This window comes from Sarcophilus harrisii, chromosome 5 (genome assembly GCF_902635505.1).
Source record: "Sarcophilus harrisii chromosome 5, mSarHar1.11, whole genome shotgun sequence".
In the NCBI taxonomy this organism is placed as follows: domain Eukaryota; kingdom Metazoa; phylum Chordata; class Mammalia; order Dasyuromorphia; family Dasyuridae; genus Sarcophilus; species Sarcophilus harrisii.
Window position 1 is genome coordinate 239,796,669 of NC_045430.1, and position 121,896 is coordinate 239,918,564.

General features: G+C 34.6%; 1 protein-coding gene across 4 annotated transcripts; it reads left to right on the forward strand.

Annotated features, from left to right (window-relative positions):
* The first annotated feature begins 6,338 nt into the window (after positions 1-6,338).
* RUNDC3B (RUN domain containing 3B) lies at positions 6,339-121,539 on the forward strand. Of its 4 annotated transcripts, XM_031939945.1 has the most exons (12): positions 6,339-6,759; positions 30,504-30,619; positions 48,722-48,772; positions 54,817-54,950; positions 62,738-62,823; positions 72,884-72,973; positions 77,334-77,414; positions 79,249-79,417; positions 85,248-85,405; positions 102,414-102,560; positions 111,184-111,305; positions 120,312-121,539. In XM_031939945.1, the coding sequence occupies exons 1-12, from the start codon at positions 6,629-6,631 to the stop codon at positions 120,455-120,457; spliced, it is 1,431 nt and encodes a 476-aa protein (XP_031795805.1). In that variant the 5' UTR covers positions 6,339-6,628; the 3' UTR covers positions 120,458-121,539. The 4 variants fall into 4 exon arrangements, with proteins under 4 accessions (XP_031795805.1, XP_031795807.1, XP_031795806.1 ...); XM_031939947.1 differs by lacking the exon at positions 102,414-102,560; XM_031939946.1 differs by lacking the exon at positions 48,722-48,772.
* The last annotated feature ends 357 nt before the right edge of the window (positions 121,540-121,896 follow it).

Consider the following 121,896-nt stretch of genomic DNA (forward strand, 5'->3'; position numbering starts at 1 on the left):
AAACAAAAATTGACCATATATTAGGACATAAAGACCTCAAAATTAAATGCAGGAAGGCAGAAATAGTAAATGCTTTCTTTTCAGATCACAATGCAATAAAAACTACATTCAACAAAAAGTTAGGTGTAAATAAATCAAAAAGTAATTGGAAACGAAATAATCTTATCTTAAAGAATGATTGGGTGAAACAGCAAATTATAGACACAATTAATAACTTCACTCAAGATAATGACAATGGTGAGACATCATACCAAAATTTGTGGGATGCAGCCAAAGCGGTAATAAGGGGAAACTTTATATCTTTAGAGGCTTACTTGAACAAAATAGAGAAAGAGAAGGTCAATGAATTGGGCTTGCAATTTAAAAAGCTAGAAAAAGACCAAATTAAAAACCCCCAATCAATTACTAAACTTGAAATTCTAAAATTAAAAGGAGAAATTAATAATATTGAAACTAAAAAAACTATTGAACTAATAAATAAAACTAAGAGTTGGTTTTATGAAAAAAACCAATAAAATTGATAAACCTTTGGTAAATCTGATTAGAAAAAGGAGGGAGGAAAATGAAATTAGCAGTCTTAAAAATGAAAAGGAAGAACTTTCCACCAATGAAGAGGAAATTAGAGAAACAATAAGGAGTTATTTTGCTCAACTTCATGGCAATAAATTTGATGACCTAAGTGAAATGGATGACTACCTCCAAAAATATAGACTTCCCAGACTAACAGAGGAGGAAGTAAATTGCTTGAATAGTCCCATTTCAGAAAAAGAAATAGAACAGGCAATTAAACAACTTCCTAAAAAAAATCCCCAGGACCAGATGGATTTACATGAATTCTAACAAACATTTAAAGAACAATGGCCCTAATGCTATATAAATTATTTGATAAAATAGGGAATGAAGGAGTCCTACCAAATTCCTTCTATGACACAGACATGGTACTGATACCTAAACCAGGTAGGTTGAAAACAGAGAAAGAAAACTATAGACCAATCTCCCTAATGAATATTGATGCTAAAATCTTAAATAAAATATTAGCAAAAAGACTACAGAAAATCATCCCCAGGATAATTCACCATGATCAAGTAGGATTTATACCAGGAATGCAGGGCTGGTTCAATATTAGGAAAACTATCAGCATAATTGCTCATATTAATAACCAAACTAACAAAAACCATATGATCATCTCAATAGATGCAGAAAAAGCATTTGATAAAATCCAACATCCATTCCTATTAAAAACACTTGAGAGTATAGGAATAAATGGACTTTCCTTAAAATAATCAGTAGCATCTATTTAAAACCAGCAGTAAGCATTATATGTAATGGGGACAAACTGCAACCATTCCCAGTAAGATCAGGAGTGAAACAAGGTTGCCCACTATCACGCTATTATTTAATATTTATTAGAAATGCTAGCTATGGCAATAAGAGCTGAGAAAGATATTAAAGGAATAAGAATAGGCAATGAGGAAACCAAATTATCACTCTTTGCAGATGATATGATGGTATACTTAGAGAACCCAGAGATTCTACTAAAAAGATAGAAATAATCCATAATTTAGCAAAGTTGCTGGTTATAAAATAAACCCACATAAGTCATCAGCATTCTTATATATTACTAACAAAATCCAACAGTCAGAGTTACAAAGAGAAATCCCATTTAAAGTAACTACTGATAGTATAAAATATTTAGGAATCTACCTGCCAAGGGAAAATCAGAAACTTTATGAGCAAAACTACAAAACACTTTCCACACAAATTAAGTCTGATCTAACAACTGAAAAATATTAATGCTCTTTGGATTGGGCAAGCAAATATAATAAAGATGACAATACACCTAAACTAATCTATTTATTTAGCTATACCAATCAGACTTCCCAAAACTATTTTGATGATCTAGAAAAATAACAACAAAGTTCATATGGAAAACAAAAGGTCAAGAATTTCAAGGAATTAATGAAAAAAAAAAATCAACTGAAGGTGGCCTAGCTGTACCAGATCTAAAATTATATTATAAAGCAGCAGTTACTAAAACTATCTGGTATTGGCTAAGAAATAGACTAGTTGATCATGGAATAGATTAGGTTCAAAGGACAAAACAACCAATAACTTTAATTATCTAGTGTTTGACAAACCCAAAGACCCCAGTTTTTGGGATAAGAATGCATTATTTGACAAAATTGCTGGGGAAAATTGGAAATTAGTATGGCAGAAACTAGGCATTGAACCACACTTAAACCGATAACCAAGATAAGGTCAAATGGGTTCATGATCTAGGCATAAAGAATGAGATCATAAATAAATTGAGAGCATAGGATAGTTTACCTCTCAGACCTGTGGAAGAGGAAGGAATTTATGACCAAAGAAGAACTAGAGATCACTATTGACTACAAAATTGAAAATTTTGATTATATCAAATTGAAAAGTTTTGTACAAACAAAACTAATGCAGGCAAGATTAGAAGGGAAACAATAAACTGGAAAACATTTTACAGTCAAGTTCTGATAAAGGACTATTTAAAATATATAGAGAATTGACTCTAATTTATAAGAAATCAAGCCATTCTCCAATTGATACATGGTCAAAGGATATGAACAGACAATTTTCAGATGATGAAATTAAAACTATTTCTCCTCATATGAAAGAGTGTTCCAAATCACTATTGATCAGAGAAATGCAAATTAAGACAACTCTGAGATACCACTATACACCTGTCAGATTGGCCAGAATGACAGGAAAAGATAATGCAGAATGTTGGAGGGGATGTGGGAAAACAGGGACACTGATACATTGTTGGTGGAATTGTGAACACATCCAGCCATTCTGGAGAGCAATTTGGAACTATGCCCAAAAAGTTATCAAACTGTGCATACCCTTTGATCCAGCAGTTCTTACTGGGCTTATACCCCAAAGAGATACTAAAAAGGAAAGGGACCTGTATATGCCAAAATGTTTGTGGCAGCCCTGTTTGTAGTGGCCAGAAGCTGGAAAATGAATGGATGCCCATCAATTGGAGAATGGTTGAGTAAACTGTGGTATATGAATGTTATGGAATATTATTGTTCTGTAAGAAATGACCAGCAGGACGAATACAGAGAGGATTGGCAACTCTTACATGAACTAATGCTGAGCGAAATGAGCAGAACCAGGAAATCATTATATACTTCAACAACGATACTGTATGAGGATGTATTCTGATGGAAGTGGATTTCTTCAACAAAGACAAGATCTAACTTAGTTTCAATTGATCAAGGATGGACAGAAGCAGCTATACCCAAAGAAAGAACACTAGGAAATGAATGTAAACTGATTGCATTTTTGTTCTTCTTCCCAGGTTATTTATATTTTCTAAATCCAATTCTCCCTGAGCAACAAGAAAACTGTTCGGTTCTGCACACATATATTATATCCAAGATCTACTGTAATCTATTTAACATGTATAGGACTGCTTGCCTTCTTGGGGAGAAGGTGGAGGGAGGGAGGGGAAAAATCGGAACAGAAGTGAGTGCAAGGGATAATGTTGTAAAAAATTATCCTGGCATGGGTTCTGTCAATAAAAAGTTATTTAATAAAAAAAAATAAGTTAACAAATATGTCTTTTAATAAGCAAATGAAGACATTATTAATTAAAATAAATAATTAATAAAATGAGCAAATAATAAAGGTGTAAATTTTTTCCTAACCATGTTAGTATTCCCCCACCCCCGAAATCTATCCACAGATCCCCTGCCAACTCATAATTAAGAATCGTTGACATAGTTAACTTTAGAATTATAATTATACTTTTATTTAAGAGATGTTGCTAAGATTCTTTCAATGACTCATTCCCTTGTCAGAAACTTTATAACTGGGGTAGAAATAGCCTAGCAGTCATAGAACTTTGATAATGAGAATAATTTTATGAAATTATTAATGAAAAATTCCCAATAAAGTTCCATCCCAGGCTAAATTTAAAGGGAAATGGGAGAGAGAACTACTCCTAGGACTTTATTTTCATCACATTTACCACAGCATATTATTACTCTGAGCTCAGTTTGTTGTTTTAATTTTAAAAAATGAGGACAATAATACTTGAGCTCCCTCTTAGGATACATATTAGACTCTCCAGCACCCCAAATCATTCATCCAAATTTCCATCTACAAAACTTGAAACCTATATCTGGTGCTTCCTTTTTCTCTTATTGAGTATTAAGTCCTCTTGTATATATATACTTCTTTAGCATTTCTTGCATTTTCTTTTCCTCCCTTGCTGCAATCTCAGTATAGATCTCTGTCATCACTAACCTGTGACTATGGCAAAGGCATACCTATTATTTTTCTACTGCTGCTTCCTTCCAATGTCACCTTTAAAAACGTCTGTCAGAATAACTTGGTCATAGGAACACATAATTTAAAGCTGTAGGGAACTTTGGTGAAAATTGCAGGAGTTCCTGAACTGGACCCCCTTAATTAATGGATTCCTCAAGTGGTCAATCGATAGATTTCAGAGGTCATGAACTTAGATGGAAAATTGTATCTTTATTCCAATGTAATTTATATACTTTGTAATCTTACATATTTTATGTCTTTGAAAAAGTTATTTTGAGAATAATAAAAAGCTAGCATTTATATAACACTTTATGATTGTCAAAACATTGTATGGCAAAGCAATAAATGTTTATAAATATTTTCTCATTTTATCTTCACAACAACCCTGTTATTATCCCAATTTTACAGATGAAGAAACTAAGGCAGGAGGGGATCACTCAGGACCACACAGTTAGTGTCTGAAGCTGAAGAATTTCTTTATTCAAGGGTCAGTTCTATCCACAGCTGAAAAAAAAAAAAAGCTGAGAGATTCACTAAGTAGCTGAAAGGGGATCGTTAGGTTTCATTAGACTGCTGAAGGGATGTGTGATTCCCCCCCAAAATTATGAATTCCTGATCTAATGAATTATTTCATTTTACAGATGAGGAAAATGAGGCCTCAAGAAATTAAATGTATTATTGCTCAAGGTCACACAGTTAATGAATTCTGTTAGTAGTAATAGAACCTTCTGGTAGCAAATCTTGGGATCCTCCCAGCTGCGGGGTCCTGTTTTGCAATTCTGTAGTGTACTATTTTTAATCTATGATTTCATCCCTGTACTGACCTCTACCAATGTAACTTGGCACCTTCTCTACAATTTGTAGTCGTAAACTTTATGTGGGACTGGAGAGTAAGTGACTTGCCAGTATATAGAAGAAGTAGGGTTTGAACCCAGCGCTTCCTCATTCTGATATCAGCTCTTATTAGGTTATCTTGTTTAATGCAAGTCCTTCTCCTATAATTTTGTCTGCTAAAGCTTTCTGAGTTTGAATCATAGCCCTGTTAATAAACTAGTATCTCCATAAGGACATGAGATGGTATATGTGCCATCCCACCATCTGTCTCCCCCTGGAACTAGCCTAGTGCCTAATATAAATGCTTAATCAATGTTTATTGAATGAATGAATGAATATTTAATGAGAATACTAATGTGAATGGATCACAGACTCATAGCTCTTGTTGTGACAAGGCCCTCAAAGGCCATCTAGTCCAATCCCGTTCGTTCTAGGGATACTGAGGCGGGAGGAACTTCTCCAAGGCCACACCCAAGGTTCTCTGACTTCCAGAGACGGGGAGAACTATGTGAAGGATGATGATGGTGATAGTGATGATGATGGTGATGGTTCTCAGTCCACGCTTGCTGCCTGTGTCCCCAGGATCTACAGCTATCAAAAGGCCCTGGGAAAAGAGCAGCTAATGGAGCCGGCCCTCTGGGGCATTGTTCTCTTTAGCCACATACCCTAACGAGCATCCCCTAATCATTCGGGGCCGCCAGTGGTTTAGCTCCAGGTTGGCTCTTTCCCAGGGAGCTGGTCCAAGGCCGAAGCCCAGAATTCCCACCACCCCAGCAGCCTGCGTAGTCCCCCTCTTCTTGCTCCTGAATTCTAGGGCAGGGCCAGGTGGGTTGGAGCAGGGCGCTTTGACAGCTCGGAGTGAGCCAGAGTAGCTCAGAAGGCGCCTGGTTAAAAAAGTCCAGGAGGCGAGCCCCGCCTTCTGGGCTTTCTGATTGGCTAAAGGGATGGATGGATGGATGGATGGATAGATGGATGGTCTGGTGGGTGGTTGAAGGGAGGAGGGAAGAGAGAGGGGGTGGTGTGGGGTGTGTGAGCGGTGCGCGTGTAAGCGGTTCCTGAGCCCAGGCTCGCATCCACGGGACCAGCAGAGGGAGGAGGTGGAAGAGAGGGACAAGAGAGGGGAGGAGAAGGGGGAGAGAAATGCTCGCTTGTGCGTGAGGATCTGCGGGTGACCAGCTGGGGTGCAGACCTGCGGGGTGGCCAGCCCCTCGGGTCTGTGGGGCTCGCTCAGGGCGGGGGTGGTGCGTGTGTGAAGGAGGGGGCGTTGGCGGCGGCCGCGGCAGGAGAGGCTGCAGCCCGGGAGCGGGCTCGGGCCCCCGCCTCTTCCAGACGCCGGTTTTCCTCCCCCGCAGCCTCACACCTCCTCCTACTTCTCTCGCAGCCCTCGCGCCCCTTGCCAGCCTAGCCCGGCCCGGGAGCGCAGTGGGTAAAGGACGGAGAGGGGGCTGCACGAGACAAAGGGGGCGCGGGGAAGCAGCTGGCGATGGCTTCTCTGAGCCTGGGGGGGCTGAGCGTGAACCGTGGCGGCGGCGGCGGCAGCAGCAGTAGCTGCAAGAAGAGCTTGAACGCCCGCAATGCTGCAGTGGAAAGAAGGAACCTGATTACCGTGTGCAGGTAAAGAAAGCCCGGGGCCGGACGGGGAGGCGGGGGAGGTTAAAGGGAATGATGGGTAGTGTCTGGGCTGGTGGGAGCCCCAGCTGCTGGTGAAGCCGCCCGGGATTTCTCCCGCGGCCCTCTCCTCCTCCTGCCGGCCGGTGCCCCTCGGGAAGAGGACGCAGAGCATCTCTCTGCAGGGACCAGAAGGGAGGAGGAGCGTGCACCTTCATTTGCCGCTTGCCAAGTCCCCCGGTGCTGGCTTTTCTTACTCCAGCCTCTGCCGTAGCTCTCTCTTCTCCCTTCCCCCTACAAAGCTGCGTTACCTTCAGCATCCTCTTGGCTCACCTTCCTCCTCTCCACCTCTGCGCCGTCGTCAGGTGCAGGGGAGGCCTGGCCTTCGGGGAAGAAGAGGAGGAGAAAGGGGAAGATGCAGCCTCCTGCTCTGATCTCTGTCCTCCTCCTCCTATCTCTCTGCAGCTTAGGGTTTTTTCCTTGGGCTTCCTGGGCCAGGGGAGAGGGTAATAACAGTGGTCCAGGGCGTGTCCTTAGGGGACACCTCCATAGCTTTCTTTAGGGCCCGAGACACTCTCACCTTCCCCAGATCTCAGTCTCCGAGGGCTGGGGAGTTGTAGGGTGACGAGAGAAGAACGAAGTTCTGGCTGTTAGGACGAGGAGGAGCAGTCACGCATGTAGGGATGCGGCCTCCTTTTAGAGGTGCTTCCGAGATGGAGCCGCGGACCACTTTGGGTACAGTTATTCCGTAGGAAAGGAGGGCAGATGTTCCAATGAATTTTTTCTTACTGCCTTTTTAGAAAGTAATAATGCAGCGGGTATAATTAGAACTTTTGAGGATATGTTTTATGGTGGGATAGGAGGTCTGTATTCAAGTGACGCTTTTGACAGCTACTCAGTGGAAGATTCTGGGCAACCCTGTCTGCCTCCAACCTGAGGTCCTCTGTCTATTAAATGAGGGCCGGTGGTGCAGTGGGTAATGTTGGATTTCGAATAAGGAAGATCTGAGTTTCATTGTTGTCTTATACTAGCTAGCTGTGTGATCCCTGCAAATTACTTTCTTTCCCTGAAATTCACCCAGTGTCCTGAAGTTGGTGATGGGAATAGGGGAGTAGTGGAGGTAGCAGATGGCCTAGGTGTGGGAGTGTTTTATTTCCACTTAGTTCCATACTAGGCAGATCTTTCTTTTGGTGGCTTTCAGTTTTAAAAGTTTCTGTGTAAGAGTTATAATACATGATATAAGCATGTCATATAGGAGGAAATATAGAGTATCCAAATATCCAAAAGACCTGGATCCAAGTTCTGCCTCCAACAAACACTGACTGGGAGAATCTGGAAATAATCCCTTAACTTCTTCCTCCAAACTAATTCCCTCTTTGTCTATTAGAGGCAGGCAAAGGTGGTACATTTGTTTGTAGAGTGCTGGAGTCAGAAGATTGTATACGTATAAATATATAAAACATATTTATGTGTGTTCCTATCTTGCCTTACACATTTGTAAGTCTTAACTCATACATCAATTTCTTTATCTGTAAAACAAGAATAATATCATCTACCTTATAGAGTTGTTGTGAGGATGAAATGAGATAACATAGGTAAAACACTTTATAAATCTTAAGGGTCTCTATAAATGCTACTTGTTAATTGCAAAGCAGTGACCAAACTGCACTCTTAGAAAAAATTTTCTCACTGGGATTCCCCTGCATCAAAGAACTCATAATCTGGTTTCTTTTTCTCAACCTTCCCTCCAAAAAACAGTTTGTCTCTGTCTTAATTTGCAAGGGGGAAAAAACCTAGTTTTTTCAAAAGTTTGTTTTATGTAATCATATAAAATGGTTGTTCATTTTAGAGATACTCATCACCTTTTTAATATTTGCTAATTGTAGGCCAAAAATGTTGGATTTCCTTTGTCTACCATTTGTCTATGTATGCTCCAGAAGACTGTATATTCTCTTATTCTTTGTGTTTTGTTTCCTAAAGATAAATTTTTTAAAAATCAGAGATGTATCTTTATTTTTAATACTGGACTTTAAGTAAATATGAGATTTTGCTAGTGAAAATGCCCCCTAAACTCTGGTAGAGGAGTTGGGAGGGCTTGGAAGGTTTGGAATCACCTCTGACATTGTGACCTTGGAGAAATCGCTTGCCTTTAATTTTCTCATCTTGAAGAAAGAGATGATTTACCACATGATCTCTAAAACTTCATTCTAGCAAGTGATTGTAAGTTTGTGCATCTAGGTTCAAATTTTATTTCAATGTTAGTGCACATCTGCACATATTAATTAACCTTGGTTTCCTCATTTGCGAAATGAGAGCTGGACTAGATTTAAAGTACATGGTTTAAAGTACATGATCCTTCTCCTTGTGTGTCATTCCTTTCCACATTGCTAATTTGCCAGACCCTGCAGTGACTTCTCAGTAGAGAACAATTTAAGGGTTTTTCTTAACCTGAAGTTCATGAACATTAAAAAAAAAAAAAAAGCATATTTCAGTAACTGTGCTTCAATATGATTGGTTGCTTTGATGATTCTGTGTGTCTTATTTTTACATTTAATAACATTTTTGAGAAGGGGTCCACAGGCTTCATCAGACAACCAAAGGAGTCCATGACATGAAAGAATTAAGACACAGGTTTAAGACCATTTATAACTACTTTCTAAGTGAGATACTAATAGGATTCAGAAATCACTTATTCAGAGGTTAAACTTGTTTGTGTCACAGCCCCCTTTATCATGATCGTAAACCTATGTACTCCTTCACTCAAGGACATTCTTAAGGTCTCTGAGGAACTTAGGTATTGATGGTGAGACATGGGAGATGCTGATACAGGACTGTCCAGCATGGAAAGCCTGCATCAAAGAAGGTGCTGTGCTCTGTGAGCAAAGCAGATTTGCAGTGGCTCAAAAGCAATGTGAGATGGGCAAATTTAGAGACATGTCCTTCCCAAATGTTCACACTGACAATTTGTGCCTGAGCTCTGGTACAGGCTTCCATATTCATATTGGTTTCATTGGCTTCAGTCTGACATACTGTACATTGACCCTAACATAGTGATGTCATTTTGATCTCCTTCCATTATGCAAGATGATAATATATGCCTCTAAATGTGTATAATCAGCTACAGGATTATAATAGCCTAAAATAAGGCCAGAATTATGCAAAAAGTCACTCATGTTGAAATACAGATATCAAAAAAAATTATTTTAAGTTCATAGAAGTCTTGGTTAAGAATCTGCCCCATCCAGGCCAACTCTATAATTTTATAGACAAAAGAAATGAGATTCAGACATGAAGTGACTTAGAGACAAGGTGAAAGCTCCTCATTGGCAGAACATGTTATTGACTATGCTCAGCACTAGATCTTTAGCTACAAACAATACTCTTCTTTGCATCTAGAGGTGATCTTCATGGTATGTGCCATATACAAGGTGAAACCTGTTTTTATTATTCTGGGGATATTCAGTATTTGTTCCTAACTTCTAGTTTTTTTGCCCTTGAGCTTTATGACTTTTGCTTAATACCTTCATTGGGAGCAGGATTAGGAAACAAAGAGATGGAAAAATTTTAATGAAGCCCTTTGAAATGTTTTTAGGAGTTATGTTAAGCATATTTTCCACATGGGAGGAGCAAAGAGGATCCCTATTTATTTATTTATATTGCTTGCTGATTATAGTGTATTATGATGAACGACAAAACATTTAAACAAATATCTTTTTTCCCTTATAAGTTTACATGCAGCTTAAGGATTATGGTATACACATATATACATATATGTATATTTTATATACATAATATATATTTGTTGTAGGCTCTTAATAAATTATTTTTGAATTGAGTTGAGAGTTTGCATGTTACATTGATTATTCATTGGGGGCTTGCCAAAACATTTCTCCCATTATCCTAAATAGAACAGAGTTGATGCTATATTTGAAATGTCTTTATGTTCCATCTCTAGAAATTAGACCTATTTACTAAATGTCCTGATAAGTCCTGAGCAAGGAGAGCCATTTAGGGCCATTTTGAAAAGTTTCTTGACTTAAGCAGAGCAGTCAGAGAAAGTATTTTGTCTATGCCTCTTGCCTTTGACATCTCTATTTTCATATCCTCAAAGTCTTAGGAGTTCCTCCTAATGTGTTCTGTTTTCAATTGATTTTGAAAGCCAGGAAATGGTCGAAAGAGGTCTGGAATCAGGAGACCTGAATTTTAAATCCAATTCTGTCACTAATGGGTTCTGCAACCTTTGGCCAAGTCATTTAAACTTTCTGGCCCTCAGTTTCTTTGTCTAAAAAAATGGACAAAAGGACAACTTGTGACACAGTGAAAAAAGTAGTCAGTCCTGAAATCAGGAAGACCCAAGTTTAAATGTGGCCTCAGAAAGTAGCTGGGTGTCCCTGTGCAACTCACTTAATCCTGTTAGCCTCAATTTCCTCATCTGTAAAAGGAACTGGAAAAGGAAATGGCAATTCATTCCTCCAGTATCTTTGCTGAGCCAGATCCAACTGAAATGACTAAATAAGAAAATGGGTGTAATATTAGCACTTACTTCACAGGGTTATTGTGAGGATCAAATGAAATAATATATGTAAAGCACTTGGGAAACTTTAAATTTACATATATGTATATATGTGTACATATGTATACACACATATGTGCATATATATTAGCTGCTATTATTTTGTAAATAAAGCTTTGCTTTCTCTAGGCCATTCTTAAGAGAACATCAAACGTCCCTGGTATCTCTAGCATTGTTCTACATAGTAGGTAATCACTACATATTTATTGAGTTAAATAGGATCTTGACAAGACTCTTCCCTCAGCCTTTTTCTATCTTTGTATCTTCCCCGTATATTTTTGTTGAACATGAATCTCCTCTGAAATCCAGTTCCACATTAACAACTGCCTACAAGACATTTATTTCTCTTTCAATGACAGAATTTCCAAAATGTCCCCCTCAAATTCTCCTAACTTCTAACTAGGTTCCCAACTTCCCTATTTTTTGATACTTGAATTCTATTAATGACTCAGGTTGACATCCTTCATCATCTTTTGCATGAAGCTGTTCCTGCTCTGCTCTCTATTTTTAGTGTCTTTCCTCTTAAAGGACTTTGTATTCAATTACTTTGTATATACTATTTGCATGGATTTATATTATATTGTATCTATTTATGCATTTATTTTTTCCTCAATAGAATGTAAGCTCATGGCAAATAGAAATTGTTTCATTCATTGTAAGAATCTACCACAGTGCTTGATACATAGTAAGTACAGAACAAATACTTGTCAATTGATCATCTTCCCCATCTAAACAATTGCCAAATGTTGTTGATTCTACCACCACAATTTTCTTTCCATTTCCTTCTTTTTACCCAGATAACCATGATTCAAATTTAGGGCTTTATCATTTCTTATCTAGATGATTGCAAAAGCTTCTTAAATAATTTCAATATTTCTCCACTTCATTCCATTCATTGTCAAATCGATTACAAAAAATATAGATCTAAACTTGTCAATCCTCTTCTCAAAAACCTTCAGGGACTGTATATGGTTTTTAAGGGTAAAATAAAAGATCTTTTCTTTGACATTTAAATATCAAACCTAGATTTAAATTTAAATTTTAAAATCTGGAATTTACCTATTTTCTGGTTTTATTTTATGTCAATCCCTTTCACATATATTCCAGTCAAAGTGGCCCAAACTTAGAGTCTGAAAGTGTTGTCTGCATCTCCACATATCAGAAGTCTTCACTGTGTTTTCCTGTCTTTCAGGGCCTTCCACAATCTTGGGTCACCCTACCTCCCCAGCAATGTCAATTACTAATCCACTATTCTATACTGGGTTACTTTTTGTCCTTAGCTCAATTATTCTTTATCACTTTGTCAACTCCCCTAACCAGTTTTCTGCTTAAAAGCAGTATACTGTTCTATTCCCCTTCATCACCATCCTACCCATCTTTTTTTAAAAATAGCATTTCTCCCCAATTACATGCCAAGTAATTTTTAACATTCATTTTTACAAGATTTTTGACTTCCAAATGTTTCTCCCTTCCTTTCTCTTTTCTTCCTAAAGTGGCAGGCAATTTGATATAGATTATAGATGTGCTGCTATGCTGTAAAACATATTTCAACCTCAATCACAGTTGTAAAAGAAGAAACAGAACAAAAGAAAAAAGTAAAAAAAAATAAAGAAAGTGAAAAATGTATGCTTGTAGAGTCCATCAGTTCTTTATCTGGATGTGAATAATATTTTCCTTCATTAGTCTTTTGTACTTGTCTTGAATCATTGTGTTAATGAGAAGAGCTGAATCATTTGGAGTTCATCATCATATAATGTTGCTAATACTATGTACAATTTTCCTATACACGTAGGTCTTTTTCTGCTTTTTATTATTCTCTTTGGGATCCAGATGATTTAGTAATGGTATTGCTTAATCAAAGGGTATGTACATTTTGGTTGCCTTTTGGGCATAGTTCCAAATTGCTCTCAGAATGGTTGGATGAGTTCATCCACCAACAGTACATGAAAGTCCCAATTTTCCTACACTCTCTCCAACATTTAGCATTTTCCTTTTTTGTCATATGTCATTCTGATAAATATGAGGTGGTACCTCAGAATTGTTTTAATTTGCATTTCTCTAATTAATATTGATTCAGAGCACTTCTTCATATGCCTTATAAATAACTTTGATTTCTTTATCCAAAAAGTATCTGTTCATATCTTTTAATCATTTATCAATTGGGAAATGATTGGATTTTTATGAATTTCACTCAGTTCTCTGTATATGTGAGAAATAAGATCTTTAGAAGAGATACTGTGAAGATTGTTTTCCCCCTTTTGAGTTTCCTCGAATCTTGGTTGCATTGGCTTTGTTTGTTCAAAAGCTTTTTAATTTAATATAATCAAAACTACCTATTTTATATTTCATAATGCTCTCTATCTCTTGTTTGATTATGGATGTGTAAGTTACTTAACTTCTTTAAAAATGTACATGCCTACCATTTAGTGCATCTATGCTGTGTATTGATATTACTTCATTGTCTATGGTACTTTTAGGAAAATGTAGTTTCCTTTCTTAACTCTTTTAATTAGGTCTATTTTTGCTTTTGCTTTGTCTCTCTGAGATCATGATTGCTATCTTTGCCTTTTTTTTTATTTCAACTGAAGCATAACATATTCTGCTCTAGTATCTTTATTGTGTGTGTCTTTCTGCTTCAAGTGAGTTTCTTATAAATAACATATTGTAGGATTCTGGTTTTTGATCTATTCTGTTATCTATTTTCATTTTATGGGAGAGTTTATCCCATTTATATTTATTGTTATGATTACTGTATATTTTCCTCCATTCTAATTTTCATCCTGTTTATCCTCTCTCTCCTTTCACCCTTTCCCCTCTTGACAGTGTTTTGCTTCTGTCTATTGCCTCTCCTAGTCTACCCTTTCTTCTATCAGTCTTCTCCACCTTTTATTTCCTCCTGCTTCCTCTTCCTGTTCAGTAAGATAGATTTCTGTATTCAACTGATTTTGTATATTATTTCCTTTAGTCAGTACAGATGAGAGTAAGGTTCAAGGGATACCCATCAGCCATCCTCTCATCTTTCTCTCCACTGTAAGAGGATTTTTGTGCCTCTTTGTGTGAAATTATTTATCCCATTCTACCTCTCCCTTTCTTCTGCACCAGTGTACTCCTCTTTATCATCCCTTAATTGTTTTTATGTCATTTTCTCAAATTCGCCTTATATCTGTGTGTATCTTCTGTCTATTATATTCATTTTAGCTATACTATTAATGGTATAGTTTTTAAGATTTACAAGTATCATCTTCTTATGTAAGGATATAAATAGTTCAGCTCCATTGAATCCCTTATGTTTTCCTTTCCCCTTTCCACTTTGTTATGCTTCTCTTGGGTTTTGATATTCAAGGTAAAATTTATTTTTCAATTCTGATCTTCTCCTTATGAAAGCCTGAAATCTGTCTATTTCATTGAATTATTATGCTTACCTTTGTTGGGTGGGTGATTCTTGGTTGTAGTTCTAGTTTCTTTGCTTTCCAAAATGTCATGTTCCATGACCTCTGATCCTTTAATGTTGCACCTGCTAAGTCTTGTGTAATCCTGATTGTGGCTCCTCAATATTTGAATTGTTTCCTTCTGACTGCAGTATTTTTTTCCCTTGACCTGATAGTTCTGTAATTTGGCTGTGATGTTTGTTGAAATTTTTATTTTGTGATCTCTTCCCTAAGGTTATTGGTGGATTCTTTCAAGGTTGTTTTAGCCTCGGGCTCCTGTAACAGCAGAGTTTTCCTTAATAATATCTTTAAGGATGCTGTCCAGGTTCTCTTCTTGATTAGGGTTTTCCAATGAGATATTTTCTATTTTCTATTTTCTTTTCATTTTTTGAATTTGTTTTATTGACTCTTGATATTTCAGAGAGTCATTAGGCTTCCAGTTGTCCAATTCTTCAGGTAGTTTTTGTACTTCCTTTTCCATTAGACCAATTGTTTAAGAAGATATTTTCTTTTTCTAAGGTGTTGATTCTTTTTTTCATAATTCTCTTGCATCACTCTCATTTCTTTCCCCAATTTTTCTTCTTTCTCTCCTTTTTGAATTCTTCCATGATTTCTTTCTGAACTTGAAACAACTTGTTATTTTTCTTTGGGGTTTTACGCATAGGTGTTTTAATGTTGTTTTACTCTTCTGGGTTTGTGTTTTGATCTTTCCTATCACCATAATCGCTTTCTATGGTCAGATTTTTTTTTTGTTGTTTCATATTCATCTTTAAAGCCTTTTTTTTCCCTTTCTTTTAAATTTGAATTCTAGTCCTGAGGTATAAGGGGTACTGTCTCACTCAGACTTCTTGTTTCAGGGGCTGCTGGGCCTAGCTGGTTACCTGGTGCTGCCAGGTATCATTTTGTACTAATTACCTGTGCTTATGGAGACTGTCAATTGCACAAGGGCAGCCTTATGCATCATACACGGTTTGATAAATAATAGTTGAATTAAATTGAACCACAAGAACCTGTGCTTTACTGATTAGTCTTAATTTTTATCCTTAGGCTTGTTCTTGATATATTTGGAATTTTACCAATTTATTAAATAGAAAGATAATTAATATTAATGTCATCATGAAATGGCTCAACATCACTAATTAACAAAATACCATGAAGTGATTTTTTTCAAGTTGGTATTCATCCCACAATCTAGCTAGCAACTGTTGCTATGGAGAAAAGTTTTATTATGCCAAGGCTTAATGGAAATACCTGATGACTCAAATGAGGTAGATGTATAGATGGAGTTTTCTGGGAACGGCAGGTGGGTGTACAAAATACTCAAAAAGCCAAAGATCCAAGGGATTTATTATTTTTTGAAATGTTAGTACATGATAAGAGGTGGCAACATATGATGAAAGAAAATATTAGAAAAAGTAGGTTAGCAGTACTAACTTACTTACTAGTTAGAACTTACTAGTAAGATTCCTTCTGCTCACAAAGATTGTAGATGGCAGACTTAAAACTGAATGTGACCTCCAACATTGCATGACATGGTCCCCTTATTTTAAGATAAGAAAGCTAAAATTACTTAATATCTCTGGAAAAATCTAAACTAGTTGTGCTCTTTTGATATTCTTGAAGGACATTTGTTTTTACATTGTCTAGCCTTTAGTTAAATATTCAATTCAGTGAGTATTTATTGAGCACCTATTAGTGAGGGGTACTGTAATATGTGGATAGAGTATTAGAGTTGTAGTCAGAAAGAATGGGGTCCAAATTTATCCTTCAAGGTATACTTGCTATGTGAAAATGGGAAAGTTGCCTAACTTTTTTATGCCCTAAATAATTATGAAGACTTAAGTTACAATGGTGAGTGATGGAGTTTCCATACCAGGAACTTCCCACATGGATGAAATCACATGCTCAGACAAAATGAATAAGCAAGGTATTAGCAAACATTAGGGACACACAGATTTAATATAATCTCTGCCTTTGGAACTTATGTTTTTTAGAATGACAGAGTGCAATGTGACATAAAAACAAAATTTGGGTTGAATCCGTGATTGGTATAGGGAATCCTGCACCAGTGCAGGACCACTACTTCCTCACAACTTTATTTATTTCTAATATATATTTAAAAAAATTTGAGTTTCAAACGTTCTTCCTTTATTCCATCCCATCCATTAAGAAGATAAGTATCATAAACATAGTAAACATTAAGATACTGATTTAACAAAGAAGAGATTATGAAATTATGAAAACCTGAGCAGGGAGAGAATGGTACAGTGCAGGGAGGTGAAATTTCACTGGTTCCTTTTATTATTCCCCCTGGGAACTTGGTCCCCCTCTGACTTTGCATAATGACTTGGGTGCTGTTTTTTTAACCTATTAATGTCAGCTCTATGTACTTTCTGAAGCCTTGCATCTTCCTTCTCTCTTCATCTTATAAGATAAGTCACTTATAAGGGCCAATTTTGCTATCAAATAGAGGATGTCAGTGATTGAAATCCTTATCTGACTGGCACAGATGGAACTTTGATTCTTGGCTGACACTTTTGGAGTAGGGACAAGATAAGAAAATGGGCGCCTTCCTTGCTTCCTCTTTCAGGGAAGGGGATATAATTTATTGTTCTCAGTCAAAGGACTCATCAGCAAGACAAACTTGGATTTATTTTTACAGTTCTTTCTGAATATGGTCTTATTCAGAGAATGAAGTATCAATGTTTTGCCTGCTATTCTATGTGCCTGTAATGGAGACTTGTGTAGAACTGTCTGGGAGGGGAAAACTCTTAGGGTTTTTGGTTGAACCATGTGTGTGTATGTGTATATGTGTAGAACAAAATCTTTGAAGCTAGAGATGTAGACTTGTAAATAATCTACATAAAAGAGATAGTTGAGATTATAAAGTCTTGGTTATAGAATAAGGGTCAAAAATATTTAGTTGATTGACTTAAACCAGGTAGATTTCAATCCCACACTCCAGAACTCATTTGGTTATAGTATGGTGTTTATGAGCTAACCACTCAAAATTGTATGTATATGTATTACATGTGTATACATTTATGTATAAACAGAAACTGCATACACAACCTAAATGAGATGATATGTTGGATATGGCCTGCATTATCCAGTTAACATATCACTGTGGTAAATATTCAAGATATTATTGGAGGGAGGATTTTTGTACCAATTTTTCAAATGGTCAGCAAGTGAAAGTAAGATTTGGTTTTAGGAACAATTATTCAAGTTTTCGCTGCTCAGTATTGTATGTACAATACTTAACAAAGGGACTTGAAGTCATGACTGAGGAATTAATATAGAGAAATATGTAAATAGTAGCCAGAACAATGCAGGGCAGCTATTTCTGCCTCAGTGAAGACTCAAGAAATGACATACTTTAGCAACTACCATAATGTGCTCCATTTGAGATGATAATTGATGATATAAAAAGCATGAAATCTTGGTTGGATGCATAATTGGAAACAAGTCTAAATAAATGAAAAAGTAAAAGAATTTCCAGAGAAAGAAATAAACAATGAAGGTGAAAGGAAAGGGTACACTGTAATGAAAAGAGAGAAAAATTAATTTTAAAAATAAAGCAGTGAAAAGATTTCAAGGGAGAGTCAAATTAAATGAAACTAGAAAATGTCAATCAAAATGTTCATAATTAAATTAGCAATTTTAATTTTGGTTGCAATATACAGGCATCCACTAATGCTTGCTAACTTAACAGTTCATTTGCGTGTTATTATCTTTGAGAATTGCCTGGGGTATGAAATCATGCAAACAGAATACTTTCTAAGTTAATTTTTCTTCCAGAATACTCACTATGAAGGAAGTGGGATCTATAGGTATAGTAGATAAATGATATTAATTCCAGCTCTAGATATTGCCTTTATTACTGTTTTAGATTCTCTAATTAAACTCATCTATCAAAAGTTGAATTCCATGAATGGAAAAAACAAGGTCATATATTGTAAGTAAGCGGATTCAAGAACTTTGACATTCGTTTAATAAACATTTATTAAATCACTGTTCTGCACAAAATGCTGTGATACGTGCCTAGAGATCCAAAGACAAATACAAGAGTCTGTGCCTTTAAGGAATGTAAGTTCCTTACATTCTATAGGAGCTTATATTCTGTTATGGCCATGTGGATGACCCCCAAGTCTGTATCTCTATCCCTAACTGTTCTCCTGAAATCCAGATAAATGCCTTTATAAATGCCCACTGGAATCTTCCCTTGATAGTACTTTTAACTTTAAATTCAACAGTTCTAAAGTCGAACTCATCTTCATTTCCCCCAAAATTGTTTGTATTTTTTGATGTCCCTATTTCTGTTTAAAGCAATAATGTCAGTTTCAAGAACAAATGCATCTCTGCAGTGATATTTTGGCTTAAAAACCCCCACAAATTAACATTAGTTGTATTAAATTTTTTATTTATTTTGCATTTAATCTGGTATGGACAAAACTGAGTTTGATAGCTGTGAGATAGACCATCTCCTGGTCATCTTTCATCTCTGCTCAGAATCAATGAGTTCTCTTTGGCCCCTCCTCTCCCTTCTTCCAAATCTATTAATAATCAACATCCATCATTTCTACCTTTACTTTGTCTCTTGATTCAGTCTCCTCTTTTCTATTTCTACTATTAACATTGTTATTTAGATGCATGATTTTTGCCTGATAATTAGTTACAGTATTCCCCACCTTCAGATTTCCCTCTACCAAGCCATTCTATTCACTAAGCTCTATCTCAATCTATTTGTGTTGAATTGGACTATTTACCAGCCTCTAAAGTAGGTAATGACTTTTCTTCCCTCAATTCCTTGCTTTTTTTTGGTGGTTTCTCCTCTCTATTTAAGTTGCCTTCCTTCATGAGCTTCTGAAGAGCTACCTCCAAGTAACCTCCTCTGGTCATTAAAAGCCCCATATAATCTTTTCTTTCTCTGAACTTTTGTTGTGTTTTATGCCTTTTTTTATGTACCTATCAAACATTCTGTTTTTATATTTTAATCATTTTCCTACTTGTTTAATGTCCTGTGATATAGTCCTTGAGGTTTGGGACCATGAATTATTTATCATTATATCCTATCCACTATCCAAAGTACCTTGTACTTTTTTTTTTGACAGAGCCTTTATTTCCTTGTATAGGAAACTATATTACCAATGTATAACAGTACCTCATGTGCAACTCACAGTCTTAGATATTTCCTTGGGACACTCAGAAATTGTTAAATGTTCAGTGACAGTATATGGCAGAAATGAAACTTGAATTGAGGTCTTTTATGTCTTATAGTTCAGCCCTTTATCCACTCTGCCATGAGACTCAACCAATTGATTTTATATTGGTTACACTTCTTTGGTAAATGGAACTTAACTTGTGCTGATGTCTATTCTTTTTTCCATTTCTCATTTTTCAGCATCAACATCTCACTTAAATAGAACAAGTTACAGTTGATCTCAATTAGACAACATATCTTCACATTATTTTAATGTTTCTTTGAACTTTATATTAGTTTTCATCTTCTAACATGTCAGTGGTTTGACTATATATAGACTACTGATTTAGGAATTATTCCTAAATTGATTATCAGTTATTTCCTATATGTTGACATAAAATCTGCTTCATTTATTTTTGTGTAGTTATGCTACCCATATCTAATATTTCTTCTTGAAAATAGGGCTTCATAGCTTTACCAGATGGGTCCATGACAAAAAAAGTTAAGAAACCCTTCTATAAAATACACACTGGTACAGAAGCTGCAATTATGTTGATAACTATTTTTTTGCAAGTGAGCACTGCAAACCAGATGACAAAGTGTTTAATGAGGTGATATTCCTTCCTTGTTGTCTTTCAATAAATAATAAAACCATTTTTGTTCTTTCTTCTCATCCAAGATATCTCATTATAGCCAAATAGAAAGATGGCACACTTGCTCTTCAGTTTTTATTCATAGCAAGAATATCAAGATTAATTTGACTCAGATCCTTCAGTAATGTGTTCACTTACTAGACCATCTCACATTTAGAGTGTTAACAGATACTTCAGTATTTGAAGATGGGTGAAAAACTGTGATTTAGAGCACCCTCTACTCCCTTTTCTACTACCCTACAGACATGATTGAAAAAATAGAATGGGAGGAGCATAGGTCTGAAAGCCATTTTGTACTTGTTTACAAGTACAAAATAGCAACCCATGTTTCAGGGGTTTGCCATAGCTAAAGAATTCATCACCATGCAACTAGCCTGCCAGTAATAAACTCCTCTGTACTTAAGTTGGTCACTGGAAATTAGTCTGTTACCGGGGCCATATGGAGTACAATAGAACTTGCCAGCTCCTGTGTTCCATTGGCTTCTTCAAGAAATAAGTCATTTCCTTGCCAGAATGAGGCATTAGAGTTGGACTTAGTGCTAAATGTTTATTGAATTGAATTTATGCTGTTATTTTTTCCCTCTATTACTGTTGTGTGTGTGTGTGTGTCTGTATGTGTGTATTGAGTGATTGAAAAAAGGCAAGAATAACTACTGATGTAAGAGTAGTTAAATCAGCAATTATTAACTTGGAATCTATGGACCCAAAAAGGGCCCTGAATTGGACTGGGGGGGAAAGCTCTTTAATTTCACAAAACTCCAATGGAAATTTTATATTTCCTTCTATTATTTAAAAACATTATTCTTAAAAGGGAGGTCTCATAAGCTTCACCACACAGTCGAAAGGGATCTAAGATACTAAAAAGGTCAAGAATCTTTGAGTTAAAACATGTGAGATATTGACAATAAGAGTTAAAACATGTGAGATATTGACAATAAACTATGGGAGGAAAAAATGGTGATGCTAAAAATGAAATGTCTTAATTTCTGTAAGCCTCAGATTCTTTATGAACAAAAGGAAAATAATGCTGTCTATAAGTATTATCAGAGGGCTATTCTGGAAATCAAATAAGATAATATGGTAAGGCACTTGGTAAACTTTAAAGTTCTACTACCACAACAAGTACTACTGCTCCTAATATTAGTTAATATTTATATAGTACCTATCAAGTGGCAGGCTCTGTGTTGAATGTTTCATAAATATTCATTTGATCCTCTTAACTACCTTGCAGGATAGGTGCTGATGTTATCATCAGTTTGCAGTTGAGGAAATTGAGGCAAATAGAGATTAAATATTTTGCCTAAGTAGTGTCTGAGGCTGCATTTAAACAGGAGTCATCCTCATTTCAGACCCGGTATATTATCTAGCTGTCCTGGCTATTAAAAGTATTACTCCTCACTCAGGGCTCCAAGTTTTAATTTTTAAAATGTTTTGTTTGATTAAAAACAAGTCTCTAATTTAGTCAGAAGTTTTTAACCTGTGATCAATGAACTTAGTTTTAAAAAACATTTTGGTGATTTATTTCAATATCATTAGTTCCCTTTGTAATCTTATACATTTTATTTTTGTGCATTGTTCAGAGGAGTCGACAATCTCACCAAACACTGCCAAAGGGGTCCATAACACTAGGATGATTAAAGAATCCCTGATTTAGGTATAGTTAGATATTTCTATTCTCCAATTGAAGGGAGTGGGGAAATCCCTTTTTTCATTAAGAAAATATTGTAAAGATCATGAGAATCTTAAAAAAAAACAACTTTCTTCTCTGTCCAGATTGCAGAAAAGAATGCATATCTTTGGTATTTAAATTAGTCTCTATTGGAACAGTTTACATAGACCACATGAAAAATATAGAGGGATTTTCTTTTCTTAATGAAGATTTTAGTATGGATTAATTGATACAGATCCTGTGGGCCATTCTAGTATCATCTGCACAGAATGGTAGATCACCCCTAAACCTTTTCCTACTCTACCCTACACCAAACCTAAGGGAATAAATATAACTTCATTCAACAGTATACTTTCCTATTCTAGGACTCCTGCAATAGAAAATACCTTGTGTGCTCCGTGAAGAGTACAGGATTTCATTTTCTTTGATTTTAAAGCTACTTTTAGGCTTCTTGGAAGCCATTCTAGTCTCCTTGTGACTTATACAAGTTCTCCACACTAGAATAGTAAATCCAAAGCAAAACACTTACTCATGGAGTATGTGACATCCTTATCATTTATTGCCTGACTTTTTTGTGTGTGCCTTTAAGAATATGTGTTTTGGGATTATTTCTTATGTCAACACTGATCCATTTTCCAAGCCTTTATGAAGGACCTATGATTTTGGACATACAATATTCTGGGAGAAATGTAAACATAAATAAGACTTAGCTTCTGACCTCAAAGATGTTATAATTTTCCTTTGTAGCGTAGTTGCTTATTATGCTACAAGAAATACAAATTTCACAGATGAAATTTAGCAAGGTGATAATTTAAAGCATCTATTTTATTTGTTGTTCACTTGTAATTGACTCTTTGTGATCCCATTTAAGGTTTTTCTTGACAAAGATGCTGGAGGGGTTTGCCATTTCTTTTTCCAGCTCTTTTTTACAGATAAGGAAACTAAGGCAAACAGGGTGAAGTGGCTTGCCCAGAGGCGCATCGCTAGTAAGTGTCCAAGACCAAATTTGAGTTCCTAAAAATGAGAGTTTTTGACTGTAGCACTGGTATTCTGTCTACTGCATCACTTAATTATATATTTTACCCTTCTTTTGTACCCTCTATGTGATTTCATTGGTGGAGGAAATATCATCTACCAGTGCAGAATAGCAAATAAGGGAGTCTTTCAGAGTTTTCTGGGGAGGGAGGACAGAAACGTTTCAATGAGTTGCAGGGTCCCACAGATAAGAGTTGAACTTTGATTCTGAGGGCTGACTCTTTATCCAATATACAATAATGCTTTCATATATTTCAATGTGCTATTTAATTTTAGGGAGCATTGTTGTTTAACTTTTATAAGTCTTCAAATGTATAAATACATTTCACAATCCTTTGGAAAAAAATTCTAAATTAGGATAACAGTTTTTTTTTAAGGGAAGGGATTTGCAAAATAAATTAATCATGGCAATCATATTGCTTTTCCTTTCTTTCTTTTTTCACCCACCCTTCCACTAAGAGGAAGGTGGAGGTAGGAGGAGCACTAAAATTTTTCCAACTATTTAAGAAAAATAATCATCAACCATTCTAAAAGTACTAACTAACCAAACAATGACGTGATGATTCAAAGTTTGTTTTTTTTTTTTTTTTATTAATTAAAGCAATTCTTCTAAAAGGCTGTTGTAGCCAATATTCTTTTCTGACATAGATAGGCACTTCTTTAAAAGTAATTTCTCCTTTAGCTTCTTCACTAGGTAGGATTGACCCAACAAGAAGAAAATAATGATATTGATATAGCAGACTCATTGCTGATACTGGAGCTAGGAAGACTTGTGTTCAAATCCCACTTCAGAGAATTGCTGTCGATGTGACCCTAAGCAAGTCATTACATTTTTCTGAGCCTCAGTGTCCTCAAATGCAACAGAGATTTAAACATGTGTAGTAATTGTTCCTTCACAGGACTGTTGTCAGGGTTAGATGACATAATCTGTGCAAAGTGTAAGTTACTAGCTGGCATTTATTGAGTGCTTCAAGATTTATCCCAAGATTTAGGACCAAGAGGATATTCGAGACCAATTTCATTGTAGTAAGTTATTATTAATTCAGTTAGAAATGGCTACTGGATAAGGGTATGCCAGTCATGTTTTCTGTTGTAGAATAATAAATGGCATTTCTTGTATATGAATTAGACTCCCATGTATTTACTTAGAATGAATCAGTTATCACAGTTTGATCATTCTTGGATAAAGTAATAAAATAAAATTTTTGAAATCAGTAAAGCTTAAAACCATTTGGGCTATGGAATAGATCCAGACAATCTGAAGATCTATGTGATAGCTCATGGTTATATACCTTATCTCACAATAACCTTATGAAATATAGCACAGGTATCATTACTGGCATTTACAAGTGTGGAAACTGAGGCTTAGTGAACATATGACCACACAGCTAATAGTAGGAATAGGATATAAGCCTCTTGAGGTTAAATTCAGTGTTCTTTTTTCATGTATAGCCTATCAGAGTATCTCCTTAATTGCTAGTAGTCAGTGAATGATGGATCATGATTATAGGTGATAATAGGGTGAATTATTAAATTAGATATTATGACTATGTTGAAAAGATATATTGGAAGAATAACATGATGACAAATTCAAGCAGAGTAGGTGACCCATCTTGGATTCTTCTAGATGGGTCTAGAGATTAAGGATCTATTTGAGTGATTGCTATGCACAATTGCTATAATATATATGTGTGTGTATATATATTCAGAAATGAATTTTTATCAAGGATTCCATTACTTAATGTAAACAACAATTAAGAATGCTCAATTCCTTTTTGTTTCATACTTACCAAAAATATTCTGCTATTAATTGGGCTTCCTAGGGCACTAGTAACCCAGAAGGGGGTGCCCTCACCAAGCACACAAAGATGAATAAATGCTTATTTAATTGAATTAGAAATGGCTATTACATAAGGACATGCCAGGCTTTAAGTAATGTTTTCTATTGTAGATTAATAAATGGTGATTTCTTGTTTATGAATAAGATTCCCATGTGTTTGCTTAGCATGAATCAGTTACCAGAGCCTGATCATCCTGGGTAAAGTGATAAAATAAAATTTCTGAAATCAATAAAGTTTAGGACCACCAGGGCTATGGAACATGTGGGGAAGAAACAGAAATCGTCATCTAGACAATACCCTTTGTTCACTCTATCTTCTAATTCAGGGTGGCTTTCCTTCTCTCCTGCCTCCAAAATAAAATCTGAACTCACGTCATTTTTTCCGAAGTTTTAAGGAAAACTAAGAATAGCTAAAATTTGTATTCTCCCAAAATCTTATTCGAGCTAGAAGCTCTGCCTCCATTCTCAGTAAACATCAGGGCTGTTATCAAGAAGAAAGATTAGTTTGTTTCATCTTTTTGTTTGTGTTTCATTTCTTTGTTTTTATTTCATCTCTTTGTTCCTTTCCCCTTTTCTTTCTGTTCACCCTCTTGGGGAACAGTGGTTAGAAGGCAGACAAGGAATGACTATAATCTCTCTATTGGGTGATGGTGCCCCAAGGATTTAAGCTTTCTATAGTAACATTAAAAGTATGTAAATTAAAAATATTGTACAGTCTCCTAGATTCCATAGAGGACCTGTTGGGTAATTATTTATTGTATTAACAATTAACAAGACACATATCTGTATATCAGAATAGTCGAACTAGCCCATGTCTATCCTGACTTTTGGCTTATCAGAGGTGGTATTTCAATTGAATTTAAATATTACCAAATACTAGAATAGTCGAGACCTCCACATGCATGTAGCCTGACTCACAGCTCCCCGAGGACATACCTGAGAAGTGGTCGTCTAGCTTCTTTTTGAAGACCTCCTGTAAAGAGGAGCCTGTCATTTCCAAGGTAGTACATTCTATATCAGGAGAGCTCCGGGAGGATATCCAGTCCAAGTTTGCCTCTCTTCCAACTTCCACCCATTGTCCCTGGCTCTTCCTTTTGAGCCCAAACAGAACAAATCTCTTCTACTTGTCACACTTTTCAATTCTTGAAGACACGTCCCCCAAATCTCCTCTATTTTAGGTCAAATATCCCCAGTTCAAAGGACTCTCTTTATGGCAGAAATTAAAGGTTCTTAATTCTTGCTCTGGATACTTTCTACCTCATCACTAAATGCTTCATTTAAACTGTAGCAATCTAAAGTAAGCACTCTCAAAGTAGCAAGATGATCACAGAGATGTTTGAAGGGTCACTTCCCTAGTAAAAATCTCCTTTCAAATTAACATCAAACCATTCATGGCTTTTTTTTTTTCAGTCACTGAATACTTTTGAATTATGCAAGCATTTGTATTTCACTATTCTATTTAGATGAGGAGTTCTTAATCTGTGGTCTATGAATTTGAACTTTAAAAATATTTTGGTTATTATATTTCAGTACAATTGATTTCCTTTGTAATCTTATGTATTTTATTTTATGTATTTGAAAATTTTATTGTGAGAAGAGATCCATAAATTTTACCAGATAGCCAAGTCAGTTCATAACACACAGAAAAGGTTAAGAGTCCCTGATTTAGAGGGTTTGTAAAATCTCAGCTGGCTAACAACCAGGAAAACCATTTATAGATTTTAAAAAACAAACAAGATTGAAAAACTTGAGAACTTCAGTCAAAGCAATGATCAACCACTGTTCTAAGGGAGACTGATAATGAAAACTGTTGCCCTTCTCCTAATAAAGAAGCAATGGAGTAATCAGAATGAGGTATGGTTTTGGTATTTGGGATATATATATATATATATATATATATATATATATATAATCACATATTCATTACAAGGATTTCCTTTTGTTTTTGCTCTTTTTTTCAGGGAAAGGAGGAAGAAGGAGGGGAGAAAAATAAATGCTTGATAATTGAAAAAATTAGTTTAGAAAAAGAATCTTCTGAGAAGATAACCCATGGGGTTAGTTGTCTTCCGAGTAAAAAGGAGTCATTCTTTATAACTCTAAGGATTGAGTATCTATCAAAACCTAGATAAGTCTCCAGCACTATCTTAGTTTCCTAAGACATTTTTAAAGAGCTCTTGATTTAGCTGGGAAATGCAGGCTGAACCTTGTCTCTGCTGTTTCTGTTTTCTAGAAGCAGCAAGGAGCTCTTGGCAAAGCCTCATAGAGAATCCCCTGATGAGCAGTACAGGATTAGTTCTACTAAGCTGGAGCCCTGAGATTCTCAGGAGCCACCTTTTTTCCTTTTCCCTGAATCTGTTTAACTCTTCATTCACCTGTATTTCAACAATAATAATATTAGCTATCATTTATATGGCCTCTATTATATGCCAGATGCTGTGCTAAGTGCTTTAAGTAATCCAGATGGCTGAAGAAATAATGCATTTCAGAATTTCTTTATGTAAATCTGCTCTCCCAGTAATTGCAATGTTTAAAAATGTATACCACCAGGTTCAAAATATAGGCCACACTGTAGTAGATTTTTGCACACTTGAGCCCTTAAATAGATGCTCCATTTTTATTAGAATGCAATACTAATGCCTTTCAAAATCTTACGACTTGTTCTGAGAATCAGACTGATAAATGGATGGAGGTATCTCCCATATGTAAATGGAATTCATTTCCCATGAGCTGATAGCTGTAAACACAATTGAAAGATTTAAGTAATTTTAGAAGTAATTATATGTAACCAGGTAATTTCTGAATCAACTGACTTATAACTAGTGACGACACTACTGTAGTGTGTTGGACAGGGATTTGGGAGGCTTGATGCTATGGAAATTTAATATTTCCATTAATTTCTTTCCTTAAATAGTAGTAGTTTGTATCCTGAGGGAAAAGGCAAGGGTAGAAGCTAATAAAAGTGGAAGAGAACAGCAGTTTTATTCAGTTCTTGATTTGTTAATACATTGTCCTTTTTTTTTTTTTATTATTATTATTCCTTAGTCTTTACTATCTTTATTCCCTATTTAAATCTCCTCTGTCATTTGGAAATCCAGTAAATCATTTATTTCTTTAGCATCTACCCCTATTATATGGAAGCACATTGAGATTTTAATGTGTTTGGAATTAGCTATAGGTTCAGGGTAATGAGGTATAGTTCATTTGTCCATTTGCCATTAGCTTACTAATTTCTTGTGACCCCATTATGGATTTGTATTTTTAAAAAATTTTCCCAGTGCTAATAACAAATTACCCTAAAACTTCTGGTGTTCAGGCCTACTTAAATATGCAATGAGACTGGAAATGTCTCTTTTTTCTATTTATATCATCTTACTTAGTTTCTATATTTTACATGCCATTCTAGGGAAAGTAGTCTTAAAGATGGCAACTCAATGTTTTAGAGTTTGTCTTCCCCAGGAATAGTGCTCAGGAGAGAACCTATGATATTCTCACATTTTTTACTTTGGGCACCTATTTACTATGACAGTTACTAACATTGCCCATTCACACATTATCTGCCAAGATGAAGATGAGGCAGCCTCTTCTCATTCATTGTGGGAAGTGTTTACTGCCTTGGCAAAGCAAGGTCACTCAAAACTTACTTTCTATGTTTCTTGGGTTGGGTTTTCTTTTTCTATTAAAGGGTTTAATTTCACAATTTTCTTGCAATATAACCATGATTCAGTAGGGAATTCCCTCTCAGAGGGATTTACTTTCCCTCTGAATCAGAAATGCCAAATAGTTAGCCACTTATCAATGATATAACATTCTAAACATAGTTGCAGTTTTACCCAAGTCCCCTATTTTGAACTAAAAAATAATGACATTCTGCCACATAGGTTAAAAATCAGTCAACACCAACATATAGTTTTCCTCTCTTTTAAAAATGGTTATTTTAATAAATGATACATTTTTTATCATTTTTAGCTAACTTTATAATTTTATAAGGTGTTCAAGCCAGGCTGAGAATGAAGTTTCATCCTCATTCTTGTAGATTTCTGGTTGGTAGAGACTGTTCAACCAATGTTTGAAATGAGATTAGTTCAATGTAAGGGCTTTTGAACCTTTGTTTGTAAATAGAATTTATAAGAATATAAAACAGTAGAGAAAGAAACCTAATTTCCATTTACCTGTAGCTCATAAAAACCTTTGCACAGAGCTTCCTCACACCTGATTATCATATTTTATATTCCAAACTAATGTCAAAATATGTGGAGATAAAGCTCAAAATTCTGATATTAGCGGCTTGACTTTTGAGGCCCAAATGAGTAGCCCCTGATTGTATTATTTTAATTCCAGGAGTGGGGCTAGAGAGCTGTTCTGTAGAGCTGATTAATTCACTCTGTCTACTCCTTGAATAAATAACTGATTAAAATCTTTGCCATTAGGGGCAGAGAACAAATTAAGAACCTGACAGAATGATAAAATAAATAACTTGGAGAAAGCATTTTCTGTTTGGAGAGGAAATTTATGGAGCTGCTTCAGTTCTAAGGACAAGTATCCCTTTATAATAATAGTGACAAATGATGTCAATGTAGAGTACTTTAAGGATTATAAAGTTATACACATTCACACACACATTTCTATCATCCAATCCTTACCACCTCCTCAGTCAACTAGGTTTTTTACAAATATTATTATCCCCATTTAAGAAATGAAGATAATAAATATTCAGAGAGATAACTAGGTAAAGCTTGGACTTGAAATTAGGAAGATTCATTTTCAGGAGTTCAAATTTGGTCTCAGACTCTTACTAGCTATATGATCTACATTAGTCACTTAGCCCTGTTTGCTTCAGTTCCTCATTTGTCCAATGATCTGGAGAGAAAAATGGCAAATCCTTCCCATATTTTTGCCAAGAAAACCCCAAATATGGTCAGAGAGTTGGACATGACTGAAACAACTGAACAATAACAAAAAGCTAATAGCATTTGTTACCTGTTTATGTGCCTAATATGTGCAGGGAGGTGAATTTGAACCAAAGCGACTTCCAACTCTAAGTCTGTGTTCTACATATTTATGTAGTTTACAACTTCTCCCAATATCTTAGTAGAATATTTAGGTTCTGTTCCCCTTCTAGCTTATTCTTCACCCAAAGAGTTATTTTTTTTTCTTCTTTTACCTTTTTCTATCACTTATCACAGTACATATTACACAGCAGGTGCCTAATAAATGCTCTAAGTTTATAATAGTTTATAAATAATAGCTAATAAAATAAAATTAATAACTTTTGGGTACCGAATATGTAAATTTATAAACAACAAAACAACAAAAATAGAAAGCATAAGTAATCTCACTATTTCATCCTAGGTTTTCTGTCAAGACCCTGATTGATCGATCCTGTTTCGAGACTATTGATGACTCATCACCAGAATTCAACAATTTCGCTGCTATTTTGGAACAGATTCTAAGTCATCGGCTAAAAGGTAAATACCAACTCCCCACCTCATTTCCCCCACCCTAGCATTATTTTTTATTTAAGCTGAATTAAATGTTTAAAAATGTATGTAACTGATTGTGACTGGGGACTAAGGATGTCACATCCCTGAGAAATGAGAAACTGAACCAAATACTCTGAGCTGGAGAGTAATTGATGAAGGGTCCTACTTCTAGAAATTGTTGAACCAGCGCTCTCAGAAAAAGTGAGGCAAAAGCAGAAATTAGTATTTGTCAAGCAGGGAGAGTAAGAAAGCTATTTTCCCTGAGCATCCAAGCTAGGGCTTAAAGAACAATATATAATAACTGAAATATAGGTAAAAGATGATTGCCAGCTGCAGCAGCTTGTCAAAGGCCTCCAAGATGAGGGCTTTGGAGGTTATCATTGGTTGTGATTTGCCTTTACTTCTTTATAAACGTATAAATGTGGTATCACTGTATAACAGAGCGATTACATGAGTTGTGTTTGACTTTTATTATTTATTAAGAGAAATCAGTCTTCATAAAAATAAAATGTCTATGCCAAAATAGAAAATTTAAAATTAAAAAAGATGTCTTATCAGATATTAATATAACCAGCTTACATAAAACAAGTAAAAATAAAAGATCATTTTCATGACTTTTCTTATATAGCACATATTTTATTATAATTTCATTTTTGAGATTTCATTACCCTTGACATGCAATAATTTCATTTACAATTGTCATTCCTTAAATTTTTGAAGGAAATTTAGAAGTAGTGTTATTTCTACTCAGAGAAAGTATGTTTTTGGGAGTATTACCTTTGTATTATTAAAGATAATTTCAGAAGTAACTATGAATTAATATTCTGTGGTCTAGAAATAATATTATTAACTTCATTTGGGGAATGGTAAAAGAACACAAAATCAAAGTGTCCAGATTACATTATATAGTTGATATAAGAAGTCTTTAAGAAGGCATCTGGGATAGATGGATAGAGCACAGTGGACAGAGCACTTCCTAGAGTCAGAAAGACATGAATCTTATGTCAGATACTTATTAGTTGTGTGACCCCAGGGATGTCACAGCCCCTCAGTTTTTTCTTTTGTAAAATGGGTTTAATAATATACCTACCTTACAGGATAGATATCAGAGGAGATAATTTTTGTAAAATATTTAGCAAAGTGCCTGGAGTACAGCAGTCCTTTAGTAAATGCTTATTCCCTTCCTACTGAGAAACCCCCACAATGATGTATGCAACCTATAATATCATAGAAAAAATATTGAAAGCCTGCTGGGTCCTAAAGAAATTGGATCCATAAAAGAAGGTGACTTCCTCTCCAATGAACATTTGTTTGTTTTTTTAATTAATGAAAGCAATTATTTCAGAAAATGCTCCCTTGTTTTTCAATGATGTCAGAATAAACATTATCAGACTTGATTAAATAAATTTAATTTTGGAGAATGAAATAAATGAGAACTGGTAGGTGACTAAGTAGTCTCAGCAAACTGTACAGTGGACTGGGAGGAAAGCTAATATTTTCAATGATGTTCTTATTATAGGCAAAGAATAATGGTGCATGATCAATGATTTATTACTTTATGTTTTGCTATTGTCTTTGGGATGACTTACTGTCACCATAAGTCATTGTCAAATTGAAGTAAGAATAGCTATGAACTGTGGAATAAATGATCCATAACTTTGGGAAAGAGAAATTTTAAAAGGTCTCATTCTTAGGGTCAATATAAACTGTTTTCTACTCCTTAGTTCTCTAATGGCTCATGAATGACTTTCATTTGAGGGACACTTGGGGTGGCTTTTATAGCTCTTATAAACTGAAAAACTTTACAGCATCATATGAAACCTGAATAATTCCTGACATCTTGACATAGATAGGAATTCCGGATTTATATTTTTCTGGCTTTCTTGTGTTTGATAATTTTGAAACTACTGCTTTTTCAGAGTGCTAGGGTAGGAAAATAATAATGCTAACCATACCTAGAATCTGGACAGTACTTTAAAGTATGCAGAGTGCTTCACAAATATCTCATTTTATGCTCATGATCCTGGGAGGCAGGTACTCTTATTATCTCTATCTTACAGATAAGAAAAGTAAGTCCAAGAGAGGTTTTATGCCTTGCCCAGAGTTACCCAACTTATAAGTGTTTGAGGCAGGTCTTCCTCACCCCAAATGGAATGCCTCATTCACTTCACCATCTTCCTAGAAAGGGAACAAATGCCTCTTGACACACAGTAAGTTATTTCAGTAAAGCAGGATGCAGAAAATTTAAAATAAAAAAAATCCTAGATAGTAACAAAAAGAGGTTTACTTCCCTTGATTATGCTAGAATTATAGCTACAGATCTGAAAGGAAGACAGCTAGTTGAGCAATCTCATTTTACAGCTGAAGAAACTGAGGCTCATGAGATTCTTTGGCCATGGATATTAATCATATTATAGTAATAATTCATTTATCCAGACCTCATTGACAGATTATCCTTAGTAGCTAGAAAAAAATCCCCCAAAATTATGAATTAGAAGCATAGAATCAGAATCTTAATGTAAAAAAGTTAAACCAGAAAGAGGTGATGGGTTGAGTTGCATGCCCTGGCCAATTCCGACTATTAAAGGTAGACAATTGAGTAGTTCTACCCATAGAACTTCCAATTCGAATGCTACTCTTATCGGAGGATGTACTTCACGCATGAGCTGTTTCCTCTCTAGGATTAAAAGTGGACCTTATCCCAGGACGATTAAACCAGGTCACCCTAACCTTGGAGGCAAAAAGTTCTGGGTTCAAATCCTGACTCTGCTATTTACCGTTTGTATGATTATTAGTTTCTCTCAGGTTTAGTCTTCTAATTTTGTAGATTTTTTGTTGAGTGACTGAGATAATGAAAATTGTTATGGTTGTTGTTTGTATTATTTTTAAAGAATGAATCTCCCTATTTCACCTACAAGTTTAGGAGCTACTTGAAGACCTGACCCACTTCAATCTTCATGAAATCTTAGACCTTTCTGAGTTGGACTAGTTCATCCCTTTTAAAGCAACCTGTTATCCTTTCTACCTTCCACACCTTCATTCCCAGAGGCTCATCATATTGATTTGAGACAACGTAGATATTCAATGATCCTGACCCACAACAGCTCAGAACCCCTGAGCTAATGGAATGTAAGCCCTCCCACCCCCCAGTCTAAGCAGGAATTAAGAGTGGACACCACCAAGCTAAGAACTGAAAAAAATCCACATGAGAGATTGGATTTGAACACAGCCATTCCTGACTTCACACCCAGGTCTCCATCCATTAGATCATGCTGCCTCTTACCTTCATTTATAAAATGGGATTAATTAAAGTCTTTAATACTTTATTACTGTACTGTAAGGACTGAATGAGATAATGTAAGTAGGATACCATATAAATATCTGTTAATAACACTTCACCTAATCCAACAATACCATCTATGATATTCCTTAAAGAGGATCACACATGGAATCTTTGCTTTGATGTTTCCAGTGACAAGGAGCTCACCACTTCACAAAGCAACTCATTCCATTGTTGGACAGCTCCAATTGGTAGAAAGTTCTTTATTATGGTCCCTTTGAGAACCAAACCAAATAAGTTCAGTCTACCTTCTCGATGATGATAGTTCTCCAGGTATTTGAGATTGCTACAATAATTTTACCAAGTCGTTTCTCTTTGGGGGTGAACATCTACAGTATCACCTACATCCCACACTATGTACCAGACTTGCTGTTTTCCAAGTTATCCCTTTAAATTCCACTAGTGTCTTTAAAATGAGCCATCAAGAGATGAATTCAGTATTCCAAATAGTCTGTCCAATATAGAATCTTGGACGATTAATGACTATCATATCATAGAATGTCAGAATCAGAAGATTCCTCAGAATCATAGAGCATAGATTTGGAGCTAGAAGAGAGCTTAGAAGCTACTGTACCCCCACACCTTATTTTATAGGAATTGAGGTTAAGAGGTGAAAAATGACTTGTTTGAGATCACATAGCTACTAAGTATTTGAGGCTGAATTTGAACTCAAGTCTTCCTGACTCTAGACCCAGTATTTTTGTGCTCGGTGGTGTCCCCTAGCTGCTTAAAAGTAATCTAGTTACATGGTTATCCAGATCCTGTCTCCTGTGATCTGGATCCTGCGCTTCTGTTACAAGTAGTTACAAGTTAGATTAGCTTTTTTTGCTCACAAAAATTGGAACTGTCCCTTTTTTTTTCACCTGAGCTTCTGTGCTCAGGACCCTGTCCTATCATGTGATAGGAAAGTTCATATGACCCAAGCTTTTGAAAATTATCAGGAGCAAATAAAATATTAAGTCAAATCAGCAAGCATGTCTGAATGTTTATTGTGTCAGACACTGTGCTAAATGTAAGGAATGAATATAGAAGCAGAAAAACTGATACTGTCCTCAAGGAACTTGCATTCCAATGTGGGGAAAGGCATGAAAAGAAAATGAAAAGTGACTGAGGGGTGGGATGGATTGTAATGGTGAGCAGCCTTCTTTGGTATGGTAGGAAAAATTCAGGTAGTCAGGAGCCTAGAGGTAAATGAAGACATGGTCAGCTTGGGCTTTTTTCTTAAAAATGGTACTTCTATGAGGAACCAACCAATAAGAAGGAGAGGCTGTAAGGCCAAATTTTAAATTCAGTGTAAGAAGTGCAAGAATGAAGTGAACTCCTAGGGTGAGGAGACTTTCTAGAGAAATTCCATAGGAGAAGAATATATATTAGGGTGATATAGCTTCATTTTATCCTGCTGCCATTTAAAAAAATCCTAAATCTAATTCATTGTATTAGTATGTCTCCATCATTTTGGTATCATTTGCAGATTTGATAAGCAGTTCTTTTGGATCTTCATTCAAATCATAGATAAAAATAAATAAAAATGAGTTCAGAGCCTTTAAGCATGCTAATAGAATTCTTGGATGAAATTTATTCATTAGTCCTTGAAATACAGTTTGTTCATGACTATACCTAACACTACTACGTTTCAGTTCATATTTCTTAATATCATATTTAGAACATGTGTTTTTGCCTTTCTTTGTATCCCCAATACTCAACACAGTGCCTAAAAGATAGTGAGCCATTAATAAGTACTAGTTAACTTACTGACTAAATGACTTGTCTACAAAGAGATCACAGACTTCTCAACTACCAAAATATATTTCACAAAGTACCTGCTTTGAGGCTACATCCTTTATTCATATGAGAATTCATCAGTTTTGCTTGAAATAAACTTATTCTTATTTTGAATGTAATTCAATTAAACAGTTCATCATCATCATCATCATTATTACTACTTCAGCAATAATAATAACTACTCTATTACTACAATTACTACTACCCTTTTTACTATCACCACCATCTATTATGTGTAAGGAACTAGGCCAGTTCCTGGAGATTCAAAGCTGTATATATGACTTAAGCTTTGGTCTCAAGGAGATTAGTTTCATGAATAGAAAAAGTGAAGTCAATGAAAAGAAGAAATCCAAGTGAGATAGTGAACGAAATTTGAATAGAAAGAGACTATTTTCCATGGAGTTGGGTAGGCAAGGGTTTGGGAAAACTTCAAGAATATAGTGGTATATGAATTGAGCCTTAAAGGATGGGAGAGACTTTGATAGGAAGAAATATTATTAAGAGAATCCATTCCAGGCATAGGTGATAATATGAGCAAAAGCACAGAAACCAGAGAGGGCTGAGTGGTTCTCTAAATGAGCTGGGACAGATGATAAAAAGTAAGTTTGAATAGGTAGGCTAATAGATTGGAGGGCCAACAACAACAACAACAAGCAGATGATGGAGGGTCTTGAATATCAAAATCAGGAGTTGAACAAGTTTTTTGAGCATGATCATAGTAGTGCTTTTAGAATTATGACTCAGGTAGCAGTGTGGAAGCTGGAACGGAGCCAGTTATTGTAGTGATTTAGGTGAGAAAAGGGGGAAATTTTTTATGAGATGATTGCAGTCACTATGGAGCTCTGTTTTAGACATGTTGAGTTTGAAGGTCTAATAGGACATTCAGGTGAAAATACCCAGTAGGCTATTGGAAATATGAATGTGGACTTCTGGGAAGAGGGAGAGACTGGGGGTAGAGAGATAAATAAGTAAGTCATCTACATAGAAGCAGTAATTGAAAGCATGGTTGTGATGAGATCACAGAGGAGAGAATAAAGATAGAAGAGGACCAAAGACAGAGCATTGGACAGCATTAATATTAAAAGGGAGGAGATCGAGGCAGAGCAGAGTGACCAGAGAAGTAGGAGGGGAGTACACTATGGTGACATAAAATTACCTCACATTTTCTAGTGTTTAGAGGTTTGCAGAGCAGTTTCCTTATAACCTTCCCTGTGAGTATCATCATCTTCATCTTATGGAGAAACAAATTGAAGCTTGAAGATGTGAAGTGATTTGCTCAGAATGAGATGTAGCAAAGTCAAGATTTGAACCCCAAGTCTCTCCTGAATGCTCAGCCAGTGCTTTTTTTTTATACTATATCCCACTGTCTCTTTTAAAAAGAGAGAGAGAGTAATCAAAGAATCTTTGTGTTAGGGAGAGGTTGAGGAGAATGAAGACAAGGTAAAAAAGGAATCCTTGAATGTGGTCTGAGCAAAGGAGTGACCTTGAAGACACTTATTTCATTAGAGAAGTGGGCACAGCAGCCAGACTGCAAGAGTTTGAGAAGTGGGCAGCTGGTAAGAGAGTGGAGAATAAGAGAAGATTCTCTTTTGATTATCATCAATTTATCTAGTTCACACAAACTTGTCTGACTATTGTCTCCCCCACTAGACTGGAAGCTCTTGAACCCAGGGACTGTCTTTGGTTATGTTTTGTACTCCCAGTGCTTAGCACTATGCCTGACCCATAGTAGATCTTTAATAATTGCTCATTGACTTTTCTGAAAAACATGCTTTTGGAAAACTTCATTCCAGGGCAGCTAGATGAAGCAGTGGATAGAGCACCCATCCTGAAGTCAGGGGGACCTGAGTTCAAATGAGGCCTCAGATACCTAACACTTATTAGCTGTGTGACTCTGGACAAGTCACTTAAACCCAATTCCCTTGACAGAAAAAAAAAAAGAAAAAGAAAACTTTATTCCCCAATGAGTTTGGATAAGAGAAGGACCTGGAAAAATATCAAACTTTTTTCCTCCCCTTCCTAATGTATTATATTTTGCCTCTTTAATAAAATTCTTTAGTTTACTTGTATAAGCTGAGAAAATAGCTATTAGAGGGAGTTTGCTTTTCTATTATATGCAACTGGAGAATTTGCACTTAAGAAATCTTTTGTAAAGTTATAGAAATTTATTGTGTAAATACTTGATATATGAACTCTTTCATGTGAGCTTGGCTTTGAGATGGTGCTTTTTCCATTTTATTATTTAAAACTATAACATGCAATTAATTCAGATTAATTCGTGACAGAATATTATATGGTGCTTTGAAACAGCACAGTTCATTGAAAAAAATGGAAGTAGAGTTCAGAGACCTGAGTTCAAAATACTGGTTTTGTCACAAATTATATGTAAGATGATATGCCTCAGTTTCATCATCTGCATAATCATGAGCAAATCACTTTACCTCAGTCTCAGTTTCCTTATCTGTAAAATGGTGTTTATAGTTATACCATATGCCTTCCCATAGTGGCTGCCAGACAGTACTTTGTAAATCCCACAATATTCTATGAACATGAGTTTTCAACAAGTAGTCAAAATTTTTTAGCATATATAGTACTTAGATTTTGTTATATACTACTTATGATCTCTGGATAGATTATTTATATCACAGATCATGTTTATGGTTTGATCCATTTATCATTCTATGGTGGATAGACCACCCACTCTTCTAATTTGGGGAGCATTCACTGAACAACTTTAGAAAAGGTCATGCAAAAATCCCGTCCTCAGCTTAGTGACTTTAGGATCCTCTTAGCAGCTCAGCTCAATCACAAGCTATTTTCTAGTTTTGCGCTGGAGAAAACTTAAGGTAAACAAGATAAGTTCAAATATTTGAAATACAGTTGTGTGAAATGAGGATCAGATTTGTTTTTGTTGGCCCCAGAGGGAAGATACAGTGGCAAAGGGAGGGAATTTCAAAGACAGATTGAAGCTGTGTGACAGGAAAAACTTCATAGCAAAGAAAATTGTTCCAAAGCATAATGGTCACTTCCAAAATGTGTGAGTGTCTCCTTCTCCTGGGCCCTTCAAGTCCAGGCTTGATGGCTGCTTATCAGAATGGTGGAGTGGAGAGTCCTGTTCATATTAGGAAGACCTCCCTTTTACCTTATCAGCTCTCTGTGGTTCCTATCTCCCCTTTTCCAGATACTGGTGGATGAAGGTTTGTACTTGTTTGGGGTCAAATGGCCAGCAATAGACTCCCATTGTTCCCATTTCCAGGATAGTTGCTCTTTGCACTCAATTCTACCTCATCCAATATGCTTTCTCTTCATTTTCACAGTGAGGGAAGTCTTTGATGTAACCCAGTAATACCTTCTATGGCAAATATACCTTGGAGGCTTTTGTCCTTGGTATCTCACAGACTGAGATCTTTCTGCAATATAATTCATGCAGTAATTGTGCCGCAGGTAAACAGCTGAGTGATCAGAAATGTTTAAAGTGATTCTGCAGATTTTTCAGGCAGTGCAAGTCATAGGCAAGGAGATTTTGTTTGCTTGTCTGTTTTTGATAGAGACACACACATACACAGAAAGAAAGATCATGGTTGAAAAGGGAGAACAGATTTGGCAACAAGAAAGTGTATTGGATCACCATTAAAGAGTTATTTTAAAAAAAGCCAATTTACCCTCCCCCCCCCCTTTTTAAAAGAATAACGAGAATAAAATTTGTTTGAAGGCTGGCAGAGTGGAAGGGGAACTTGCTCAAGAGTCAGAGGTCTTGGGTTTAAAGTCTGCTTGCAAAATATTCCTTTTGTAACCTTGGACAGATCACAACTTGCTCAGTTTCCTATCTATCAAATGAAAAGACTCAGACTAGACTTGGACATATACTCCACCTCCCAACTCATGATCTTCTATTGATTTTCCTCCCCCTCATCTAGCACAACCCTTACTACCATTGGGAAATAATCATTCAATTTTTGAGACAATCTAAATAACTTCTTTATTTAATCCAAGCAATTCTATCCACTCCAAGGATCTTAATAAAATGGAGAAACCTGACAAGATTAATCTGAGCAAAGAACTTGGATCCTTTTAGCTCTTTGGCATACAGTATGATGCTAAAGCTCAAATGCTAATACTAATCTTCTTATGATATTAAAATTTATTCAGAAACAGTATTTACATGGCAACTAATGGCTTGAGGCTAGATTAAATAGGACTTTACTGTGTTATTTAAATGGGCATGATGAATTCGGTGACCAGAGTTCATCCAATCAAAATGTATTTTAAATTGTGAAAATAAAATACTTGTGCCAAAAATAAGGACTGTTTGTGTCCTTTATTTGGGACTAAAGAAGAAGTAATAGATGAAGCTTTATTATACTTTTGATTTTATATTAGTCATCATACTTCGTAGGCCTTGGAAAGCTGTGGGCTAGACCCCTAACTATCTTTGTCACCCTTATAGCATTCAGATTTTTGAAGCAAATGTCCCATAGGTAACTCAGAATCAACATGCCCCAAAAGAGGAATCAATATCTTCACCCCAGATCCTATGCTTTTCTAAACTTTCCTGTCATTGTCAAGGTCACCACTATCCTCCCAGTCACCCAGGCTTTTAATTTTGGGCTCATCCTTGACTCCTCACATGGTCAAATCTTGTTGTTTCTATGTTCACATCTCTTGTGTAGGTCCCCTTATCTTTGTGTACATAGACATAACTCTAACTCAAGCTTTCATCACTTCTTGCCAAGTTTATTTTCATAATATTACCTCTTCCAGCCTTTATTTTTAAGCCTCTCCAATCCATTCTCAGCCTAGAAACCAAGATGTTTTTTTCTAAGGAGTGGCTCTCATCACCATCCCTTTCCCTCTCTCCCTCCCTGCCTCTTTTTCTGTCACTGTCTTACTCTCTTTTTCTCTCTCTCTCCCTTCCTTTCCTCCCTCTCCTCCTCTCTCTATCTTTTTCTATCTCTCTCTGTGGGTGTATATGTCTCCATGTCTGTATTTGTCTCTCTCTTTCTTTTGCTCTCTTTGTGTGTCCCTCTCGAGTGACTCTCTTATCTCTGGGATCAAATATTGACTCTTGTTTCACACTGAAATTTCTTTATCCATTACATAGTTCTATATCTATACCCCTCCTATAGCAAATGATTTAGGTGTGTATCACCACACTTAGCTTAAAGAGAAATTAAGAAATTAAGCAATGTGTTCAGTTTTGCACCAGATTCAAGATTTGAATCTAACTCTTAAAACTAGAGATCTTCTTTTTGCTAAGTTATGTTACCTTTACTTAGCCTAATGAATTCTTGAACTTCTGATGTAACTTCCTCCAGACACAATCTTTTTTCTAGTGTCATCCTATCATAAAACAATAGTTTATTTTTGTTTCTTGAGAGACATTGTTACTGATAGCCCTTCTTAGATTAGATGGTGACCAAAGAATCAACTCCCTGTTCATACCAAATAGTATTTGCAATAAGATTATGCAATAAGATATTTTAGAATTATCCCTCCCTGATCCCAGAGTTTTCATTTCTAAAGTAATTTGGCATGATGATGCTTTCTCTCTGGACCAATCACACTGTTCAGATACCCAAGCAGGAACTCTGGCTTGGACCTCAAAGTTCTTCCTGGCTTAAAGGCCAAAGGTACCTCCCCATGAGGCCACCTTTTGAAGTACAAAATAAACACTGCATTTTGTTAGAAACAATGGATAAAGATAAACCCATCCAGTTGGCTTTTGAATTCCATGTGTTTATTTTCAGATTTATAGAAGTGTGTCCAACACTTGGTTTACTGCGGGCACATACACACACAAAAAATGAGAACTTCATTGTTTGCATAGCACACACAACTCTCCCAGCAAGAACTCAGACAACTAGAGGCAAAGCCTGATTAGAAAGATAAGGAACAGGCTCTGAAGGTTACCGGAATTTGGATCCATTAGACAATGAACAAGGTCACTGTGAAAAAACACCCTCCCTGTTTTTAGTCTGCCTTCCAAATTTGATGATTGGAAATGCAGAAGTACCTCAGCAAATATCTTCACTACCAAAGCATAAAAAGACAGAATTCATTTTTTGAATATCCAGAGCAAAACTACATTAGGCAGAGATCTATTGTGGTAAACAAAGTTAAATCATTTAAATTGCCTTTGACAATAAAGTTAATTCATTTAAACTCATTAACTCAGAATCTGGTCGTTGCCATGTTACAGTAGCCCAGCCTAAGTATAATTGTGTATATTTTGAAGGGAAAAATTCTCCCTAGAATCTACAGAGGAATGTCAACTTTTCATGCTGTAATGTTATGTGATTACGTGGTAGTTCATAGGAGCCCAAGATTTAGATAAAAACTTTAGAGATCAAAGACCTAACTCCAACCCCAATTTATCAAAACAAAACCAGAAAAATTAAGTGATTTACTTCTGATCACATTAGCTGGATAATCAGGATAAAGTTTGGGGTTTCTTTAACTCTTTAAAATAGTTGCTTATTGTCTCCTTTGGTGTTTTATTTTCTACTTTTCATTCACTTTTGTAACTTTGAATAGAAACATTTGTAAACTCTTCTTTTGTTTGGTCTTTCATAGTCATAAAAACTTATGAACTTCATATCTTGGGAAGATAGAATTCCCCCCTTTTTAATTTCAAGATTTTATTTCTATAATTATGTGTCTAGATACTCCAATAAAGAAAAACTATGGGAGACAGATGGTATTGGTTGGCTTCAGAATCACATCTGGTCAATAGCATTCCCGTTTAATCATTCCCGGTCTGAAGAGATAGAACTGGAACTTTAGAAATGAAGATCTGTAATTATGTGGATGGAAGGAATCTCATTTGGTCTAGACTTAGACCTGACTTCTGAGGATGGTTCCATGACTCAAGATTTTTGGATTGAGGATGACTGGAACTCATGCATATCCCTTGAGGTTATAATAGGATCCAATTCCCAGTCATTCTGAATAGCATAAAATGAGAATATTTCCTTGGATTCTTTCAGTACAGCACCTCCAAAATTTCTTTCTGTCTCCACTGCTAAAATCCTTAGGACAAAGTGGTTGAGATAAATAATAACTAGTACCTCTAAGGTTAACTTATAAATATTTGGAGGTGAATTATAGATTTAGGCAGTTAAGTGGTGTATAATGGATAGAGTGCCTGTCTTGGATTTAGAAAGAACTGATTTCAGATCCTGCCTTTGATATATATGCTGTGTGATCCTGACCAAGTCATTAAACCTCTCAGCCTTAGTTTCCTTTTTTGTAAAATGAAGATAATAATAGTGTCTGCCTTCCAAGGTTATTATGAAGATCAAATGAGATACTATTGTATGCATAATGTCTGACACATGCTTATATAAGTGCTAGTTATCATTAGTATTAATAGTAGTTTGTGAAATTTTCAGAACCTATACTTTTTGTTATGTCCATATATTGGTCATTGTATTACTGATTACCACTTCTTGAGAGAGGTGAGAAGCTAAAAAGATGAAATTAGAAAAATTAAAATTAATTGGTTGATTGTTATTCTTAAATAACAACCATTTATTATAACACTATACTACACACTTAGGAAAATGGAACAAAAATAACAATCCCTGCTCTCTTGGAACTTGCATCCTATCTGGACAGCCACATACATACTCTGTGTGTGTGTGTGTGTGTGTGTGTGTGTGTATGTATGTATACGTACATATACAAACACATAATAAAGAGTAGTTTAGAAATGGAATATATTAGCAGTTAGAAGGGCATCAGGAAATACTTCCTGTAAATTTGAGTGGAGCTGGGAAGGAAACTAGGGATTATAAATTCAATTTAAATGCTATCTTGTGGCAACACCTGCATCTGGTTACCTAACTATCTCAGCAAGGAAGTACTTCTCTGGCTTATATGGTAGTGATGAGAGGTACCTTTTATCTGATCATTAGGACTCTCCAGTATGTTAATAGTAAGTGGCTATTTATTTGATGGCACTTTGAAGCAGTTTACATGAAGTACTCTTATACCTGTAGCTACAGTTCAGCAATTGGAATAGAAATTTATAATATTCACATATAATATTAATGTTTTAAGTATATTTTTAGATATCTTGATTTTATTATATAACTCTTCCTGTTATGCTGGAATTTAAGGTGACCAACATTTCTAAGTTGAGAGAAATAAAAATTTGTTGGATACATGTACTTTAAAAAAAGAAATAAGCAGTTTTACTGTGGAACAAAGGGCAATTTCTTTTCGAGGAGTTATTTTCCAGAAACATATATCACCAGAATGAATATTTGACAGGAAATGCAACTGTTCTCAAGTAGTTTCCAAACTCTTACTATTCTGTGAAACATTGGAGAACTGGACTCCATGAAGTCTACTTTTTTAAAAACTTGCAAAATCTTGAAATGCAAGAGATATTACCCTGTAGGAAATTCTATAAGAGATTTAAAGGATGCTTCCCATTAACATGAGGATTAAAACATTTTAAATGCCCTGTTTTTTGTGAGGGGGACTCAGTTTGATTTAAAAAAATATTCCAAGACATATAAAACACACAATAGTCACCTGGTGTCTCTCCCAGTGATCCAGTTCTTATTACAGGGCAGGAAGAATGCAGCTGGTCTCTGATGTCACTTTTATTTCCGTGCTTATTTGTCTATGTCCCGAGACCTTTATGTTCCTGCCAGAAAAATAATGGGATATTTCCAGTGAGTCCCAGCGATTTTTTCAACATATTTAGTACAAAGCAATTTAGTGTAGAGGCTGATTACGTCTAAAATGGCATTATGTATTTATTTTCTTTAATGGAATATATTGTGTTTTCTTTAGGGTTTTTTTTTTTTTAGTGTAAATCAAAATTATGCTTGAATCTGACTCAGGACATCTTGAGTCTGTGAGTAGGACTTTTGTGACACAAAAGTCTGCATTTAGTTTATTTTTGAGGACATCAATTACCCAAGTTTGTACCTCTCTGATAATTTTATTTCTGTATTCCTAGCTCTCTAGTTCAAAACTCTTTATATATAAGCTTAAAACCTCATCAAGCTACAACTTGAAGGCTTTTGAACCTAATACTCATTTTCCAGACAAAGAAGCCTGAAGCCTAGGGAGAACCTAAGGGTCACACAAATAATTAATGTCATATTGTTATGGGTAGCAGATTCCCTGTTTAAAAAAAAAAACTGAATTATCACAAGCTACTTTGCCAGAAAACTGAAAGTTAAAATCTATTCAATCTGACTCAGCTAAGTGATTCGGTATTTGATGTTCTAGACTTGGAGTGAGGAGGACCTGAACTCAAATCCAGTCTTAGACACTTTCTAGCTCTGTGACCCTGAGCAAGTTCTTTGTGCCTCAGTTTTCCTATATGCTACCTTCTGTGACTGTTGTGAGGTTAAGATAACATGTTAAATGATAGCAATCATTAAAGCATTATATACAATCTAGGTATCATGATTGCTTATTACTCATTGAAATTCATTATTTGCCCAATGTAATCTATTCATGGAAATCAAAAATTGATTTGCATTATAAATGTGTATGTATATATCTCATACATGCATAGTTATAATGTGTGTATATATATATATACATCATACCCATAGACATATAAACACACACATACACATAAATAAATAAATGAAATCTTTTATTGTCTATATGTTGTAAAATAAGCATTTTCTCCTAGTTTTGAAAGTATTTGAGAGTGTAGAATTCCATGTGGTCCAATTGCAAGTGGATGGAAAGATGTAGGTTTCTTTTTAAAAGAAATGTTTCTTTTGGTGATAATTATCCTGTTAGTTTACCCTATTTTGGTTCAAAAAATAAGAAAACATCATGCATGCAATGTTTCACCTTAAAAACCTTAGTCACAGAATCTGATCTCAAATCCTAATTCTGCTACTTAACACTTAGGTCACTATTCCTCATTGAGTATCATGGTCCTCATCTGGAAAATGAGAATAACTTCTAATTCTTATACCACTAAATCAATGATTCTACCGTTTCTTCCTTTATAAAAGACTTCACAAAGCTCTTTGTGACTTAATGCACCAAAGAAGTTGACAAATATTTAAATTTTTTCCCATATATAATTTACCTATGAAATTTGAAAGCAAATTTGTTGTAGTATAGAGTAACCATATTTCACTGGATATTCCTATTTCAAGGCTCAAGACAATTTGTTTTAAAGATCTTTATAGATAAGAATGTAACCATGTCCTATATATAAAGTATTATTGCTGGCCTTATTCATGAAAAGGTAATTCTGTTTGTTTTTTAACTACCAATTAGCTAGAGGGCAGCTAGTTGGTATAGTAGAGTCCTGGGACTAGAGTCAGAAAGACTCATCTTTTTGAGTTCAAAGATGGCATCATAGACTTAATAGCAGTGTGACCTTGGGCAAATCACTTAATCCTATTTGCCTCAGTTTATCTAAAATGAATTAGAGAAGCAATTGGCAAACCACTTCAGTTTCTCTGCCAAGAAAACCTCAAATGAGGTCAAGAAGACATAGACATGACTGAAAAACAATAAGCAATTATCCGCTGTTGCTATCCTAACTATAAAATAAGTTGTCAAAATGTAAAAGCTAGATTTACAAGCTAAACTGTCAAAATATAAAATTTAGACTTTGAAATATTACATAGAAACTTTAGAGAGACACAATTAGTGAGGGGATGAAATATATGCTGTTTGTTCTCTGTGGTGTTTTTCTCTCCCTCTTTAAATCTAAAAAACATGAAGAGTGAACATCAAATGGAATCTCTTTCTCCCTTACAAGTTTCCTGTTTCTATTACAAAAACATCTACTACTCTACAAAAAACCCTTTGGGGTCCTGTTTTCAGTGAAAGCTCTCCTAATGCATTCAGGAGCTGCAAGAGACATCTATATGCTCATAAGTATCTCAAACTCAGCTTTGGGAACACAAGGGGAACACAAGGGGAACACAATGTATATGACAAGTAATCTGGAGCCCATCATCAGTGTTTAGTATAACTCATCTTCACTATTGTTAAGGGGTTGCTCCAGCCAGATTATTCATTGTGAGGGAGATGAATTTTTGAAGCAGGGGAATCTTGGGCAAGTTAGAGCCACAAATTCTTCCTGAGTTGGACTCCATGGTTTTGAAGATCCCTCCTATCTCTAACGCTAGAATTTTTTTTTGCAGTGAGTGAATGCAGAAAGTATAACAAGGGTTAGCATACAAAGTAGGAAAGAACAGGTAACAAATATATAAATTAAAGTTATTTTTACTTTAATTATTGAAACTCATTCTTTGGGGAAAGTAAATATTTAGCATTCAGTAAAGCTAGTTGTAGCTAAGTAGCCTTTCATTCACTCAGCACATTTGTATACGAACATCTGTTCTTCAAAGGAGACATGTAAGCAGAGTTGTACTTCATGCATGAGGCAGCTGTATGGTTCAGTGGGTAGAGCATTGGCTCAGGTGTTAGGAAGACCTCAAGACACTTACCAGCTGTGTGAGTGGGCAACTCATTTAACCACTTTTTACCTTAATCCACTGGGCAAGGAAATGGCAAACCACTCCTTATCTTTTCCAATAACCTTGACAGTATAGCTCATAGTGTCCTCACAAAGAGTCAGACACGATTCAATAACAATTTTGTGAATCTGATGCTTTATTTATTTTATTGTGAAGCCAGCAAGTGGCAAATTCATAGCATGTATACAACCCTTATGTCCTGGATTTCAGGTCTTTCTTCAACTTCCTTCTAAGCCTCCTCATCATTTTACTTTCCTTTTAAAAAAGTAACAAATCTATAGAAATGTTTTTCTTTGTTGATTCTAAAAACTGAACAAAGATTTTGGCACTTACATCCTAAGTACTAAGATCATATGTATTTTAATATTTTCAAGGAAAAGCATTTCACTTAGCATTTCTACTTTGGGTGGGATAGGAGAGGTTAGTATACTATTAGAGTTTTTTTTTTTATTTTACAGTTTAGGTAAATGGTTGATGTGACAACTAGGAAGGTAACTACAACTGACTATTTTCTTTTAGTCATCTCCTTCTGAGGTTACATATGTTGGCATATGTACCCCCTGTACTAATGGAAGAAGGAAAAAAGAATATGGAAAATGATTGCCACAAATGTGTTAGCAGGAGAGCTGTACCCAGCCTAATAGCTTTTTTGTTTCTGAAATACAATATGATTTACTAAATGAGAAAATACTTTTCTGAGAAAGACATACACATAGATATTCTGATGAGTTCTTACAAGAGAAAAAATGTTTTTGCATATTACAAGTTTGAGTTCAAAAGTTAAAGATTCACCATGTCCCTCCTAAGGAGGAATGTTGGGGATTTGTTTGATCATTAACTCAAAATTGTATAAAACTTTAGTTCCCAGTGATGCTACTGTGTTTAGTCTGGGGATCCCACACAGATCAATACAGCAAACAAAAAGAGAGAGATATCCAAGCTTTAACCCATTTGTCTTTTCACCTTAAAATTCACAATAAAAAATTACAATCTCTTGAAATTAAAACATTTTGTAATATTAATATTGGTTTGCTATCAATAACATGGCTTCTTTTTCTACATTGACTAAGAGCAATATTCCAGGTCAATAAACTGAGCTCTCAGGTATAAAGTCTAAAGGTACAGGTAGCTCCAAGGCATTTTTAGTTCACCTCATAAAAGATGGAGAATTAAATCAAAATGGAAAGATATTGTAGCATCTTCATCTATAGACTATCTAAAGACGGGCTTTTCTTTTAATTAGGACAGACAGATTTTCTTGCTGTAGCTTATTTCATTAAATTGTTGCATGCATACAGACATTATGGGAGGGAGGTTATTAGATAAAAGTAGTATTTATTACTTTAAAACAGACTGTATATACATCCTATTTAGGTTACTCAATTTGGAATCTTAAATTGGTTTGCAGGTGTCTTAAATTTGTATGTTTCTTGTGTGTGTGTTTTTTTTTTTTTTGTTGTTGTTGTTTTTATTTTTTCAAAGAGATTTCCCAAAGTTGCAGATGGCTGGCTCATCTCCAAATAACTCTTCAAGGTACTCTATGCTGGTGATATCTCCCGCCACTGAACTGCTCGGGAGCATGGAATTGACTTACTGGGGAGGGCTGTATCAGTTAAGTGACCTTTTTTAGTACATTGCATGGGTTTGCAAAGCTTCCATTTTTTTTCTACCCTAAAGGGTACAAAAAAATGTTCTGATCTTGATTTAAAAATTAAGTTATATTGTAAACCCACACAATATAATAAACCATTAAATCTTGCAACATTCTTACATTGCAGCCTTATATTTCTGCTAGGTGTCATGGTGCCTAGTTGAATTTTAAAATTATTTTATTAGTCATATGTAAAGCAATTTCCATATCCTGAGTTCTTTCTGCCATCTTTATTATTTATTTTGAATACCATCTTTTAAAAAGTTAGTATCCCAGTTTTGGAGGTGCTTAACAAGTAATTTGATATTCAGAGAAGTCAGGTCAATTTCCCAAAATAACTCCAAGCAAATAGATAACCTATGGTCAGTGATTCATTGAGTTCTTCTTGAAGTCATGGGGAGATCATATTCATTGGTCACCACATTCTGCAGACTGTAGATCACATTTTCACAATCTATATAGTCCTAACAAGATATAAAGTAGTAACAGCCCTCTAAAGCAGTCTACAACGAAACCATAAAATCAACATCCAGTGATTAAATGCTATTTTGTGCATTTAAAAGGCAGAGTAGCATACTGGCCTAGAGGGATGGCTTTAGAATAAAGGAGACCTAATTTCTGGTTCTTTCTCTTACACATATTAGCTGAGTGGCCATGAGTAAATCACATAACTTCTAGTTAGAAACAACTTGTTGATCTGTCTTGTGGAAGATTTCCTGACAAAGTATTCCAGATCAGGTATGTTATACAGAAACTGACCACAAAAGAACTTACATTTTACTGAGGGATATACAATGCAAAAGGATAAGTGAATATAAGGGTGATTTGAGGAAGGACCCCATTTGGGAGTCACCTATAGAAGGTGAGCCTTGAAGGAAACTAAGGATGAGAAGCTGCAGAAGGAAATGGCAAGTCATTTCAGTATCTTTGTCAAGAAAATCCAAATGTCAGACATGCTGGGAAAAAACCAAGGACAACAACAGCCAAGGATTAGAAAAAGCAGAGGTGAAAATAGAGGGAATGTCAAGCTTAGATCATTAAAGATATATAAGTGACAAATGAATCAAGTTCAAGAAGTCCAATTTAATTAGCTTTCTAATTCTCAGAGAATCTAATTTCCCTGAGAAAGGAGAAGTTAATGATGTTCTTTGCTTTGGCATTTAAAACATTCAGGGAGGGAAAAGCCCTTATAGCTTTACTGGGGGTGAACATATAGCATTGATCACAAAGTTGGCTAGTTATACTTCTCTCTGTATGTGAATAACATATTAAACCTTCTTAAGTCAAATTTGAAGGGTGATATTTATATTTATTAGATGGAGTTGAGAAGAACCTATCTTATTTAGAAGGAAAGACAGATACAATAGATAAGGAAACAAACTGATCAAAGATATTAAAAGACATTTAGTGACACAATTGAATGAAATTGTGGGAATTAACTTGTCTTTCCTTATTTGCAATTGTAGCATTTCCTGAATCCTAATCAGGGGATTGCATATTCAAATAAAGTCACATATTGATTAACACCTTTCCTTAATTGCCAAATTTCAGATTCTTCAGATTCAGGAGGGTTAAGGAATAAGTAGTGGCAATGGAAAACACAGAATTTACCATTAAAAAGTGTCTTACTATTTGGTCATGCTGCATTTTTTCCTTTTTTTTGAAACCAAAAATACTTCTGGTATTTTGATAACCTGGGGAAATTTTATAAAGAAATTATCCATTTCCACCAAATTTATTGTACCTTTTTATACTTGTCTTTTCAAGACCTTAAATGCAAGTTAGAGGTTAGAGTCTAAGTTTGCCTAATAGGCTATTTACATCATTTAAATCAAAGGCAAGCTCTTTGCTTTGTTTATTGGGTCTTTGGGGAATGTTTCCAATTTAGAAGTTCACAAATTTTGTTATGCTAAATGAAGAAGGAATCCTGGATGCTTTCAGGTTTTTTTGAGGGGAGGGGTCTGTTTTGCATAAAAGACAACATGTATCCTTTAGTTATTTTTGACAATATAAAGAAAACCATCATATTCAAAAGTATTGGTATAGTTGAGGAAAGTTGCAATAAGGTATTCTTTTCATCAGACTTTATAAGTAACAAGTGGCATTTTCTAAATTTTATATGGTAAAGTTAACAAATTGGTCTTTATGCTAGTTTTGTAAACTTTAGGGACAAAAACATAAAAACTGAATTGTTTTGTAGTGTAATTAACTTTTCAAATTCCTGGTAGTTTTATTTCTTTTTTAGTAGTCTCAGATTATACTGAAAGGCTCTATATCTTAATAACCATTATTTATTTGACTAAGGCTATGAATATTAAATTAGTCACCTGAATGTTTCCCAGCAATTTAGTTGATCCAGTTTTTCACAGTCAACTTTCACAGCCCTGTGAATAACGAGGACACAGCAATACTATCCTAACAAAACTCTATGATCAAATATAAATAATTTAGGCCTATCTGAGTCTGCTATGTTTGAATAGATATGATCTTGGCTGAAAGAAACTCATTTGCCTTTCTTCTCTGAATATTATTACTTAGGTCTTTTTTTTAATTAAAGGAATTAATTTTCATTTGTAGCTTTATCACAAAACTTTTTGAATATAAACCATGATCAAGAATGATGAGGATAAAAATGGAAAATAATCAGTTTCTCTCATTTAAAAATATAAAATTGTTTAATTAAAAGCGAGTTAAAATATCAGATTAGCTTTGATTAAGTTATTTGTAGACAAATTTAGGACTGAGAGTATAGAATTGTACTCTCAAACAAAAGATGAAAATGAAGTTGAAAACTGTATTTCCAAAAAGGATAAAAACTGTGGTGAGAAGGAATTTCTACATATATATTTGTCTCAGGACCTTAAAATCTCACTGGTCTTCAGGATAAATCATCAGAATAACCTTGGCCTTTTAAAGGGACAACAGCTTTATTTCCCTAGTATTGCTCATTTATGAAGAGAAACTACCTTAAATGTTACATTCTTTGAAACCAACAAAATGGTATACCAACAGGATCTAATTTGACATTTTTATGCAATATGAATGCTGTTAAGCTTTGCTACAGAAGAAGAATAGGGACTTGGTTTGAATCAGCCACAAGTGTATATGATAATAACACAAATTATGTAGTGTTCTGCAGTGTTTTGGAGGTTCAGAGAAATATCAGAAGATTTTTTCCCTGTCTTTTAAAGTCATTATTCCAAAACAGTATCATCATCAGATATAATAGATAAGGAAACATGCTGATCAAACATATTAAAAGACATTTAGTGACACATTTGATAGAAATTGTGGGAATTTACTTGTTCAGTAAAATGATTCTCTGTAGTAGGCTAGTGTTCTGGATGGCAGAAAAAAAGTCATTTATTTTTATATCCTTGTGAAGATGTGGGGCACTATCATCTTTCCTAAAAAACAAACAAAATGGCCAGAGAGAATGCATGAGTTGAAAAAAGTACTCCTCTATTTCCCTAGTCATTGCTTATCAAAGGTAGGCTCCTTGGAGGAAAGATCCCTGAAGTCTGTTGTTGACAATATCTAAAAGGTTCTAGCAACATTTCCTGTCAGAGGTAATTAGATTTCCCCCAAACTAGAATTATCCCCAACTTGAAAGCCATAGTTCTATAACACATTGATTTTATTTTGAATAATATTTTAACAATTGTCTTTCCCTAATTAATTGATTAGATAATTAGTTAATGCTTTTTGAAAGTATGATTAAACATTCATCTCTCTGACTATACATTTAACTTTGCTTAGTGAAGATTATAAATTAAAAGCCAATTTTTTTTGGTTTAATATTCAATGTATTAGGCACAAAGGGGATGTCTGCTCATTTTTAACGTCCAAAATAATCACCTACAAACTCTCATTTAACATTTTTTAGCTTTTCCCCTAAAACATAGCACTTGTATTGGATGTTGAAAGGCTACTATATTTAACTATAATTCTAAGGTTTATATACTGTTTGATAAGTGAATGAAGATATTTTGAAGTACTTTGTTTTATTTGAAGTTCTTGGAAGCCATATTGATATTGTCCTCTCAAACTGTTAGTGTATCTGATTATTCAGTTCATTATTTGGAAGGATATACTGCCATTTTTAGTATTAAAGTATATAAATTGAAAGCCATTGAGATAGGGGAGCAACTGGGGCTTCACTCTTTGCTCTATTATGAGTTTATTTTGACCCAGATAGATCTGGTGTTTTTAGTCTCACTGTGTTTGTTTCTTTCCTACTAGAATGGAAATGAGAGTTTGCAGTATGGCTCTAAGAATGACTTATAAAATAATTATTAAGAAGCTTGTTAAGAAATCAGATATGCCCTCATGTCTCTCTTGGGTTTCTGTGGTCCAGTACAGATGAACTGCTTGTTCATTTGGTATATGGTAGACCTAGTCCTCTGATTTCTCCCTGACCATGCCTCTAGCCTTCTGGGAAATTGCATCTTAGGTATAGGTTTCATATGTGTGTATTGCCCTTGGGTTCCTTTTTCTCTCTTCATAGTCCTCCTTCTCCTGACAGATCTTCCTCTCTCCTTAGTTGGTTTCTTGTTGGGGATTGGGGAATTCTTTGTGTGATCTTACTCAGATTTCTTCCCCCAACCCATAAATGCTGCCTCTTGAAGGAATGAGTTCTTTTGTAATTGAACTCTGCATAAAAAGCTATTAAATTATAAGAGATGATAGAAGAGGAAAAATAGCTGAAGGTGGAATCAAATATGATTGCTTGAGTTGACCTTACTATTTAGCGTATTTCCCCATCTCTATAAAATGTTTTCTTTGTCCATGTCCAGTAACTTTGTCCAGTAATTAAACTGGCTATTACTGTTGCTAAGATAGTTTCCATTCTTGGAGGTTGCTGGACAGCAGCCTGCATTAGGAGGAAGTGGAAGATGAGATGGAAGGAAGAACTAAAAATATAAGTGAAGAAGTCTAAAACTTGTAAATAGGAAAGCAAACAGGGCTCTTCCTATCCCAGGCCTTCAACTGTTCCTCATGGAACCAGTCAGTGCCACAGAAATGAAGGGAATAGGGATTCAGATGACTCCAACTCTACAATTTGGAACAAACAATATATACTCATATTGATAGGGATAGTTTCCATATTGCCTTGCCTCATCTCATCCATAAAAGCAGACAATTAATCAATCCACAAAGAACTACATACAAATGAATATGGTGGGCTTGGAGACTTAGCTTATATGCTTATTGGCTATGTAATGTTGACCAAGTTAACATGGATTTCTTGAGCCTCAGATTTCTTAGCTGATAGAATTACTCTTTATCCTCTTCATAGATATTAAACCAGTATAGACACATAAATGGTTGTTCTTGTTCTAATTATGCTCTAAAAGAGAATATTAGATAGGTGAAAACATTTATAGGTTTCTGGATAGAAGAGAGGCGTGTAGATATAGGACAATTGAGAGAATTGAGTAGGAAGGGCACTGAATTAGAAGAAAGTAAATGAACTAAAGGATCCTCATTTCAAAACAATTTACATAATACTTTAATTCTGAATTATTTATAGCAAAAAGGTGGCTGGCTTTTAATCTTCATTTTATATCTAGATAAACTAAAGCTGAAAATTTTAACTGGTTAGAGCTTAGCAAGAACCATACTGATTCTATGTAATAATCTATTAAGTAGACTATTTAAAATTAGAATTTAAAGCTCTTGTAGATATTGAAAATAATTGAATCCAAATGCTCAAATGAAATGAGGAAACTGAGGCACAGAAAAGGTAAATGACTTGTTCCGAAGGTCATTGGCAAAACCAGGTCTCCTGACTCTCAGTCTACTGCTCTTCCAGCTCATTTCTCTTTAGCTTATGGAATTTAGGAATTCTGGCATTTTGAACTTTCCAATCTAGTTTTTTATTTCACCTTTCCCCCTCCCCCATATTGTAATTTGTCTCCTGAAGGTCAAGTAACCTGGTTTGGCTATGAAAGCCCTCGTAGCTTCTGGGACTATATCAGAGTGGCCTGCCGAAAGGTTTCACAGAACTGTATCTGCAGCATTGAGAATATGGAAAATGTCAGCTCTTCAAGAGCCAAGGTAAGGAAGAAAATAGCCCAAGCATAAGTATATGTATGTACATACAGTATATAAGCTACACTAATATGTAGCATGTATAATCAATGTTCAACAATTCTGATTCTAGGAAAGAAATATTCATCCTGATTGTAATTTGTTTCAGTTTTAGAGTTACACTTGTTTAAGGCAATTAGCACAATACATAACGGGCTTCTGCTAATATTTTTTCCACGTTCTTCTTATTTTTTGGTGTTGCTCAAAGATGTTTCCTTCTCTGGACTGCCATAATGCTTTGCTTAACAAAATTGTTTTATAAATAGAAGAAAGGTGTGAAACACTTCCATAATAAGGCAAGAAGAGAAATCTATTCAGTGTTTTCCAGAAACTTCATTGTCTTGGTATAACTCAATTAAATTAATATTAAAGCAAAACTTTAAAACTTATTCTTTGCTTTATAGAAGCTTATTCTCATGTTACTCTGATTAAAACATGTGTTAGTGACATATGATAACACCAATAAATAAATGTTTTCAGAAAACAAAATGTTTTTCCCCTAAATCCATTTAGCATTTTGTTTTTCTTGATAAATTCATATTTGGTAAAAATCAACTCTGTCCCAATTTAAAGTGTTACAAATAGCCATCGCATCATTTAATATTTAAATGTAGCTGTAGGATTTAATTAAAGATTGAATTCTTCATTTTTAATTTGTTCATTAAAAATTGGCCATGTGGAATATGCTTTTCTATGAAGTTGATATTTACGCTTCCAATCTCCTTCTGCAGACTGGAATTTTAGATAAAACTTAGGGGGCCTTAATATTCTATTAGAGACTGTTTCAACCCCACAGTGAACAATTAAATAGTTTTACTTCATTACCTTTCAACTATCAGGCCCAGGAGCACACAAGATCCTGAAGAGCACCAATTATCTTTTTTTTTCTTGTATCTAGCATAATGCTTTGCAAATGGTAGGTGCTTAGTTACCAAAGTAAATTCCTAGGAGTCATTAACTTACCCATTGAAACCATTCTTTTTCTTGTATATAACATCAGATTTCCTTAGTCAATCTATATATAATTCTTAAGTATTTACAGCTACTGGGCATGAGGCTAAATGCTGGGGATTCAAAGATACAAATGAATGACCCTGCCTTTGTGTCCCTAGTACTTAACATAGCACCTGGTCCATTATAAATGCTTAATAGATGCTTGGTGATTTGTTACCTTCAAGGATATTACAACATAAAGAGAGACAACTTGTATATAAATATGTTCAAAATATATATGTGGCATTAATGGAGGGAGAAACTAGTATATGAGGAGTCAGAAAAAGTCTCATTTAGGAGAAGCCATTTGAACTGAGTTTTGAAGACAATTAGATAATTCTAATGCAGAGGGGATGACGGTATATTCTAGGTATTAATAAAAGTCCCCCAAACCCCAAAATAAAAATGTTCTGTGTGAAAAATGACATAAAGAACAGTTTAGATGGACTGTCTGCAGGGTGAAGGGGATTCCTGTATAACAAATCTAGAAAGCTTGGGTAGTGCAACTTTGTGAAGGACTTTGAAAGCCAAAGAGAAGATTTTTAATTTGATCCTAGAAATAATAGAGAATTATTGGAGTTTATTAAGCCTGAGGAATGACATGGTCAGATCTACATTTTAGGAATATAACTTGGGTAAATATGTGGAAAACAGAGTAGAAAGACTTTTAATATATTGTCACAAATCTTTTCCTGATATTCTCATTCTCCTCCTCCTCCTCCTCCTTCTTGCTTTTGTTCTTCTCCTCCTACTCCTCCTTCTCTTCCTCTATTCTCCTCTTCTTCCATCTTTTCCTTCTTCCCTCCCTCTCATCTCTTGCAAATCTTTCTTGTATTCAAAGTATCATTTAAAAAAAAATTAGCTCTACTCAGGAGAATTATGATCATTATTACCTTAATCTTCTCCTTCAAGCTTGTAATTAATTTGGATTTTTAAATTATGATTATAAACTGTTTTACATATTATCTTTTAATTTGGTTTGTATATAAAAGGTTGCTAAGAATTAGAGAACACCTGAAGATGCTAGATATGACAATTACCAGATAGCATCACGAAATGAATTCCCTTTACTTAAGTAGGGGTCATTCTGAATCAGCAGTGTACAATTAGATGCTTGACTTGGTACAACAAAATTCAAAGTTAATATGGAACTAAAAAGAATAAAAGTAAAATTTAAAGATATGTTATAAAATTAAAAGTTTCTAAACTAAGTAAGCTAATAATGAAAAAATGGGAAATGGATGGAAGAAAGTACATTAACACAGATTTTAACAATTCCCTAAGGAAGTTTTATGTAAATCAACTGACATAATGAGAAGGCCAAAAGTCTAAAAACTATCTTAATCATCCATCACAATCTACTTGCAAAACTAGGAGATATGGCAGTTAAAGGGAGTACTGGTTCATAATATAAAATTACTTGTAAAATCTTACAGAAAATATGATAGAGGATTATGAGGAGTAGTACAGCTTTATTAAATAGTGAAAAGCAATGAAGGAAAACCATATTAAAGAAAAGTGTATTGAGAGATTAAGAAAAGTGGACTAGAGAGCATTTAGTGGTAACAGGGGTCAGGGGATAACAGACAAAAGACGGGGGGGAAATCTACAAATATTTTTACAACAAACTCAACCATGAATCTACTACATTTGGAAGCTAGCCCCACAGTAGTAGTAGTTCTAAAGGAGATAGAATTATCTCTGAAGAAAATTAAAATGACAAAAGCAGCTGGCTTAGACCAATGATGTCCAGAGGAGATCCTTGCAAAAAGTAAAACAATTCTCAAGGTATATAAAGGAGAACAAGATACCAAAAATATGGAGCGGGGGGAATCTTGAAACTTACCTCCAAAAGGCAAGAGAGCATCAATAACAACTGATCCATATCTTTCTCAACTACATAAAATTGTTGTCAAAATAATCTACTCATATATCCAAAGAGCATTATCAACATGGCCCCAAGAAAAGGGATAGCTAGGCTCTCATAAGTAGTATTCCAAAGTGGACTTTATTTTTACTTTCACATAGTTGACTGAAATTCCCACTATACTGTTGACAATCAAACAAACAAAAAATCCATTTCTCTTACTATAACATGTTAGCTGAGGATAGTTTAGCACTTAGTCCACTTATCCATCAGGAAGACAGAAGTATCAGGTACCTGGATTGTGCATCCAAATACTGAGCAACCCCATATCATACAATATCAGAATTGGAAGAGACCCTCACTTGTTCAACTAATACAAGAACAATATTTCCTTTGATAATGTACCTGACAAGTGGCTATCCATCTCTTGCTTGAAGACTTGCAATGAAGGGAAACCCACTACTTTCTGCAGCTATTCATTCTGTTTTTGGATAGCTCTAATTGTTAGGAAGTTTTCCTTACATCAAACTCAAAACTGCTTCTCTCAAACTTCCATCCATTGTTTTAATTCTGTCCTCTGAGACTAAGCAGAAAAAAATCTACTCTTTCTTCCACAAGGCATTCCTTCAAATACTTGCCATCAGTTTTCATGTCTTTCCAAAGTCCTCCTTTCTCCAATCTGTACATCCTCAGTACTTTTAGTACATTCAATATGGCCCTAATTATAGATAAGTTTTATCAAACAATTATCAAGCATTTTATAAATTCTCACATGACATGCCTAGTACTGAGCATAGAAATACAAATAATGATACAATCCCTACTTAGAAGCAACTTACATCCTAATGGAGGACACAACAAATAAAAATATATTCACCATAAATATCAAATTATTAAATATAAGTATATATGAGTTAAATATGATGTAAGTAGGGAGGGAGAATACTAGCAGTTGAGATCTGTATCTTTAAGGAAGAAGGGGACTCTGTGAAATGTAGGTAAGAAGGCATGGAGGATGGCCGGCACAAAAACTTTGACACTAGAGATAGAATGTCACATGAAATAATGTGATTCTTAGAGTTGTGTATTTTATGCATCTCTTAAGCATTTACGTGCCCCTCCCCCAGGTAGAATGGGTGATTTAGGAAAATGAAGACTGAGAAAAAAAGGTCATTATCTTATTATTTAGGAAATCATTGCTGCTGTTAAATTTCAGTAGACTGGTGAGAGTGGAAACCAAATTTCAAGTGACTGAGGAATGAATGGGCAAGTGGTGATAGTGAGAATAAATTCTTTTTTTCATGAAACTTAGTAATGACAAAGCAAGAAATTATATGATGTTTCAAAGGAATGGTAGACTGAAAGAAGACTCTTTTTAATGCCTTGCTATGGATTTGATAGGAAATCAAGAGAAGATAAATAGGTCAACTAAGTAACAGTATGCACTCAATTCAGGATAATTTAGGGAAAGGCCCTATGATTTTATTGCTTCGGGGAACTCCTTAATAAAGAAACTTTCCCTACCAATTCAGGTCAGCACATTCTCAATATATATTCTTAAAGAGTATCTCAGACCACTGGGAGGTTGGAACTCATCTATGGTTGCACAGTCAGCGTGTTTTAGAGGTGACACTTGAATTTGTCTATATGGCTTTAAGGCCCACTCACTGTTCACCACCATGTTGCCTCCTTGGCATAGGAGCATGAAATTGTATTGCATCAAGTCATAATTTTGCAGTTTCTCCAGTGATGTTTGACAACATGAGAGATTAGAACTTTAGGAGTTGGGTGCACACATCGGTAGGGGAGAAGTGTGTTCTTTATAGTTAGAGATTGTCAAAGTAACTACAGTTAAGAGAATCTGATTGAAATGTTATTTGGAAGTCAAACATTTTCTCATTGTAGGAAAATTTCTATCTTTTTGTAGATTGCTGCTCACAGCAAAATTAGGTTCGAAAATTAAACAGGAGAAGGAGAATTGGGGAAGTTGCAAAGGTCTTTTCACTCCAAATCCTCTCCCAGAATTAAAGGCCCATGTTTTTAAACTAATATTCTGTTGCTGTGCTATGACTGTAAGTCTCTGGAGGTAGGAGGGGGAGGAACCAAACCAAACACTCAAAACTAAAAATGATTAATAGGCGAAGGAGAAGCAATTGCTTGGGGTAGGCAGTCAACAATATATAACTAAGAAGAAACTTCAAGGAACTCTAAACTAAAAGATAGCTGAGTGAAAAAGAAGCTATTCCACTAGAAAGCAAGAGAAAATGAGGAGGATCCCTGGAACATTAGGTTGATGTCTATGGATGAACTTGGCAGATTGGAGGACATGGGTGAGAGTCACATGGGATGGGTAGGTTGAATGAGTTGGACTCTATATTAATGAAGGAAATATCAAAATTGATTTTATCCTGGATTCAACTGAGTATTTTAAGTATCACTCACTAACATTCAGATTAAATTGTCTGATCTTGTGACTTTGTGTTATCAAGAGATATCCTTGGCTTACGTATCCAAACAGTGATTGTATAAAAATTTCTGGGAATTCTAGAAACATTGGGTTAACAACTTAAAAAAGATCTATAGCAGGTAAGTTTGGGAGTCTGTTATTGGTAGTATGATGCCAGTGTAGGACTACAAATTTACTCCTGAAAGTTAGATTCAATCAACCCCCTCATTTATCTAAAAGTATGTTGAAACCCTTTCTTAAACAATGGTTCCTTGATCTTCACTAAGAAAACATATCTTAATATGTCTGTCCTAGTTAAAGGACAGAAGACTTTGCCTAAGAGTAAATGACAGAAGAAGTTATAAAGAAGAATTCTGGTTACATAGCCCATTGATTCTTTTCAGTTCAAAATTGAACTTTGATCCCTCTAACTACTAGAAAAGCTTCCTAAACTTTGTATCTCCCCCAAACTTTCCTTTGCTGCCAAAATGATCCTGCTCATTGATAGGTTTGATTGTTTTACTTTTTTGCTCCTTCCTCTACCCCCCTATTCCCTATTGCTTACTAAATAAAATATAAACTCTTTTATTTGCAATCAAAAACCCATAGAGTCCATCTCTGTTCTATCTTTTTCAACATTTTAAACTCTCTCCTCTTTATATCAAACTTGACTACTTCTTCCCTGACCTCATCATTTCTTCTCTTCTCTTTCTTTCTGCTCAAAATGCACTTATTCTCCATCTCTACCCTCTTGCAATTCTTTTCTTCCTCCAAGACCCAGCACAACTTCTATCAATAATCATTTCTTTTCTGAATATTTAATTACTCTTGGTTTTATTTCTCATATGGATGACTCATTCTAATTTTTAAAAAATATTTTAACAAATAGGCATTATCCTCCTAGATTGTATCTTATTCTAATTTTTAAAGAATAGTTTAAATATTCATTCTCTTCCTGGATTGTCACTCTTTTAAGTTTAGGTATAAAGACCTTAAAAAAGAAGAAAAATTTTGTAGTGATATTAACATGGTCTAAATATAGTAGAAGTTTAATAAACTTTTGAATTCTCTTGAATTAGTTTCAAACTTGGGTATGGAAGAGAAAGTATAGATAAATCATATAGAAATTGCTGCTGCTGTGAAATGGATATGTAGAAATTTAGGAGTTGGAAATACTTGAGCAAATTGAGAAGGGTAGTTGTTTTGCTAATTTGCTTTCAAAGTTATAGAACCATGATATGTTAAAACTATTTATTTACTAATATATCCTTAGTTTCCTCATCTATCAGATGAAAGAGGTGGACTTAATGGCCTCTGAAGTCATTTTAATCTTTAAATCCAAGACCTATAGTCATATGACTTATTAATTTTGCAAATGATAAGGTCCAGTTAGGTAAAGGACCTTGTCCAAGGTCACATAACAAATAGCAGATCTCAGATTTGAAGAGAGGTTCTCCAAATCCCAGTGCATTTTGAAATGCACTTTCAAAATATTATGTTGCCTCCTAATTATCCTAATTAAATTGCAGAATCCTTTAACATGTTCCAAATGATTTTCACCCCTTACACTTCTTTCTAATAAGAGGTGTTAGATCTTTTTGGTGGTAGAAATAAATAAATATCAGACTCATCAATAGCTTCCTTATATCCTGCTCTCTGCAATTCATTAACAACAACAACAGAAGAATAAGGAAAGAAAAAGAAAGAAGACAAAAAGCAGATTTTGAATCTACATATTATTATTATTCATAGCTTTTCTCCTGATTCAGATACACAAACAAATTCTCTGTTTCCCACCATTACAACAGTGCAGTAGCTTTTTGTTGGGGATCTATTTTGGAATTTTCTTCTTGCATTCCTTGGGATCTCTTTGGAAAAATGGGGATTACGCTCATACCATGACTTTGAGAAAACATAGATGTCATCTATTCAGTTTTTTCATCTTATAGATTAAAAACAAACAAACAAAAAATAACCCGAGGGGGTAAAGCGATTTCCGAAATTATAGTAGAGTCTATTTAAATTTAGGCCTTTGGACTCTAGATCAGAAATGCTTTTTCCATTACATCACCTTGATCCTTAGAGAGAAAATATTGTGCTAATATACTAAGGAAAATATGCCATCAGAAAAACCAATGTGCAGGTAAATAATTCCTATATATTTAAATATTTTGTCTGATTCAGTACTAAAGTATTAAAACATTTGGTTAAAAATTTATGTTTAAAAATCAAATCAAAATATATTGTAAGTGGCAGATTGCTAAAATATACATAGTATCTCTAGTCAGTGCAGTTTTGACCTTCAAAAGTCTAAAACTTCACTAAAACTTTTGGGACATTCCATCATTCTATTTGCTTTTTGGAGGCATAGTACGCAGATTATTTTTCTTTTTAATTTCTTGTTGCTGTTTTTAATTAAGTGTTGATTTTGTTTCTTCCTCCTTTCAGGGAAGAGCCTGGATCAGAGTAGCACTCATGGAAAAACATTTATCCGAATATATCTCCACAGCTCTGAGAGACTTCAAAACAACCAGGTTTAAAAGCCTTTTTAAAAAATCATTTTGCCATATTTTGTAGGTATGGGATAAAGTCTTAGCTTTAGGAATGGATTTAAGAGTTCTATTTCATTTCTGCAATCCCAGACTGCTTTATTTTTCCTGTTTTCATACTTCCCCAATGCTTTCTCACATACTTTCCTGTTCTCAGGAAAAACTAGTCCTCTTTGAATAAACACAATTTCTATCTCTGATTATTTTCCCAAGCTGTACCTTGTGCTTGGAATGCTCTCCCTCTAGGTTCACCAAAATCATTGTCTTTATTCAAACTATTAGAGGTATAGTAAATTTTCTCTATGTGTACAATTCCCAAGTTTTCTTTTATACCACATCTCACAGTGTGCATTTATCTCTCTGCTTCTGCATAATGTTAATGCATCATTAAAAAAAATTGTAGTTAATTTATTTGTTTCATTATTTCCTCTGTAGTTTTTCTGTATTTAACTCATAAATTTTCAGGGGTCAGTGACTGTTTAATTAACAGTTTAATTTAATTAGTTTAATGGTTAAATAATCAAGTAATGGTACAAAGACTCAATCTGTGCTAGGTAAAGACAGGTACTTTATATAAATGGAGTTATAGGCATATATATTTATATATACACACAAATATACACATGCACACATATAAATATATATACACATACACATATAAATATGTATATATGCATATACGCTATATATTTTTTGCTTTTCTCCCTTCTTATTGAAGATGACACAAAAATGAATAAAATAGAGAATGCACAAAAATCTATAATGCATACACAAAATACACAAAAATGCACAAAGACCTAAGAATAGGAATTGTGAAAGAAAGTAAAATTCTATTCCTTCCTTAAGTGGAGTTTCCTTCTTATAAGTTATTACACTGATGTTGGCATTTATTATCAATATCCTGAGTCAATGGTGTTAATAAGGAAATGGTAGCATGAAGAGGTAGAAACTTCCCCATGACCTTAAAGCAGAAATTGAATCCTAAACTCCAGTGTCTTGACTCTCAGACTTTGGAAGACCCCTTTTGGAGGAAGTTGGCATGTTTGACATTCTAGAAAAGCTTGAGAGAAGCAGTTTCTAGATGCCAGGAAGTATATTTGTCTTTGGGACATCCTAGATTTCATTTCTTTTCCTTTGAGCAACTTATATAATATAGCACTACAATTTAGTAATATAATATGTGAGACTTTTGACTGCTGTAAAGTTAGGAAGAGACTCTTTCATGTATAACATATATTTTAATTAAGAAAAGGAGAGTAGAGATTTTGAGAAAGTTATGTTGGGAAATAATTATTAATATGTTCTAACTAAAATCATTAAAACCAGTGCTTTTTTTAATCTAGGATATTTTCAAGGCTAGATTGTAGAGAAAATGATACCTACCTATAGAGAAAATGGCTTTGTGGATTTATTTATGTTTTTCTCTTATATAAAATGTAAAATTTAAAGATCATTTAAAAATCATTACTAATAATTAAGTTGAGTTAGTCAATTTGAATATCAAAACAAGTAAATTTGATCTTTTGAGCCAGAAATCCTTAATCCTTGGGTTCCATTGGTAGATTTCAAGGAGCTGTGAACTTGGATGGGAAAAACAATTGCATCTTTTGTTTTCACTGACTTTTAACTGAAATTCAAGATTTCCTTCAATTATTTAAAAACATTACTCTGAAAAGGGATCCAGTGGCTTCACCAGATTGTCAAAGGGGTCCACAGCATGTTCTTTTTTAAATTCTAGATTTGGAATTTTACCCAAATCAAAGATTTTATCATGATAAAAACAAAATTAAAATTTATATGCATAAATATATACCTACATATATACTTATTAATTCTATCACATGAACAACATTTGAAGGACAGTAACTTTTATCATAAAGTATCTAGTAATGTGTTAGGGATTGGTAGAATTCATAAATGCTACCTTGGCTTGAGTGATTGGACTGAGTAAAAATATTGTTCAGATAGGATATTATTAGAACAGTCTTTTAAATATTTACAGGGAAATGCTTGTTGCCCTGCTCTGAGGTGTGAGCCTTCCTTTTTGTTGTAAAGGAAATGATTCAGCTGTGACAAATCGCACAGAATGAAAGTGCTTTCTTATACACTGTTCAGAGAAAACTGTTTCTGGACTTTTTTTTGCATATATATCAACCAGTATTTTATTTCTGGAAGGTAGTCTGTAAGTTTCAGGGGAAAATTTTTCTCCTTACAAAAATGGTTCACTGAAGTGGAGTATAGCTGTGTTGTATGGACAGTTATTTCAGCCCCCCACCTTCCTGAGCTGTACAACTGCAAAACAAAATAAAAGCCAAAAGGCTCATTATGGATTTCAAGGTGAAGCAGTATTCCAGAAGCTAAACTAAATAATCACTGTGATTGAAAAAACAGTACCAAGAGGAGAAAAAAACACTTGGAAAAATGGATTTGATAAATGCAGAACCTAAAACAGAATATTGGAAATAGTAATAATCCTTACCTTTGGCTTGGCTGTTGCCCCACCAACCAAAGCTATGTAGGTAGAGGTGAGAAACAAATGCACTGGTCTTCTAGCCTTAGAGCACTTAAATCAAGTGGATTTCTTCTTGTTCTGCCCTTCACAGATAAAGAGTAATGAAATCCTAAAAAGTGGTGATCCAGGAGTTCACCCCAGTGCAGGAGGAGGAGCTTCATGAGTCAAGGTGGGCAAGCTGGAAAGCGCTGACCAGTGAGAATCCTAGAAGGGACTAGGAAGGGAGGGGATAAAGTAAGGCTCCTTCTTGGGAAGCTGCATATGTCTGTTGTTGCAGAACAGGAGAGAAGTTCAATGGACCTCTTTGCTAGGATGGAGCTATCCATGGGGAAGAAATGTAATAAAATCTCAAGGAGTTTCATTTGGGGTAGAGGGGCTTGCTTGGCTTTGGCTGTCTCTGGAAAATGGCCATAGCTGGCAACGGACAAGGAAAGCTAGATAGAACCTGAAGCTGAAAAAAATGGGGAATTGCATATTAGTAGGTACCAGGGAAGAACAGTGAGTCTCCAAAGGAAGAGTTTTCCAAAAGCAAAGGTTTGGTCATGTGGTCCTTGATCAATAAACTCCAACAGCTCCCTATTATGTCTGGGATCTTGTATAAACTCCACCATTTGGCATTCAAATCCCGTGAACTACCTCGTCTTTTCCTATCTTTCCAGCCCTTTTCAACATTATTTCCCTTCGGCCATAAGGATCTTTTAATTGTTCCTTAAACATGTAACTTAAAGTCAATCAAGAAGAATTTATTAAAACTAAGTCTCAAGCATTGCGCTACTTGATGCAGATACTGAGACAATAAAAAACAGTTCTTGCCCTTACAGATCTTATATTCTATCTTGGAGTCCTGGTTTCTTTGAAGTCTCCCACAGAGGCCTCCCATTAAGATTAAGTTGTATCTGTTTTGTGTACTTTTAAATATGTACATATTGTCTTACATGTTAGAATGTAAGATCCTACCAGGAGAACAATTTATACAATAATAGAAATGTTACAAAGGCAAATAATGGTGAAAGATTTAAAAACCCTGAGCAACACAATGGCTAACCACATTTTCCAAGTGCTGCTGATGAAGCGGGCTACCCATCTCTGAAGAGAAAGATGAGGCGTTCAGTAGATATAGAATGAGTCATACATTTTTTGGTCATGCTGGACTCTTCATGTTTATTATAAGGATTTTATTTTTTATTTCCAATGAAGGGAGAAATGAGAAGATTTAAGAAATATTTGTTAATTGGGGAAAAAATAAAAAAAGTTACATTTAAAAACTCCTTGGAGGAGCTTTTCTTTAGTTTTTGCATCTCTAGCCCTCCGCACTTTGACTTATAAGTGCTTAATAAATGCTTGTTGATTGATTCAGTTATATTCTGAGGAATTCAACTGTTGAAATAAGTGAGAAATTGAACTTTTTCCCTTGTCATCTCCTCCCCCAAGTATATCATAACTTATTCCTCCTTCCCCTGCCCCTCACTGACTGGCAAATTAGAAATTAAAGCTGGAGGAGTATCCAAAATATTGGAAAATTTAAAATAGATTTTAAAAGTTTTTAGCTATAAAAATTTGGATGAGCAAGCAAGAGAGATACATATTATGGCGATAAGGTGCTGACATTTGGTTATTTTTTTTTAGGCTTATGGCCATCTATTCTTCTTAATTTACTTTGTCAACCATGATAAGTATATTTTGTCTAAAAGTGAACAAGTATTTGCTTTCAACAGAGTGTGTGTCTTATTCCAGACACTTATATTAGGGGCAAAGGGAAGAGAACTTAACAGTAACACTTCAGAATTTGTTGAGTTTTTATGGAAAAAATTTAATTGGTTCATGCCATTTACAGTTATGGTAAAATAGAACAGAAATAAATCACCAAGTTTTTCAATAATTAGAATTTTGTAGTCTGTAGTTGCATACAAGGGTTCTTATATTTGAGATAAGACATTAAAAGGGGATCTGAATAGGCTTATAGAAGTTAGTCATGGAATGATTTCTTTGGTTTGTTTTGCAAATGTGATTTTTTTGTATAAGGAATGATCATTGACAACTGTATAAGGAATGCGTGTAGATTGGAAATTACTTTACAAATTATAATCTCAGAGGATTATCTGAGGACACTGGGAACATAAATGATTTATCCATGATCTTAGACTTTGTTCTAAAGAAGCAGGTTTTGAACCCAGCCTTCCTGATTTTAAGGCCAGCTCTCTACTCCATTTATCACACTTGATATCTCTTCATGGAATAAAGAAGATAAATTATAAATGATTTCATGACTGAAGAAAAGACATTGTGGGTGGAATATGAAAATCAGAACCCATCTGAGTAATGAAAAGATATTTATGTGCTTTGAGTCAGCATGTGCCTTAGATCTAAAGATGTTGCCCAAGTGCTTCTGAGTTTAAAACTCCTCACATTCTGATAAATTCTAATACTGGGGGAGGGTTGTGATTCTCAGTAGGAAAAAAAATCAAATGATGACTCAGAATTTAGCGGCTTGTCATGATTCATATTTTAATAGTTTTATTCTAAGCTTATATGTTAGAAATAATAATAAATATTCATTGAATCCCCATGCCTAGGACAGTTCTTTGTCAACTACATAGCTTCATAAATGTTTATTGGATTTGGAAGCATCAGGGATGAACCCTGGACTGTGGGCATTACTCTTTTAGTCAACATTAGAGATAAATCACCTTAGCCATCTGGGAAGAGACTTCACCTATAAAGAGCAAATGGTCCATACTATGTCTTTGCTGCTCTGCGACTTAGGGAGAATTAGAAGTTACCATTAATTTAGTAGAAAGCCTTTCTTTTTTTCTGTCAACAATCCTTTGGATAACTAACTAAATTCCACAAATAAACTATATTGCGTAGGTTATTTTTAAAGATTTAGAAGTGGCAGTGTGATGTAATAAAAAGAGAGGTGGTCTTGAAGAAAGAAAAGTATGGGATGAGGCCCTAGATCTTTTATACATCCCTCTGTGTATGCACATATATGTACATATACATACACAATACATATACATGTACATAAACTTCATGATGCTGAGCAAGTTGCCTAATGTCTCGGTGCTCTAGGCAACTCTAAGACCAGAAGTTGTAGAAAACATGTTGACCTTCATTGGCAAATGGAGTTTTCACACTGGTATCCCCTAAAATGGTAAAGCCAAAGGGTTAGTCACTACCCTATCCCTATGTTTCAAATGTTCTGTAAAGCACTGATGATAAAAATATTTAAAAAGAAAAGAAAATGGCCATATAATAGGAAGATGGGTAGGTTTATCTATCAAGTGTCTTATAGTCTTTAACCAATCATGATTATTGAACAAATTCAGTTCACTATGCCTAGAACTATATACCCTAGTTCACTTAATGGATATGTGATCTCAGCTGCATGGGTACAGATGATTACTAATCTTAGGTAATTCTTGCTTATGTACTTTAAAAAAAGAACTAATGATTTTATGAGTAATGTATAATCTTAATTTTGACTATTAACCCTGAAAGTAATGACTGACCCTGTGATTTCACTGGCAACTGGCAATACAAGAAAAAGGAGAAACTTATATATACACATACATATATATATCTATATACATATACATATATAGATATAGATAGATAGATACACATACACATATAAGAATTGTGTATATAAAGGTGCTAACTGAGCCACTAGGAGTTAATAAGATGATCAAGAAAGAAAGTAAATAGATGAGAAGCAGGAAAGAACATGGGAGGCATGAGAGATAATGATGACCAGCAATGAGTTGGAGGAGTTCTTAGACTGGTGAGAGGAAAAGGAGGCTATACATGGGGCACAGAAGCAAAAGAGGAGTATTTAGGAGGAGCAAGTGAACCACTCAATGGCTTTTGCCACAGTTGATAGGATGTAAGGACTGAGGAGAAGCCAAAAGATTGAACAATTAGGAAGTTCAGTTGCATGGTAGGAGGGGAGTATAGCCTATAAAAAGTTGAAAAGAGAGCAGGTAAAGAATTAAAGAAAGGCAGTGAATACAGAGAGCTTTCTGGGAGTTTGGCATTAAAAGTGAAGCTGGTTCAAGGATGAATAAGTGAGCCACTCAATGGCTTTTGCCACAGTTGATAGGATGTAAGGACTGAGGAGAAGCCAAAAGATTGAACAATTAGGAAGTTCAGTTGCATGGTAGGAGGGGAGTATAGCCTATAAAAAGTTGAAAAGAGAGCAGGTAAAGAATTAAAGAAAGGCAGTGAATACAGAGAGCTTTCTGGGAGTTTGGCATTAAAAGTGAAGCTGGTTCAAGGATGAATAAGCCCAAAGGATTTTAGTCCTTTAGTGACCAAAAGTGTTTAAGTGATCTTTCAGGACATTGTTCGGAATGGGATCCATAGGAGAGCATCATGAAATTCTAGTAAGTTTCAGTTGTAGTATAGTCCCCATCAGTGATTTCTTTGGTGATAGGAATTCTTGGCAACAAAATTCTCTAATATTGCAACTAATCTTTACTTGATAGTCTGAAAGACTTGCCTGGGGCACTTGGGGTCCTATACCCTGTATCAAAGATGGAATTTGAACTTGGATCTTTTTAACTCCAGCGCCAGCACTCTATCAGTTGCACCAGTTCTTCCATATGCTTCCATTGTAGATATCTTTTATCAATGAGCCAAGTATACTTGGAAGTTACTTCTTAGAAGTCTACTTGTTCCTTAAATGTCAAAATAATAAGAAAATAAGAAATAAGAAAAAAAATAAGAAAAAAAATGGTCCCTCCAAAAAAAAAAAAAAAGTGAACAGGATTCTTCCTGATCAGAGTAAAGATGTTTGTACGTATTTGTTTTTTAACGCCCCCCCCCCAAAAAGACAGGGTTAATTTACCATTGGAATTAATTTGCTTTATACTTATTTAAGTTTGAAGATAGTTCCTTTGTAATATCCTTTGGAATGTATTTTTGAAGTTCACTGTGTTATTTTGGCTAGGTTCTTATTATAGAAATATTTTCTTTAGGACAAAGAAATATTTTTCACCAAAAAAGGGAATGTCTTGAAGTACATATTTCAATATTATTTGAATCAGTCACCCTGGATTCTTATTCTTCTTTCATTTATTGTATATTCTTGTTGACTTGACCATATCTCATTTATGCATCATTTTTTCCATGATGAAAAAATGGGAAAGGTAATATTTGTAATCATGTGAAATCTTTTGAAATTGTTGGTAATAGGAATCCAGTTTCTTGTACAAAAATATTGACACCTTAGATGTGATTAAAGTATCAAAGATAAAGGCACATTCAAGGACTTCTACAGAATTTAAAAGCACAGAGAATTTATTAGAACCTGGGTATCAAAGCACAACTCTGTCAATGACTACCTAGAGAACCTTGTGGAATCAATCAACAAATATTTTGTAAAAGCCTGCGATAGACAGTATTCTATGTTATGCAGACAAAAGTGAGATAGTCTATGGCCTCAAAGAGGTTATAGTATAGAAGGAGGTGCATTGTGGATGTGTGTTTGTGTATATGTGAAATCATGTAATTTTGTATCTGCGCTAGCAGATAGTGAGATTAGGAAAATCTTCATGTGGCACATGAGCTGAGCCTTGAGGGAAATCATGAATTCTGACAGATTTAGGCAAGGAATCATAGTACATTTTGGTGAAGATCTTTTGTGTATAATGGATCCTATTGCCAGTGTCTGGGGAAGCCTATGGACCTTTTCTCAGAATAATGACTATAGAGACACAAAACCCCTATATTGAAACCAGCTATAATAATAATAATAATAATAGTAATTCATATTGCTCTGCAGAGGATGACATTGATATCTTTTCCCTTAAAATTAGCATTATATCTTAGAGCTTCCTTTAGTAATACACAGCATTTACATAGTCCTTTAAGGTTTGCAAAGTTTCTTACATATTATCTCATTTGATCTTCACAATAATCTTGTAAGAGTAGGGTTATTATTACTCCCAAATGAGTAATTTTCATTTTACAAATGAGGAAACTGTGACAAGTTAAGGACTTGGTCAGGATCACACAGCTAGTAAGGTCTCCTTCATGAAAATGTATTGCCTAGCTTACAGACAGAAAGTAAGTAATTGTTTTTTATTTTTCTCTGTGCCTCTTGTTTATTTAATGTTCTATATTAAGTGTTATAATATTAACAAATTGTTCTTTTCTACTTCCCTTCTTGGATTTAAAATTAATATGATATATGCTGAAAAAATAAGCAAGGCAGATGCTACTCCTAAATAGATTTAGTGAAATTTTCTTATAAAAACAAATTACCTTCTTCATTGCCTGTGTTAATGTAAATATTAATTTAAAACCATTAATGATAGTTCATTAGACTAAATTAGTTATATCTTGGTTCATTAATATTATTTTACCACAAGATTCCCATCTATTATCATCTCATTAAGAAATCTTTCCTAACATCCTACTCAGCTTACCTCATCATGACATAATGATGACTTTGATTCTTGAAGGTGATGTTAGCCAAGAATAGATTCTGACCTATGCTACCAAGTGAGAAAAAGACTGCTGGTCTGCTTCTTATGATAAGACCATGCATGTGTCATCAGAGAACCAGACTAATTAAATACAGAGTTCATTACCAGAAGCCTGGCCACTAGATTAGGGTTAAAATTTCTTGGGAAACAGCTTTTTCCATAGAACACAGTCAGCAGAGGTATGGAAGAGGTAGTCACCATGATTTTAAGAGAAAATATGTGTTATACACAAATATGAATAACATAATTGATTTTGGATGCATTGACATGATAGGCTAAAATTTCCTAAATTCTCCTATTAAAAGAGGTGCATAAGGAGTCACATCTCAGCTTTTCAGAAATATTCTTCTTAGCATTAATGGAAAAATGGAGCCCTGACTGCATTTAGATGAAAATGGCTTCCTTTTCAGATTTGGTAGTAATATTGACCTGTAAACTTTTTTCATGCATCATTCTTTACTTTGACATCTTATCTACTTTATCACCACTTCAGTATTGAAGGTTATAATATTTTGTAAAAATTAGGCTTTCCAGAGTTTTGTTTTACTTTGTTTTTTAGTATTTAAAAAAAACCACCCACAAAAAACATAAACATTGATCTGTGTTTATTCTGAGACCCAAGAAAATTCATACTCCAAGAATAAATATTTTAATTGCTTCTTTTAAACATTTTTTTATGTTTAAACTCGAATTAAGAACTCGAATATGTAGGCTGATGTAATATAAGAATAATATAGGAACTAGTAGGATGTAGGTATAAACTATAGACCAACAGTCTATAAAAATTTGGTAAATTCCAATGAATGGAAAAAATTCATAAATTGAATTAGCATTTTTGTATTATTGCAAAATATGAATGATCCTGGGTCCATTAATAATTTTATGTTTAAATAGTTTTTCATATATCTTACAAAGCCTAATATTGATTTTATGTAAGTAAATCATATAAGGAACCCCAGTTTTTACTGAATTCAATGTTTTGTATATCATTTTTTTTTGCTTTTAATGAATCTGCACATTCAACTGTTTCTTTTTTTCCCAGGAGATTTTATGAAGATGGGGCAATTGTCTTGGGTGAAGAAGCAAATATGCTTGCTGGCATGCTGCTTGGACTCAATGCGATTGATTTCAGGTATTCTGGCAAATTCTGTGTAGCTTATAATACCCTTCCATATGTTTTTTCCACCTCAATGGGTTCTACTTTTATTTTATTGCTTTTAGTTTATATGTATGGAAAAGGATTTATGTTGCTAGTTTTTTTGTTTGATTGGTTGGTTTTTTAGGATGGGGGAAGAGGGTCTGAACTTGTGATTTCATCAATCAAATCAAAGAGAACTCCTTGTGTGGAAATAATAATGACAAATAAACAGCATTAAGATGACAGGAAAAAATAATGATTGTTGGAGGGGATGCAGGAAAACTGGGACACTGATACATTGTTGATGGAGTTGTGAACGAATCCAACCATTCTGGAGAGCAATCTGGAATTATGCCCAAAAAGTTATCAAACTATGCATACCCTTTGCTCCAGCAGTGTTTCTACTGGGCTTATACCCCAAAGAGATCTTAAAGGAGGGAAAGGGACCCACATATGCAAAAATGTTTGTGGCAGCCCTTTTTGTAGTGGCAAGAAACTGCAAACTCAGTGGCTGCCCATCAATTGGAGAATGGCTGAATAAGTTATGGTGTATGCAGTGCTACTACTGGGCTTATACCCCACAAAGATACTAAAGAAGGGAAAGGGACCTGTATGTGCCAAAATGTTTGTGGCTGCCCTGTTTGTAGTGGCCAGAAGCTGGAAAATGAATGGATGCCCATCAATTGGAGAATGGTTGGGTAAATTGTGGCATATGAATGTTATGGAATATTATTGTTCTGTAAGAAATGACCAGCAGGATGAATACAGAGAGGCTTGGAAAGACTTACATGAACTGATACTAAGTGAAATGAGCAGAACCAAGAGATCATTATATATCATTATATATATGTGTGTGTATATATATATATATATATATATATATATATATATATATACACACATACATGTCAACAACAATACTGTATGAAGATGTAATCTGATGGAAGTGGATTTCTTTGACAAAGAAACCTAATTCAGTTTCAATTGATCAATGATGGACAGAAGCAGCTACACCCAAAGAAAAAAACACTGGGAAATGCATGTAAACTGTTTGCATTCTTGTTTTTCTTCCCAGGTTATTTTTACCTTTTGAATCCAATTCTCCCTGTGCAACAAGAAAACTGTTTGGTTCTGCACACATACATTGTATCTAGGATATACTACGACATATTCAACATATATAGGACTACTTGCCATCTAGGGGAGGGGGTGGAGGGTGGGAGGGAAAAATCGGAACAGAAGTGAGTGCAAGGGATAATGTTGTAAAAAAAAAAATTACCCTGGCATGGGTTCTGTCAATAAAAAGTTATGAAAATAATAAAAAATAAAAAAACAAATAAACAGCATTTATGTAATGCTATTCTCTGCCAGGCACTGGCACATAATGGGTGCTTAATAAATATTTGTTGATTAATAATTTTTACCTCATTTGATCCTCACAAACACCTGCAAAATAGGCGCTATTATCAACTCCATTTGACAGATGAGAAAACCGAGGCAAACAGATTAAGTAACTTGCCTAGAATCACACAGGTATTAAGTGTATGAGGTTAATTTTGAGCTCAAGTATTCCTGATTCCAGGGCTGGCACACTACCCACTGGGCCACCTAGCTGCCCCAAATTGGTGGTAATTCCATCCACCAGTACAGATGAGCAGTTGTTCAGCAATTTGGGGGCATCGAGTGCTTAAATGACTAGCATATGGTAACATATGATCTTCCTTATAATACAACTAATCCTCTATAGGCTTTGCTATGCTGCCTCTCATCACAAGTTTAGGTCCTGATATTTGATTAACATTTTGATTTTTTCTTTTTGGTTTTAAACCTTGATGGAAAAAAAAAAATCTAAACATGGTTTGTTTTCAGAAGAGAGTTAGTGTTAAATGAAATGAAAGGAGTGCCCAGTGGTTGGCATCTGGCACTTACATAGCCAAAGCACCAGTTGTTAGAGTTCTCATTCCAAGCACAGGAATACGATCTGACTCCCTCTGCGTAGACTGGAATATTGCCCTTAGAGGAGCTTTTCTTGAATGGGGCGTGGGAGGTGGGGAAGGGAAAATGTCTTTAATGTAGAAAGAGATGGATTTCAGTGGCTTCTATACTGATAAGACCAAAATTCCAACATTGTATTTTAAACCCTTCTGGGTTTTGTTTTTGTTTTATTCCTAAGATTACACATTATTTTTGGAAATTGGCTCTCACTTTGATCAGCACATTTGGTTAGATTTTTTTGGATCAGAAGTTCCAAAAAGTAGTAGTGTACTAACATACTATTGAAAGGGGCAGTGTGATATAATGGATGGAATACTGGACTTGCAGTGGGGAAGACGAGTTCAAAGTTCACCTCTTACACTTTCAAGCTGTGTGATTATGGATAAGTTATTAAGCCTCTGTGAATCTCGAACAAAACTCTCTAAGTCAACAGACAGTGACACCCATCTTGGTGGAGGGAGTTCAGCAAAATCACAAGAACTTAATATGTTGACTTATTAGTATAATTAGTTCTAAAGGCAGTATTTTTTTTTGTTTTAGCTTTTACCATACATGAGATGTATGGTAACTTGAGATGTAATGAAATGAAAAGATTGTAAAGAAGCTATTCCTTCATTCTTCTAAAATTTCAGAATGCCATAGAAATTGTACAGTTAGAAAAATCAAGATCATGTTAATGAAGTGTATGTATGTAAGGATTAAGTGAGAAAAAAATCTTTTAAGGATTTGATTGAAAAAAAATGCTAACTCATCCTTACAGAGTTTCCTTCCTTCCTTCCTTCCTTCCCTTCCCTTCCCTTCCCTTCCCTTCCCTTCCCTTCCCTTCCCTTCCCTTCCCTTCCCTTCCCTTCCCTTCCCTTCCCTTCCCTTCCCTTCCCTTCCCTTCCTCTCTCTCTCCCTCTCTCCCTTCCTTCCCTCCTTCCTTCCTTCCTTTCTTTCTTTCTGGCAATTGGGGTTAAGTGACTTGTCCAGGGTCACACAGCTAGGAAGTGTTAAGTGCCTGAGATCAAATTTGAACTCAAGTCCTCCTGACTTCAGGGCTGGTGTTCTATCTACTGTGCCACCTAACTGTCCCATTGATCACAAGAGGGGCCTGGCAAAAAAATGCACTAAAAAATAGATTGCCATGGGTTATCTCACAAGTAATTAAATTGTGTAATATATTGGCAAAATCATCTTTGTAAAGAAAAGAGTGAATACATGCAGACTGTGTTCCATTCTTCTGCTTTTTCTAAAGAGGTTAATTTCAAATGGGAAGACACACTAAATTGAATAAATAAAATGTTTAGTGAATTGAGTTGTAGGATAATAAAAAATTGATTTCTCTTTGAAAGTTCAGCCCATGAACTTTTAATAGTTTGAATGGCTTGCTTGCAAGAGTATTAATAATTTTCTTTTTCATGATCTTTATTACTAAAGGTAATTTCCATAACTTTTATATCTTTAAAATATTTTCTTTATTCTTGTCATTTTTGTGATGCTCATTTCAACCAAAACTTTGGGATATAGAATCATGTGATTTTGGAAGCAGTACAGTAGCTTAGAAATCAGTATAATATCTTTAAAGGTCATGCAGTTAAGGTTAAATAACTTGTTGAAGATCACATGGCCAGTAAATGGAAGTTAGATTCAGTGATCATTCATCATGCATCTATCCATTTTAAGTATTATTTCTATTCTTTTAAAACATTCTAAGATAAGAGAAGTACTATAGTGTAGCAGATAGAGAAGCTGCTTTTGGAATCAGGAAAGTCCCACCTTTATAAAAAAAAGTCATTTAGCTTCTCAGGGTCCCCAAAACTCTTGGGATTCTAAGTTGTATATGATGGGAAGCATTTTCTAACCAGAAGGTCCCTACCTTGATATGATCTCAGGTCTAGTTCAAAAACAAACTTGTAAATTGTCTTAATTTATGTAGACAGTATTAGGTAGATTAATTCTTCAAAAATAGTAACTTTCTTCAAAATGTCTTACTTTTATTTAAGATTAAAGTAAGCCTATGCAATTTGTAGTAAGATTTATGTAAAGAGACCATATCAGCATTCTTGTAAGAAACATTTTTCAAAATCTAATGAAAGAAAGAAGAAAAGATAGGTCTAAATTAAAAGAATACTTCTGGGACTTGATTGTTTTTCAATAAAGTACTTAAATGCTATACAATCCATCACTGTGTAAAATGTCTCGTCAATAGTTTAGAAGTCTTCTTTTGAAGTTTTAGTTGGCAACCACTGAAGATGACTTAATTCAAATGTTATTCTACCACCAATTTGATGACAAAATCAACTTATCAATAGAGTTAGGCTTCTTCTTTTAATTTTTTAATGCAAAACACTTATTGATTTTTTTTCTATTATCTTAGCTTCTGCCTGAAGGGAGAGGGTTTGGACGGCAACTTCCCAGCTGTCATAGATTATACACCATATTTGAAATTCACCCAAAGGTATTTCATTTTTTCAACTATTTTGCTGTAATGAAAAACTTGCACATTTGTATAGCTCATACTTGTTTCTTTTTTTTTTTTTTTTTTTTTTTTTTTTTTTTTTTTTTTTTTTTTTTTTTTTTTTTTTAATTTAATAGCCTTTAATTTACAGGATATATACATGGGTAACTTTACAGCATTAACAATTGCCAAACCTCTTGTTCCAATTTTTCACCTCTTACCCCCCACCCCACCCCCTCCCCTAAATGGCAGGATGACCTCATACTTGTTTCTTAAAATTTATGTTAATCAAATAAATTTTCAACTGCCTTTGGTAGCTCATTGTTAAGAAACTGAAGATCTGTATTACCTTCCTTTGTGAAAGTACAATAATTAAACAGCTGTTATAGACTTATCTCAAATAGATCATCAATTCATTAAATTCATTATTAATTAATTCATTAAAATTAGTTAATCCAAATTTTCCTTATTTAAAGTATACCTGTAATCAGCATAGTACTGTTAAAAACACCACAACGAAAAGATAGAATCAAATCAACTCTGAGAATGATTAAGGGTTGTAGATATTGGATTGGGAAAAACTGTAAATATCATCAAGTTTAATCCCTCCATTACAGATGAAAAAACTGACTAGTAGAACTTGAGCCAATTGACAAGCATTTATTAACTACTTATTGTATGCCAAGTATTGTGCTAAACCCTGGAGAGCTTAAAAAAAGGCATAAATGTTAACCCGGTCTGAAATCATTTACATTCTATTGGTTCCCCATCTTCAAAGTGTTAGAAATAGGTTTTGCATCATTCTAGGTTGATGTTACTGATGTCACAAATCAAGATCACTAGTTCAAGGAGGGATTATGTATATCTGATAGATGGGGAAAGGGGATTAGAATCATAACATAATAGTGACAATAATATGGGAAGAACATACATTTAGCAGCACATCAAACTGAAGTTAAATAAGATACTATAAAAATATTTTTAATGGCTTTGTAGCATCCTGAACAAAAGGAATGTATCTTTCATTTAAATATAAACTCTGTAGGGGCGATGATGCCACAAAGTCCATAAAACATATCTAATTTCCTCATTTGTTTCTTTTGGATAATAATTTTCTAGTTAAACATTATGCAAATGGTTAATGAAAATTCCTACTATTCTTCCTATAATAATGTCTGATTATTGATGTTTGTAAACATTATCTATTGATCAGCACTGTGCTATTCTAAAGTACTAATGTTAAAAACATATTTCTTGAATTTTTTCTTTCCAGGATAATGTCCTGTTTCTTAGAAGTTGTCATTAAATACCTGAATTCATTTAACTGTAATGAAAGAAGAACACATGAGAATAATTGGAAATTTGCTTAGAGCAATTACTATAATTGGTGCAAGCCCAGCTATCTCATGACAGAACCACATTATTGAATTCATGTATTTAAGAACAGGAAATATGTATTAGCTTCATTTGCTTCATGTGCCACTGCATTCCCAATTGAAAGTTACCTTATTTCCTTCTAGTATTGTACTTCTTCCTGTCTCAATTTTTCATAGATACTGGGAATGGACAACATATTGTTTCTGCAGTATGGTAGAATTCTTCCAGGTGTGCATGACCTTGTTTATGTTCATACAAAGCTTTAGATCCTCTTCTTTAGATCAAATCTCCAAAGATGAGAAGATTGATTTGACTTGGGCTCAGAAGTATTTATTGCTATTAAATTAATTGTTAAAATTAAAGCTAAATGTTATGGATTTTTTGATTTCAAAAGTTAATTTTTATTCAAATGTTTCATATAAATAATATTTATTTTTATAATATTTTCTATTTGTAGTTCTGATAGCATCAGCAGTGATGAAGAAGAATTAAGAACTTTGGGAAGCAGTGGTAGTGAAAGTAGTACTCCAGAGAATATTGGTCCTCCTTTTATCATGGATGAAAATAGTTGGTACAACAAGTGTAAGAGAGTTAAGCAGAAGTATCAACTCACTCTGGAACAAAAGGTACTTAATCAAGTCATCACAAATTAATTTGATCCTTTACCTCAGCCTAAATTTACTTTAATAATATATTATTATATATTATAAGGATAGTATTATTATGTGTATTATATTTATTATTATAAGGAAAAACATTTTAATATTCTATTTTTTAATTTTTGAGTTCCAAATTCTCTCCCTCCCTTCCTTCTTTCACCCATTCCTGAGACAGTAAGCAATTTAAACATTTCCATATTGGTCTTTTTGTGAAAGAAGATACAGACCAAAAAAAAAAAAAGCCAAAAAAAAAATTGAAAAATAGTATGTTTGGATCTACATTCATTCTTTCTTTATTCTTTCTCCTTTATTCTTCAAAGAATCCATTATTCTTTCTCTGGGGACAGATGGTACTTTTCATCATAAATACAATGGAATTTTCTAGAGACATTGTATTGCTGAGAATAGCTAAGTCATGAACAGTTTATTATTATACAGTTTTGCTGTTACTGTATACAATATTATCTTGGTTCTGCTTACTTCACTTTGCATCATTTCATAAGTCTTTTAAGGTTTTTCTGAAAGCATCCTATTCATGATTTCTTATAGCACAATAATATTCCATTACAATCATATACTACAACTTTTTCGGCCATTCCCCAATTGATAAGCATCCTCTCAATTTCCAATTCTTTGCCATCACAAAAAGTGCTGCTATAACTATTTTTGTACATACAAGTCCCTTTCCTTTTTCTTTGATCTCTTTGAAATACAGACCTCATAGTGGTATGGCTGGTTCAAAGTGTATGCACAATTAAATAGTCTTTTGGGTATTGTTGCAAATTGCTGTCCAGAATGATTGGCTCAGTTCATACCTCCACCAGCAGTGTATTGATATTTCTCATATCCCCTCTAACATGTCATTTTCCTTTTTTGTTACATTAGCAAATTTGATTTATATGAGGTGGTACCTCAGAGTTGTTTTAATTTGAATTTCTCTAATCAATAATGATTTAGAGTCTTCACATGACAATAAATAACTTTGATTTCTTCATCTAAAAACTGCCTGTTCATATTATTTGGCCATTTGTCAATTGGACAATTACTTTCATTCTTATAAATTTGACTAAGTTCTCTATATATTTGAGAAACAAAGCCTTTATCAGAGAAACTTAGTGTAAAAGTTTTCTCCACCTTTCTGCTTTCTTTCTAGTCTTAGTTTTATTTGTACAAAGTCCTTTAGTCTCATCCTAAACTTATACTATATAATTTCAGGATGGTTGTTGTTGTTCAGTTGTTTTTAGTCATGTCCAACTTTTTATGAGCTCATTTGGGATTTTCTTAGCAAAAGTAATGAATTTAATTACTTTATTCCTTCTCTAGTTCAATTCCTTTTTTAGTTCATTTTGACAGATGAGGAAACTGAGGCAAACAGGGGTAAGTGACTTGCCTGGGATCACTTGAGTAGTAAGTGTCTAAGGCTAGATTAGACTTTAGGTCTTCTATCTCCCTGTCTGACACTATTGTCTGTTGCACTAGCTAGCTGTCTATAATTTCTATAGTACTTGCTTAAAAGAGATGTTTAAAAAATTATCTTTTAATTTCTATCTTTTGGTATCTTGTTTGTTCTTTCTAATTAAGAATATAGGAATTCATCACTACATCAATTAGACCTTTATTCTTTGACACTTCCTAACAGTGCCATAATTCAATAGCCTAATTTTCTTTTCTCTCACCTTTTGTTTATTAATATTCATAGGACACAGAATCTAGAAAAGGTCTCTAAGATCATCTAGCCCATTCTCCTTATTTTGCTGATGTAGAAGCTGACATTCTCAAATGGTATCTCTAATAGCAAACTAATGGCTTTTTTCCACTCATGTATTTATGGTTTTAATTTATCAGTATATATGACATTCATTGGATTTAGATAAAGCAGTAAAATTATATAACTACTTTCCTCATATAGTGAAGTATGTGTAACTATTGGTTATTTTCAATTTATTTTTTAAAAAGATTTTATTGATGTCTTTTGTTTTTAATAGCCTGAATTTCTCCTGTATCCTCACTTCCTAGAGATTCATTTCATATAACAAAGAACAAAGAGAAAAAACAATCAGTGAAACCAAATAATACAGAAAAAACTCAGAAAATATGGACAGTATTTGCAGTCTTCAAAGGAGAAGGGAGTCATCATTTTAAATCCTTTCTCTGGGGTTCTTTGTGATTTTTTTTTTTGTAAATTACTTTTGAATTATTTTGTCCTATTTCTATCCATTTACATTGTTATTTTCTTGGCTCTGCTTTACACTCTAATTAATGCAGGTGATTTTTTCTGTATTTTTTTGTATTCACCATATTCATCATTTGTTTTAGCCTAGGAATATCCCATTACATTCATTACTTCAGTTTAACTATTCCACAGTTGAGGTACATCTGCTCTGTTTCTAGGTATTTGCTATCACTTAAAGTGATACTATTATAAATATTATTATACATAGATACTTTTTTAAAAAAATTGATGACAATTGATTTACTTATTAAACAGCTTTTCTACTAACTTCTATTCCGATACCTCTTTGTGGTATGGAGGTGAGCATTAGTTCTGGCGTGTTATAACAGTGAAGTTCAAGCTCTAGCAGGTAATTCTAAGCTAGAAACACTTCAGATCTAGATCCTTGCCTGGTGATGAATTATTTTCCCTATTGTTAGAACACTAGACTCCTATTATTAAAGTATCTCATCATCAGAGGTCTGGCCACTAGACAATGATTTATTTTGGCCATTACAACTCCCTTATGCTTTTCACAGTACCTGGCACATGGTAAAAGCTTTGACTTGCAAAGGTAGAAGTCTATATTCATGGGGTCAGTGATAGTCTCAGCACAGACAGACATATGAAAATAAGAGAAACTGTCATTCCCTTGTGTGGTAGGATAAAGTATAGGTTCACATGTCCCAATTTTCCCCCTTCTTTAGACTTCTGTTCTTATTCATAAATTGAACTTATTTCTTTGGGTACTCAGACATTTAAAAATTGTAATTTTTTTTTTTTGCTATGGCAGTGTTCTTCCACAGAGAAGATTATGAGAAGATCCTGGATCCTGGATCCAGTTGGCAGTCTTCTCAGGTTCTTAGCATTCTCATATATGGTTTTTTTCCTTTGTTCTTTGAAAATCTCTCTCTAAGGATCTAGGAAAACCCATATTAGACTCTTTCCTTACACAAACTCTCTTGGGCCTCATAATATCAAGTAGTTAATATATCTTCTAAATTAGCTTAAAATAGTAATAATGATGACATAAGTTGATATGATGATGATGACAAACCTTGAAGTTTGGCAAGTGTCCCAAAAGTTTGAATACAGTGTCAAGCTTTAACATCTTTATGTGGCCCTAAGGCTTCTGGGAAACTCCTTATTATCATCTCATGAGTGCCTCAAAACAATTCTGCAAATTAGGCACTCTAGGTTTTATTATCCTCATTTTATAGATGAGTGAATTGAGCTTCAAAGGGCTTAAGTGATTTGTCCAAGATCATACAACCAGTAAACATCAGAGATAAGAACTATGCTTGTAGGTCTTCCTAATTTCAAAACCAGTGTTCTCTCCGCTATACCATGCTGCCTCTCTAACACAGCTCTATTTGGCCTGTCACATAAATGTAGATCTTAAGTGGCTCTTTTGCACACCTACAGATGTGTTTGAGTATAATCCTATTCTGGAAGTGCTGTAAAATCCTGAAGCTCTTTCTCAGGCATGGGAAAGATTAGATTATCTAAGTATATTTTGGATGTTAAGTACTCTTTATTATGTTCTAAGATTAATAGAAAGTTGGCATGCACAATGTACAGAGATGAAAACCCTTTAATATTTGAATGACCAGAAGCTCATCCCCAGACCACATTTGATTATAGGGAGTTTCCTGGAGCAGGGAGTGACTCAGGCAGAAGAATGTCAGGAGAAGGAGTGGCTGTCCTAGATGTTGGTAAAGAGGAGGAATACAGGAAGAGGATACCAGAGTGCTTTTAGGGAGTGCCTGCTTTCCTACCTCAAATGTTCTTGAATGTGATTTCCTTGAAAAACAGTTTTATTACTTCGTATTCCAATTCCACTGAATCTGGAACAAATTTCGGGTATGTTTCTTTAGGTTGCAGCTACTGTACATATTGAAAATAAAGGTATACCATTGGCCTTTGGGTACCTGGAGATAAAAATTGTGGCAACTTCAGTGCTCTATAAGATTTCGTCCTGAAACTTAAAACAGATTCTTCCAGGATCAGTATGGCATAGAAGATAGGAAATCAGCCTTGAACTAGCATAGGGAGGATATTCCAGTCTCACTGACTCTACCAGAGCAAGGCTAGCTAGTCTCTCTTTCTAGTGGTATCTTAAGTAGCTTTTGGTTTCTCTTCTCTAATGCCATTAGCTCAAGCCCCTCTTAATTAGGTGTACCCCACTGGTGGCTGCCATTGACTAGTCTCTTGGTTCCATTTAATTGCCTAACATCAAATATGTATATTTACTTTGAAGATACAGCAAAGAACACAAGTACAAACATTTCCTCCAATGTCTTGAGGGTACATCCCCTATCTCACTTTAGTTCCTGGGGAGAATGGGGCCCACATTTAGCACAGTTTATATGTAGAAAACTATGAACGGGTCTCACCCCATTCAGTTCCAAGGAGGGCAATGGTTCTAAATGGATTCTCTTGTTTTTCCCTACTTGACTCACGCCTGAAAGTTGTTCCTTACTCCATGGAATTTTGATTTTGGGCTGCATGAAGTCCAATTTCAAGTGGATAAAAAATGCATATCGCCCAGATTGTGACATGCTGTCTCATAGATAACAGAAGCCTGCTAAACTATCAACAAACATTTATAGGCCACGGAGTCAGTCCATCAATTTGTGCATCTTGGATGGGCATAACTGATGGAATGTTTTCAATAATTCCAACTGTTTCCTGCCTCAAAAGTCAGTCTCTTTCACAATAATATTCTGCAGGAGATACTGTGTGGCTATAAATTGTGGTACACCACAATCTCTGAAGAGTTACAGTAAGAAGTGGCCCTAAAGATTAGATTATCTAAGTATATTTTGGATGTTAAGTACTCTTTATTATGTTCTAAGACTCATAGAAAGTTGGAATGCACAATGTACAGAGATGAAAACCCTTTAATATTTGAATGACCAGAAGCTCATCCCTGGACCACATTTGATTATAGGGAGTTTTCTGTAGCAGGCTCCTTAGTTTGAGTAAGTTGGCTACAGCCTGTTCTTTAGAATGACTAGTGTAAAGAGTTGTGTGTAAAATAACATTATTAAGGATATATGTGACTAAAAAATGGAGAAATATGCCTGTCATGGAGTAAGAGTAGAAGCAGCAGTTGGATATCTTGAGGGAATACATTCTCATATTATATTTTGGAAAACTTTCCAAGTGCCATATGGCTCTGATGGGCAGTGTTACAGATGGTAGTTTTCAGCTTAATGAAAAGAAAAAAAATTCTGACAATTGCATCAGCCCAATGAATTAAATGGTTCATCACTGGAAGTATTCAAAAAAAGTTTGAATAATTACTTTCCAGGCATATTGGACAATGGATTCACATATTGCATAGGATGTTGAAGTGGATAAGACCCAAAGTCTCTTCCAGCTAAAAATTCTGAGATCATTGATGGTTAGGGTTTTTTTTTTTAACTATTTTGTTATCAAACATAAAATACTATACTTTAAAAAGTTTTCATAATATTATGAGACCAAGATGCCAGCTATTGGGAGGGTGCCAAGGAAATGTTACATTATGTTGTCACATTGTTGTTACAGTGAGCTATATTGGTATTCCTCTTTTTCCAGGGCTATCTTGAAGAATTGTTACGACTTCGAGAGAACCAACTGGCTGAATCTGTTTCTCAAAACAAGTTACTGCTTCAGAGGATTGAGGATTCTGATTTGACCCACAAATTAGAGAAGGAACAGTTAGAGTACATTATTGTGGAACTGCAGGACCAGCTGTAAGTGACAACCTTAAAAATATTCCTTCCCTCTCCCACATTCACACAACCCAAAAAAGCTTTGGTGACATACAGAAAAACATGAATGTCAAAGTCAATCCCTCTTCTTTTATTTGTATCCTGTAGGGAAAATTTCAGCTTCCTTGATTATCTGAAGTGCCAAGGTGGCTGGGTGAAATTCTTTATTTAAAAATCTTATCTAAAGAATTTTAAATTTATTTTTTTTATTTCTGAACTTAAAGTACCCTCAAAAGAAGCATTTCTAAATACACAACAGAACCCTCCCACACCCCTCCCCCCCCCCAAAATGAGCTCACATTATGAAACTATGACTTCATTTTTCAGAGTCCTTGCTTTTCCTGGGGGGAAGAAAACATATAACAAATTCTATGTTATTTTCAACACTTCTGTCTGTTTGTGCTTCCTTCTGAACTTCCTCTGTTCCCTCCCATGCATTTTCATTTAGCTATGAGGACAGTTTGTTTTATAAGAACACAGGAAGCTTCTGTATTGTAAGTTACTTTTCTTCAGGTTGCTTCAAATAAAATTGTTCTCCTGTTTAAGGGAGTTTTTCTTAGATTGCCAAGCCAGATTTGTTCTGAGCTTTACTGATTAATCTAGTTTTAATGATAAAGTCTTTAAAATAAAGTCTTTTAAATGATTCTTAAATTAAGTTCTTAAAGTCCTTAAGTGATAAAGAAAAAAAAAATGGAGAACAACCAAAAAAACCCACTTCAAATGTGTTATTTGTGTCCATTTGCTCAGTTTTACATAGCATTTAATCAGTTTCCTCACTTATGATATGAGAAGGTTTGGAGTACATGATCTTTGAAGTTTTTTCTGGTTCTGAAATTCTTTGCTCATACATATTGGATTTTCTTGTAGTCTATTGAATGGAAAAAAATTAACTAATAATATTGTTGGGAAGTGACCTTAATTTTCCTCGTATCCATGAAACAGACATTTTTTCTGATTTTTTAAAACTAAAGTATGAAAATAGGAATTTAAATATATATATATAAACTTATTAAATTGGACTTTTTTATTTAAAAAAATCAAATTCTGAACCCATGAAAGTTACCTACAACTTTGTTGGTTATTTGTTTATAGATCACTTTACAGGAAAGCTCTTGTCATTTGTCCTTTTTTGTTTGTTTGTTTATTTGTTTGTTTGTTTAAAGGTAGAATCATGAAATTTAAAGATCAAGCAGGGAATAGTGGATAGAGAATTGTCCTCAAAATCAGGAAGACCTGATTTCAAGTGCTGCCTCTGACACAAACTGACTGGGTGACCCATGGCAAAGTCACTTTGTGTGTCACCCAACTCTATAGGATTTAATACCTAAATCAGAGAAAAGTTGCAATCTACTTTGATAAGAAGAGTTCTCATATTTGGAGTTTGTGAGACTGACAAAATTATTATTCCTTGGCATATTTTTCTAGTTAGAAATTGCTATTGCAGCAGCTAGGTAACTGAATGGATAGAGTTCCAGCCTTGGAGTCAGGAGGATTTGAACTCGTCTGGCCCCAATCACTCAATAACTTTGTGAACTTGGACAAGTCACTTATTCCTGATTATGAAAGGAGGAAAGGAAGGAACAGAGGGAGAGAGGGAGGGAAGGAAGGAAGGAGGGAGAGAGGAAGGGAGAGAAGGAAGGAAGGAAGGAAGGAGGGAGGGAGCGAAGGAAGGAAGGTGGGAACGAAGGAAGAAAATAAAGAAAGAAAGGAGGAAAAGAGGAAGAGAAGAAGGAAGCAAGGAAGTTATTATTAATGCTTCTTGTTGTGTCTGACACATAGTTATTGCTGTTGCTGTTGAGTCATGTGTAACCTTCCATGACTCTTTTTGGGTTTTCTTGCAAAAATACTGGAATGGCTCACCATTTCCTCCTTTAGTTTATTTTTCAGATGAGGAAACAGGGTTAGGTATCTTGCCCAGGATCACACAACTAGTAAAGATCTAAGGATGGTTTTGTTAAAGACTGCTAAGTGTTCCTCTCAAATTGTCTTTTTGAGTTGTCATATTTTTCAAAAACATTGGATCCAGGACATGCAGGAGGCTTTGAATGTGTCAAGAATGAAGCCCCTTCACCTCAGATGACTTAACTTGTTGTATGCACCCCAAGTTGGATCTCTTGTGTGCTCTTGAGAGGCAAGACAAGTGCCAGCCAGTGTGTGCTAGACTGGGAAAATGCTTGTGCTTCTGAGGTTCTTTGCAGTTAAATGGATCCTCCCATCTTCATAGTCTAGTAGGGAAAAAAATATAGTTTTTGCCATCATCTTTCTCCTCCCCTTCAGAAGGGATTTTGTCCTTTTCCTCACTTTTTCCCTCCCATATATGCTCCTTCCTCCTTTTGTCATATTGTCATAAATATGCAAACTTCTGAAAGGACTATGAACTCTTTGAGTTCTGCATATATGTTGTTTTCTCCAATAATAACCTTGGTTTTTCACATAAATCTCGTTGGTGTTGTTGACAATTTGACAATTTGAACTCAGGTCCTCCTGACTCCAGACCTGGTGTTGTGTCTACTTCACGGCACATAACATCTGTTTGGTAAATGTCAGTCAACTTGAGTTTCTTATTATTTTATTTTATTTTTTACTATTTCTGTGATTTTATTATGAATGAAGGTCCCCCATGAGAAACTTCTTCTACAAAAGCAAATGGCCTTCTTTTCTATAACTTAGTCTTAGGATTGCTTTAGGGCACAAAGAGATTTAAGAGATTAAATAAGTGTTTTGACAAAAGTCTCACAATAGGTGTCAGAGACAGGTCTTGAATCAAGTTCTACCTGCCTGAGGTCACCTTTCTATTCACTAGCCATATTGCTTCTTCTCATGCTTGGTTATATTATACAAATTAGACATATAATTAGTTAACTAATCATGATGTTAGAAAAACATAAATAGCATATATATAATGCTTTAAGGTTACAAAGTGTTTTAAATATATTAATTTAATTTTGTCCTTGCAACAACCTTGTGTGTGAAGTAGATGCTATAACAATATCCATTTTATGGATGAGAAGTTTGAACCTTAGAGATGTTTAAGGGAATTACCCAGGATCCCACAGAGAACAAAAGCCTTTTTTCTCTTTGGGCCTTACTACCATCATTAAATACTTGAACCCTTTGAGAAATTAGTTTACCCATTTGTAAAATGGAAAGGTTAGATGTTCTATAAAATTTGATGATCCTGTGATGAGTAGAGAAACAAATAATGAACTAGTACCTAACAGATTTTCTTGTGTCTAAAAATTTAACTTAATGACTGGGCTGTTACAACCCTAAATGTATTTCTCAGAGAGAGATCAGCTGTCTGACATGGGCTTAAGAATCCTGGATCTCTGTTGAAAATACTGCATGCAATTTTAGCTTTACCTTAAGGTGATCTAATGGCATTTCATGAGATCGTGAATTATTACTCTCTGAGACGACTGGGGTATGGCCCTATAATCAATGATCTAAAATGTTTGTGATACTCAATACATGCAAAGGTATGATGGTTGGAGATGGAATTTTTATATGGGCTGAAAAAGAGTTTCATGGGATTAATGTGATATGCTTTAAAAGATAGGTTGAAATCAGACTAGGAAAGCCTATAACTATTTTGTAGAAGAATTTATCTTTTTATCCTAATGGGAATAAGGTATCACTGATCATTCTTGAATAAAGGAGTGATATGTTTAAACCTATGCTTCAAGGATAGCAGGAATATGTAAAAGACAGTCTGGAGAAGGAGGGCTTAAAGGATAAGAAGACAAATTTGGAGATTGTTACAAATATCTGGATATGGTAGCAGTAAGGTCCCGATCAGGTGGTGATCATGTGAATAGTGAGAAGGTGATGGCTAACAGAGGCTGCATGCAAGTAGAATAAGATTTGGGAAAAGATTGGATATGAAAGATAAGGAAGTGGGGAAAGTTGATAATGATTTTCAGGTTGTTAACCTTAGTTGTCTAGAAAAGTTGTCTATTTCTGTTGAAATAGTAGGTTTGGCTAAGAAAATAAAGATTTATGCTTTGAACATATTGAGTTTGTGATGCCAGTGGGAGTTCAGCTAAAGATATCTATCAGATAGAGACAGTACCAGGAAAGAATCATGGGTCAAATAGAAAGTTTTGAAGTTGTCAGCAAAGGGATGGTAATCAAATTGTTGAAAACAAATGAGGTGACCAAGAAAGGGAGTATAAAGGAAGAGAGAGAGAGAATAAGAGAGCACCCAGGACAATATATAGCCAGAGTGGGCAAGACATGAAAGATGACTGATGTCATGAAAATCTAGAAAGGAAAGACTATCTGGAAGGAGACAGTGTTTGCAGAAGAGTCAAAAAGGTAAGAAACTATTAAGAAGTCATTAAATTTGTCAATTAAGACCTGGTCACTGATAACCTTGGAGAGATTTATTTCAATTGAGTGGCAGTCTTCAAAGAAGTGGAAGCAACAACTATAACCAGCCTTTTTAAAATAGTTCATTGGTGACAGGGTAATAAAACTTTTAGGAACTGGAGGGTCAAATCACGACTTATTGAGGATGAACACTATCTAGGCATTTTTGAGGGCATCAGAACAGGTGACAGAAAGTAAAAAATTGAAACTTGGAAGGGAAAGGGATTAAGAATTAGGTATTCAGCAATAAGAAACAATATAGTGAACAATAATTTACTTTGTGTCATAAACTGGAGGAATGAATATAAAATGCAATGTCATTCTCCACCATCTATCTTATTGTAACAATCCCCAAAGTGTGGATAAAGAATTTGCCCCTTAAAGAAATTACAATCTATTGGAATATATATATATATATATGCATATATATATATTTACTCACATATATAAAACTTAAATACAAATAACCATTATTCAAAATAATATGCAAGTTTAAGATGTTTTGAAAATGAAATAATTTGTTTTTTGGAATGATTCTGCTAAATAGAACTTCCTGAGATCAAATGTTCAGGCTTGTTTTCCCACTGGAAATCCTTCTTTCCCCTATATAATACATTGTTAAATTTCTGTAGATTATTATGCTAGACAAAATCTGCACAAATCTCTAAGATCGTGTGAGATATTTTGTTATATGCTTGAAAATTATAGAAGATGGTATGTTTGAGGAAGAGATTAGTTGTAGGATGCCATATAAATGCTTATTCCCTCCCCTCTCCTGTTTTGTTATCAGAATCTTAATAGGATGTGTAACAGTTTCCTGTAATAAGATTTTATTTTGTATGCTTCTTACAATTATAACATTTCACATGTTGATTTTGTTTAAATAAAACAAAATTTTCAATGGCCTTCTGATGATAAATGAGGAGACATTAAACAGGAAGAAGCTGCTCACCAAAAGACGTTTATTTTGTGAAAGAAGAGATCCATCATAGAGTATAGATTCAAGAGGACTCCTCTGTGCACAGGGAGGTCCTCTGGATGCTTTAATTTGAAAATGAGGTTGTGTTAATTCCTTCAAGCTACCAAACACTAAAAAGTTTCTTAGACAAGACTCAAAGACATTTAACCTATCCATTCACAAAGGGAATATGAAATGGATAAGGAATGTATATTGCCTAGGTTACAGTTTGCATTCGGATGTCTATGGAGAGAGAGTTTTCATCAGTGTGTATGTAAAAAAGGTTGGTTACATGTAGCTATAGTGTCTCTTCACCGCTTTTCCTTCACATGCTAATCCTAGCAAACATCCTAGACTAATGTTTCTATCTTGTGTCCCTTTTGTAAAATTATCTGATTCAGTGTCTCCTCATTCTTATTTCCTTTCTTGGGACATGGGAGATTATTTGTACACTGGGTTCTCTCTTTGACCTCTATTCCTTACCATGCAGAGGACAGGTAATTTTACCATAGGCAGTTTTTTCTCAAATATTTATAATTTTTAGTCTCTCTCTTCCTTCCCTTCTTGTTTCTAGATTCTTATAGCAGGAAAAAAAAATGTGATAATATTTTTGTCTGGTGCCTTTTATTGCGGATGTTGAGTATTTGAGTTCCATTTAGGGTTATGACCTTTCATTAAGGTTATATTTGAATGTTTCATTGAGTCAGATGATGAGCTTGGGATCTTGACAAGAGGACACAATCTGACAGATTCTAGCAAAATAGGAATGACTTTGAGCGTGGTTTCCTCATTGTACTGTGCATATGTTATTCAAAGAACGGGGTAAGTTTAGAGATTCATGTTACCAGAATGACCACCCCCAAGGATAACATTTTTTAGTCACAACAACTCATGAAGGCCATTGGCTAAAATCTAAAGATAGAAGGGTTGGGCATTATATCATGGAGGGTAGACTCACATTGAAGAAGCCACAAGACCTTGAAGTGACATTGTATAAAAATGAGCCCCCAAGATCATTATCATTTCATTAAATGGGAGCTCATTATGCTTTGGTAGACTTATTTTAGGGACAACCTACCATTCATAACATTGTTTCCATGAGAAAAGGATTCCAGATTCCAAATGATTGAATCTGATCTAGTAACAATGATACCTCGTGTATCTATAGATGCTTAAAGGAAACAAGATGCTTTTCTCATCATCTTGGAAGGGTGGGTAGTGCAAGTACCATCTTCATTTTACAGATGAGGAAACTGAGGGTCAGAGATGCTTTTGGTCACATGGTGAGTAGGAGAGCTAGGACTCAAACCAAATGTCCTAAATTCAAGGTCAGTGCTTCCCCCCCAATATACCGTACTCCATTAAGATAAGGACTATTGCATAGGATAAGAAATTTGAGCCAACCATAGTGTAATAGGATTTTAGAACACCAGCTGGAAAGGCCTTAGTGACCATCTAATCCAACCCCCCTCATTTTACCAGTGAGGAAATGAGGTTCAGATATCCTTTAAAAACCTCTGTCTTTTTCTTATATTCAAATACAGGCTAATATCCAAATTTGTCTAAGTAATCTTTCTTTATTTTCTTCTTTGGGGAAGAAAATTATGTGAAATTGATGAAGTCACTCATGTATTATAGAGACAATTTAGCTAGTAAGGAAAAGACATGATTGCCCCATTCGTAATGTCAGTGGATAAATTTTCATTAACATCAGTTGATAAATTCAGTATATTATTATTGGCCCACTTTTTTTTCACTTTATCCTAATAACTTCTCTTTCAATTGGAATTCTCACTAAACAAAGAAATATAATTAAGGAAAACAAACTGACCTATTGACCATATTTAATAAAATGTGCCCTTTTTGTCATTTCTAGTTCTATACCTGTTTAATGAGAGGAGGGAGGTATGTTTTCTCTTCACTCCTCTAGTCAAAATTAGTCATTGTATTGATTTGAATACTGATGTTTTTAGAATTATTTTCTTTTATATTATTATGCCTATTGTGAGTATTGTCCTCTTTGTTTCTTTCTGACTTAGATTATACAAATCTTATTTTTTTCCGACTTTTTCATATTTATCTGTTCTTATAGCATAATAATATTATGTCATCAACCTATGTCAAAATGTATTCTCTATTCAAGTTCATCCACTTTATTATATTTTGCTACCCCACATCCACACAAATGCTGTTAAGAATTGTTTTTTGGCATAAAACCCCCTAACTTAGCCTTTTTTGCAATGCTGCTATTCTCAGTTTACTTTTTTTAACCTCCTTGTAGTATTGTCTATAGTCTTTGTTAAAGGATGCTAACACCACATGAATAGTATTTATCTTTTTGGATTTTGTAATGTAAGACTGCTTAAAGTGCTGAGAGATTCAGTGACAGAGCAGCTATGCCCCTGTTTGAGGCAAATGCTTAGCAACAATTGGAAGCATATGGAATGGTGCTACTGATTATAAAATGAATCATCTTTTTCTTTTAACTGGCTGGAAGTGACTCATTAAGAGGAGAAAAGTAGCAAGGAATGTCATGGTTCTTGCTAATATAAATCTTTTAAAATGCATGCAATAACAGCAACAAAAGAAACCCCCTGCATTTTACTGAGTATTTTTCTGTCAAGAGTTTTTTTTAATTTTAATTATTTTCCAGTTCTTCAAAATCCTGTTAAATTTTGTAGAAATTAAAATTGCACCTTAGGTTCTTAAAATTGTTTTTTATCATTTTAAAATGAAGACTACACATGAATCCTTTGTTACTTTTTAAAATTTCAATTAAATTGATCACTGGTGTCTATATATATATATATATATATATATATATGTATATATTAAAGAGATACTGCTGGATTTAATCAACTAATTTTAAAACTTGCAGCAGCTTTATTTATAATAACCTCTTTTCAAAATCCCCTTCAAAAGAAAGTAATGAAAGGTTTTATTTGTTATTGTTGAGTTGTTTCAGTAATGCTCAACTCTTTGTTTCCCCCAATTTGGAGTTTTATTGGCAAAGATACTGAAGACACTTGCCATTTGCTTTTCTAATTCATTTTATAGATAAGGAAACTGAGGCAAACAGTTAAGTGGCTTGACCAGGGTCACACAACTATTAAGTGTCTGAGGCCAGATTTGAATTAGTGGAGATAAGTTTTTCTAATGCCAAGCCCAGTGCTCTTATGGGAGTATTCAAAAGTTAGTATAACTCATGACTTTGTAAGTAACATTTCTGTGGTAACAATGACTGGAAAAATTTAGATACTCACTTAAAAAATAATAATATATTTGGTACCTTGAGGAGACAGTAAAGGTTGTAGGAGGGGAATGATTGTCTCTTTTCTAATACTCAGAAGGTCATTTTTTTAAGTAAGAAAAGATCTGGAGATAATTGATTCAATGACCCTTTTATTCTTAGCTGTCTTAGGGAAGGGATCACTGTGTTGTACCTCCACTTCTAGATGATGAGCATTGCCTGCCAATCTTTTATACAGCTTTTACAGTCACTCTGCTCTCCAACATTAACTTCTTAGTTGCTCTAGTTCAAATTAGTAGGATATTGTGCCTGAACTCACAATTTAGATTCTAACATGACCCAGCTGTAGAGAACAGCAGGAAGTCAAAGGAGTGAAAAGGCTTTGAACCTACTGTTACAAGAGCCACAATTTTTCAACAAAATGAAAGGGTAAAGAAGGACCTGAGATATACTGATTTCAAGTACCAAAGGGTTCTAATATACATGAGCTTGGTATTGTTCAAAGAACATATAGGCTGTTAACCATCTGATCAGTAAAGAAGCAGAGAGGGATATTATTGTTTCTTCATTTTCATTCTCTTCTCTACCATTTCTAAGGTCCTAATCTCAAATGGGTAACTCAAAATCAGTTTTTGAGAGGGGGAAACCTTATCATCATGTGGAATTTAAGAATGTTTGTGGTAAAGACTGAATTAACCATGTTATATAGTTTTGCAACTCTTGGCTTAAATAGGATCTGAATTTTGATTTTTCCAATATTCAAATGCTCTACACTTTCCCAATTTCTCTTTTATTCTGTATTATGAAACGAATTTTTGACAAAGTGAAACACTTCTCTGTGATTAGTAGTATTGCCTTATGTGCATGTATGTGTATTTACCATTGTGATAAAAGAAAGTTAACCAAGAGAACGGAATAAAGAGAGATTCCATACAGGTGGAGAATCCTCCAAAAGCTCCTAATAGTAGATGAGATTATGTTGGTTGCATTAAGCTCTAGTGTTTGTAAAGCCTCATGAAAAAAGATTAGTAACCTTTCAAAGGGAGATCAAGTTTTTGTTGAATGAGGTCAAGTTTTTGTAATCTTTTTGCTGATTGTGACAATTATTTGATAATGGTTAAATTCCCTTTGATAATAGTATGTTGTTGATGTTTATTCCTTTATCCATTTTCCACTTTTCAGTATCACTTGCTCATTTGAACAGGTCAGGTTAGAGTTTTTTTTTTTTTAGTTGTTCACCATTTTTTCCTACTCATCTTTCTAATTTAATATTTACTTTTATCTTTGTAATAACTAGTTTGTAGTCGAATCATATACTATTGTTAATTTTTAAATGTCTCACACATCTATAATCTGTCCTGTATTTTCTCTTAATATGTATACAATTTCATATTTTGGGGTTGATGTTTGATGTTTGCCATGCCTAGTGCCTCCTGACTCCCTTTATGAAAAAGAGAGGCTTCAGTTCCTATAATGAAGAAAGGATTCATGATATAAAGCATGAGACTTAAGTATAGTCTACTAAATAGTGTTTTCCTTCTTTTATTTTCTTATTCCTGAGCCATATAGTCCAACATTTTCCAGTCTTCCCATTTGTCTAGCTTTGCTTTGAAACCAGTATTAAAGCATACTTATTTTAATACAAAGGAGTTTAACAAATTCTTCATAAAATTTCTCTACCCCATTCTCTGCAATGAATGGGTATAAATTGTAGCAACATTAATGGTGGATTTTTTTTTTTTTTGCTTATGTTCATCACAATCACTAAAAAATTAGCTAATGAAGTATCCTATAAAACTATGCCTTTGGGCATATATTTTAACACCAACAGTCCCACCTCCTTTATTTGCTTCTATGAGGAGAACCATTTGCTTGGCTGCTAAGTTCTAGTTTCATTGATAAAAAGAACATCAAGAATGTCTCACTAATATGTCAGTTTGGTGGTTGTTTGTCAAAAGATACTCTATTTAAAATACTACAGTTAAGTTAGTTTTTATAAATGAATTAAATGTATTATTCTTAGGACTATAAATACTAAAAATATAGTTGGGTCAAATTTTCTAAGTGGAAATAGGTAAAAGATTTCTTTAAGATAGAAGATAGAATCTTTTAGAAAAATAACTGAACTGCTAAATGATTTTTAAAATTCTTTCCCCTTCTCTAGAACTTTAACATTCTGTGATGATTCTTAGGCTTAGGACTGAAGATTGGCAGTTAGTTGATTTTCATGAAAGAGCTTCATGAGAGGGTCAATGTAGATTAATGGAAAGTTTCTATTGGCATCAGAACCCCTGATTAAAAATCCTTCATCTGACGTAATCATTTAACTTTAGCTAGTAGCTTAACATCTCTAACTAGTTATTTTTTTTCACCTATCTCATAGGGCTATTATGAGGAGAATACTTTTTTTCCTACTTCAGGACTTTATTATTATTATTGTGCAATTAATTAAGCAGGACTTATTTTTTCTTTTTTTCCCTACTTAATATTTTCCCAATTACATGTAAAGATAATTTTCAATGTTCACTTTTATAAAATTTGAGCTCAGGGGAAGCTGGATGACTAGATGGCACAGGGGCAGCTAGATGGCACAGTGGCTAGAGTGCCAGCTTTGAAGTCAGAAGTACCTGGGTTCTAATCTGACTTTAGACACTTAATTTGTCCTAGCTGTGTGATCCTGGGCAAGTCACTTTATCCCAATTGCCTCAGGAAAAAAAAGATTTTGAGCTCTAAATTTTTTCTCCCTCCCTTCCTCCCTTTTCCCCTTCCCAAGGCAGCAAACAATCTGATATTATATATGTATAATCATAGATAATGCTTTCTTTAAAAATTTTTTTATTCATTTTTAAACTTAAAGACAAAAAGACCAAAAAAAAAATCATGCACATACAACACAAAAGATGCAATATGAAACCATGAATTTCCACATTATTTATTTTGAAAAACTATATAATAAATACTGTATATAATTTTCAAAACTACCCTGCCTTTCCTTCTGAGTTTGCTGCTGTTGTTCTTTGCTGTGCACTTTTCCCCTCCTTCCTTACCCCTTGCTAGATCGAGAAGGCCACCATTAGATACAGATATGTGCATGTGTATACAAACACATACATACATATAAATATAGCTGATTTCATATATACATATATATAAAAAACTGTCCTATAAATACTTCAGTTTATCAGTTATTTCTCAGAGATGGATAGCATCTTTTTTCATAAGTCCTTTTTAGTTGGTTGGAATGTTTATAATGCTCAGAGTGATTTCGTCCTTCATACTTCTTTAAATAGCATGGCTATTATCATACAGTGTTCTCATGTTCTGTTAATTCCATTGTTTATTATTTCATACAACTTTTTCCATTAAAAAATCATTCAGCTCATCATTTCTTAAAGCACAACAGTATTCCAGAAGACAATTTCCAAACTATAAAGCAACTATAAATTTTAAGTTACTGATACGAATGGTAATATTTGGTACCCTTCTACCAATAATGCCAGTGTGATAGATTTTCAGAATCTCAGATGTAGAAAAACCATCAGAAATAATGTAGTCTAATACATCCCTAACAGTCAATTCCAGGCAAAGTGCTAAGTACAGGGGATGCAACAAAGGCAAAACATAGATCTAACTCTCAAAGAACTAATTCTAATAAGGGAGATAACATGGAAAGAATTGTGCCTTCAACATAGCTAGAGTAGATAAATGAAAGATATTCTCAGAGGGAAACTAGCAATAGAAAGGAATGGATCTATTCGGGAATTCTCTAGTTTCCAAGTGGTCATTTAGCTTCTGATTGAAGACCTTCAATCTTGAACATTTCCTAAAATATTATTAGCAAATAGTTTTGTTTTTTTTCCCCCAACAGTGTTTTTTGGGGTCATTGTAAATATCAGCAAGTCATCTTTTGATAATTAAATATGTGTTGTTGGAAAAAATTCAAATTCTAATGCAACAAAAAAATTGACGTTATACCACCTTGGTTACTTGGTTCTATATAAAAAGGAGAAGAACTTAAATATTCTTTTCAATACTAAATTATTGAACAATTTTGATTTAGGGTATAATTGGGAAAAGCTAGTACCTATGTCTTATTGATGTGTGTTTCATGATTTAAAGATAAGACTCAGGGTCCTCTGAAAATGTGTGACTAAAAAAAGGGAAAGTCTGTTATGCTCTAATTAACTTTTACTGTTGATTGTAGCAGTAAGGACAAACTAATTTAATAATCTTATAACTGATCCATGGTAACAGAAGCAGAATAGAATTCTGTGTCATTATCTCCTAGGAGGCAAACTGTAAATGTGGAAACATTAGGGCCTTTTATAGATGGTAACCCAGTCTCAGCCCATTTCTAATAATAGTCTATGCCAAAAACAGGTTTGATGCATGCAAAAGAAGGCATAGGATATAGAGATGCTTTTCCTGCAAAGAAGGTAGAAGACAGTGGAAGATTATAAATAATTTTTCCTTTTCACAGCAAAAAGCATTAAAAAGGAAAACAACAATACAGAAATTTTGAGAATTATCATTTCTAGAACTTATATAGAGAAAAAAGATGTAAAGTGAAAGAAATTTGCCTTTCTGCAATATATTTTCATAGTTACTGATAATAGAATTCTCAAATTTGGATCTTAACTCCTCACTCCCCAATATACTATGTGAAGATTTTCAAATGGTATTTAGAGAAGATTAATTGGGAAATTATTTAATAAGGATTTAATAATTAGATGACTTTCTTTGTAATTCTGTGAAAAATCAACATTTCTGTTTTGCTAATTTTCCCAGTGTGAAATTGTATTTGCTTATGATTAAAAAAATAGCTTTGATATTTTATTTTTTCCAATTACATATAAAAACAATTTCTAACCTTCATTTTTGAATTCCTAGTTCTTTCCCTTCTTTTCTTCTCTCCCCCTCATTGAGAATGGAAGCAATTTAATAAAAGTTATACATATAATACAGTGCAGTCACACAAAAACAAATTTCCATCTTAGTCATGTTGTGAAGGAAAACACCAACCAAAAAAAAACAAACCACCCCCAAAAAATAAAGTTTTAGCAAAAGTATGCTTCAATCTACATTCAGATTCTAAGAGTTCTTTCTCTGTAGTTAAATAACATTTTTCATCATAAATTGTCTTGGGTCTTTGTGATGCTGAGAATAGCTTAAATTACTCACAGCTGATCCTTGTACAATATTGTTATATGCTGTTCTCCTGGTTCTGCTCACTTCACTTTGCCTTTAGCTAATAAGCTAAGTCTTTTCAGATTTTTTTAAAAGCTCCCTGCCCATAACTTTTCATAACACAATAGTATTTCATTACAATCCTATGTCATAACGTGTTCAGCTATTCCCTAATGGATGGGCACCCCTTCAATTTCCAATTCTTTGACATTACAAAAAGAGCTGCTTTAAATATTTTTGTACACAAAGATCTTTTTTTTTTCCTTTTTTTAAAAAAATCTCTTTGAGATACAAACCTAATAGTCATATTACTTTGTCAAAAGCATGCACAGTTTTCTAGCCCTTTGGGTATAACTCTAATTTATTTTCCAGAATGGTTGCATCAGTTCACAACTCCACCAGCAGTGCATTGCTGTCCCAATTTTCCCATATCCCTTCCAACATTTGCCATTTTCCTTTTCTATGTTATTATCCAATCTTGTATGTGTGAAGTGGTGACCCATTTGCATTTCTCTAATCAATAGTAATTTAGGGCACTTTTTTTTTTTAAATGACTATACCTAGTTTTGATTTCTTTATCTCAAAACTGCCTGTTTCCTTTGGCCATTTATCGGTTGGAAAATTCTAGTCTTATAAATTTGACTGGGTTCTCTATACATTTGAAGATGGGATCTTTATCAGAGAAACTTGCTGTAAAACTTTTTTCAGCAGCTTTCTGCTTTCTTTCTAATTTTGGCTGTTTTGGTTTTGTGCAAACTCTTTTTAATTTAATGTAATCAAAGTTACCTATTTTACATTCCATAATGCTTTCTGTCTCTTTTCCCCTTCTGAAGTATTTTCACAAAATCTAAGAATTTCAGAATTGTAAAGGATTTCAAAAGGTATTAGTTTACTTTGTACCTGAACAGAAGATAACTATAGCATCTTGTAGCTTGCTAGCCTCTATTTGAATGCTCACTATTTCCTCTGGTCAGCCTAGCCCATGTTTGGATATCTCTGATTGAAAGGAAGTATTTTCTTATGAAAAGCAAAAATCAATCTATATGAAATTCACCCACTAGTCTTAATTATGACTTTAGATCCAAGCAGAACAAATCCAAACATTTATCCATTTGTCAGCCCTTGATACTTGAAAACAACTATCATTCAGTTATTAATTCATCGGGCATTTATTTCTAAAGGACCTGCTATGTGCTGATCATTGTGACTCTAAAGATGAAACCAAACAAGTTCCTACCCTCAAGGAACTGATCTTCAAAGGCTTTTCTTCTTTGGGATAAAACTCCAGTTTCTTCAAGTGATATTTGTATGGCATAGCTTCTAGTGCTGTCTCCATTCTAAGAGCCTTCCTCTGGAAACATTTTAATGTCTCATTATCTTCCCTAAAAAATCCCCATAATGCAACTAGATGTGGTTCTAATTATATCTTTGTGAGCTACTGATAACATATCTTTGTCAGTTGACAATTGGCTCCCCAATTTTTTAATCCTATAAAAGCATGTAAATAGGTATTAGAATTATTATAGAGTTAGATAAATCCAATTTACGTTTCAGGTCATTAGAGGAACAGTTGGACACCTACAGCATACATGTCCATGATAGCACATGGACTGATTTTTCATGAGTGTGATCAGTTGCTTTCAATATTCTCCCCAATCTTTGAAACTACCTCTTAGCATAATAAGAATTGCTTCCTCTATGAGCATTAGTGGCAGCTTCTGAATCGATGTCAATCTCTGTCATTACTCTCATGTCCACTTGTGAGCTGGTTAGCTCACATACCAAAATAGTGCTAGTAGAAGTAACAGCAGCAGAAGGAACAGCTAACATTTATATGCTATGTTAGTAGTTTACATTATTATTAAATTTGAACCTCTTGCCTGTGATAGATGCTATTATTGTACCCATTTTACAGATGAGGAAACTGAAGCAAATAGATTAAGTCAGTTATCCAAGGTTACATAGCTAATGAAGATTGCTCTATTAAACATTGAGGCTATCTGGAATATTATTTTAATAATAATAATTGAATAAAGTCCTTCTAAATGGGAAGTTCTGCCTTCACATAACTTCATCAACCCTAATACTAAATAATACCAGATATTCTCTTCATTTGCAAGATTAAAAAGTTTGGACTGGATGACTCCAAATCATGTGAGATTGTATGATAACTATTAGTTTATCCATAGAGTTTTCAAAACTTATTGGAAAAACAATTTTCAGCTGCTAATTGTTCTCAGTGAGTCATAAATACTGGATAAGTTAGACCCCTCAAAAAGCAAAAGATGAATACCCATTGTGTGTTGTACCATTCTCTAGTTGGGTTACTATGTTCCTTCTTTGGTTCAGTGATAATATTGTTTAAATCTGGTAGTAATCCTTAATAAAAAAAGTTTTTGTCATCTGCCTATTAGGATTTTATATTTTCTTCCTTCTCCCCCCACCCTCTCTAGTTTTGGTTTTCTGCTTAATTTTTGGAGTTTTTCTTTTAAAACTTAATAAATTATTCCTAGATTATTACTGGGCTTGGGTACTGGGAAATTACCCAGATGTGGTTGATATTTTTAATATTTGTGTCCCTAGATATCATTTTTAAAATTTTTGATATCATTTGTAACATTCTTAGAGACAGCTAAGCAGATAGTTAGTTAGAATCTTGAGTCTGGACTCAGAAACATCTGAGTTCAAATTTAGCCTCAAATATTGTGTGACCCTGGGCAGACCAATTAACCACTGTTTGCTTCAATTTCTTCAAGTATAAAATGGCAAAAATAATAACACATCCCTAAAAGGGTGTTTGATAGTGAGGATCAAGTGAGATTATATTTGTAAAGTGCTTAGCACAGTGCCTGACACATAGTAGGTCTAATAAAAATATTTATTCCCTTCCTCATTTTTAAGATGCCACCATCATTGTTTCACTGGGAAAAAATACCATTTGGGTTTTTCTTTCTAATCCCAAATAAAAATGATGCTTCAGCAAAGTCTCCGAGGAGACAACGTGCAGGGTATCACAAGCACTGCTGTGATACTCACTGGGGACAGAATTTTACACACTTCAGGGAAGAGCTTCTGCCCACCTCACCTTGCTAGCTATCATTTTTTTGCTGTATATTCACATACCTGTTTAAAAGATGAGTTGTTGGGCTTCTATTGATGTTGGTAGCTCATCTACCATTTCAGAACAGTGGAAACAAAAGCACTCTCCATCTGAATGTTCACAGGACTGTGCTAAAGAATAATGATTTAAGATCAAGACAAGAATTAACTACCCACCTCACCAATCAGTGGCCTTCCCCAGGAGCTCTGGATGTCAATGCTGTTGCCTTGGATACCTTGCTTTACCGAAAACACAATAAACAGTGGGATGAGTAAGTGGAATGCTTTTTTTTTTCAAACTAATTAAAAATTTCAGTTGTGCTAAAGTCATATGATCATCCCTTTCTTTTGAGGCAATGGGTATAGTCTGAATCTGGAAGTGAAACATCAAGTCTGAATCCTAGCATTTACATAAAATGTGATTTAGGGAAATTTACTTACCATCCCTAAGTCTCAATCGAGTCATCTGCAAAGTGAAAATAATGCTTATTGGACTAACCATCTCACAGGTTTGTTATGGAGAAAAGCCACTTGTAAATCTTAAAGCTCCATATAACCAGGAGTTATTATTATTTGATTTTTCAGCATCTTCTGAGTTGGACATTAGCTTAGGACTAGGAAATAAAAAAATGTTACAGGGTGTAGAGCCAGTTACAAGAAAGTGCTTTCCAGTGATTGGAGGGGCTAGGTTGAATAAGTCATTGTTTTCAAGCCAAAGCATTTGGGAAAGTGAATGGCACAGATGAGGTTAATACTTCATCGACTTCCCACCTCTTCCCTCTATTCAGTTTGAGAAAATGTATAATCATCCAATATGAATCTGCGTCTAAGACACCACTATTTGTTGAATTCATGGCTTTGGGGTCAGAGTTGCTTCAGGATTCATTTTTCTGAAAGTTTGAAAGTACCAAATTGAATGTTATTAATAGCAAGGTAGAAAATCTTCTCAGTAAAGAATTCCACTCTGCAAATAGTTTGAGTAATTTTTTATATATCCAGAGAATATGATTTCCATACCATACCTTTTTTCTGTTCAATGTGACTGGATGGAATGGTAATATTGTAAGCCACTGGAAAGCTTTGCCTATAAGTAGCCTTTCTTTACTTATTAAAATGAGGGGGATGACCGTGATCCAATGGAGAATCAAATTGGACTTGTAATCACAACAAGACTGAAGTTCAGATTCTGGCTCAGACACTCATTAGCTGCCCTGCCTCAGATTTCCTGTTTTGAGAAAACTAGTGCTTATATCTCTATAAATATGAATATTGATACACAAATAATACAGATATATGAGATAGAATATTTATTAAATTCATATTATGAATGCCATGAATAGTGTAAAACACAAAATATAAGAAAAAAAGATAGTCCCTTTCCTTAAAGCGTTTATCTTGATATGGGGGCGCAGATAAGGGAGAAGGAAGCCAACATATACTTACCTGAACTAGGGAAAGGTAGAAAAGTTCAAAGAGTAAAGAGTAGGACTGAGGGAGAAATGAGCACTAATTTATCCTATGCCTTGAATCCTTCCCTGGGTCTAGCAGTGAGCTTGTAAAAAGGGAATTTCAGAAATGTGGACCTTCCCTTCTGTTCCTAAAATGCCTGCTCTCCTCCAGGTGCCATAAGAAGATATTCTCCAATTAAGTCTTCTTCATATTAAAAAAAAAAATGGTTTCTGGATTGTCTGAATAGAAAAATTCTCAGTAACTTATGTTCTTTTACCTGAAGATAAGCCAAAGGCTTTCTGCCTGGAGTGCTCCTCTTTAGCTGAAGGCCAGCTCAATCTGTGGTTGCTTGCCTGTGCGTGGCAACCAGGCTCCTCATAACTAAAGCATCTTTAAGGAAAGATGATTTTCACAAGTTATGCTTTGGGCCTTTGTCAGAGTCTGGACCTCTACTAAAATGACTGTTCTAATACCAGCAGCTTTAATCCTCTACTAAAGTAAAAAAATTTCCCCCAAGAACTCAAGATTCCAATCACTTTTCTGTGAGAGCAGCATTTCTATACCTCAATCTGTTCTCAGACTCAGCAAGGTCAAGGCTATTGTTAAGAGAAAGGGAGTGTCCCTTTTAAGGTCCCTATAACCTTAATTAAGGCCATATTAGGGAGTAAATTTGACCAAGTTTACGGGATGTGATCGTCAAACATGAAAGACTGTTCAGAATGCATCTCAAATGTTTATATAACTTTGGTATGGGAATTCCAGTTCATTAATTGACTTCTTAGGTCTTTAATGTTCTGGCTTTTTAAGGATTTTTTTAAGTACCTAGTCACTTGGAGAATTGCTTTAAGCTTTTTTTTGGATATATTCCTTAAAATATTAAGTTTTAGATTATAATGAACCTTTAAAATATCCTTTTCTCTCCAAGATGTTGTTTTTTTGTTCGAAAGTTTTATTACTTTATTTTAAAATAAAGATTAATTTTTGAATCCTGAACTTAATGGATGCCAAAAAATTCCATATAGAAAATGTAATTGAAAAAGATCATTGTGTGAAAATCTGAATAATTATTATATATTGCTCGCTTTTTCCTCAGTTTATTTTCAGTTCTAAATTCCTTCCCCCATGCATTGAGAAGGCAAGGAAAACAAAGCCATAAAATACATATAGTCTTAAAAAAAAAAACAATCTCCCACATTAGCAGTGTCCTAAAAGCAAAAGAACCTAAGTTTTGATCTGCTGAGCATTTTTCTATGGAGAAGTGGGCAGCATGCTTTATCGTGAGAATTGTGGTTGTTGGGTATGTTGATCAAAGTTCCTAAGTCTTTTAGAATTGTCCTTACAATATTGTGGTCATTGAATAAATTGCTCTCCCGACTCTGCTCATTTCATTTGGCACTAAAATGAGCTATAGTCCTACCATAATTATCATTCACTTTCTCGTTTATCCTTTTATTCTTATCCACATTTGTCAAATCTTCTTTCTGCTTCAGATTGAATTGGTACTGTGTAATTGACAACTCTTCTATAATATTTGTCTAATATAATGGTCCATAATAGATATCTTTTATTTGTCTTAATAACATTGCTGCATAGATCACATCACTTAAGAATGTTTGGGGCTTCTGGTACACCATTTGCATTTATTACAACATAGTCTACTTGGAGAGAGAGAATGTGTATCCTTTACTGCTTTTTAAAATGAGCTTTCCTAAGTGCTGAGGTTGCAAAAATCTTATTTGTACAATTTGCATTGCCTCCTCGCCCCATACCTCCTATTTGACTTTTCTATTCTGACCCAGTCATCCTTATCACTTTCTAGCATCCTATCAATAGATTAAATGAATACAAACATCCTACTTTTATTGCAAATATCAACTTTTTTCCCAAGCATATTCTTTGAAATCTAAACCATTAAACAAGTAAAAGTGAAGCATACAAGATGTAAAAGCTTATGTACAATTTGATGCACAAAGGTATATAAAGTCTTAATTAAGTGCATGCAGATGATATGCTTTGTTGATTATCTGTGGAAAATTAAATTTATAGTAGTTCTTCTCCCTTGCCCAGTGTCTGTTAAAGACTCTCAGCATACTATCTCTGCTACCCAGATGGTGATTGTTTGGCTAATACAAATGAATATTAACCTGTGCCAAACCATTCGGAGGATAAATCCCTTAGATTATACACATCTCTTGTCCCCTCCATTAATGGAGATAATTAAAAGTTTTTTTGTCTCAGGCTTATGCAAGTTTCTATTCCTGTTTCACATTATTTTAAAACAAAATTTAACAATTAAATACTTGGGTTTGTATTTTAAAGGAAAATCTATCTTAAAGTTACAAGGTATAGGGCACAATTACCACAAATGATTCAAATATCATTTTTGAAAATACATACTACTACAGGAACCAAAAGGGAAGAATATAGGAGGTTTAATGCCTTTAATCTTTCCTGGGGATGTAGGCAGCTAATTCCTTTTTTTGTGTTCAAATACTTATGGTTAGATTAATATCTGATATAGGAGATTATTTGATTAAAAATACCAGTCTAGTGAGACTAAGGTTTAGGGATCATTTTTCATATCAGACCATTGCAATAAAAGAAACTGCTATTTCCAAAAATTACCCTCTTACTATGGCTAAGTGAAATATGAATGATAGGGATGGTAGTCACAAAGGAAAATGAATGGATAATTTCATTTCACAGCTATATTTAGGGAAGGGTGACAAGGACTTTGCCTCCAAGTCATTAGAATTTAGAGAGTACAAGAATTTCATGCAAAAACAATCGAGTTCAACACCTAGTTTCTGGTTAGCTAAAATAGCCAACATCCACTATTATTATTTATTAAGCAAGTCACGATAATCACAAATTCTCCTTTATGTTCAACTGAATTTCTTTAAGTTACTTTAAAAAAATTTTCACATTATGAATTGTGAAGTTGATCTGAGGCTCTTTTTCATGTTACTTACCATTGATGTCTATCCTGTTTCTTGTTCTGGGTACCCAAAGGCTTGTTATTATTCTATTTGGCACATGTTTACAATTGTTGCTAGAGTGAACTCAAGTCATTTCATTCCAAATGGTCAATTAATCAACAAACACTTATTAAGTGTCTCCTATTAAGGTACTGTGCTGGATGATAGGGCAGGAATGTCATCATCACAGATGAAAAAAATTGCATGGATCAATCTTTGTTAATATCTTCTATAAAATTGCTTCTTTAGGCTAGTAATTTTCCTGATTTGAGTTTCTTTATTTCAGTATTTATCAATGTAAGTTAATCTTGTAGATAGTCACTAAAGCTGAAGAAATTGTAAATGAATGATCAGGTTTTTAGATGTAGCAAGTTGTCTTTCAGAGTCAACATTCCAACCATGATGTAAAATTCATTTATTTCAATAGAAAGTTATCTTACTATAGTTAATAGATAGTTAATATGCAATGAAGAAGACTCCTTTTATTTTATTTCTATCTGCCCTCCCCCTTTTTATTTTATTCTAAAAAATAGAAATTTTCAACATACATGCAAAGATAGTTTTCAACATTCATCCTTGCAAAACTTCATGTTCCAAATTTTTTTCCCTCCTTTTCCTCCACCTTCCCCAGATGGCAAGTAATCCAGTATATGTTAAACATATGCAATTATTCTGTACATATTTCCACAATTATCATGCTGCACAGGAAAAATTAGATTAAAAAGGAAAAATGAGAAAGAAAACAAAAAACAAACAATAACAAAAAATATGGAAATACTATGTCATGATCCACATTCAGTCCCCATAATTCTCTTTCTGGATGCAAATGGCTCTCTCCATCACAAATCTATTAGCATTGGCTTGAATCATCTCATTGTTGAAATGAGCTTCTATCAGAATTGATCTTCATATAATCTTGTTGTTGCCATGTACAATGTGCTCTTGGTTCTACTCATTCCACCCATTATCAGTTCATGTAAGTCTCTTCAAGCCCCTCTGAAATCATTCTGCTGATCATTTATTATAAAACGATAGTATTTCAATAACATTCACATACCATAATTTATTCAGCAATTCTCCAACTGATGGGCATCTATTCAGTTTCCAGTTCCTTGCTACTACAAAAGGGACTGCTACAAACATTTTTGCACATGTGGGTGTTTGGGATATAGGCCTAATAGAGACTGCTGGATCAAAGGGGGATGCACATTTTGATAGCACTTTAGGCATAGGTCCAAATTGCTTTCCAGAATGATTGGATCAGTTCACAACTCCACCAACAATGCATTAGTGTTCCAATTTTCCCACATCTGCTCCAACATTTATCACTATTGTTTCCTGTCATCTTAGCCAATCTTAGAGGTGTTTAGTGCTATCTCAAAGTTGTCTTAATTTTTATTTGATCAATGGTGATTTACAGCCTTTTTTTCATATGACTAGAAATGGTTTTAATTTCTTTGTCTGAAAATTGTCTGTTCATATCCTTTGACTATCAATTGGAGAATGACTTGTATTCTTAAAAATTTGAGTCAATTCCCTATATATCTTAGAAATGAGACTTTTATTAGAACTCTTGGATGTAAAAATTTTCCCCCAGTTTTCTGCTTCCCCTCTAATCTTTTCTGCATTGGTTTTGTTTGTACAAAACTTTTTAATACATTCAAAATTATCCATTTTGCATTTCATAATGTACTCTAGTTTTAAAGAAGGCTCCTTTTCAATTTGATATTTGTTATTGATGATCACTTAGGTTTCTGATAAAGATGATGCGTTTTTAGACTATTTAGAATAATTTTAGACTATTCATTTTGAAAATCCATATAATTCTCTTCACATTTCATTCAATAATTTACATGACATACTTATGCCTTTGGGGTATATGGGATGTCCAGAAAGGATTAGCTCCTCAAGGGTAAGGGTTTGCTGAGCTCTTTTTAAGGGCTGCTCATCCACTTTTATTGTCCACTTTCACTCAACTCTAAGAAGCTGTAACACATAGGAGTTACACCTCAATAAACCATCTTGACAGATAAGCTACCAAGGTTAAGGGTAACTAAATCCAACAGTGAGTTAGGGAGTGTCTATCCCAAACATGTGAAACTTCCTCTGGCAGAATGGGCAGATGAGAACAACTTATTGCAATGGTCATGTAGGCAGCTGAAGCAGGCGCTGTGAAATGTTTAGAACTTGGTCAGACATGGAAGAAGTGAAGATCATCCACTTTATTTTTTTTTCCTTTAAAAAACCATTAGCAATTTTTGAAGAATAAAATAAGTATAAAAAAACTATGATTCTTTTGAGCTAACCTTATGAAACCTCCCCTTGAAGGCCTCCTTCCAGATCCTCATTATTGTTCACCCTAATCATGAAGCCATAATAGAAGTTTTGGAAACTTCTTGCAAGTTGGAAAATCTTTAAGTATGGACCCAGTTACATAATTGTGTATCTTTCCTCTAAGGACCACTTACCCAAGTTAAAAGAGACATGTTGATAGTTTGACTACTGACTAACAAATTTTTTTTTTGGTTGTCATAATTCATGAAGATAATATCTTTACATGTAGAGGATTGGTAGATTTAATAATTTATATTTGTATTGAATATAAAAAGTACTTGTATATACATTGTATGTACTGAGGCTTACAACAACTTTAGTGTTGCTAAGCCTGTTTTAAAGGTAAAGGAAGCTCAAAGTAGTAGAATCAGGATTCACAATCTAGGACTTTTGGATCCAAATCTCAGCGCTATTTCCACCAAAGTCCTTTGCCTTGCCTTTTCTGTGTTTTTGCTTTCTTTCATAATCAACCAATTAATGTTTTCTTTTGCAAACAAACCAAATTTATTTTAGAGCTTAGTCAGACATGGAAGATACTAAAGTCATACACTGCATTCCAGGCTATTTCCAGTTATCTAAAATATCGAAGAATACTTATTTTTCTGTTATTATACTGATGAAAAGGGACATATTTTAAATTGTCCATCTTTCCCATTCAGGCTAGCTATTGAGTTCTCATAAAACCAAAAATGTCCCTTCCTGATAAGATTATGTTATCTTAGCAGACCCCTGTAATAATAGAATTGAAAAATAATCTCTTTGTTTTTATACTTGAAAATGTTTACAAAGCTATTACATGAGAAAATGAGAGCACTAATTTCACATGCTGGTAAAATTCTTCCATTATAGCAATATATACTTCATTTATAAAAAGAAAAAAAAATTAAATTGCCTTCCTCCCCAATAAAACCCTTTTATCTTTCCTTCTTAATAAAATTGATCTGAAGAACATGGACAAAGGACATCTAAAATGCTACTGTGGACCATTTGCTGGGTTCTGACTTCAGAAAAATGGTGGGCATTGTTTTCATAAATTGGTTCTTTACATTGTCATTCTGGGACCTATTGATTAACTCGAATTTTGATGAGTAGGGATGTATTTACCCTACCTAGTATTTATTTGTTATACCTAGGATCCTTTTTTCATGCACATATGATGGAGAAACAGTTATAGCAGAATGGAATTCAAGTTCTATATGCTTTTCTATCTGTATTTCATATAAAATACACCTCGTGATTTCTGGAAAACAAAAGGCCGTAGATTTTGATTATTTTTTTTAAAACTAAGGCTTAACCTTAAATATATGTCAAATATTTTCAGCATGTACTACTTAGATATGGATATAATTTAAAATGACACATAAAACAGTAGCTAACATCAAGGTTCATCTTTTAATTTTATATTGAAGGACTAAGTAGGAGTAATGGTATGAAATTTTAATGAATTTATTCTTTTAATCTTGAAAAGAAAATTACCATTTTTCTTCTATCATACTACAGCTATAATGGAATGGTTTTCCAGATGAAAAAAGGACTGACTATATCACTCAGATGAAGGAGTCCAGATCAGGAAAACCTTGTTAGTGCTTAAATACAGATATTCTATTAACCAGCATTTTAGTATCACAGTGATAATTGATAGTGAGAATCCCAAGGCTTAATAAGGTCTTGAAATGCCTTTGGAACATCAAATAAATATTAGATTACATTCACTAGATTTTTAATGTAGCATGTTGAATTATTGATATTCTAATTCTTTGAAGATTTGCAATCTATATATCTCTCCATACAGTAAGTAGCTATGAGGCCTTGGGAAGTCACTTAACCTAGCAGTTAAATCTTTTAACTATCCAGAGCGCTGAATGAGCCATTCTGGAGAATGGAGATAAAAGTGTAAATATATGAACTTGTTTCATAAGTATAATTTTCCTCCCCTTTTGTTTTCAGTGATGAGTGAGATAAAAATAAGGTCAGAATATCTTTTTTAAAAGAATTCAAGAAAAATGTGGATGAGGAATTTGCCCAAGTCAATGAATCTATCAATATATCAATTTATCTATCTATTGAACCTGTAGTTCTTCAAGTGTCCTTCGTGGAAGGAAATTCAAGTGGTACTTTAATTCCTGTTTTACAGCAAAAGTTTTCAAAGTCTGGACCAGTTATCAGCAGAAGTTAGTCTATCACAGACATCTTTGGGTCCAGCCCATTCACAGGATGGAGATGGCAAACAAGACATGTTAAATTTATTAAGTGAAGGTAAGCAACATTATCAATTAATCTGTACCATTATTTTTGTTTGATTCCCTTGCTATATTCATAGAAAATCAGAATATGCTCTTGGGGATGGATTTTCCATAAAACATACCTGGAAGGTTATCTGAACCTATAAGAGGCCTTAAAGATCTAGTCCCATTCCTTTATTTTGCAGACAGACACAAGACCTAGGAAAATTAAATAGCACTCCAAGGTCAGAAAGGTAGGAAGGACTAGATCTAGAATTTAATGACAGGCTTCTGAATCTAAGACTTTCTGTCAATACCACCATACTATGGAAATGATTCTTTTCTTTTTCCTTCTCATACATTTAAATATAGCAAGAAGTCAGTTAGACAAAAAGTTCAAGGAAAGGGCTAGTTGTGCTTAATTGGATTTTTTAATCAATCAGCCATCTTTTGTTTCATGATGAAGTAGAAAGTCTAGCCCCATCTAGCTTTGCATCCTAATTCTGGTGCTTACTACCAATGAGTCACTGAAACTCTCTGAACCTCAGATTAGTTGTTTATTTAAAGAAGAGAGGGGATGGAGGTTTGGACCAGATGACTTTGAAGGTCCTTTCCATTTCTAAATCTATGATCCTTGTTGAAAATATATGGACATGTTAGTTTATTTTATTTAAGTAAAAAAAAAAAAGGTAGACTTTAATGGGAATATGCTGGAACCTTCTCAAAAGCTGATTGTTAAATTTTCAAGTATGAACATTTATATCTTGGAAATCTGCAAGTACTATAAGTCAGATTATGATTCATGACTTTGTTGCTTAAGTGATATTTTGTTGTTGCTGACTTCAGACAGTGATGAAGAATATGCTAATAATACTGATCGATCTTTAAAGTGCATCATTCCTTATACATTTTTTAAAGTTGGAGAATCAGTTGTTAGACATTCCTGCCTGTATATCCTTTGATAAGAATTATTCAGATAAGCTACCCTATGTTGGAATCCTAGTGTTAACAGAACCTGAAACAAGGTACTAAGTACAATTGATAGAAGTAATGCTTGGGTTCACACCTTTAGAGAGCTCATATAAGCAAGAAGTATTTAAGTACTCATTGGAGTTCACACGTTTGGGAGATTTCAGGGTTTAGTATGAGATATCCAAATACACACCTCCCTTAATCTCTGCCTCCAGAAGGAGGAGTTAACCTTTGGGAGATCATATATAAAGAGGCTCTTAGCTTCGGGGGTGACTTACTTCAAACATTGTGAGGGGTGGAGAGGAGCACTCTGGGAGAAGCCCACAATCCCTCTATCCGAGGCAAGAAAGATTCATTGCATCTTCCACCTTGGTGTTGGCTGGAGGCTGAAGAAAGCAGAGGCAGAAGCAAAGGACAAAGCTTTAAGAGCTCTTAGAACCAAACAGAAAAATAGGCCTCTAAGAAAAACTAACCAGGCTATTTTGGAGGAAGCAATAAAAGATCTGAACTTTTAACACCTGCCTGCATTTGGTTGATTATCACTTTTAACTGAAACTAAGGCTGCCTCCAGAAACCTTCCCAAGAAACCTGCTCCCAGAGAGAACCATTATATTTTATTTTAAAGAAGAAAAACACCACAACCCTAAGTGCTTTATAGTTTACAATTATCCTCAGCAATCCATAAGGTAATTACTATAAATAATAGGAAATGGGAGAGTCCAAACTAAACCTCTGGTCTGCTGAGTCCTTCCCTATTCAGTGTTCTTCCCACTAGATCCCAGCTGTAGCACTTCATGACCATTATGCGTAAGATTCTCCAGCATTTTTAATACCGGCATGAGTCATTGGGCTTAGAATGTCCAGTTATAAAATGAGGTGATTTTAAAAACAAACCCTCCTGACTCCCTGCTGCTTGCTTTCGTGTGACCTTATTGAAGTGGAATGCAGAAGAAGTTTTAAGGATTCTGTTTAATAACTTGCCCACAAACCTGCGCTGCCTTCCCGTGTTCCTTTGTGCCTGAGAAAATAGGAACTGAGATTGGAAAAACTTAACTCAGCGAAAGCCCCCCTTTTATAAGTTACGAAAGTGCTCCATCTGGTGGCCAATCACAAACACTGTACGGCTGGAATAGTGCGACCATCCCGGTCAGGTGGGGCTAAACAGAACTTGAAGGCAATGTGGGATTTATCCAGCTCTGTGGTGGTTTGGGCGAGTCACGTCAGTGTCCTCACGTCTGACCGGGGAGAGGATGGTCTCTGTGATCCCTCCAAGATCTTGCACTGATGATGAGCCGACCATTGATTTGCAAGGTTCTCCACAAGGTGTTAATTTGATGAGATGCATGTGCACACTGCAACATCCCAGGTAGATGAAAGTATATCCTACCTGTGGGGAGCTTGGGGGTGCGAGTCAAAACACTGGGCCTAGAATCTCTAAGCCTCGAGTTCAGATGTGACCGCAGACACTTAATTAGATAAGTAACTTAAGCTCTATTCGCCCCAAGTTCAAATGTGACCACAGACATTTAATTAGTTAAATAAGTAACTAAGTTGTAGAGTTCAAATGTGACCGCAAACAATTAGATAAGTAACTTAAGTTGTAGAGTTCAAATGTGACCACAGACATTTAATTAGTTAGATAAGTAACAAGCTCTATTTGCCCTTAATTCAAATGTGACCACAAACAATTGGTTACATAAGTAACTTAAGCTCTATTTGCCTCCCTTACTTCATCCTTATTAGGTTATTTTGAGGAGCCAATGAGGTAGTTACAAAGCATTTAACCCAGTACCTGGGCACATAGTAAGTAGCATATAAATGTTAGCTAGTATTTTAAGAAATTAAATATAGAGGCTCATTATTAGATTAGCCATGGGATCATTCATTTTTTTTACAGCAACTTTTAAAAAAAAAATTTTATTGATGTTTTTTCACAAAAATAATTTTTAATTAACTACCAGTTCCCCCCTCCCCCCAAACCACAGTTAAATCTCTTATAACCACCAGCAGAAAAATTAATTCAAGCACTGATCGTGCTTGACAGTATATGTAACATCTTAACCTCAAATTGTTCATCTTTCTATCAAGAGATGATGTTTAGTCATTGGTTCCCTAGAGCAAAGAAATGGTAACTATATTTTAATTTGGATGTCATTTTGTGTTGTTAGGCACCTAGGCGTCCTAGTGCTACATTTCAGAGTTAGGAAGGTCTAAGTTTCAATTCTGCCTTGGATACATACATGCTGTGTGATTCTAGGCAATTACTTAACTTCTTTGGATATCAATTTCCTCATCTGAAAAAGGGGTATAAAAAATAACTTCCTAGAGTTGTTTTGAGATGGTATATGTAAAACACTATATGTTATTTCTATGTGGAATAGAGAGATAAGGTGAAGAACTTACACGGATGTGTGAATTCTTTTTCTGAATCTTATTTTCATTATTTCTGTGTTTCCCCTATGACCTGCATAAATATGTACAGGTCCATATTTATTTGAGCCTTGGCCAGCTATAAACATATTTACTTAACCTGAGCTGATGACATTTATCAGTATTTGACATTTATTGAAATAGTCTATTAGCTTGACCACTATCTGCTTGATTATCTAAAGCCTGAAGGCCTGATTTTCTGTTTTCTAGAAATCAGGTGATATGAGAGAAACAGAAACCTTCCATTCCAATGACTCTAGATAGAAACAACCAATTAGATGCCTTTTCCCCTTTCTCCATGCTCTCTTTCTTAATTTAATCTCTTGTATAAAAGCTGTGTATCTTTACTACTTCTTTAGCCCTCCTACCCCGAGCTTTCTCTTTCCCTTATCTCCTGGTAGAATTGCTCATCCTCATGAGGATTAATAAACAATCTTTCTGCTTTCTACTTTAGGTGAGCTCTGAGTACTCATTTTGGGTAAGGGTCTTCTACATCCCACATATTTTCCCTGAAAATACAGTAAACAGTGAATGTTGTTTTCCTGTTTCTGTATTAGGTCTTGAAGTCTTTTCATTTTTCTCTAAATCCCTTGTATTTGTCAGTTCTTAGAATCATAGATTTAAAACTGAAAGGGCCTTCAGAGATCATATAATACACCTCACACCCACCACCATTTTGAGACTCAGTGAGGTTGACTTGTCCAGTGTGATGATATTGCATGATTTTTGCATACCAGCATGGTCAGACATACTTCAATAATGGGTATATTTTACTTTGTTTACAATTTTTATGTCACTACTCTTTTTATGCCCATTAGTGGGATATGGATAAAGGTAAAAGGATATGAACTCAGTCATTTTTATCCTGTCATTCCAAATTGTTTTCCAAAATATTTGGAATCTTTCATAGTTCTACCAACAGTATTTTAATGTTCCCGTCTTATCCCTTCCATCACTGGCTGTTTTCATCATCATCAATTTAACAACCTTTGAGATCTATTTACTATTTTGTAAAAAAAAAAAAAAAAAAAAAAAAAAAAAAAAAAGTTTTCATTTGGTATTAGTGAAGAGAATATGTATATCTATTAAGTTACAAGTCCTTTTAGTACTCATCTTCTGTAGTATCCTTCAGTGCCCAAAATGTATTAGTTAACACGATCCAGATTCTGTTCAATTCTTTGATTATAAAGATCAGGTACTCAGATTTTTGAGAGTTACTTAGGTAGTATAGATGGTATAAATAGAAAAAGCATTTTTGGAGAAACAGCAATATTTTCTGGGTTTAGTGAACATATGTTTTGCCTAAGAGGGAGGTGAAATTTGGATTTTTCATTTGACTTTGAAAAAGTAGAGCAAGAGAGCAAAAGAGAATTTCTTTCTCCTCCATCCTTTTTCTCTCTTCAAAGCTCTGTCCATTCACACAGCCATACAAGTTAAACCTCCTTGTTAACTCAGTTATAATGTACACATTTCTAGAAATCCTTCAAAAAATTATTTTAATGGTACATATTTTGAGCAAAGTATCTGACAATTGGGTTAGGATATATGTGCATAAATTGTTACATTGTGTGTGTGTACGTACTTATTATTGGCTGTGGTGTTCTTTTCTTTTTTATAATATACGATGGTTCTCTCTGGGAGCAGGTTTCTTGGGAGGTTTGCTGGAGGCAGCCTTAATTTCGGTTCCAAGTAATAATCACTTCAAATGCAGCAAGGAGTTAAAATGTAGTCCTTTATTATGTCCTTCAAAATCTTGAGCTTCAGTCCCTAGCTTCCTCTGAATGTCTCCAGCCAGCACAAAGGTGGAAGATGGAATGAATCTGTCTCCGCCTCCTAGAGTGGGCTTCTGTATCTCCCAGAGTGCTCTTTGGCCCTGAGAGCTTCTTGCTTATATGCTGTACACTGAGTACACACCAATCATTATATCACTGGGAAACCATTATTTGTTGTAGGATTAAATCAATGCTAAACTAGATTTAACCATTGTCTCCTCAATTCCACTTAATACCTTATTTCAAGTTCTGGCCAATAACATCTCCTTGTAGGATCAGATCAATCATACTGAACCATGCTAAATTAGAGAATTATTGTCTCTATCAATTCTAATGACTTAACATTTTGTAAGGATTCCAACAATTGGCTGTGGCTTTTTCTTTTTTCCTCAGATCAAGATTTGAACTATCCCTGTTTTAGGCATGGAAAGCATAAACCCACTTTGTCTGATGACTCTCCTTAGTGCTACTTCACTCATAAGGAAAGCTTTAACAAATCTGCAATGTAATATAAATGCCATGAGAGTCATAACTTACTGGAACTCACTTCTAAGGAAAAAATTTATTCTCAAATGAGTCATTTACTCCAACATTTCAAGCATCTGCAATTTTATCAATGTGGCTGCTCCCATCACTGCCACAAAGGACCAGTCCCCTAAGACTTAGCAGGTGGTGGTAGAAAGTTGCCATCACAAAGAAATCTCATCACCCAGGTGATGAAAATCCAGCTCCTCAGACCTATGTCTTGGTCCATCATAAAACCTATACAATAAAATATTCTGTTGGGTGGGACCTTGTGGAGTTTGTACTTTGACTCTCCTAGTGTTTCAAAAACCAGGGTCATCATTCATTCTGTGCAAAGGCATCTGAGAACTTTTGTGGACATATCATTTCATCTGTATACACATACATATATATATATATATATGTATATACAACACATATTGATGTCGTTATCATCATTGACACTAAGTTCTATCATCAGAGTCTGGGGGCAAGGAGTAGATGCTAATTCATAATATTTCTTGGGCAGTAGTTAAATCAAGGACAAAATAGCCTTAGATGTAGAGACTTTGTCTTCCTTTCATTACATATCTTATTTTCCATTTTATTATTCATTAGAGGAGCCATGTGCAGCTTTAGAAATAAGCCTGACCACATGGCTCTTCTAAACAATGAGACGATTCAAGCCAGTTCCAATGATCTTGTGATGAAGAGAGCCATCTACACCCAGAGAAAGGACTCTGGGAACTGAGAGTGGATCACAACATAGCATTCACTCTTTTTGTTGTTAGCTTGTATTTTATTTTCTTTCTCATTTTTTTCCCTTTTTGATTTAATTTTTCTTGTGCAGCAAGATAATTGTATAAATATTTATGTCTATATTTGATTTACATGTATTTTTGTCATGTTTAACATATATTGGATTACTTGCCATCTAGGGGATGGGTGGGGGGAATATGAGGAAAAATTGGAACACAAGGTTTTGCAAGGGTCAATGTTGAAAAATCATCCTTGCATGTGTTTTGAAAATAAAAAAGTTTAATAAAAAAGATAGACACACACACACACACACATATATATATACACATACACACACACACACACATAAAGAAATAAGGCTGACAAACTTCCTTGATGAAGATTTTACTGCTAAGGATACCCCAGGACCAAAATATTGATAGTTTGTTGTTATTGATTTTCCCTGAAAAAAAGATAACCTACCACATTGCTAACTTTGGAGATCTCCCTCAAGATGCTACAATAGTATTTTGAGAAACTTCAATTTTATGCTGTCAAATTAATGCTTTTACTAGATACACAAGATTTGTGATACAGTAAGGCAGCATAGCAAGACTCTGAGGTACCCCCAGAGAGGATAAAAACAAAGCCATGCAAACAAGCATCAAAAGTTAAGTATGTTAACAAGTAGAATAGAGATGATGGCTTTTTCAAAAGTCCAGAGCTCATCCACAGGCAAACTTGGTTTATGCTTTCCATACGAACCCAGTCCCCCATCACAGATTTTAGAATCTTTAGTTCTAAGCTTGGCTCAAATGCCATCTTCTACAGGAGGCTTTCCCTCATCCCCAAACATATACAAAATGGTATATATTACTGTGTGAACATTTATCTTCCCCACTAAAATAAAAGCAAAGGTAGACATCCTCTACCCACAGCTTCAGTACATCTAGCACCTAATCCTTGCTGAATGACTTCTTCTTGCAGTCATTGATGGGGAACTTAAGGACCCAAGGGATTGCTGGCCCAGGCTTTATTAAAGCTAATGCCAGACTTGGTGGTCTGATACGATGCAAATCTTGCTACAATAGAGCCTGAGCCACAGCCAATACTACCAATCCTGATACTTTTGTTTGGTTTCAACTTGGCTTGGGGGAATGAGCAGGGCAATGACTTCCAGCTGAAATTTGCTTTCGAATGACATGTTACCTCCCATGAGGGGAAGACAGTGTTCTCTCACTTCTGTCCTCAGAAATCACTTTCTTCAAAGCTCAATTCAAATCCAAGATGCCAGCCAGCCTCCTGTGTCCCACTGCCATCCATCATTTCATACTTTGTACTACCAATTTTTGAATCCCCCCCCCCCATCCCAATACATTGGAAGCTTCTTGAAGGCAGACTTTTCTCATTTTTCTGCCCACAGCATCTAGCATAGTTGTAGTTATAGCTCTGGTCTCACCAGATCAAGCTCAACCAACATGCTCCAGAAAAAACAAATTCACTTTCATGGCATAGTGTTCAAAACAACTTTGTGGGAGAGGTAGTGCAACATTAGGTGAGGAAACTGAAGATCGCAAAGGCTAAGTCACTCACTTATGATCATACAATATCTGAGCCAGGCTTCTGACTCTGATCATTCAATAAACATTAAGTGCCAAAGTACTGGGCCAAGTGCTGAAAAGAGGCAGAAGCAGTCTCTGTCTTCAAGAAGCTTACAATCTAATGGGGAGACAACATGCAAAAAAATATATAAAAAAACTATCTGTATACAGGAAAAATAGGCAATAAGTAAAAGAGGAAAAGAGCTGGAATTAAGAGATTTCCCTCCTATAAAAGGTGGATTTTAGGTAAGACTCAAAGGAAGCTGGGGAGTGGAGAAGGAAGAATATTGCAGCCATGGGAGACAGCCAGATAAAATGGCTGAAACTGAGAGATGGTCTTGTTTGTCAAACAGCCAGGAAGTTACCGTCACGGTATCCAAAAGTATGTGCCAGGGAGTGCTATGTAAGAAGCCTGGAAAGGAAGAAGGGGGTTAAGTTATTTTATATTTGTTCCTGAAGGAAATATGGAGTTTGAGTAGGATGGTAACATGATTAGACCTCCACTTTAATTAAATCACTTTAATGACTGAATGGAGAATGGGTTGAAGTGGGGAGAGAGTGGAGGCAGGCAGACTCACTTAAAAGGCTATTGCAAAAGTCCAGGCTTAAAATCCAGTAAACTATAATCATCATTTTGTAACCTTTCTAAAATTCTGAATCTGTGAAGCTTACTTAGGATATAAAAGGCTACCAGATACTCTGCAGTTTTAGTATTATCCCATCTAAGTTCTCTTCCTAATTAAACTTTCCTTTTTTTTTGATAGCCAGTTATTTTTTTGGGGGAGGGGAGGGGGTGAAAATATTTCAAAATTATACATCTCAAATTTGTGAAAAATAGATCTTTTTTGACAGGGTTTTAATAGTAATGTTGAAAATAGTAAAAGCTAAAATCTGTAGATGTAGCAGGCAATGTAGTATTGTAGTGACATTTCCACTAGCAGGAATTTTAAATGTGGCAGTTCTTACATTTTGCAGGCTAATTTTTAAAGTGATTTATAATTTTTATAATTCTCTGAATTCTAGGTAAAGAAGATACTCCCTCATTACTTGGTCTCTGTGGCTCTCTGACCTCTGTTGCAAGTTATAAATCTTTAACAAGTCTGAAATCAAGTGACTACCTTGCAAGTCCCACTACAGAGATGACAAGTCCAGGCCTAACTCCTTCCTGAACAGCAAATGTGATGGCAGCCAGAAAAGATCTCTTATGTTACATACATTCAGTCTACATTCCATGGGTTTGACTGCCGGGGTTTGATTGCAAATAGTTATATGCTTTTTTTTTTTTTTTTTTAAAAGATTTCCTTTATATTCTCTTATTTAGAAACCAGTTCATATACTCTCAATGAAGAATGTCTTAACTGATGTTAGTTTGTAATTTCTCCAATAAATGAACAATTTTTAAAGGTGAATTGATAAAAGATTTTAACAAATTTAAACCAGATAGCTTCCCAGATAATTAAGGTGTGGCAAAATGCACATATTCTTCAAGTGATCTTTCACATGTTTATTTAAATATTTAGCTACTGAAACCTGAGTTCATGGGATCTAAACAAAGCAATTTTCATGGATTAATGCAGATGTCATATTAAAGGAGAAATGATCCCCAAAGAAGGCCAGGATAAGGCAGTTGTATGCCTCGGACAAGTTTGAAAAGTCTATGCCCTGTGTTATTGTCCACTGGAGACATTGTGCCTCCATGTAACACATCTTTGCATACCCCCAAATCGATACCTATATGGATGGCTTGGAAAGTAAACTTTTCTGGCATAGTGTTTTTTTAAAAATGGTACTCCTTGCCCTGTTCCTCCATGACCCAGGGTGAGTAGAGACCTCCTACCTGCCTCTCCATAGTTTAGCTACAGCTTCACAACTTCAGGTTTTTCATTAAGTTCCTGCAGTAATCCAACACTTTTAAAGTCTTCTAATGTATGATTAAGATTGTCAGAACTGTTCAGATTTTGAAGAAGCTTATTCAATTAATTTAAAAATACTTTTCAGTTTTTAACATTTACCAGTTGATACTGACATTCCACTTTACCTTTTATAAATTTTGTAGACATTTACCTTTTTAGACAGTTGATAATGTATTTGATAAGGTCCATGAAAAACGGATTTATAATAAGATAGATGCACTTTAGGGAAACGATGAACTAACCAAGTAACCTTGGACAGGTTTCCCTGAAATTTTCTAAAAACATTAACTGGTAAATTGCCATGTGTATACACACACACACACACACACACTCCAAAAGGAAAACTATGTAAAAAAATTAGAAATAACTTGGATGGTTTAAATTTAAACATACCTGATAACATCATATATACCATTATAAAGTTTTTTCTCTCCAATGTTAAATAGCAATAAAGTATATTTTTCCAGGCTTTATAATTAATTACACTACTCCATTCATTAAAAACAAAATTATTAATAAATTTTGCTCCATATTTCAAATGATAATATTAACCTATGTGACATTGGGCTTTCTGATAATCAATATTCTCATCTCTGAAATAAATTTGGACTAAATCTTATAACATCTTATAATTAGCACTCACATTTTGTTGTATAGAAGTAGAGAATTTATTATAAATAAGTCCAGGAATACCT

What these genes read in the sequence shown, in the direction of transcription:
- RUNDC3B (XM_031939945.1), top strand. Translation starts at nt 6,629, where the DNA reads ATGGCTTCTCTGAGCCTGGGGGGGCTGAGCGTGAACCGTGGCGGCGGC. An exon ending in CACAATAAACAGTGGGATGA is followed by an intron (nt 102,561 to 111,183) that starts GTAAGTGGAATG and finishes CCTGTTTTACAG; the next exon opens with CAAAAGTTTTCAAAGTCTGG. An exon ending in GTTAAATTTATTAAGTGAAG is followed by an intron (nt 111,306 to 120,311) that starts GTAAGCAACATT and finishes TCTGAATTCTAG; the next exon opens with GTAAAGAAGATACTCCCTCA.